Below are 144,179 nucleotides of genomic sequence, written 5' to 3' on the forward strand. Positions count from 1 at the left end.
ATTTAATTTGAGGGCAATTACATCCAAATCAGGTGAACGGTGTAGGAATTACAACGGTTTCTATATGTGCCTCCCACTTTTTAAGGGGCCAAAAGTAATGGGACTATCAACTCAAAAGCTATTTCATGGACAGGTGTGGGCTATTCCCTCGTTATTTCATTATCAATTAAGCAGGTAAAAGGTCTGGAGTTGTTTCTAGGTGTGACATTTGCATTTGGAATCAGTTGCTGTCGACTCTCAATATAAGATCCCAAGAGCTGTCAATATCAGTGAAGCAAGCCATCATTAGGCTGAAAAATCAAAACAAACCCATCAGAGAGATAGCAATCCTAAACAATCCTTAATCTAACTTTCACTTTTTAATACTTTGTTGCAAATCCTTTGCAGGCAATTACAGCCTGAAGTCTGGAACGCATAGACATCACCAGACATTGGGTTTAATCCCTGGTGATGCTCTGCCAGGCCTCTACTGCAAATGTCTTCAGTTCCTGCTTGTTCTTGGAGCATTTTCCCTTCAGTTTTGTCTTCAAGTGAAATGCATGCTCAATCGGATTCAGGTCAGGGGATTGACTTGGCCATTGCATAACATTCCACTTTTAAGCCTTAAAAAACTCTTTGGTTGCTTTTGCAGTATGCTTCGGGTCATTGTCCATCTGCACTGTGAAGCGCCGACCAATGATTTCTGAAGCATTTGACTGAATAGGAGCATATAATATTGCCCGAAACATTTCAGAATTCATTCTGCTGCTTTTGTCAGCAGTCACATCAATAAATACAAGGGAACCAGTTCCATTGGCAGCCATACATGCCCACGCCATGACACTACCACCACCATGCTTCACTGATGAAGTGGTATGTTTTGGATCATGAGCAGTTCCTTTCCTTCTGCATACTCTTCTCTTCTCATCACTCTGGTACAAGTTGATCTTTGTCTCATCTGTCCATAGGATGTTGTTCCAGAACTGTAATGGCTTTTTTAGATGTTGTTTGGCAAACTCTAAACTGGTCTTCCTGTTTTTGTGGCTCACCAATGGTTTGCATCTTGTGGTGAACCCTCTATATTCACTCTTGTGAAGTCTTCTCTTGATTGTTGACTTTGACACATATACATCTACCTCCTGGAGAGTGTTCTTGATTTGGCCAACTGTTGTGAAGGGATTTTTCTTCACCAGGGAAATAATTCTTTTGTCATCCACAACAGTTGTTTTCCGTGGTCTTCCAGGTCTTTTTGTGTTGCTGAGCTCTCCGGTGCGTTCTTTCTTTTTAAGAATGTTCCAAGCAGTTGATTTGGCCACACCTAATGTTTTTGCTATCTCTCTGATGGGTTTGTTTTGATTTTTCAGCCTAATGATGGCTTGCTTCACTGATAGTGACAGCTCTTTGGATCTCATATTGAGAGTTGACAGCAACTGATTCCAAATGCAAATGTCATACCTAGAATCAACTCCAGACCTTTTACCTGCTTAATTGATAATGAAATAACGAGGGAATAGCCCACACCTGTCCATGAAATAGCTTTTGAGTTGATAGTCCCATTACTTTTGGCCCCTTAAAAGTGGGAGGCACGTATTGAAACTGTTGTAATTCCTACACCATTCACCCGATTTGGATGTAATTACCCTCAAATTAAATCTGAAAGTCTGAAGTTAAAGCACATATTGTTTGTTTCATTTCAAAGCCATTGTGGTGGTGAATAGAGGCCAAAATCTGAAAATTCTGTCAATGTCCCAATATTTATGGACCTGACTGTATATAAAATTGATATTAATATAAACAGTGACATATATAGCATATACAAAGAAGAATCAACATCTGAAAACTGATTCCATAACTAATCAGTAGATATCTGTACCAATATATCACTAAAGTACAATCAATAAAACAATATAAATATATATAATTGAATAATACTAACAAATTTGTATTGCATAAGGCCGGGTTTAAAAATACATTTTAAATGAGCAAAATACACCCACGTCCCATTCCATTGTTCAAAAAATCTTTGTTATTCATTTTTCACTTTTTAACAATGTTCATCTGTTCCTGTCAAACGTAGCCCAGCACCGACTGTGCTGACAAGAAAACTTGAATAAAAAAATGGAGGAGTTTTGCAGCCATGTATAGACCATAGACAACCTGTTGGTCTCCTGTTATTGTAGACTACAGTTCTCAGGGGGAAAGTATCAAACAAGTGGAGAAGTAGTCCGTAGCAACCAATCAGCTCCTACCTATCCTTATATGGAATGTATGTAGGTGATAGCTAGGAGCTGCCTGGTTGCTATGAAACTCACCTCTTTAGAAGGTTTAATACATCCCCTCATCAAAGGGGCAGAGCAGTTCTGCAACAGCTGGAGAGGAAAGGTTTCCTGTATTGCATATGGCACTTTTTGGCTAATCCTAAAAATGTAAGTTTGAATATTCACAGCTACAGCATTTCTATATGAAATGTAATGCAAAAAATACCCCAAACTCTCCTCCTCATTTGTTCAAAAATATATTTACTAAAAGAATTGAGGCTAAAATATGTTTTTGTTTCGTGTTCTTGATCCGAAGTGATCACCGGCTGAACTTTTATCTCACTCAAAAGAGAATATAACTGAACCTTGGAAAAAATAAAAGAAAAACATATACAGGGCTGAAGTTAAATAAATAACATGAATATTCTCGTTGTTTCCTGAAGTCTATGACTGGACCATGCAACCAATTAAAAACGTGGGAAATGTTTCACACCATTTCCTAAGTACCGTGCATGACTGACTGGCTGCCTTATTGACATAGTCGCTTTAGGAGACTCATTCATTAACAGCTGATATAACTCCATATTCAATTACCATGTGAATTTTGGCCTCTGGGTTCTGGATGTAACTCTCAGGATCTGTTACTGTTTTCTATGTGCCGAGAAACTCACACCACCACCCTGTAAATAATTTACAGATTTGAGGAGATAGGTAGCGATAGTAGCTATCACATATAAAGATGAATAAACACATTTTTTTTATAATTCAAATGGGCCTGCTCATATAATAAAGTATTAGTTAGTGATGTGTGAAATACTAAGGGATTATATTTACTAACATGCGGGTATTTAGAAGTGGAGTAACCAATCAGATTCTATTTATCAGTTATCTAGCACCTTCTATAAGAGAATAGCTGGAATCTGATTGGTTGCTATGGGCAACATCTCCATTTCTAAAAAAATGCACTTTAGTAAATATACCCCTAAGGGGCCTATTCATGATGTTAATTATCGATGTCTGTTCGAACTCCTATAATTAACATTCTAACTCGCCGCAGAATCCGGAGCAATTCAGTATTGCTCCGGCACGGTGACAGCTGATGCAAAATCAGCTGTTCCCAGCGAGCGACCTCACTGCTCCTTTCGGAGCAGTGACGGTAGTGCACATGTGTGACCTACAGGTCGCACATGCACACAAGAGCCCCGACGTCCGGCGGAAGGAGCCGGACAGAGGCGGAGGGATCCGTAAGGCTCCCTCTTCGCAACCCGGACCTCCTTCCCATAGGGAAGGAATGGGTGGCGATCCACAAGCAGGAGCATTCGCTATCTAAAAATGGCGAATGCTACCGCACACAAGCTCCAAAAATATTGTATTTTCGGAGATTGATGAATTCTGCCCCCATACCAGTGTATGGGGACAGCGGGCCATTCCGCAAGAGGAAGGTAATTAGGAGATATCTGTTATACTAGTGTATGGGGACAGCGGGCCATTCCGCTAGAGGAAGGTAATTAGGAGATATCTGTGATACTAGTGTATGGGGACAGCAGGCCATTCCGCAAGAGGAAGGTAAGTAGGAGATATCTGTGATACTAGTGTATGGGGACAGCGGGCCATGCTACAAGAGGAAGGTAAGTAGGAGATATCTGTGATACTAGTGTATGGGGACACTGGGCCATTCCGCAAGAGGAAGGTAATTAGGAGATATCTGTAATACTAGTGTATGGGGACAGCGGGCCATTCCGCAAGAGGAAGGTAATTAGGAGATATCTGTAATACTAGTGTATGGGGACAGCGGGCCATTCCGCAAGAGGAAGGTAATTAGGAGATATCTGTGATACTAGTGTATGGGGACAGCGGCCATTCCTGGAGAGGAAGTTAATGTGATATCTCCTGCTTTACCTTCTTGATGAATTGCCCGAAAACTTAATTTTTACAATTGCAGGTGAAAATGTTAATTTTCACCTGCTTTTGTAAAAATTAAGTGATGATGAATAGTACCCTAAAAGTCTTAGGAGTCTAGTTACTAAGCAGTGTTAGGAGACAGAGTGAAAAGTGATGTCTGTGATAAGTGCCAGCCAATCAGCTTCCAACTGCCATCTCACAGGCTGTGTTTGAAAAATGACAGTTGGGAGCTGATTGGCTGGCACTCATCACAGACTTATCACTTTTCACTCTGTCTCCTAACACTGCTTAGTAACTAGATCCCTTAGGAAGAGATGTATTAAACCTTTGAGAGAAGTAAAGTGGAGCCATTTCCCATAGCAACTATGCAATCAGCTTCTGTCATTTTACAGACAGTACAAGATAAATGACAGTTAGAAGCTGATTAGTTGCTATGGGCACCTTCTCTACTTTATCTCTCTCAAAGGTTTGATACATCTCCCTTATAGTGATGTTGGTGATACTGTAGTGTCCCGTTAATATTGTTAAAGTTAACTGCATACTGTTTGATAGAATGCTGAGTGCCCTTCTTGCAATTATGGTTCCAGAGTTCAATTTCCTTATGACTGGGATGCAAGCCAGGTTAATATTTCTAAACAACAGTACCTGCCACTGCAAAGATCAGGGGACAGAATCAGTCCCATGCTGATATGCTCAGCTACAGATGGCAGGTGCTTGTTGGCTTGGAAGGACAGATTTGTTAAGCGCTGGCACTTGTGATGCATCAAGCAGTAACTTTAAGGCAATAGATTGCATGCCTGGCTTAGCTGACTCCGCCTTCTGATCTATTGGCCAGAGCATGGCCAGTGGATGGAGGCAGTGGAAAGCAATTGTAGGCAGCTGCCGAGGCTATGAGAATGACCAGGCTGCTAACACCAGGAGAATCTCACATTTCCCAGAATACCACCATCAAGACAGATCACCAGCGATTTGTAAAGGTGAGAAGCACTCAGTCATTGTTTTACAGTGAACGATGTCAGGTCAGCTTCTGAGGCTGCACCTGCACTGGAGTCTAATTGTATATTTACTGTTAAAGTTACTGTATGGTATAATAATAGTAATAAGTAAGTTTTCCATTTGCATTATTTTTTTCCTGCCCTTACATTGGCAAAGCAATACATTTGTACTGAATATAAATATAATTACTATATGATCAAATGTTCAGGTGTCACTATATATAAAAGCAATAAATGTCCTATAAAGATGATTTAACAAAAAAAAAGAAAGACACAAGAATAGAATGAATTGTACATATATATTTCTCATATATTATAATTTAAGAAAAATGTTTGTGACAATAAAACTGCAGCCAACATGTTTTCTTATTATTTTTATGCTATACAGCAATTATCTAAATTCCTGGCCGTTATCAGGGTCCTGCAATGATGCACAGGGTAGAGATCCCTAGGACACGGCTTTCCCTATGTGTTTGATTATCAGCTGGATGTCACCTTCCCTGCCAGAAACATTGGCACGTGCCCCCCCTTAGTGTACTCGTACCCCAGGTTGAGAACCACGGATCTAAGCGTTTCAGGTTTATTTCTGTGAACCGCATCAGTTGTTCGCTATTCCAATGATAAGTCTGGTATAGTAGCATGGACAAGATCAGGATATTTTTTATAGGGGTATTCACTTTGACATTCACCAAAATATGTATATATTGTATATACTTTAAAAATGGCCATGCTGTATTGTCTAGAGGAGTAATTCTGTGCACCTACCTATTGGGGCGGCCCATGTATAGTAATGAAATTAGCTTTTCTATGCATTAGAATGAATTGGGTGTAGACATAAAAATCATGCTATGTACAGTATAATATGAATCATCTTGTTATCAAACTTGCAATGTATTTGTCTCACGTCTCATGTTACATTGAGAAATACTGAATATGCAACATGTTACATGTGAACAGTAGGAAACAGTTTTTGTTCAAAGCACAGAGGCTGCCTGTCTATACTAATGTAACACAGAGCGGTGATCCATTAGGTGTGACAGGGGGGCAAAGGGTATTGGGATTCTAAACTCAAGGTTTGCTCTGCTGCCTAAGCATCTCGTGTTCCTTCCCTGTCTCTCAGACCCAGAGTAATGCCCCCATACATCAGCAAATGATTGCAGCAATTCTTAATTTTGCAATCGATTGTGTATAAAAAATCTTTCCTTTTTTCAATCGATTGTAGCAATTCTGCAAATTGCAATCAATTGAAACAGGGAAAGATTTTTATAAATAATCGATTGCAAATTGCAGAATTGCTGCAATCAATTGCTGATGTATGGGGGTCTTTACAGCCTACAGACTCTGCAGGCCTAACTGGAGGTTCCATCTGTTCAGCCACTGTCTTATCAGTATCGCAACACAATAAGATAATCATATACTTCCCTCTCCCCCCCCTCTGATATCTGTGCCCTGTGCTGTCAGATGCCATATGATCACATAATTATGTTGATTAAATATTGACACTTCAGCCCCATTCACTCCCCAGTCACAGTGAGGAAGTTTCATATAGCAAGAAACTTATTCCCGTTTTCTATGAAAATTCTAAATATCAAATTATTTAGAATTAAAGTAATTTACTTACTTCACAATGTGGACCTTTATGTTCATTTTAACAGCTCAGAATGAGTATTGAAATAGGAGCTAATTAAATCCCATGCTGTCATCCATCCTATTCCTCCTGTGTAACTTGTCTCCATTAGTAGCATCTTATTTTTCCTGCTAGACAGCAGCGTTGCCAAAGCACAAGGCACCAGGGAAGGTAGAGAAACAAATAGACCTGTAGTCTCTCTGCTGTTTGATATGGCTTTCCTGTAAAGTGATCTTGGGGACCATGTGATCATTTCTGCATGTATACCTGTCCAGATCAGGTGTACTTCCATTGTGTTTGTGTTCAGGTGTACTTCCATTGTGTGTGTGTGTGTGTGTGTGTGTGTGTGTGTGTGTGTGTGTGTGTGTGTGTGTGTGTGTGTGTGTGTGTGTGTGTGTGTGTGTGTGTGTGTGTGTGTGTGTGTGTTCAGGTGTACTTCGATTGTGTGTGTGCTCGGGTGTACGTACAGCGTGTGTGTGTATGTTCAGGTGTACTTCCATTGTGTGTGTGTGTGTGTGTGTGTGTGTGTGTGTGTGTGTTTGTGTGTTCAGGTGTACTTCCATTGTGTGTGTGTGTGTGTGTGTGTGTTAAGGTGTACTTTCAGTGTGTGTGTGTTCGTGTGTACTTTCAGTGTGTGTGTGTTCAGGTGTACATCCATTGTGTGTATGTAAGTGTGTGTGTGTGTTACCATTTCCTGTTCTCTACTGTATGTGACCCATGGACTATGCTATTAGTTTGGCACAGACATTACACAAAGTAAATAAGTAAATATTGCCCTTATCAAGAAAATATTCTTATCAACTTGTCTCTGAATGGCTTACACAGGTATTTAATGTATAACTAGTAATTACATGAATTAAAAAAAAAAAAATTCCTAGACCAGTGGTTCTCAAACTCTCCGGAATCCTGGCACCCCCTACAGTACAAGCAATTTTTTATTTCACAGCACGTCTGGGCCAAAAGTTTCTAACTGAGAAAAAAATATTTTGAAATTATTAAATAAACTAAATTGTGCATCCTTAGGTTCAGGTATGTGCTGGTGGAAAGGGTTGTGCTTCTGTTTATTCACATAGTTTATGACTGGCAGCCACTATCAATGGTTTTGCCACATTGCGGTACTCAGGGTTCTACGGCAAGCAGTTTGGGAACCACTGCCATAAAAAAAATGGCTCACATGCAAAAAGATTCTAAAAAAATGAAACATTTGTCTAAATGTTCAGGACAGTGCCCCTGTAGTGACACATCGCTCCGTCATACACCCGTGTCGTGTATGTACGGTGCGTGCGATGTCTCGTTGCATTGCATCGCATTGTGGTTGTGTGGCACCATCTCATGTCAAATATCAGTCACCTTCTAGTTATTTGTTTTACAAAACTTTTCTTTTAGTCACTATCATTATTTTCTATGATATTCATATGCTCAAGCGACACATCTCGGCAAGCCTCTCTTATAATGTTATGTTTACTTCATATACTATTGCAATTAGTATCATTTTTGATTATTATTTCCTGATCGATACCTATAGATTGCGAATCGATAGTCCCACTATTAGTAGTTTGGCCCATTGACCAACCATTAGCTGGATAGCCTAATTATAGTAGACGTCCACAAACATCTAAATTGACATACCCCCTTTTCCATTGGATGAAACTCCGATCGTGTGACCGGGATCACCAAGTTCTAACTAATATGTGAATTAACACTTATAGGTTTGATGAACAACCCCCTCTTATACTTTAGACAATCTCCTCCTTCTCCTGTGTTGCATATGATGACAAGTGCCTCGTACAATGATATGTCTTCCACGTGTAGAATTTAATCATTATGCATAGATTGTCATCTACTGATCGAGATTTGCAGTTTGTCTGCAATCGTTAATCTTTGCATTAATTGTAACATTTATCTACTACCTGTCAGACGAAGAATCCACTGTAGTCATTTGTTTACATAATGGATAAATAGACACCCCCCCTTATCCATTGGACGGAATCCCGATCACGTGATCAGTACTAATGGATGTGATTTACTACGTACTAAGGGCCTGATTCAGACCCACTCGCGAGCGGCTGTCCGCTCGCAAGTGGGTCGATGGTGTGCACTGAGCATGCGCACGATGGAGGGAGCTCCGTCGTGCGCATGCGCGAGACGCGACGAGCGAAGGACTTTCCTTCGCTCGTTGTGTCTGATCAAAGGGGGCGTGCTGTCGATGTTGGTTGACAGCACGCCCCCTTTGGTGGGCGTGCCGGGGGCGTGCCTCCCAGACGGGGGCGTTCCCAAGGGAACGCCTACCGTCAGAAGCCGGCCCACTGACATCACTAGTGATGTCAGTGGGAGTGATTTTGGCTCTGATAGAGCCAAAATCACTCCGGGCCTTGCGGTTGAGAAACTCAACCGCAGGCTCCGGCTCGCAGTGGCGATGATCGCGATGGTCAAGACCATCGCGACCATCAACCTGCACGCTCGTATAGGCTGTGGGTGGTGACCCACAGCTATACGAGCGTCCAGGAGGACGCTCCATAATTATGGAGGTGGGCCCTGATTCAGAGCGAGCGCTCTGGTCAGAGCGTCCGGCTCTGAATCAGGGCCTAAATTCCACACAACAACACATCAGTGGATCTGCCTCTCTTTTATTATATGTATGTTTTGTTTGATATCAATTTTTTAAACCTTATATTTCACTTTATCTTCCCCTGTAATTGGGGATATTCATTTTAGGTAATAACCAATAAAAGTTAAATTTTATTTTGTTATTTAATTTTTCTGTATGCCCACCACCAACAACTCCTTTTTTATTTTTTAATATTTAATTTAGGCACATTGCCAGGGGATTAGAGGGGTCCCACTCCTCCCCCAGTGCCACGTATATTAGCTACTCATTGGACTCTGTTATTACACTAACAAACTTGTTTACTATGCAGTGAAACAGTAAAAATAATGACTGTGTTTGCGCCCATTGCAAAGCAACATGGTCTGTTCCAGATACAAAGTTACTACTTTCTTCTGCTTTATTCCCAACTCAGAATCAGTCTCACTATGGGGGTCTATTTACTAAGACTCTGCGTTAATGCCGCTCCTGCTTCGCCTGCTACTGCTGAGAATCAGGAGCTGGCTAAAGCAACTGTTACTAAAAATAGACCAGCTGAGGAGAGTGAACGTTAAGTCACCCCCTCAGCGGTAACAGCTAAGACTCCCTTCCCATCACAACAAACTTTATTTAAAAAAGGCCAACCTGACACAGCTCAAGTCCTGCTTCTCCAGCGAGGAGAAGCAGATACCAGCAGCTACAGGATGCGATACCATAGCTGGAGAAGTCAGCAGATGGTAAGTGACCTCTCCCCTTAGTAATACCTGGGACACTTATTGCTGCCATAGGTGTTTATGGCAGCGCTAAGTGCCCCATGTGCAGTGTGATATTGTAGCCGGCACTTAGTGCTGGCAGGCTGCAGGCAGAGAAAATCCCTTTAGTACATACTGAGAAGCGGTATGTACAGGGATTTTCTCTGCCTTTAGCATTTTTACCCCTTTTCTCCCCTTAGTAACTAGACCCCTATGTGATTTGCTATAAATATGTTCACACACTCATGCTAATATAAGTGTTATTACTCTGCAGTGGCGTCATGAGGGGAGTGCAGGCCGCACCTGGGTGTCACCCACTGAGGGTGTGACACCAAAATGCCGGCTCCTCTGCAATGACAGGAGCCAAGTGCTGCGTTGTGACATTCTCCTGCAGCACCGGCTCCTGTCATAGAAGAGGAGTCGACAGTGCAGACTGCCCAGTCTCCGGGGGCTGCCCAGCATCTCCGACGATGCTGTGCTGCTCCCGGAGTGATGTTATCGGGATCCCTGTGAAGCCATTCCCCCTTTATTTAGGCGACAAACCTTTTTGGCCAGGAGCACCTCTGGTATCCACAGTGCGCACCTGGTGTCACCAGAACCAGTGATGCCTCTGTTACATGTCAGATCAGAGTGAACCTTAAATGTTTGCACATTAAGAGGGGTTGTGGCCCCGTTCCCCCAGAATGGCCACACTTCCTCTCAGTACTGGGGCCTCTGGCCGCTCTCTATGGCCCTGATCACCATACCACTTAAATCACGATTATTGCCACATCACCTATGATTATCAAGCTCAGTAGGAACCTAAGCTTACTAGCAAATGCACACACTCAACACAATGAACATTTGGTGGTAAGAATTTTAACAATTAGCATCTAACCACTCAAAGGTATTTTGTAGTCTAACTTTACAGCCAAAAAAACTCTTCTCTTCAGAAGGCTAATGGATTCATTAGAGTATAAGGACACAACTTATTCATTTTAAGATTTAGGAGTATATTTTTGAGGCTTTTGTTTCATAAAATTATGTAAAAATTGCAGTTTCTGCATAATTCTATGTTTCCATGCTATGTACTAAAAGCCAAATGCAGGAGATTTTCTGCAGGGCTAATTAGCACTGAAGACCACATTTCATATTATTATCAATGGGTACTACCGTCTGATCCCTATGTACCAAACTCTGAAAAGCGAAGCTTTTTGAAGTTTAACCCCATTGGTTTATGCCAGGGGTGGGGAACCTTTTTTCTGACAAGGGCCATTTTGATATATATAATATTATTTGTGGGCCTAGTGTAGGCCATGTCCCCTCCGTGTGATGTCACATAGGGGTGGGATCACAATCACCGGTGATTACAGCAATGCCTGGAGTGTGCTGAGGAAGCTCCTTGGAGCTGTAAGGGCAGCTGTGTGACCGTCTGAAGCATCCTAAGGACGCTCGAGGCTGCACTGCTGCATAGATTCTGGCTGCAGGGTACCATTCTAAGCACCATGCTAGCCAGATGAGGCTAGCAGAACAAAGCTCCAAGGGCCAGATCAAATGATTCTGGGGGCCTTATACGGCCCCCGGGCCTGAGGTTCCCATCCCTGGTTTGTGCCATCATTAAATGGCATAAACCACTTCATGCCTAAAGAAGCATTCTGGCAGGAGAGGTTTCTTACGATTTCTCTCCCATCAATCCTTGGAAACTGACACTGTGTGCATTTGCAGTGTCATATTCTCTGGAGAATATGACAAAAAGGGGGAAATTTGCTGAATATAGACCCCCAAGAATTGTATCTTCTGATACCTGGTAGAACAGCGAGTAATATCTCAGTTCGATTTATCCCAAATTTTCCAAACTGTTACAATTATATTTAAAGACTTGGGGATATATTTTTGAAAAGCCAACACTTCTATGGTGGTTGGATCTGAAAATGTAAAGGGGCACTATCACTCAATGAGAAGCATGCCGGGCCTTACACTGAATGTGAGTGTCATTTGAAACTTTTGGCTCCAACCTGCCAAGAACAAAATACTGTATATCCCCTGGTAACTCCTCTGAGTACTGACAGACTGCAGACTGACTCATGACTCCCACTTCCCAAATTATTTTAAAAACCACATACTGTATGTTACATGGGATCTCTTACTTTGAGTCACCTTTAATCCACATTAATACACAGATTTATTTGACCTTTTCCCACAATACCTCACTATTATGTACAGAATTGTAATTATGACACATTGGCAGTGGAATAAACATATATAAAGAAATTATGAAATGTACATCTCAGCAACGAGGAACAAGACTAAGGGCTCTATTTAGTAACATTATTTTTACTAAAACACCCTTTTCACATTATTTTAGTTTCACCTGTAGTTACTATAGGGCAATTGGAGTAGAATTAGTAAAATTCTACTCCAACCCCTAGTATCACTTATTTTTAGTAAAGCAGATCGCATTTCCCATAACTGTAATGGGAAATGTGATCCGATCATAGTTACTAAAAATAAATTGTTAAAAAATACCGGGGGAAGCCCTGTGATAATAACGCCACCTGGAGGTGGCGTTATCCAGTGTCTCCCCCGGTTACCGGGCTCCCACTCTGCTCTAATGGGCAGAGCAGAGGTGGGAGCCGGTACCAGTAATCAGCTATGTGGTCTAAATAGACCGCAAGCTGATTGCTGTAAAAAAAAGAAAAAAAGAAATGAAACATTCTTTTTTTACTTACCTTAATCCAGGGACCGGTGATCGGGCCTCCGGTGATGGCTCCTCTCCGGTCAGCTGGTCTCCCACAGTGCACTGCTGCCCGGTCATCAGGTGATCGGGCCCCAGTGCAGTATGGGAGATCACCTGATCGGGAAGCCCGGAGAAGATCACCGGAGGCCAGGAGGATGCAGGTAAGTGTAATGAAGGGAGGGGGGGTCGCGGGGGGGGGAGGGGGGGTCGCGGGGGTCCGCGATCATGGGGGCGGGGCTTAGCGCCGGGGGCGGGGCTTAGCGTCGGTGGGGGGCAGCAGCGACGGTAGGTCGGCGCATGCGCGCGCTCTTAGTCGCGGTATTTTTTCCGAAAATACCGCGACTAGAGTGCGGATGGGATCCGCAGGGACAGAGCTTTATCGCAAGCTCTGTCCCTGCAAGGGATTTATAGTAAATCCCTGTGATATTGCCTGAATTATGCGGATTCAATATGCGGATTCAATATACCATTCAATATGCGGATTGTAGTAAATAGAGCCCTAAGACATTAATAACAAATACAGCAGCCCTGACCTGCAGTACATACGTAGGAGTATTCCTTCTCTTCTACGTATAGGAGAGGCACCTGACAATTCTGTTGGAACATTGGACCTTATTATCCTCATCAACATAGTGACTAGATAACACAAGGAGATCTTACTCCAACCATCACCTCACCTCCACCCTGAGACTTCCCCTCACACCTACCTCCAGGATTTTGCCTTCCTCTAGAACTCACTCTCTTTTCAGACTTTCTACCAGCTCTGTTCAAAACTCACCCTCATCTCCTCTGCCATTCATTATCCTTAACAATTCACCCTCCAACTGTTCTCCCCTTCCCCTGCTTCTCACAGGCAGGGCCCTCATTCCCCTTCTTCCCCTTTTTCCCCTACCATGATCCATGTCAGTAGTGCTCCATTCATTCGTCTCCTATTTCTGCTTCAGCAACTCAGACACTGCTTATGGTGCATACACACGGTCAGATTTTCCTTCAGATCTGTTCAATAACGATTTTAAAAATCATTCAATCGTTCACATCTGAAGGAAAATCTGACATATCTGACATGTTTGTCAGATGAACGATGAGCAATGCGCGTTCCCGATGGTCAGATAACGATATCTGACATCTGATGTGTTTGCAGTCAGATTTTGACGATTCCATTCATTTTAATGCAGTCAGAAATCGTTCAATTGTTCAAATCGTTGGTAAAATCGTTCTATTGTTCATCTGACACATCTCACCGTGTGTATGCACCATTACTTTTGGGGGGATGGGGGCGGCCAAACCTCCCTAGACACGCCCCTTCGGTACCTGGGCCTGTGGCAGTTCCCGGCACCCCTGCTTACATGGAGTATAATCAAGCTTATAGTGAAGTCCAAAGCTAGTCTGTTCTTTCCATTTTTCGCTGTCTTTCTTATCTGAAAGCAACTACTTGAATATTTGCATAATATCAATATAACTGAGCCCTACTCAGATTGCAAATCTACAAACTTATGGATGTACAGTAACAAGCAATTCATGCAACACATTGTTTCGCAATAAGGAAATAAATTCACCTGGTACGGGCCGGGACAGGGATCCTTCACTGCGGAAAATTAAGGGGCGTGACCTCGTGGGTGGTGCGTGGCCTGCGGGGGTGCTGGAGGTGCAGGCTGCCCCCGGGGACCAGCCTGTTTGAGTGCCAGCTCCCTCACTGTTCTAGGAGCCGAGTGTTGCACATAATGCAACACCCGGCTCCTGTCACTGAGGGGGAGCCAGCACTTTGGTGTCACCCCTCAGCTGGTGACACCCGGTGCGACCTGCACCCCCCTTGTGACGCCAGTGACGTAATAAGATTATTTCTTAATACAATATAAATATTTTTCTCCTACAGATGAATGTTCACAGGATACTGTATTACTGGATTTGTGTACAAATTTGATAAGGAGAACTGTAGCTGCTAAATACACCATCTGTCCCCTTATAAATGTGGTCAGTCATTCAATGGGATTTCTGCCCATTGAGTTTATTCTGCTGGAAAGTCAGAAGTGCTAGGGGGAGATGTATCAAACCTTGCAGAGAGAAAAGTGGAGAGAGATAAATCTTCAAGTCATGTTACAGGTGTCTGAAACTGATTATTAATTAGTAAATTATCTCTCTCCACTTTGTCTCTCTCCATTGCTTGATACATTTCTCCCCTAGTCACACTTATTATCTAACTGGAAAAACACATGTGCTACAAATTATACACACAATACATTTTATATTAAATTTAAGACATATCACAATTTTAAATATACTGTTGTAATAAACAGTCGTCATAACATACCATGTCCACCTCTTTTACTAAAAAAGCAAAAATGCTATAATTTATCAAACCAACATTCACTTCTAGATAAATTAATTGAAAACTTCATTATACACCTTGAAATACAACATTTCCTTAACAAATTAACACATAAGTACAAAATATTCTACAGTAAGTATTCCCTTTGTTTCAAAGACTGTGCTAGATAAATGACAGTTAGAAGCTGATAGGTTGCTTTAGGTAACTTCTGCAATTTATCTCTCTTCATGGCTTGCTACATCTCCCCCTGTCTAATATAAAAGTACAACTTTCTATTATTAACTTGCATAGTTCCCTTTTACTGGCAAATGAAAAATCAATAACAATTCTATATTTTTATTTGTTTTTGTCAGCTCTAGCTTATTTAAAATGCTGACTTTACTAGGAAAGCTACTGGTTCCCAAATTTTCTGGAATCAAGGCACTCTAAATTCTCAGAATTTTTTTTTCATGGCAACCCTAAGCCAAACGTTTCTTACAGTATTGAAATCTTATAAATACAATTCATTAGTCTGTCTTTCTGTCTGGTTATGCATTCGGACACCCCTGCATTAACTGGGATAAAACTAACGCAAGGTGCTCCAGTTGAATCCTGGCCAGAAGTTTTGGGGGTTAGGGTCCTGGTCGGACCTCCCATTGGTGTACACTGGACAGAACTTGACCTGAGGAGCCAGTGGTGACCCACTGGATGGATTGGGCAAAAACTTCACAGAGTGGTAACAGTGGATACCAGAATACATACTAGGGAGTTGATGTCCCAGTCAGACATCCAGTTGGTGTATGCTGGACAGAACTTTGACCCATGAACGCTGGGCACAACTTTGACCCTGGGAGCCTGTTCTGGGCCTTCCACTGGATGGATTTGGACAACATCACATAATTTGGACAAAAACTTCAGAGGGTGATAACATTGGATCCAGAAGACATATTAGGGAGTTGAGGTCCCGGTTGGACCTCCCGTTGGTGTACGCTGGGCATAACTTTGACCCGGGGAGCCTGTTCTGGGCCTTCCACTAGATGGATTTGGGCAACATCATATAATTTGGACAAAAACTTCAAAGGGTGGTAAAATTGGATTCCAGAAGACATACTACGGGGTTGAGGTCCTGGTTGGACCTCCCGTTGGTGTATGCTGGACAGAACTTTGGCCTGGGGACGCTGGACAGAACTTTCATCCGGGAAACCTATTTGTTACTACTTTCCCACAGAGACACCAATACAAAGATGAAGAAAGACACACAGAGGGCTAAGCAGAGATACAGAAATAGGATGGGATAAATATGGGGGGAGAATAGACTATAAATGGTCTCAGTGGAGTGCACGGGGGAAAAGGGACTTACCTACACTGAGAAGTAGGAATGGGAAAGTGCAGAAGGAAGTGGAGATGCCAGACACACATAGGGCCAGATTCAATTAGCTGCAGTAATCAATTATAGCCCATGGCAGCCCGTGATCAGCCCGCAAGCTGCACTTAACGCCAATTTCTGTTAGAGCCTGAGGGAGGCTCGAAAATAAATCGCCGGTAAGTGACCTTATCGCAAGTGCCGCAAACGCAATAACTGATAGCTCCAGGTACTTATCCCGGAACCAATGGATTGAGGCGTGTTAGTCGCAATTTTAAAGCGCAAGGAAAAGGGGTTGTAATTGAATAGCCTCAGCCAAAAAAGCCAGAGGCTACCACCCTTTTGCTGATGCATTAAATTAGAGCAGCTAATTGAATCCAGCCCATAGCCTGTGTAAATAGATGGCAGCATGCTGCCATGCCTATAGTTGCTGATAAGTGTATTATATATAACATTGGGCAATGTACTCTATCTTGGCTAAATAAATTCCATAAACAAAATAATATCACAAATATTCCTTCTGATTTTACTATTATAATTCTTTCTTGCAACTCTTAATTGCTAGTACGGAGTATTTTCCACATAGAATTTTCTCTAATTCAGTAGGATGCATACATTGTAGCCAGGGCCGGCTCTGCCATTAGGCAGCCTTAGGCAGCTGCCTAGGGGCACCAGGATCTGGGGGGGCACCACAGAGTTTGCCCATCACAATATTAAAGAGAGACATTCTTGTACCAAATGCAGGTGGCAGCTGTGGAACTAATGGTGCATACACACGGTCAGATTTTCCTTCAGATTTGTACAATAATGATTTTAAAAATCGTTCAGTCATTCATATCTGAAAGAAAATTTGACATGTGTCCCTGCAACGATGAACGATGCGCGTTCCCGTTTGTCAGATAACGATATCTGACACGTGATGTGTTTGCAGTCAGATTTGGTTGATATTAATTCATTTTAATACTGTCAAAAATCGTTCGTAGTTCATGAAATCATTGATAAAATCGTTCAAACCGTTCGTAGTTCATTGTTCGTCGTTCATCGTTCGTCTGACAGGTCTGACCGTGTGTATGCACCTTAAGATGATGCCTTCGCACTTTCACCTAATGGGTTGGAAAGTGGGTATTGGTGGCGGTGGTGGGGGGCAGCTCAGTAGGCTGTAGTTTTTCCTAGGGTGCCGAGAAACCTTGCACCGGCCCTGATTGAAGCTACAATAGTTTCAGGCACCCTGAACCTATTTTGCTAGAAATATAATCATCAATGTACAGGTATTCCTCAGATGATCACTGGTGAACGTTCAGGTCAAAGCAACATACAGTCAGTTATACAAATCAGTCAGATGACAATCTTGTCTCTTGAGGCTTCTCCTTTTACTACACCACATCGGATGGAAGAGCAATGTGCCCCCCTTTGCTGTCATCACTCTTCAACACTGCAGTATCCCTATTGCATACCTCCCAACTGTCCCTATTTCAGCGGGAAAGTCCTGTTTCCCATCATGCCTCCTGCTGCACTACTTATCTGAGCTGCGTTGTCCAACACTGCATCAGATAATCTGCGTAACATCGGCACCATGGGGTCACGCAGCCGGCCGCCGCAGTTGAGAAGAGGAGGCCAGGAAATCCATCAGCCAACGGAGATCCTGGCCTCTTCCCTTCTCACCATAGTGGCGATACGCCTCCGTTTCAGGAAACTGAGGCCATCGCCGCCCCCTCCCCGCCCACAAATGGCAGCAGACTGTCAATCACTGACAGTCTGCTGCCAGTCTGTGAGCGGGATCGCATACCCGTTCTGCACATGTGCAGAACGGGTCATGCGCCTGCGCAGATTCCCGAACAATCTGCGTTCAGCAGTGCACTAGTGTGTACTGCTGAATCAGGCCCCAAGTTTGAGAATCTCTGTTCTAAACGGTTTACGCTCGCATAAGTGCAATAAAGGTGAAAACAAATAAAAGATGGACTGTGGACTTTCATAGCAGCATTACTCTGACAGCAGAAGGAGTTGCTACATTGTCGTAGATGCACTTTTTCTTAACAGCTATCCAGATGCTACAAAATTGATAAATCAATCCAATCTGTATTGCTGTGATAACTTAAGTGGCGATATTGATTGTTATTCAATGTAGCTATAACTCAGATTCATGTATCCACCCCTTAGTGAAAATATGAAGAACTTTCCAGAGTGGATAATGAAGGGAGAGAGAGCATTGTATATTTATTTTGAAGTTTTGATTTTGCATATGGTATGGAAGTGTTTTTATGTAAGAAATTGACTCATTGAATGACATCAATGATATGACATGGAAGTGATACAAGGGATGTGCAATAAGTTTGCTGATTTGCAGTGCATAGATAGAGTAGACACAACCTGACAGTCTGTTTGTGAACTGTAATCTCTGACTAAAGTTCTTGTGAAATTTCAGGGCACAGAACCGTATATAAGCAGGACTGCACACCAAAGAAGTCAGCTTATTCACTTCCTTCACAAACTTGTGAAGCTCAACAGAGGCCACTGGAGAGCTATGTACAAGAGTGGTCTACAACAGCAGGAGAGTTTTGACCGACTGCGAGCTGCTTTTGGGGAGGAAGTACTGCCTTGATCCACTGTGTTTGAGTGGTGCAGAAGATTTCCCCGGAAGATGAGGAGCGCAATCACTGAGGATAATGTTGCTGCATGCCATAGTTGAGGTGGACAATAGGTTGACTGTGGCCCTGTTAAAGAAGGTGATAGGCATCTCATGAGGATCAATACGCTCGATACTCCATGAAAAACTTAGAGTAAGGTTTCTGTACACTGGGTGCCTCATCAGTTGACTTGAGAGCAGAAGGAGGCTTGGGTGACTTGGTGCTGCAACATGCTGGCCAGGTTTGATGGCGGTCACTCAAACTCTGTCTGGGAGATCATCAGTGGCGATGAATCCTGGATCTACAGTTTCGAAACCCGAGACCAAATAGTTGGCCCAGTTGACCCCAGTTGGAGGTGCACCACCTCAGATGTTCTGTCGTGAGTGCAGCGTGGCCAAGCAGATGGTGGCTGTTTTTGTGGCCAATACTGGTCATGTAGCTACTGTACCATGGGACTGGTACACCAACCAATGCCTGCTGCAAGTGCTGGAAGCCATTTCCAGGAGCCATCCAAGACTTGCACTCGTGGTGCCCTTCTCCATCACGACAATGCACCTGGCCCCAAGTCTAGGAAAGTGGTGGATTTTCTGGCCCATGCACGCATCCAGGAGCTTGGCCATCCGCCGTACAGTCCATACCTCAACCCCTGCAACTTCTTCGTGTTCCCACAAATCAAGCGCAAGATTGAGGGATTTGTTTTGAGTCGCCGGAAGCAGTAGTGGAGACCTTCATCCAGCATGTAGAAGACATACCTGCTTTGGATTGGTCCAGCTGCTTCACCAAGTGGTTTGAGCGCATGCAACTTTGCATAGACTCCTCTGGCGAATACTTTGAAGTAATGTAATGTTCACTTTGTAAATATATAACTTTTTGTGCATCCGGAAACTCATTGCACATCCCTCGTACTGTTTGAGTGAAAGTCATTTGGAAAGATAAAAACAAGAATACTCTGGCTGATGGCTTGTGGTTAGAAAGGATAATGTAAAAGTGAAAAGCGTGTAAGTATGCTGATTGAAAAGTAGTATGTATGTTTGTTATTTGTTAGTTTGTTAGTCAATAAGTTCCTGAGAAGACACAAATTCCTCATGCAAATATTCACAATCCTCATCATCATCACTCAAATTGTAATTAAGGAGAGGCATAACCAGAATTAAATGATTTATAACCACATAACAGAGAAGTCATAAGAGCCATGACAGGTTAAGTGTTTATTTAAGAGGGCTTGGTTCAGAGGGAGACTATCTCTACCTGGATATTGGATGCTAAAAAGCCAGTGACTAAATAAGGAGATTGCTTTTGAATGTTATGTGTATGTTTTTTGCAAATTGTCTTATTTCTTTCATACATATGGCCTGATTCACCTCGGATCACAAGTCTGCAAACTCACTGCGAAAATATGCAAATTAATGCAATCGCGGTGCAATCGTAGCCAGTGGCGTAACTATAAATTTTTAAACGGGGGAGTGGAGATCCGAACGCAGGCGTGCCTAATTATGCGAACGGCGTTTTATGGGAGTGCATAATTAACAAAGTAGTATCATGGCACACGTGACATGGGTGGTTTGGACACTGACCTGATCGTAGTGTTTAAGAGAGGGTATGGTCAACCTTAAGCTCTACGACCAGTTCCGATGGTTCCCGATGGTTTTGATTAATCCTTATATGCCCGGAGATGACGTGTAATGTGTACGAGAAGGGGGCGTATTTTTTGTCTTACGGCCGCATCCTCCCCTTGGTCGGCCAGCTAACGATCCGATCTTAAGGACGCAACTTGCAACTTGCGAGTGCATCATTTGCAAATACGGACCCTTTTCCCTTACGACCGTGCGGCCGCAACGACCGACTCTGAATGAGGTCCTCTATGCTTAAAAGTGAAAGTCCTTGCAGCCGCTCCTGAGACATGTTGCTTCGAAGGTAATTCTTGATTAATTTGAGTTTTGAGAATGATCTTTCGCATGAAGCCACTGTGACTGGTATGGTCAAGAACAATAGTAAAGCTGTGCAAATGTTACAAAAGCTGCTTGCAATAGTACAGTTTTCCACGATCAGCATATGTGCAAAATCAGCTATGTTGTTTAACTTCTGAATGTCCAACTTTAGTGCAGTTCTCAAGGTTAGCAACTCTTCGGCAAATGAGCTCGACAAAAATTTTGGATACAATTCTACAATCTTGTTTGCTGACCTTACAACTTCTTCATCTATCTAGTTGTCAAGTAGTTTTGAGAGTATTCTTGACCACCATACAATATAGAGCATTCTTGTGACTGATATACAATACAGGGAGAACTCTTGTCACCACCTTACCGTGCACAAAGTATTCTTGCAACTGTCAGAATGTAAATTCCTACGCTGCTGAAATTATTGGAACACTGGTAGTTGTGACAGGGGGGGGGGCTTGTCTCGTGTATTTAAAAAATTAGACATCCTCTTATCCCACCTTCCCACTGAACCAGTGGCGTAGGTTCATCCCAGACGTCCGGAGGCAAGTTATAATTTGGTGCCCCCGGTCACAGCCACTGACACTGTAATGTAGCAATTCGCATGCAGACAAACTATAGATAGAAGAAGGCAGCAGCTGATGGTCTGACACGGATCTCTCCACTAGTGTATGATGGCTTCTCAGGTGCCGGGAAGGGGTGCCATGTTTTGGTCGGCCGCGACGGTACACTCCGGGTACATAGTTACAGCCCTAAGTGGGGTGAATATGTTGTGGACAAGGTGCCCCTTTAGAGCTGGAGGCCGGAGGCAGGCGCCTCCATTGTCTCCCATAGTTCTGACCCTGCACTGAACACCTACACACCAGTGACTGGTATGCAGCATACATGGATCACTGCCAAAAGAATATACCAGTGGTTCCCAAACTGTGCGCCGTGGCACCCTGGGACAATTGCAGGGGTACCTCAGGTTGGTGGTCCAGCACCAAATCAAATGATTTATGGTCAATGTAATGTAAATATGTGAACAAAGAAAAGTGCAAACCTGTCCGCCACCACATAACTGACCCTAAGGATGATAGATAAGCACAATTTACTTCACTTTACTATTTTATTCGTTTTTTTTTCTGAATTTCTCAATAACAAACTTAAACTTAGGGTTGCTGTGAAAACAATGCTAATACTCTAGGGTGCTGTTATTCAAAAAAGTTTAGAAACCACTGGGATATAGCGTAATTGCAAACAATTCTGACCTGCAGCATAAAGCTGTCCTTTATATTGAGACTTTCCTGTCATCAGTTGAGATGAACGCATTAGTCTTATTGCTAAATACTAGATTTTGAATTACATTAAAGACAATTTTTAACATATAGAGACCGTTACTCACTGCTATATATGGCTAATGCAGAGGCCTATCCAAATTCTATGCAGCAACATAGAACATCACAGGGGTTGCTAAACTATAAGATCAACAGTCTGTTGCCAGTAAAAGACATTTTAGGGTAAATTTACAAAGATGGGAGTTCTATTAAGAAGTGATGTTGCCCATAGCAACCAATCAGATTCCAGGTATTATCTTCTAGAAGGTGCTAGATAAATGAGAAGTAGAATCTGATTGGTTGCTATGGGCAACATCACTTCTTAAATAGAACTCCCCTCTGAGTAAATTTACCCCTTGGAGTTTAATTCAGTAAAAGATTTAAAGAAGAAAGTTCCTCCAGTTCTGAAGTCTACCTTTGCACCCTTGTTATTTTTCAAGGTTGCTTTTCTATAATGTGCCAGTATGATTTGTTTATGTGCATGCCAAACATGAATTCACGCTGAAGTCAAGCTTGGCATGCACATAAACAAACTATACTTGCACATTACGGTATAGCAACATTGAAAACTAACAAGGGACCCTTGAGAGAGGACTTCTGAGTTTCTTTCACAAAATGTTCAATTAGGCGTTTGATCTAATCCATAAAAACATCAAGTTATTGACTTTGAAATGCAACCAGCACCCATTTACTGTCACTCTCAGTGACTGCCTCCCTCATTTCATATGCCGAATGTTCCTTAATATACCACATTAACATTATTTCCCCCACCACCAACAACAAACAATACCTGGCTGTGCCAGTGTGCCAGGCTGGCACCAAACATCAGATAAAGCTGTCTCTGCTGAAAGTCTTTCTTGTCTCAGGAACTTATTATTGGCAATAATTATACTTTAGATCAGTGGCCCTGATTCAGAGCCGGACGCTCTGACAGAGCGCTCGCTCTGAATCAGGGCTGGCCTTCTTGTTTTTTAGAACGGCCTCCTGGCCGCTCGCATAGCTGTGAGTGACCACCCACAGCTCTAGCGAGCGGCCAGGAAGATGGTCTCGATGGTGAAGACCATCGGGCTTGCAACGAGACCCTTGTGTAAGTATGTACTGTGGGCTACAGGCTCTAGTCTCCCCCCCAGCCCTTATTATTACAGGCTCTCTCTCTCCCCCCCGCCCCCAGCCCTGATTATTACAGGCTCTCTCTCCCCCTCCAGCCCTTATTATTACTGGCTCTAGTCTCCCCCCCAGCCTTTATTTTTCCAGGCTCTAATCTCCCCCCCAGCCCTTATTTTTCCAGGCTCTTGTCTCCCCCCCAGCCCTTATTTTTCCAGGCTCTTGTCTCCCCCCCAGGCCCAGCCCTTAGTTTTCCAGGCTCTTGTCTCCCCCCCCCAGGCACAGCCCTTATTTTTCCAGGCTCTTGTCTCCCCCCCAGACCCAGCCCTTATTTTTCCAGGCTCTTGTCTCCCCCCCAGGCCCAGCCCTTAGTTTTCCAGGCTCTTGTCTACCCCCCAGGCCCAGCCCTTATTTTTCCAGGCTCTTGTCTCCCCCAGCCCTTCTAATTACAGGCTGTCCCTGGGCCTGCTTTTTTTACATCCTCTGCCCTGCCCAGCCCTGCTGTATCACAGCTGGGCTGGGCAGCGGCTGTGATACTGGGAGGGGCAGGGCAGCGGAAGCCGCTGTGATACTGGGGTGCCAGGTAGACTGACAGCGGCTGCGATACAGGGCTGGGCAGCGGCTGTGAATACAGGCTGTCACAGCCGCTGCCCAGCCCTGTATCACCGCCGCCGCCGGTGATTACCGTCTGGCCGCGGCTCCCACGCCCCTGCAGGCCGCCCGCACCCGCGGTCCTCAGGAAGCGGCTGCCCGCTGCCGCTCACCTCTCAACTGCAGCCAGGAACCAGCTCAATGACAACGGCTCTGCCGGCTCCCTCGTGCCTGGCCAGTGACAGCAGACTCGTCCTGGTCCTCCTCCGATCAGCACAGGCAGAGCAGCATTGAATGCACTGACTGAGCACTGGGCGCTGCTTCCTCTCTCTCCCCCTTGCTTCTTTGGCGGCTAGCACCCTCATTCGGCGCCGCCCCCAAGCCACCGTGGGGGCTGCAGGGACACTAGTTACGCCACTGATCGCAGCACTATACCAAGATATCCATCGGATCATAAAGCCGCCCACTTCCCGTTACAGACATCCGCAAGTCAGCAAAAACATTAGTAACATTGAGTAACATTGGACCCATACGCAGAGTTGTGGTTGAGCATGACATGCCTCACACCCTGCAAAGCTTCCTGTCGCCATGTAGTGCTCTGGCTGCGTATGCCATCGCTGGAGCTTAATTATGCACAACCCTGTAATGGCGTACAAATGCCCAGGCATGCCTGCATTCCTTCGACCACCCCCAAACGGTGCTTCCTGTCAATCATTTCTGTGTGCCCTGCGTGTCCGCTGTGTTCGCATACCCGATCGCAGTGGCCGGTTTGTGCACGCGCACTGCAATTCATATGCATGCGCAGAACGCAAACATTGACCGGTTGCATGCATCCGCAGCCATGCGATCTATCCAACCTGAATCAGGCCCATAATACCTACAGAAGGGCAAATGCACAGGGGGTCTCTAAATGCTAGAATGAGGAAGCCTATTTAACAAGTATGGTGGTAGTACTACTATACCTGTTCTGTAAGCGCCATCTCCTGTAATAGTGGCGGTGATAGATTAATATCATTAGAAATTAGCAGAATTCTTTGAATAAGGATTTTGAAAGTGGGTTTTAAAGTATTTTTTAATGTGTTATAAATGTAATCTGCGACTGCACAGTCTCTGATATTAGGAGGGGTGATTGGTGATCAAGGAGGGAATTCTGGGCCTGATTCAGAGCCGCTCGTAAGCGGCCGCTCGTTCGCTCTGAGCGATGTTTGCACAACTGCGCATGTGTATGGGTCGTAATGCGCATGTGCAAACCAGTCATTGCGGTCAGAAATTGAGCGCTCGCAAAACAGCGAGGGGCTGCTAATTTGATTGACAGAATGTACCGTTTGTGGGTGATAACAGGGGAAGGTGCTTGAAAACGGGGGAGTGGAGATCCGAACGCAGGCGTGCCTAACGGTAAAAAGGGCGTTTAATGGGAGTGCATAATTAGTAAAGGAGCGTCATCGACCACGTCACTTGGTTGTCTTTTAGCCTGAACTGCTCGCAGTGATTGTGGTAGGAAAAACCTACCACAAGCACTGCGAGCAGTTCAGATTCCTTTTGATGTACCTGATTAATCAAATAAATACCGGAGATGACGTGTGATGCGAATGGCAAAGGGGCGTCTTTACAAAATAGCGAGCGCCTTTTTTGTTCGCTCGCTCGGACATAGAGGCGTCAACAAACCACAATAAGTGAGCGCACAATTTAAATAGCCGGCCCCTTTTTTGAACGACCGTCCGCAAATAGCGTCCGGCTCTGAATCAGGCCCTCTATTCCATTGGACATTCCTTAAGTGTGCGTCTGATTTACAGATGGGATGAGAGAAGAGAATGAGACCGGTTACACACAAAGGGTAAGAATGAAAGGGACAGACATCCACACACGGGTCAGTGAGAAAGAGACAGGGACGGGCTCGGCTGGGGGGCAGAGTGGCACTTGCCCTCCGGGCCAATATAATTCTGATGATGACTTTGCATGCCATGGGGCAGGGGGACAATGCTCCCTCCCCACCATTATTGTGTTTTATAACACAATCAGAGCAGCCAGGCAGCATCCTCTGCCTACCTCCCAGCCGCCAGCCACATCCATTGTGCAGTCAGTGGGCCTGATTCAGAGATGGACGCTTTTTCATTTGCGGCTGCGTCTTTGTACACAGTGGTACTGCGAATATATGCTGATCCGCAGCTTGTGTGCAAAGAGGCACCATCGGTCGCACATTGATCACGCCATCAATCTCCTAAGCAACCCTACGCAGCCGCTGGTAGCGAGACACCCATGAAACGCTCAAACGCTCGTGACATACCCGCGTTTAACTAACCACCACTCCATCCACTGTTACCGCCCATAAATGCACAATAACTGTCAATCACTTTGCGTCCAAAATCTTGCTGCGACTGCTGCCTGTAACTAATCCAGACAGGTGTCCCACACAGTACAACTGTTATGTCTACATATTTAGTAAATATGTGAGAAACCAACAATTCAGCTGTATCATGTTCATGTATAGCATTAAACACATTACACAATCTACTAACTGCAATTGTGGGGAAACACTGGCAGAAAATTATACATTCAGAAAATGAATCAATATTAATAATAGCAGAGAGATCATGACATGAAAATGACCCAGGATTAAACATACAGGGGTAGATGTACTAGAGAGAGAAAGTGGATGGCAATAACGTGCCAACAACCACATCCACACCCACATCAGACAAACCACGCCTACAGAGTTTTTTCATATTTCCATCACAAATTGCTGGTACAAAGGTTGGGGCCACTTGCTTGTATTTGCCACTATGCTGGAAACATTGAAGGAGAAACAGAGGGAATGAGACACATTCATAGGGTAGAGAGAGCTATGCACATACTGTACATACATATATACTAGGGGTGTGCACCGGCCACTTTTCGTGTTTTGTGTTTTGGTTTTGGATCTGGATCTTTCTTCGTGTTTTGGATCTGGATTGGTTTTGCCAAAACCACCCTTCCGTGTTTTGGGTTCTGGGTTTTGTGTTTTGGATCTGTATTTTTTTGAAAAAAAGCATAAAAACAGCTAAAATCACAGAATTTGTAGGTTTTTCTGCTCCTATGCTATTATTAACCTCAATAACCTTAATTTCCACTCATTTCCAGTCTATTCTGAACACCTCACACCTCACAATAGTGTTTTTATGTCCAAAAGGTTGCACCGAGGTAGCTGGATGACTATGCTAAGCGACACGAGTGGGCGGCACAAACACGTGACCCATCTAGGAGTGACACTGCAGTGGCAGGCAGGATGGCAGTTAGAAAAACTAGGCCCCAAACTGTACATAATGCAAAGAAAAAAAGAGGTGCAAGATGGAATTGTCCTTGGGCCCTCCCACCCACCCTTATGTTGTATAAACAGGACATGCACACTTTAACAAATCAATCATTTCAGCGCCAGGGTCTGCCACACAACTGTGGCTGAAATTATTGGTTCGTTTGGGCCCCCACAAAACAAGCTGGCAATTAATGTGTCCCTGCACAAACTGGCTCTACGGAGGCAAGATGTCATCCTCATCCTCCTCATCCACCGATTCCTCACCCTCTTCAGTGTGTACATCCTCATCCTCACAAAGTATTAACTCGTCCCCACTTGAATCCACCACCACAGGTCCCTCTGTACCTTCTGGAGGCTGGTCTCCCTGGAAGAGCTGATAATTCATTTTGATGAACATCATCTTCTCCACATTCTGTGGAAGCAACCTCCTACGCCTTTCGCTGACAAGGTTCCCGGCTGCACTAAACACTCTTTCGGAGTACACACTGGAGGGGGGGCAACTCAGGTAAAATAGAGCCAGTTTGTACAGGGGCCTCCAAATTGCCTCTTTTTCCTGCCAGTACAGGTATGGACTGTCTGACATGCCTACTTGGATGCTGTCACCGATGTAATCCTCCACCATTCTGTCAATGGTGACAGTATCATATGCAGTGACAGTAGACATGTCAGAAATTGTTGCCAGGTCCTTCAGTCCGGACCAGATGTCCAAACTTGGTCCTGCCTGCCCTGCATCACCGCCAGCGGGTTGCTTAGGATACCTAAGTTTTTTCCTGGCAGCCCCAGTTGCGGGAGAAAATGAAGAAGGAGCCGTTGACGTGTCACGTTCCGCTTCAGCTGACAGTGTGTTCACCAGCAGGTCTTTGCACCTCTGCAGGCTTGTGTCGGCCGGAAAGAGAGACACCACATAGGCTTTAAACCTAGGATCGAGCACGGTGGCCAAAATGTAGTGGTCTGATTTCAACAGATTGACCACCCTGGAATCCTGGCAAAGCGAATGAAGGGCTTCATCCACAAGTCCCACATGCCGAGCGGAATCGCTCCGTCTTAGCTCCTCCTTCACTTTCTCCAGCTGCTTCTGCAAAAGCCTGATGAGGGGAATGACCTGACTCAAGCTGGCAGTGTCTGAACTGACTTCACGTGTGGCAAGTTCGAAGGGCTGAAGAACCTTGCACAACACGGAAATCATTCTCCACTGCGCTTGAGTCAGGTGCATACCCCCTCCTTTGCCTATGTCATAGGTGGATGTATAGGCTTGTATGGCCTTTTGCTGCTCCTCCATCCTCTGAAGCATATAGAGGGTTGAGTTCCACCGCGTCACAACCTCTTGCTTCAGGTGATGGCGGGGCAGGTTCAAGAGTGTTTGCTGGCGCTCCAGTCTTCGGCACGCAGTCGCTGAATGGCGAAAGTGGCCAGAAATTTTTCGGGCCACCCAAAGCGTCTCCTGCACGCCCCTGTCGCTTTTCAGAAAATTCTGCACCACCAAGTTTATTGTGTGAGCAAAACATGGGACGTGCTGGAATTTGCCCAGATGTAATGCCCGCACAATATTGGTGGCGTTGTCAGATATCACAAATCCCCAGGAGAGTCTAAGTGGGGTAAGCCACTGGGCGATGATTTCCCTCAGTTTCTCTAAGAGGTTGTCGGCGGTGTGCCTCTTACTGAAACCGGTGATACACAGCGTAGCCTGCCTTGTAACGAGCTGGCGTTTCTGAGATGCTGCTACTGGTGACGCTGCTGCTGTTGCTGCGTAAGGTGATACATCTACCCAGTGGGCTGTCACAGTCATATAGTCCTTAGTCTGCCCTGTTCCACTTGTCCACATGTCCGTGGTTAAGTGGACATTGTGTACAACGGCATTTTTCAGGACACTGAGGACACTTTTTCTGACGTTTCTGTACAGTCTCGGTATCGCCTGCCTAGTGAAGTGGAATCTAGACGGGATTTGGAACCGGGGACACACTACCTCCATCAATTGTCTAAATCCCACTGCACTAATGGCGGATACCGGACGCACGTCTAACACCAACATAGCAGTCAAGGCCTCAGTTATACGTTTTGCTTCAGGATGACTGCTGTCGTACTTCATCCTCCTCGCTAAGGACTGTTGGAGGGTCAATTGTTTAGTAAAAGTAGTGGTGTTCCTACTTCCTCTCTGGGATGATGAACGACTCCCAGCAGCAGCAACAGCAGCAGCGGCAGCAGTAGGCGTAGCAATGCAGGATCCTCCGGAGGAATCCCGGATAGGAGAGTCAGTCATGCCAGTGATATGGCCTGCAGGACTACTTCCGATCCTGACTAAGGAGGAAATTGACGAGGAGGGAGTTGACGGTGTGGTTTGCAGGCGCTTGGATACAACAGGACAACGGGATTTAGGTGTCCCTGGACTGCTTACGGTCTGAGCCAAAGTTTCTGAACTTGACAGTAACTTTTTATGAACGCGCTGCAGGTGCCGTATAAGGGAGGATGTTCCTAGGTGGTTGACGTCCCTACCCCTACTTATTTCACCTTTACATATGGTACATATGGCAAGACAGTTGTTGTCTGGATTTGGATAGAAATATTGCCAGACCAAAGAGGTGGAATGTTTGGTCTTCTGCCCAGGCATGACCGTGATGGGCTTTTTCATCCCACGGACAACAACTGTCTCCCCCGGAGCCTGATTTAAACAAACCACATCACCATCAGAATCCTCCTCGCCAACTTCCTCCTCAGCGCCAGCTACACCAGTATCCTCATCCTGTTGTACTTCAACAGTGACATCTTCAATTTGCATATCAGCAAGTGGACTGTGGGTGCTCCTTTCAGCACTTGCAGGGGGCGTGCAAATGGTGGAAAGAGCCACCTCTTCCCGTCCAGTGCTGGGAAGGTCAGGCATCGCAACCACCACCACACTTGGACTCTCTTTGGGGATTTGTGATATCTTCTTAGAAAGCACAGTTCTTCGCTGTGCTTTTGCCAGCTTAACTCTTTTGATTTTTTTAGTGGGAGGAGTGCTTCCATCGTCATGTGAAGCTGAACCACTAGTCATGAACATACTAGGGATCGACCTTAGCCGTTCCTTGCCACTCCGTGTCGTAAATGGCATATTGGCAAGTTTACGTTTCTCTTCAGCTGATTTAAATGTCTTTTTCAAGGTCATTTTCCTGAACTTTGCCATTTGGGATTGTATGTGCCCTCTACTATGACATTGGGCATCGGCCTTGGCAGACGACGTTGATGGCATGTTATCGTCTATGTCATGACTAGTGGCAGCAGCTTCAGCACTAGGAGGAAGTGGTTCTTGATCTTTCTCTATTTTATTTTTATCGGAGAAAGTTTGGTCCTCCATTTATGTTATATCGATTTGATATATACGTGCGGCTAAACACAGAAAATAAATTTTTTTTTGGTTCGGACTGGAGTGTACTTTGTGGGTTACAGCACCCTTTAACGGTCAAGCCAGCCGGCCCTTTACTTATGACACAGGCGCACTCTTGGCACTACTTTGTTGATGCACGTGCGGCTACTGCGCACACAATTCACAAACACAGAAAATAATTTTTTTTTGGTTTGGACTGGAGTGTACTTTGGGGGTTACAGCACCCTTTAACGGTCAAGCCAGCCGGCCCTTTACTTATGACACAGGCGCACGCTTGGCACTACTTTGTTGATGCACGTGCGGCTACTGCGCACACAATTCACAAACACAGAAAATAATTTTTTTTTGGTTTGGACTGGAGTGTACTTTCGGGGGTTACAGCACCCTTAACGGTCAAGCCAGCCGGCCCTTTACTTATGACACAGGCGCACGCTTGGCACTACTTTGTTGATGCACGTGCGGCTACTGCGCACACAATTCACAAACACAGAAAATAATTTTTTTTTGGTTTGGACTGGAGTGTACTTTCGGGGGTTACAGCACCCTTTAACGGTCAAGCCAGCCGGCCCTTTACTTATGACACAGGCGCACGCTTGGCACTACTTTGTTGATGCACGTGCGGCTACTGCGCACACAATTCACAAACACAGAAAATAATTTTTTTTTAGGTTTGGACTGGAGTGTACTTTCGGGGGTTACAGCACCCTTAACGGTCAAGCCAGCCGGCCCTTTACTTATGACACAGGCGCACGCTTGGCACTACTTTGTTGATGCACGTGCGGCTACTGCGCACACAATTCACAAACACAGAAAATAATTTTTTTTTGGTTTGGACTGGAGTGTACTTTCGGGGGTTACAGCACCCTTAACGGTCAAGCCAGCCGGCCCTTTACTTATGACACAGGCGCACGCTTGGCACTACTTTGTTGATGCACGTGCGGCTACTGCGCACACAATTCACAAACACAGAAAATAATTTTTTTTTTGGTTTGGACTGGAGTGTACTTTCGGGGGTTACAGCACCCTTAACGGTCAAGCCAGCCGGCCCTTTACTTATGACACAGGCGCACGCTTGACACTACTTTGTTGATGCACGTGCGGCTACTGCGCACACAATTCACAAACACAGAAAATAATTTTTTTTTGGTTTGGACTGGAGTGTACTTTCAGGGGTTACAGCACCCTTTAACGGTCAAGCCAGCCGGCCCTTTACTTATGACACAGGCGCACGCTTGGCACTACTTTGTTGATGCACGTGCGGCTACTGCGCACACAATTCACAAACACAGAAAATAATTTTTTTTTTGGTTTGGACTGGAGTGTACTTTCGGGGGTTACAGCACCCTTAACGGTCAAGCCAGCCGGCCCTTTACTTATGACACAGGCGCACGCTTGGCACTACTTTGTTGATGCACGTGCGTCTACTGCGCACACAATTCACAAACACAGAAAATAATTTTTTTTTGGTTTGGACTGGAGTGTACTTTCGGGGGTTACAGCACCCTTTAACGGTCAAGCCAGCCGGCCCTTTACTTATGACACAGGGGCACTCTTGGCACTACTTTGTTGATGCACGTGCGGCTACTGCGCACACAATTCACAAACACAGAAAATATTTTTTTTTTAGGTTTGGACTGGAGTGTACTTTCGGGGGTTACAGCACCCTTAACGGTCAAGCCAGCCGGCCCTTTACTTATGACACAGGCGCACGCTTGGCACTACTTTGTTGATGCACGTGCGGCTACTGCGCACACAATTCACAAACACAGAAAATAATTTTTTTTTGGTTTGGACTGGAGTGTACTTTCGGGGGTTACAGCACCCTTTAACGGTCAAGCCAGCCGGCCCTTTACTTATGACACAGGCGCACGCTTGGCACTACTTTGTTGATGCACGTGCGGCTACTGCGCACACAATTCACAAACACAGAAAATAATTTTTTTTTAGGTTTGGACTGGAGTGTACTTTCGGGGGTTACAGCACCCTTAACGGTCAAGCCAGCCGGCCCTTTACTTATGACACAGGCGCACGCTTGGCACTACTTTGTTGATGCACGTGCGGCTACTGCGCACACAATTCACAAACACAGAAAATAATTTTTTTTTTGGTTTGGACTGGAGTGTACTTTCGGGGGTTACAGCACCCTTAACGGTCAAGCCAGCCGGCCCTTTACTTATGACACAGGCGCACGCTTGGCACTACTTTGTTGATGCACGTGCGGCTACTGCGCACACAATTCACAAACACAGAAAATAATTTTTTTTTTGGTTTGGACTGGAGTGTACTTTCGGGGGTTACAGCACCCTTAACGGTCAAGCCAGCCGGCCCTTTACTTATGACACAGGCGCACGCTTGGCACTACTTTGTTGATGCACGTGCGGCTACTGCGCACACAATTCACAAACACAGAAAATATATTATTTTTTTAGCACTTGGGGGGAGCACCCCTGATGGACAGAGCACCCCCTGGACAACACTACAGCACCCCTTTAGGACTGGGACACTGCACAGGACTTTGGAGTGGACACAGCCCCTATGGAGAACTGACTGCACAACACAGTCCAGCCAGCCCCTATGGACTTTGAAGTAGTGGACACAGCCCCTATTAACAACAGCAGCACAGCACAACACAGCCAGCCCCTATGGACTTTGAAGTAGTGGACAACAGCAGCACTACACTACACTACACTACACAGCACTAACTCCCACCCTCCCTCTTCACTGTCCACAGCCGAGTGAGAAAATGGCGCCGACGCGGGTACCTTATATAGGATCCAAAACCCGCGAGACTCGGAAGGCGGGATGATGACGTTTTGCCTCGATGTCAGATCCGAGTCAGGCGGGAAAAGTCGAGCCTGACTCGGATCGGACTCGGATCGGGGGGGCTCGGGGGGGTTCGGATTTCAGAAATCCGAACCCGCTCACCCCTAATATATACATACATACATACGTTCTCTCACACACAAAGTTGGGGGTCAGAACGCTATTTATTGAGGAGGCATCAGTATAGGAATGCAGCCATTTAGGGGACTGCTAGCATATATATATATATATATATATATATATATATTATATATATATATATAATTATATATATATCCATCTACATATAATTCTACTCTGAGTTCCTGTCATTGAAGTTGAAAGGAGACGCCTGCTGCTCACTGTTGCAATGTTCCAGTCTGCATGCTACAGATTGAAGATTATGCAGCAAGCACTTAATAAATACACGTTGTTCTAGCACTTTGTCAATGCTCAATGCAGGGACCAAGAAACAGTTCACTACAATAAAACCAAGGGCTGCATATCTGGATAGTGCTGGGGGCAGGGTATGTGCTCTACCTGTATGTGGCCCGCACTGCCTTGTTTATGGCACTGCCTTGTTTATGGCAATGGGGAAGTGTGTGGCCCATGGCATAGCCTGCTTCAGGAGCTGGCAGTTCTAGCACATGGGGAATTTCTGGGCAACTGGAAATCCTCCTTATTGCATCCAAGACTGCTTCATACTGTTTATCACTTGTCCAGACCTGACTAAGTTTATGACATATGCATGTTCCTAATAGCTATATACTTGATATTGGGGAAATATGATATACTTTATTTTTAAAATTTTACAACAATACCAAATGAAACAGGTATCCCTTTAAATGGGATACAGTCAGGATGCCGGCGGACGGGATGCCAGACGTCAGTATATCAACATTGGAATCCCAATGCCTGTCAGAATGCCGACGCCGGCATCCCAAAGGGATCAAGATACCGACGTCCCGAAGGTTAGTATGCGGGTTAGGGTTAGGCCCGGGATGGGGGGGGTTAGGTTTAGGGACCTGCCGGGGTGGGTTAGGGTTAGGCACCGACCAGGGAGGGTTAGGTTGCAGACAGGGGGGGTTACGGTTAGGCACCACCAGGGGAGGGTAGTTTAGGGTGCGGGAAGGGGGGATTAGGCTTAGGAGCCACTGTGGAGAGGTTAGGGTTAGGCACCACTGAGGGGAGGTTAGGGTTAGGCACCACCAAGGGAGGGTTAGGGTGGAGAGGGGGAGGGTTAGCCTACTTAACTGCCCCTGTCGGGATCTTCAACATCGGGATGCCTCTGTCTGTCTTCTGACCGCTGGCATCCTGTCTGCCGGTAAATCATACTGATTCCCCTTTAAATGACCTAGAGCAGCAAAATGTCTGTATGGGTAAGTCATTTGGTCCTGCAGGTCATTAACAGGGACCTTCCTGTGTGCATATAAAAGGAGTCTCACATGATGACTTGCTTCCCTATTGTAAGTAATGTCACTGTTGGGCCATGGTCAGTTATAACTAGATATCCAATTATAACCAGTATATTAGATGATCACTCACACTGTATTCTTCTCCTGTTTCTGCAGAATGGAGCAGCAAATGGCACTCTGTACAAGAGGGAGTTCAAGGAGTCCTTTGAAGAAGCGCCATTGTACATTCCCATGCTCACCTACCTTGGTTATGGAATTCTCATCTTATTTGGTTACTTACGGGATTTCCTGAGAGCATGCAGGCTGGAAAAGTGCCACATGGCTGAGGAAAGGAAAGAGCAGAAAGTAAGGTTACTTTATGCCCAAGTATGATTACACAAATGTATAGCATCTGAACTCCCTATCATTTAGTGACAAACGTCTGCAAGGAGCAGATGAGAATTTTTATACATTCTGTTTCTTCAGCATATTTAATATTTTCTCTGAGTGCTAGTGTGTGAGACCCTAAGACCATTTCATAGATCATTCAAATAAGGTGAAACAGACAATACCTGAATCTTATTTTGATATTAGTTTCTCCATTGCTATCGGCTTCACTAACTACTAAGGCCCTCATTCAGAGCCGTACGCTCTGAGCAGAGCGCACGCTCTGAATGAGGGCCGGCCTCCATTTTCATGGAGCGTCCTCCTGGACGCTCGTATAGCTGTGTCACCACCCACAGGCTATACGAGCGTGCATTGTGATGGTCGCGATGGTCGAGACCATCGCGACCATCGAATTTGCGAGCCGGAGCCTGCGGTTGAGGTTTTCAACCGCAAGCTCCGGAGTGATTTTGGCTCTATCAGAGCCAAAATCACTCCCACTGACATCACTAGTGATGTCAGTGGGCCGGCTTCTGACGGGAGGCGTTCCCGTGGGAACGCCCCCGTCAGGGAGGCACGCCCCCGGCACGCCCACCAAAGGGGGCGTGCTGTCAATCAACATTGACAGCACGCCCCCTTTGATCGGACACAACGAGCGAAGGACTTTCCTTCGCTCGTCGCGTCTGGCGCATGCGCACGACGGAGCTCCCTCCGTCGTGCGCATGCTCAGTCCATAACATCGACCCACTTGCGAGCGGACAGCCGCTCGCGAGTGGGTCTGAATCAGGCCCTAAATTACTTAAGTTCTTTAAAGCAAAATCTGGTTCAGAATGTCGACATTCAGGGTGTCAACGCCAAAATGTTGACATGGCTTGAATGTCAACAATCAGAATGTGGACATAGGGCCTGATTCAGCAAGGATCGCAACTGCGATTATGCACGCAAACGGCCGATTGTTGCATTCTATGCATCGCAGTGCACGTGCGCGAACACTGCACACTCCACTGCGATTGCGACTGCGATCACAGTAGCTACGCAGACCCATGGTAGAGTGATTGACAGGAAGTGCTGTTTGGGGGTGGTGATGGGGGGTGGTCGGCGAAATGCAGGCGTGTCAGTGCGTTTGAACGCTGTTGCAGGGGCGCGCATAAATTAGTCACTGCGATGCCGTATGCAGCTACGAGGTTAGCAATTCCCGAGTAAGGTCAGAGCTTGTGCAAGTGGGTTTGAGGCTGCGATGGTACTCAATGTTACCGATGGTTTCGCAGCCTTGCTAAGTATTACGGATGTGTGTAATTTGAGGTGGGCGTCCTTATGTAGTGCTGCGTCGGCATAGCGATCGCAGAGGATTAGTATATCATCCCAGTGAGACTGTGTGCGTAATTGCTATTGCAATCGCAAAATGTCGACAATGCTGACAATGACAGGGGGCTTGATTCAGAGGTGGACGCAGTGACGACGTCGGACGCAAGCAGCTGATGTTTTCAGTCTGTGCATGCGTACGGATGGCTGCTGCCGGGGGATGCGGAGCGAATCTGGATGCATAGAGGTGGAATTTCTGTCTGCATATCTGGACCATGACAGGGGTGTGGCTAGCCAGACGTGGGGGTATCGCGGTCAGCGACTGTGACTTCTTTGCAGTTTCACTGATATCGGTGGCCATGTTCAGGTGGACATTCTGCTCCTCCATACAGCTGGTGCAATGTTTGATGGAGCCACTAATTAGCACCGCAGCTGGTGGGCATCACTGTACAAATTCCATCAGCTTCAGCATTAGCATAAAGACACAGTCACTCTGCATAAAGACATGCAGTCACCAAGGCATTAGTGTCCACCTCTGAATCATGCCCTGGATGTCAACATGACATAATGCTGACATTGTGAATGTCAGCAGAAAGAATGTTGACGATTTTAGCCAATTTTAGGGTTAGGGTTCAGTTTAGATTTAGGCTGGGGTTAGGGTTAGTCCAGCCTCTACCGGGCAGGGCAGTTATCTCAGAAATCTAAGCAAGGCAGTCATCTTGGATACCTCTGGAAAGGAGGTAAGAATTGCATCCCCGGGATAAAGATTGGACACTAAGAAAAGAAGGTAAAGACAAGATCCTCAGGAAAGGAGATAAAACCTGGAACCTCAGGAAAGGACTCACAGTAAAGACTGTACCGGCTGAGAGGAAAGAAGGTGTAGATCCATAGACTCTCAGCATAGGAAGTAAAGACTGTACCCTTAGTAGAGGTGCTAATGATTGGACCATAAGAAAAGGAGATAAAAACTGAACCCTCAGAGAAAAGGAAAAGACCTTTGCAAGAGTAGGTAAGCACCAACTCTCATGAAAAGACTGAGATCTCACTAAAGGAGCTAAAGACAAGACCCTGGGAAAGGAGGTAAAGATTGGACCCTCGGAAGAAGAAGTAATGTCAGAAGCCCCATAATAGGAAGAAAGGCTATGTCATAACGCTGGTCTGATCTCCTGAGTTATTAATTTTAACATGCAAACCAGGGGCTAAATCCATAACGCCTAACTGCAAAACATTTGTTTGCACTATGCAACCCTGTCTCTCACACACATATGCTGGTCATAGTTTGATGTTGTTCAATCTGCTCTGTAAATCTTTGAGAACTGATGGCTGTCTACACCCTGGCCTTGTTCATCCAGTCCCTGGATTATTTATTTCAGTCATCAGTTGGATTGCCCGGCTGTGTGTCTCCTTATCATATTTTCACTAATCCGTGAGTACTCTGCAACACCCAAGCATGCTGCAGACATTTTGGCATATTCCAGTTTTCATTTGGATTTCCCTGCTGTGTGACTCTTCATGATCATTTTAATCTGCAACACCTAAACCTAAGCAAACTCCAGAGATCTTTGAATATTTTAGTTCTCATTTGGTTTTCCCTTCTGTGTTACCAATTACCGCAAAAATAATTCTGGACTCCGTTATTCTGCTGCATTTCCTGATCTTCAAACCCAAACCTTTTACTACAGCTTGTATCTCCTTACACAGTTGTCACCATTTCCAGCTTACTTTGTGCAACAGGACTTTTATGACTTTTATCATTATTTTTGGTTCATGCTCTGCCATGTGCTGGATTAATCAGTTGTTGTATTACATTCCTGCTGCAGCTTTTTGTTTTCTATTTTTCATTATGTGTGTTTAAAACAGCACTATTGTTTCACTACTACTGGTTTTGTTTTACTGTCTACTAGTGGATTCCTGACAGGCTGGACCGCTAGAAAAGGAGGTAATGACTGGATCTTCAGGAAAGGATGTAAAGACTGGAGCCTCAGGAAAAGGAGGTAAAGACTGGACCTTCAGGAAAGGAGGTAAAGACTGGACCTTCAGGAAAGGAGGTAAAGACTGGACCTTCAGGAAAGGAGGTAAAGACTGGAGCCTCAGGAAAAGGAGGTAAAGATTGGAGCCTCAGGAAAAGGAGGTAAAGATTGGAGCCTCAGGAAAAGAAGTAAAAACTGGACCCGAGGAAAGTACTGTAGGTAAAGGCTAGACCCCCAGAAGAAGGGGTAAACACTGTACATTTAGGAAAAGAGTTAAACACTGAACTCTAAGAATAGGAGATAAAGTGATTATTCTCAGGAGAGGAGGTAAAGACTGTACACTCAGGAAAAGAAGTGAAGAAAAGGAGGTAAAGGCTGGCTGCTACGCTGTCTGTGAATATTTAATATGCTGGTAGAGTATGGTAACACTCCAATGGACTTCTATTTGAGCCAGATGATTTTATCAGTGATGTTTGTCACAAACCAGAGAGAGACCAGTGCAGTGTAACAATTATGAAACTTGCAAACACTTTGAGGTGTGAGTCCTTTGGCTGGAGAGGTGTATCCGGTAGAAAACAAGAATAGGTATGTGGTAGGAAAATCTCTTAGACCCAAAGCAGAAATGTATGGTAAGCCTCTCAGATACAAACAGATGCACATGTGAATTCTCACAGGCATATACTATATATCTCTCAGGTACAAACAGAGGGCCTCATTGAGACCCGGTCGCAAGCACTGAGCGCTCGCAACCGGGTCGATGTTTGCCCACTGGGCATGCGCACATCGGAGCCGGCTCCGACGTGCGCATGCGCGAGACCCTGCTAGCGATGGCCACTCCGTCGCTCCGGGTCTCGCACCAAAGGGGGCGAGCTGTCGATGTTGATTGACAGCTCGCCCCGTTTGGAAGGCGGGTCGGGGGGGTGGCCGGCCAAACGGAGGCGTTCCCGGCGGAACACTTGCCGTTTGAGGGCGCCTCCACTGACATCAGCAATGATGTCAGTGGGGAGCTTCCTGCTCAATCAGAGCAGGAAGCTCCCTTGGGCTTGCGAGTGCCGAGACCCAACCTTAGGGTCTCGTCGCAAGCAATGATGGTCGCGATGGTCCTGACCATCGGGACCATCACCCTGGTGGTCGCTAAGCTGTGGGTGGTAACCCACAGCTTAGCTAGCGACCAGGAGGCCGCACTTCAAGATGCAAGCGGCCGCCCTCATTCAGAGCTAACGCTTGCATCTAACGACCGGGTCTGACCCAGAGTCAGATTCATATCGTCACAGACATAGAAGTCTCTGTGACACAAAGAAAATCAGATGGGAATTTTCACATGAAATAGAAGCAAGTGCTGTGCTCACAGCTTAAGCAGTAATCCAGGAGTGTAAGTGCAAACACTACCAGCCCAAGTGAAGGCAGTAACAACGTCAACAAGAGCAGGACAAGGTCAGGGAGCGGAGAGTACAGTTTGCTTTCAAAAAGGCCAGGCCAATACATGGATAATTTGGATGCCAGGTGATAGCTGCTAACACAAGCAACAGCTTCAGGAATGGGCAGCCAGGAACTGCGGGCATAGAGCAGCATTGGCTCACCAACTGATCTGGCCCTAATTGCTGAAAGAGACAGAGGGGTCTATTTACTAAGCAGTGTTAGGAGACAGAGTGAAGAGTGATAAGCAAGTGATAAGGTGCCAGCCAATCAGCTCCCAACTGCCATCTCATAGGCTGTGTTTGAAATATGACAGTTGGGAGCTGATTGGCTGGCACCTTATCACTTTCTTATCACTTTTCACTCTGTCTCCTAACACTGCTTAGTAAATAGACCCCATAGTTTTAAGAGCCAAGTACAGGTGCAACTCATTACAGGTTGGGGTGTGAGATAGACTGGCATAAATCCAACATACAGCAATCCAGTTCACCAGGGCTGCACGCAACAGATTCTCATCAAATAAATTAGCCTCCCAAATATTCTACCACATACTAACTCCCTTGTTAGCCAGCTTGTTGGTAGGAATAAGGTAACAGCTACTGTAGTAAGATGTAAGTTACATGGCTTGTTCTGTAAAATGGGCAAATATTACTGAAAAGAAATTAGCATGGGCAAATAGCATATTTTTGCACATATGCAGAGCTGTACAGATCTCATGGTGCACAGGGCCCGATTCAGACCCGCTCGCTAGGACGCGTTCGCAGTGCGTGAACCAGTCCATGCGATCGCGTAGCGGTCGCTTGTTGCGCATAGTCACCTCACTAGAATGAGTGACAGGAGAAGCTGTTTGTGGGTCATGACAGGGGTTGGTCATTGGAAACGGGGGAGTGGTGGTGTGAACGCAGGCATGCCTGAGCATCTTAACGCCTTTTCAGAGGCGTGCATAATTAAGACGCAGCGTCATAGTACACGTCACATGGTTGTTTTACACACCAAAGCACTCGCAGTGCTTGCGGTAGGGTATGGTCAACCACAAGTGCAGCGTTCGCTTCCGAATGGTACTCGATGTTACCGATGGTTGCATACACATCCTGGAGATGACATGCATAAGTGGGCACGCCAAAACATAGTGGGCGTGCTAATGCGTTGCGATCGCGGATTTGAATACTTTTGCTGCGTGTGAACGCATCTAGCAAGCGGGTCTGAATCGAGCCCACAGGTCACTGCGTTGGCAGCATATTTGCCTAGTTTACTACTAGTCATCTCATCAATGTGTATGTGTACCTGTACAAAGTGCAAAATACACACCTCGTAACTGGCATATGGTGCCAGTCCTTCATTTACATGTATCCCAGCCAATACCATTTCCAAGCACTTTAGATAAAGGTATTGTGTAAATGGACTGGACAATGGAACACTGTATATTATTATTACTTTTATTCGTAAACACAAGCTAAACACAAATGGTGACAGTTATATATCTTTATGAAGGACTGACAAACTGTGTAGTATATAATGTATCTACAATATTAACCAATATCTTTGTTTGATGAAGGACTTTGTACCCCTCTACCAAGACTTTGAGAATTTTTACACCAGAAACATCTACATGCGGCTTCGTGATAGCTTTAATCGGCCCATCTGCAGCGTGCCAGGACCTCAGTTTGACCTCATGGAGCGGCTGACAGATGACTACAACTGGACATACAGGTGATCTATTCTGCCATTGGCACATTTTTGCCTTACTAGAGAATCCCATATAGAGATAGATGTCTATGCGCTCTGAACAGGATTGTACCAGAGGCAGTGCAACCAGTGCCCCCATCCAGGGCACAAGGTCATTGGTCCCTGAAGAGGCTCTGGCATCTGGCTCTCAGCTCCCTCCCGCACTGTGCATGTGTCATTATGAAGTCATCATACTGTCAGTGGAGAGGAGCCGGGGAAGAACAGTAGCCAAGGGGAGCCATGACATGAGCACATCCTGGGGTGGGCTGGAAAGGTGCTGGAGAGAACTGGGAGGTAGAGCTGTGGTTGTGGCAGTGAGCCTGTCCAGGGTGCAAATATGTGCAGAAACAGCTCTGGTTTTGAATGTACAATAGGAAAAGACACACACAGTCTCTCCAATGGATCAAAGATATGCAAAAATGTCCATATGGAGGTACTGTATGTGTATGTATTGATGGTGCACAGCACAGTAAGGAAATATGTACCTCCAATACTAAATGAGCCCCAGTGTGTTTAACAAATTCTTGGCTGCTTTGTATTGACCTAGCAAAACAGCCATTGGGTTACTCCGTTCTGAATTGATTGATATTAGTAGAGGCAACACTAAAATTGTTGATCATACTAATGAGAACCTGGGAAGAAAATCTCTGGCACTCTTCCCAACCATTCTACTGTAGTTGTGTCAACCATACCACCGTTCTAGGGTCCCCGTCTGTTAGAAAAGGGCCCCAGAGTACCTGTGTCGATTATCTAAGCACATGAATACAAATATACTTTTCAACCCAGTATTTTAAAATCCCTTCACTTATTTATATTTTATTTTTCAAATCATCTTTATTCTTTTTATGCCCCTGTTTTTTTTTCTCTTTCTTACCCTAATCTACTACTTATATGTATAATAGGGCTTCAATCTCCTGATTTTTTGATTGTTTGTTTTCTCAGCCCTATCCCAACACATAAGGAGTTCTTATATAGACTCATACCTTGGTAGGCTGAAAGATTGTGGTGTGAAAATGTATAAGTCCCCACCTCTATCTAGTTGAATCTTTCAACCAATCAGAACAACACTGTGGAAAGTGTTTCCCTTTTTCACCATTTGGATGATAGGGGATGAAGAAATAGGGAAAGATTTTTCTTGGATTTGTTGCAGTGGCAAATGCAGGATTTCTAGAGGGGGGGTTTCCAAATGCTTGATTTTAGAGTGAGTGTGGCCAGTCCATGAAGAGGGTAGAATTAGCACTTAACCAGCTTTAATATGCATCATACAAAGTATATTGTGTGTCATAATTCTAGCATATAGAGGACCAGCAATCACAGTAAGCCATTAGATGCGGCAGCAGGTCCATCCTGCCTGAGCTGAATGTTTTTATTTTAGATGTAGGCACCATTCCAGAGTATTAAAGCAAGTCCAGGAGTCTGGGGGAGCAGCAGAAGAACCTAGCACTGCCCTGGACATATATGTACATATTGGGCTCTCTAGCAGCACATTCCTAACAGTGAATGTTTTCCAGATCTCCTAGTTGGTGCACAGGTTGTTTATTACTGACTGATACATGTTAAAAGATCCACAGGTGGTGCTAATTATTTCATTTGTGATACTGTGAAGAACATGCAGCACTAGTAAAATTCTATTACATTACTATTGCTATTGTGGTCACGGTGTGGGCTGAGGAGGGGGGTTTCCAGGCAGATGGAAACCCCCCTTGCGTTTGCCTATGTGTTGGGCCTCTTTATTTTTTCAGATAGGCTGCCTGCTTTACTTCAACAGAATTACATCACATTCCATTGAAACTTCCAGAATCACCTTACCAATTCCCTCTCTGCTTGACAACTTTTAGTCTGATCAAATTTGTTATTTGAAAGTTATGAGCATCTAAAAATAGAGGGCTTGGGATACAAAGTTAAGTATTAATATCACAGGCGTGTGCAGGTTCTTCTTAAGGATGTAGCTACCCCCCACTCTGCCCGCTCACCTATCCCTGGGGGCCAGCTTTGGGGGATGATGATGTAGCGGCGCTGGATTGGAGCACCCCCTGACGTCACTGTCTGTTCTGCCCTGCTACCTGGAACACGGCTCAGTCAGGAGTGATGGGAAATGTAGTTCATTTTGGTGATCAGTTCATTATGATCTAGTTCACTGAAAAGAATAGTTCAAATGATCAGTTCATGTAGTTCATTTAGGTCATTACATCACTGGCTCTGAAACACTGCTGAAAGAAGTGATTGGAAACCTAGAACTAGTCTATTACACAAACAGTAGGGATTTCAACTACTAGCTCATTAGGTGAGTTATAGGGGTAAATTTACTAAAGTGACAGTTTTTAGAAGTGAGTTTTAAAAATGATGTTGCCCATAGTAACCAATCAGATTCTAGCTATTATCTTCCAGAAGGTGCTAGTTACATGTTAAGTAGAATCTGATTGGTTGCTATCGGCAACATCACTTTTAAAACTCACTTCTAAAAACTCTCACTTTAGTAAATTTACCCCATAGTCTTGTTCAAATGGTCAGCTATGTTTAATATGTCTTATCTTTTAATATTTTAAAAAAGCAATATATAACAAAATACTATTAGTAGTGACATGTTTAGCTCTGCAATGTTAATTTAATTGTTGTTATAATTTTTATTTCCATAATATACAAGTGAGAGAGACCCAAATTCAGAGTATTGTAACGTGTCACTTTTTTTTCTTTTAAAATACAGTAATTACAAGGAAAAAAACTTTGTCTCATTTTTTAATTGCACCCATTAATGTCACTTAATGCACACCAGAGCTACTGTAGATTAACAATAGGGCGGGTGGGATTACATCTTCCACATAACAATAGGGGGATGGTCTCAATATGGACAAGTTCTCTACTTGTCCTCTTTAGAATGTTTTATACATCACCCCTATAAAATTGAGATCAGTACAGTAAAGATAGGAAGATGTATCAAACCTTAGAGAGAGAGATAAAGAAGTTATGCAAAGCATAGTCTATAAAATGATAGGTTCCATTTTATCTCTCTTGAAGGTTTGATACATCTCCCCCTATGTCTTGTAGAGCAAACAGAAGTACAGTATATAGCATGCAGCACTCAGCACTGTGGGCCTGATTCAGACCCGCTCGCGAGTGCACAGCGCTCACAAGCGGGTCGATGATACCCCACTGCACATGCACACGCCGGAGTCGGGCTCCGGCATGCGCATGCGCAAGCTCCAGCAAGCGACAACAGTCCATCGCTCCTGGGCTCACTACAAGACGGGGAGGCTGTCGATATTGATTGTCAGCTCGCCTCATTTTGTAGGCGGGGAGGGGGGGTGGCTGTGCAAATGGAGGCATTCCCGAAGGAACGCCTGCCGTTTGGGGGCGGCCCTACTGACATCACCAGTGATGTCAGTAGTGAGCTTCTGGCTCTATTAGAGCCGGCAGCTCACTGGGGCTTGCGGCAGACGAGACCCTACCAGAAGGGTCTTGTCGCAAGCCCGATGGTCTTGACCATCACCTGGCCGCTTGCAAAAGCTGTGGGTGGTCACCCACAGCTTAGCGAGCGGCCAGTAGGCCGGCTCCAGTATAAAAAAAAAATGCCCTTATTCAGAGCGAGCGGCTCTGAATCAGGGCCTGTGTCTTAAGCTGATTAGGCTCTGAATCAGGGCCGGCTCTGAATCAGGGCCTGTGTCTTAAGCTGATTAGGAGTGTATCTTGTGAATTAATATACTAGGAGAATGAATCCTGACAATGTACATCAGATCCGTACAATGCATATGTCTGATCACAGCAGTGCCCTCTGTGGTCGTTTAGCAGTATTGACTCATAACTGTATGTGAGAGAGCTAATGGGGAATGTATCATGTGATTTTTGAACTACTCAATGAGTCATCATGACAATATATTTCAATCAGCCCCACATGAGTCACTGAGTCACTGACCTATTCGAACTAGTAAACTAGAATGCCTGAATGACTCATGAGTCATGACAATCTAGTTCAATGAGCTTCACAGTCACACACATAGGGCCGTATTCAATTTGAGGGGTTAAGTCCAGATTCGCGGTAATTTACCGCTGATGACGTCATTATCGCCTGTTTTAGTTTTTCCCTGTATTCAATTTGAAAGACTTTCCGCCTAGACGTTAAGTCAATGCAATGCAATAGGCGGTAAAGTATCGCCTATGAATGGCAGGCGTTAAAAAGTGCAGAATTCGGGTTTTGGGGTGCAACATTTCGGGAACCCCCGTGCAGCCTTCAGACAGTCCCCCAAAGGTAATCTGTGTAAAAAAATAAAATAAATGAAGAACACCCCAAAAATTTACTTTGAAAAGGGGGGCTAAAAAAAAAAGTTGGGGTACAAACTTAAAAAATAGTGAACTTGACTATGAGGGGATCCCCAAGTATGCCCCAAGTATTTTTTTGATTGCAGGTGTTTGCGGCAGGTGAGTTTTTCACAATTTTTTTAAGTCACTTTAGCAACTTTAAAATATGCTGAACCCCATTTTCAAGTACCCCAAATTTGATGCCCATAGTTGTTTTGCCCTAAAAAAACTTCTAAATGCTCTTCTGCATCACCTTATTCAAAGCCGCATTTATGCACCTGCCGCGGCTATTAGAAACCCCAACTTCCTTCAGTAGTTAAAAATGGGGGTACCCATAGTGATCCCCCATGTCTACACATCTTTAGGGGAGTCCCTAGAATATTTTCCAAAAATTCCCGTTTTGTTTAACCTTTAAAAAAAAGTAGTAAAAATTTACAAAAAATATGACATAAGGTCCCCCCCCCCAAAAGCCAAACCAGCCCCAGGCTTGCCAGCCAGTGGTGGTTTCTAAAAATATGGGGAACAAAAGTGTAGGGTTCCACAGTATTTTAGAAACCAACCCAAGGCTGCAGGGACCAGTTCTGGTTTTAAATATAGGGGTAAAAAAAAACGTGGGGATCCCCCTATATTTAAGACCAGCACCAGACCCAACCGCCTGGGGTGTAATGCCACAGCCCGGAGACCCAATCACCGGGGCTCCAGGTCCAAAGCATTAGCACCCCAAATCGGTCAGCGCAAGCCGGTGATCTCGGGGGAGACGGGGACCCCCCTCCCGAGCACCACAGGCTTACGCTGAAACCCGGGGCTCTTCCCCATACCCCTGGCTTGGTGGGTATGGAGGTAATGGGGGGGCCAAATAATTGTGTTTTACAGTGGAACTATAAGTGCCAGCATGCCTGCCATTTTGCACTTGTGGAACAACAAGTGCCTGCAGACATGCGGCACCTGTAACTTCACTGTAAAATAAATAATTGAAAAAGACAAAACACACACACTGTGACAGTATAACTTTATTACACACACCTACCCATTCACACATACTTACCTATAATAGATGAATCTGTCCCCTTCTCCAGTAGAATATCCGAAAACATGGCACTGCAAAGAAGAATTCATACTCACCTATATCCTGGCGCTGGTCTCCGCAGCATCCCCGGGACTTGGCAAAACAAAAAAACGAGTTTGCCCGTTCCATGCACTAGCTATCAGTATGTGTGTTGCCACACATACTCATAGCTCCCGAATGCCAGCTGCCGGAACATGCACGGAGCTGGCAGTACCGAGAGCCAATCAGCGGCTGTGCTGACTGTAGAGCGGACGCTGATTGGCTCCGGCAACTGTCAGTTCCCACGTGGTGTGACTCGCCCACGTGGGAACTGTCAGTTGCCGGAGCCAAATAGCAGCCGCTCTACAGTCAGCGCGGCCACTGATTGCCTCTCGGGACTGCCAGCTCCGTGCATGTTCCGGCAGCTGGCATTCGGGAGCTATGAGTATGTGTGGCAACACACATACTGATAGCTAGTGCATGGAACGGGCAAACTCGTTTTTTTGTTTTGCCAAGTCCCGGGGATGCTGCGGAGACCAGCGCCAGGATATAGGTGAGTATGAATTCTTCTTTGTAGTGCCATGTTTTCGGATATTCTACTGGAGAAGGGGACAGATTCATCTGGTATAGGTAAGTATGTGTGAATGGGTAGGTGTGTGTAATAAAGTTATACTGTCACGGTGTGTGTGTTTTGTCTTTTTTTAACTATTTATTTTACAGTGAAGTTACAGGTGCCACATGTCTGCAGGCACTTGTTGTTCCACAAGTGCAAAATGGCAGGCATGCTGGCACTTGTAGTTCCACTGTAAAACACAATAGTTTTACATTATTTGGGCCCCCCATCACCTCCATACCCACCAAGCCAGGTGTATGGGGAAGAGCCCCGGGCTTCAGCGTAAGCCTGTGGTGCTCGTGAGGGGGGGACCCTTCTTTGGGGGGTTCCCGACTACCCCGAGATCACCGGCTTGCGCTGACTGATTTGGGGTGCTAATGCTTTGGACCTGGAGCCCCGGTGATTGGGTCTCCGGGCTGTAGCATTAGACCCTGGTCGGTTGGGTCTGGTGCTGGTCTTAAATATAGAGGGATCCCCACTTTTTTTTTACCCCTATATTTAAAACCAGAACTGGTCCCTGCAGCCTTGGGTTGGTTTCTAAAATACGGTGGAACCCTACACTTTTTGTTCCCCATATTTTTAGAAACCACCACTGGCTGGCAAGCCTGGGGCTGGTTTGGCTTTTGGGGGGGGACCTTATGTCATTTTTTTTGTAAATGATTACTACTTTTTTTTTACAGGTACAACACGATGTAAATTTTTGGAAAATATTCTAGGGACCCCCCTAAAGATGTGTAGACATGGGGGATCACTATGGGTACCCCCATTTTTAACTACTGAAGGAAGTCGGGATTTCAAATAGCCATGGCAGGTGCATTTTTGCAGAATTTAAAAAAAAATGCATTTTGGGACTTAAAAATATGCTAGTACTGTACCTATTTTTATGTACCCAAAATTTGATGGGACCATTTTTAAAAACGAAAAAAATAAGCTAAATGCTCTTCTGCATCACTTCTCCAAAGTCGGGAAAAAAAAACACCTGTCGCAGCTATTTAACAACCCGACTTTCTTTTGCAGTGATCCCACATGTCTGGACATCTTTAGGGGGGGTCCTAGGATTATTTCCCGAAAATTCCTGTTTTTTTACCACCGATCCAAGTATCGCCGGGTCCCGTTTTCGCCTACTATTAAATTGAATATGGGGATACGCGGGCACGCGCGCGATACTTTAATGCCTGGAAAACAGGCGAAGTCGGCGTTAAGTCCAGGGCGCGTTAAGTTAACGCGGCTCGGCTCAAATTGAATACGGGCCATAGTCTGAGTAGAGCAGTGCCACCTGTGGTCGTTTAGCAGTATTGACCCATGCCTAATGGAGCTGCTGTGCTCTCTCTGTTACTGTGTCTAACTCCTCCAACTTGTTTTAGCTCCTGATGAACTGATCTTTGCCAGAGCTTTGAACTGAGTATACTAGTTCATTTTGAAGATCAGTTCATTTTGAACTGATCATTCGTGAACTACCCATCACTATCAGTCAGTGATTATTCGCGTTGTCTCTGCATAGTGGGTAGGGATGGCCATCGGTGGGGTGGCCATCAATGGTTACAATTGATGGGCCCATCATTGATTACCATCAATGATACACAAATCAAAACAGAACCAGCCACGGACTTTGCAAATCCAGTCCTGGTTGTTTAAGTACAGGGAAAAAAATACATAGGGTTCCACTGTACTTAATACAACCAGCACTGGGCTCTGGGAACTAGTCCTGGTTCTAGACTTACAGGGAAAAAAATTGCGTAGGGTTCCACCGTAAGCTCCAGAACCAGCACCGGACCCTTTCTAGCGGGGGGCTGATGCCGCAGCCAGGGGAGCCCTATCACCGGGCCCCCCAGCCGCAGCATCAGTCCTGACCGCTAGTCAGCCCAGGCCAGGGATCCCTGGGGACTTGGGGACCTCCCCAATAAAGGGGTCCCCCTCCCCAGGGCACCCCTAGCCTAGGTTGATAGCCCGGGGCTATCCCCACCACCCCTGGGCGGTGGGTGGCAGGTTGATAGTGTAGGTGTAGTGTAAAAATAGAATAATAAAAACATTGTCTTTACAGTAGAACTGCAGGTCCCAGCAAGCCTCCCCCACATGCTGGTACTTGGAGAACCACAAGTACCAGCATGCGGGGTATTAAGGGCCCACTGGTACCTGTAGTTCACCTGTAAAGAAATGTTGAAATAAACACAAGACACACACACCTTGCACAGTATAATTTTAATAAACATATTGTACATACATGCACACATCCCTGTAGCATCGGTCCCCTTCTCACCGTTTCCTATGCGTGGTTCGGTCCTCTTCGGTCCAAAGTAGGCATCCATGGTCTTCTTAAAATAAAAAAAACAAAAACGCAAACCACGCACTAAATAATAATCAGGATACTTCCCGACTGAAGCGCTCAGATGCGGCTTCCTCCTTTGAAGGTCCGTGTCTGAGCGTTCATTGGCTGAGAGAGGTCAGCCCCCGCCTCTCTCAGCCAATGAATGGCTCCCTCCATTGAACTCAATGGAGAGCCGCAGGGTAACTAAAGTTTATACTGCGGTTCCCATCATTGAGTTTAATGGAGGGAGCCGTTCATTGGCTGAGAGGCGGGGGCTGACCTCTCTCAGCCAATGAACGCTCAGACACGGACCTTCAAAGGAGGATGCCAAGTCTGAGCGCTACAGTCGGGAAGTAATAACCATCCTGGTTATTACTTAGAGCGTGGGTCGCATTTTTCATTTTTTTTTATTTTAAAAAGACCATGGATGCCTACAGAGACAAGGAGACCACTCCAGGTAATGTAGGTGAGTATGTGTGCATGTATGTACAGTATGTTTATTAAAATTATACTGCGTACGGTGTGTGTGTCTTGTGTTTTTTTCAGCATTTCTTTACAGGTGAACTACAGGTACCAGTGGGCCCTTAATGCCCCGCATGCTGGTACTTGTGGTTCTCCAAGTACCAGCATGCGGGGAAGGCTTGCTGAGACCTGCAGTTCTACTGTAAAGACAATGGGCCTGATTCAGAGCCGTTCGCTATTTGTGGTCGTTCGTTCAAAAACAAGGGGTGGCTATTCAAATGATCCGTTCGCAAATTGCAGTCTGTTCCCACCTCTAAGTCTGAACAAGCGAGCAAAACATACGCTCGTTTATTTGATAAAAACGCCCCCTGGCCGCACGCACCATACGTCATGTCCGCTATTTATTAGATTAATCGAGTACATCGTACAGCGTATGAACTGCTCGCTATTCTTGTGGTTGGTGTTTTCAACCGCTATTTTGCGAGCAGTTCTGAGTTAAAAAAAACCAAGTGACGTGGTCAATGACGCTGCTGTATTAAATATGCACTCCCTTTAAACGCCCGTTTTGACCTTTAAGCACGCCTGCGTTCGGATCTCCACTCCCCGTTTTCAAGCACCTTCCCCTGTTACCACCCACATACGCCTCATTCTGTCACTCAAAATAGCAGGCCCTCGCTATATTGCGTACCAACGATTTTCGGCCGCACTGACTGGTTCGCGCATGCGTACTAAAAACCGTACGCATGCGCAGATGTGCGAACATCGCTCGGAACGAGCGTACTGCCGCTAGCGAGTGGCTCTGAATGAGGGCCTATGTTTTTATTATTTTATTTTTACACTACACCTACACTATCAACTGCCACCCACCGCCCAGGGGCATGTATCTGTGTCAATCCGACCTGCTCATGCTCAAATCAAAAGCATGAAGCAGGTCTATTCATTTGGGGATTTGAATTTCGATTTTGTGTTCGATTTCAAATTGAATTATAGTAAATAAGGGATTTGTGTGTTGGTCTATGTAAAAGTACTGATATTTGTTCGATTTGACTAAAATTTTAAATTCGATTTTACATTTGATTTGGCCTTTGGTAAATACCCAAATGCAAAATCTAATACAAATCTAATACAAATCGAATGCAAATCGAATGCCAAATCACTCAAAATGCAAAATCAAACCTTAGTAAATGTACCCCCTAATGCAGTGTTGGCTAACCTTGAAACTCCAGCTGTTGTGGAACTATATATCCCAGCATACCCTGCCACAGTTTTAGCATGCCCTAATAGCAACACTGTAGCAGTGCATGCTGGGTTATGTAGTTCCATAACAGCTGGAGTGTCAAGGTTAGCCAACACTGCCCTAATGTCTAATTATCTTGTTTAAAGTTGCAATATATTTTGACACCACAAGATGGCGCATGTATAGGTATACACATACCTGACATATGTTTAGGTACAGTTGATGATATTAGAAAGTGTGCTTTATAATGGTAATGATTTAATTCGGAAAACTTATTTTGCTAGAGACAAGGATAGCAAATGCTTTGTAGCTGGTACTTGGGGGATAAGGGAAGCATGCTTTCAGACGTTATGATCTGGGAAAGCCATAATATTTATATTCCATAGCTGCCTGTTTCCTCTCATTGGTACCGATGATGATGATTGATTGATAGCTGGATTGCAACTAAATACTTTAAAGTTGATGTATCAAGCAGGGAAAAGAGAGGAGAAGTGGACCAGTGCAGTGGCAAACGCAGGATTTCCAGAGGAGGGTTTCCAAATGCTTAATTTTAGAGTGAGTGTGGCCTGTCAATGAAGAGGGCAGAATTAGTACTTAACCAGCTTTAATAAGCGTCATACAAAGTGTATTGTGTGTAATAAATCCAGCATATGCAGGACCAGAGATCACAGTAACCCATTAGATGCATCAGTAGGCCATCCTGCTTGAGCTGAATGTATTTATTTTAGATGTGGGCACCATTCCAGCATTGGAGCAAGTCCGTGAGCCTGGGGGAGCAGCAGAAGAACCTAGCACTGTCATGGACATATATGTACATATTGGGCTCTATAGCCGTGCATCTCTAACAGTGCATGTTTTCCAGATATTCTAGTTGGTGCACAGGTTATTTATTACTGGCTGATACATGTTAAAAGATCCACAGGTGGTGCTAATTATTTCATTTGTGATACTGAGAAGAACATGCAGCACTAGTAACATTGTATTATATTACTATTTCCATTGTGGTCATGGTGTGGGCTGGGGAAAGGGGTTTTCAGGCAGACGGAAACCCCCCCTGCGTTTGCCTATGCAGTGGAGAAGTCGCTCATAGCAACCAATCAACTTTGAGGTAGTATTTTTCAAGTACATTCTATAAAATCATAAGTGGAAGTTGATTGGTTGCTATGGGCATCTTCTCCACTGGTCCACTTCTACACTCTTTTCAGTGCTTGATACATCTCCCATTCTCTTATTTAAAAGATACTTGAAGTGTCTCAATTTACCCTGAGTAAAGATGAAATCCGTGAACCATCCATTCTGAGGCCATTTCTTAAGTAGGGAATATGCATTTTATTCATCCATATGGGATAACTGCCAATATCCTTGTGATAACCTTTGCAAAGAAAACAGTTGTATTTTAATTAGACACAAAAGACAATTATTAACAGACAATTCTCTGATTAATCATTAAAGTAGTTCACCTTGTTGGAAATATGTGTGTACAGACTTGAGGATTTAGCAGAGTTCCTGTACACACCAGTGGATTCCTCAACTATATGAACAGCTTGGTAGCTTAACCAGTAGAGTGGTTTATTGATGTTACACAGTGTACAGTCGTACTCACTGTTATACACACTGTGGTCAGAATGGAGCAGAGCTTGTGCGGAGCAGGGTGTCTTGCCGCTCACCAGCCAGTGAGTGTATGCTGGATGTGGTTAGCGGTGCAGGATAGCAGATAATACCGGGTCTCACTGGAGCTAAGTGGTACGTAGACGTGTACCACTGAGTCACTCTTACACAGTGACAAGATGGCGTCCATCTTGATAGAGAGAATAAAACTTCCCTGAAGAAGTAGCAGCATGGAGTCTGCGCAGTAGTATGCTACACTTTTAACACTCCTCTTTCAGATAACATGCCACTTAATATGAGCTGCCTCCCTCCCTATAACCACCTTATCTGAATATAGGGGCTGTGTGTGTTATGTGTGAAACTTGCCACAGATCTTACCATGTATTACACTCCATCCAGTCATCCTCAGGTGCTTCTTCAAGTGGAGCGCTTGTCCAAATGTGGGAGAGCCCCTTCATTTTGACTGACCATATCATTTTGTCTAATTTTAGGCACACTGGAAAGATTATTAAGGATGTGATAAACATGGGATCATATAACTACCTTGGGTTTGCAGAGAACAATGAAGAGTTCCTGGGCTCAGTGAAGAATACATTGGAGCGTTATGGAGTTGGCGTCTGCAGTACCAGGCAAGAAATGGGTAAGGACGCCCAGTGTGCTGCTGTGGTGACTGGACTGTGGAAATTGGCTATCACTCTGAGTTTTATTAAATATCATTACTGATTTATTAAGCAATTGTACTAAGCATTTATTGTACTGTAAGTGTAACACTATCATGTTGCATTGTCATGTTACACTCAATGTAGAAATGTTCTACTTTTCATCATACAATAAGTTCATTCATATCATGTCTAAAGGTGTAGGTGTCGTACCCGGTGGAATGAACTGGTAATGGCTTAGGCATGTAACACAACCTCACTGACCTGGAAATCGTAAACTCACATGATTGACCGACAATACGTGTGATGTTTTATTATTATTATTATTATTATTATTATTATTATTTTACCTAGTGTTTTTCACAAAGTACTGGACAATATAAAAGGGTTTCCCAGACATTACATAGTAAAACAAAATTACAAAAAGGAGTAAAGCAGGTATTGCTCAAGAGTGTTAACATTTTTGCTGTTGTTTGAATACTATTATCTGTAGTTTTTTAATAAAGAAAACAAAAACATATACAATTTTAATAGTTTATTAAATGTAATAATGATTATAATATTGATAATAATTTTATTTCTATAGCGCTTTTCTTCAAAAGTACTCAATACTAGAGGTGAACGGTTCGGTTTTGCTGAAAACTGAACACACCTGAATTTATGAGTACCGAGTGGAACCAATTTATGTCTCGGTTCCCCTAAATCGAGACCCGCCTTTGCGGTAGGCTGAAAGCACTGCACATATCAGCATGATCTGTGCAGGCTTAGTTATGTATGGATTGCGTATAAATCCCTCCTTGTCTACTTCCGAGTTCTTACTCCTCCCTGAAGCAGCTCTGTCTTTGCGGGTGGGCTGAAAGCACCGCACAGATCAAAGCAGACGCAGCAGGGTGGGTCTCAAGGTGCATACACACTAGACGATATTTTGCATGATTCGCCCGATTTCGAACGTCAAATTGTGTAAAATATGTCTAAATTGTGAGCGTCCACTCACGATCACGATGCCGATGCGCATACCCGCGGGTCATCCGTCGTATCTTCAGATCTTGCCTACAGCAGACAAGATCTACCAATCTCATATACGGCACACTGGAAATCGTTAACAATGCACAAAAGATTGTTCGTCGGATTGGACACTTTTTAGCACCATATCGTATCCTGGAGTGCCGGGGAGTTGCCGGGGGGAGTTCAAGGGAAATCGCTCACTATATCGCATCGTGAGCACATCGTCTAGTGTGTACGCACCTTTAGAATCAGACCCATAATGGAGGAGCTACATAATACTATCAGTATTTTAGTATAGAATTATATTCAACAAATGTAAATATTGTATTTTTGTAGGAAAAAGTATGCAGTTTTTGCCTAGCATATTATTATGTTATCATTGGTCTTTTTGTTTCTCTTCTTTGTAACCACTGAGGGTTTTCAATAACCCATGAACTTAGCCATTTGTAAGTATAAGCGGTTCTGTTGTTTTAGCCAAATTAGAACAAGTTCAGATTTATCGTATTGGCTATCCAAAACACGAGAGCCGTTTAGTCAATAAAATGCAGTTCTTCAGATTCGAACGTAACCAAGTAGAACCGAACCGCTCATCTCTACCATTCTGCCATTTTGTGCACTGGTCACATTCAAACATCAACATCAGTAATTTATTTTTTATGTACAGTTCAACCCACAAAAAAATATCTTAAATAAAATCCATCCAAAATGGCCAAAAAAATTAGGTGGGGGGAGGGTTGCTTCATTGAAATGGCAAGATAGTGAACAAAAATCAATGTGTTTCATTTATTTAATTTTTTTATTCTTTTTACAAAGCCACAAATACATACTTTGTTGTTCTTGCTTCAGCATTAATTCACTATTTAAAAAAAGAGCAAGGGCAGAATTCTATACATAAGTTTTCATAATAAAATCTCCCCTCTTAAATTACAATACACTTATGTGGCCACTGGGAAACCCGTCCAATTTTCCAGGTATCTGGGTGAGCCACCCAAGGTTCGGGAGTCTCCCGGAAGGTTCGGGAAAGTGGGTAACTTAGTATGTAGTGAATATAGAAGGGGAATGTGGGAGATCATGAATTGATATGTTAGATGAAATCTCCAGCAAAGAGTTATTTTTTTCTGTCAGGAGGCTCTAGGAAAGTAAATTGCAATGCGCTGCAAATCTTTTATCAGTTGGGGGATATGGATTAAAAAATATGTATAGTTCATTATATTCAGAATACTGACAGCGGTATCGCAACAGTCAGAATCCCGACCCAATTAGGAAGTGTCCTAACGCAAATCCCTAACCCTAAACCACCTTTTCCGCAGCCTAACCCTAACCCTCCCCACGCAGCCTAACTCTGACCTTCCTCCCCCTGCAGCCTAACCCTCCCCCTCTAGTGCCTAAAGCTGCATACACATACAACGATTTTGTTACCAACGACTTTATGAACGATTTTCTGTCATGTTATCTGTCAGATTATCTGTCAGATTTTTTAAAGTGTAATGAACGATTTTTTTGAACTACAAACGATTTTTGCATATTCCCTTAATGAAAATCGTTCAAACTACAAACGTGAACACGCATGAACGATAATCGTTCATTGTTTTATTACTAATGGAGCGTACACACGGTCAGATTTGTCAGACTTGTCAGATTTGTCAGATGAACGACTGAACGATTAAACGATGTGAACGATTTGAACGATTTGACCAAAGTTTTGAACGATTTGAACGATTGAATGATTTTTGACTGCATTAAAATGAATGGAATCGTCCAAGTCTGACTGCAAACCCATCAGATGTCAGATATCGTTATCTGACAAACGGGAACGCGCATCGTTGATCGTCCATCGTTCAGGCATGTCAGATATGAACGATTTTCCTTCAGATATGAACGACTGAACGATTTTTAAATCGTTATCGTCCATATCTGAAGAAAAAATCTGATCGTGTGTATGCACCATTAGAAAGTGAACGATTATTTCAACGATTGAACGATAAACGATATCGTTAACGATAATCGTTCAAAAAATCTTTGTGTGTGTATGCACCTTAATCCTAATCCTAACCCTCCCCCTAACTATAATACTTACCGTCGGGATGCCAGCGGTGGGGATTCTGGGCCTGATTCAGACCCGGTCGCAAGTGCTGAGCGCTCGCAACCGGGTCGATGGTGGCCCCGAGCGCATGCACACGACAGAGCCGGCTCCGTCGTGCGCATGCGCGAGACCAGGATAGCGACGGGCAATCCGTCGATCCGGGTCTCGCACCAAAGGGGGCGTGCTGTCGATGTTGAGTGACAGCACGCCCCCCTTTGGTGGGCGGCTGCCCAGACGGAGGTGTTCCCATGGGAACTGAAAAAAGGGGAAAAAGTGGGCGCTACTGATATGAATCACCAATTATGCTAAAATTTATACCACTCCTGCTGCCCCCACACAGTGGATCTGGAGGTCCACCTATTTACAATGGAAGCACAATAGGAAAAGAAATGGGAGCGCTGGCAGTGGCGACTGATTTAAAAAATTATTTATTTTAATTGCATATAATACAACCCCAAAAATTTGTTTAAAACATCAAATAGATGAAAAATACAGATGGAATTAATTAATTAGGCTACTAGTGCCTTACTATTAAAATGCAGAACCGGTTCCACCATACAATATTAGTTCATATCAATATATAAATCTCTCCAGAGACTAATATAGAGATCTCTTATATAGACACACATAAATTGGAATAACGGAGCATCAATCAAAATCATTAGTCACAACTTGCCAGCATAGATTAATAGCTGTTAATATTTATGTCCACTTATACCCGATTAGTAAAGGGTTAAATGCATATAGAAAAAGCAGCACAGCTTAGTCAGCGCGGATTAGAGTGTTAGTATTGCAGTATTAATATTGCAGTAAAAAATAGGTAGTTCCTAAGATAGGCGTTTCTCCGCCCAATGACGCGGCGGTTTCATCCTCTGGAGAAATTTATATATTGATATGAACTAATATTGTATGGTGGAACCGGTTCCGCATTTTAATAGTAAGGCACTAGTAGCCTAATTAATTAATTTCATCTGTATTTTTCATCTATTTGATGTTTTAAACAAATTTTTGGGGTTGTATTATATGCAATTAAAATAAATAATTTTTTAAATCAGTAGCCACTGCCAGCGCTCCCATTTCTTTTCCTATTGTGCTTCCCATGGGAACGCCTACCGTTTGGGGGCGGCCCCACTGACATCACTAGTGATGTCAATGGGAGAGCTTTCGGCTCTGTTTGAGCCAAAAGCTCTCTGGGGCTTGCGGCCACAAGACCCTACCACAAGGGTCTCGTCGCAAGCCCAATGGTCGCGATGGTCTTGACCATCGCGACCATCATCCTGGCCGCTCGCATTAGCTGTAGGTGGTCACCCACAGCTATGCGAGCGGCCAGGAGGCCGTTCTAAAAAAAAAAAAAAGACGCCCTGATTCAGAGCGAGCGCTCTGTCAGAGCGTCCGGCTCTGAATCAGGGCCTCTGAGCGCCGGCCCCCCAACTGCCGGGATAGTAACTACATCCCTCTAAATGTACTTTAGTTTGAGTTGAAGCAAATGCATTCCAGCCCCAAGAGCATAAATGATTACAAACACATATTTTCAATACTGCATTACTGGCTGCCATTTTATTACTCGTTACATAAATACTGCAGAACTATTAAGCAACAAATTGAGGAGATTTTTATATTTAAATTAGTGTATGAATAATGTAAGGAAAACTGAAAGTTAGAATTAACTTTTTTTTTTTTCATATGCTCCATTTTCCAGCTCAGGATCTTGTGCAGACCCGCTGTCAGGCCGGGTGCCGACAGTTCTGATGTTCTTGTATGACATGTACAAATATCTTTTAAACTTGTTCACCTCATAACTTCACCCTTGGAAATATAGGTGAAAGGTAAAATGCCTAGATCTCTCATACACTATTTTCCATGTCACCTGTCTAACACGCCCCTTTAGGTGACTGTCCTTAAGTTTCACACAGTTTGGAATGTTTCGCAGACTTTGTAACTCGGCATTGAAAGAACCTGCAGAAAAAAGCCGACCTCTCAAAAACTCTTCCTGAAATATGAACTGCTGATGTGCGAGCTTGCATAGTGTGATAACCGACAGTTCACTGTATCAATACATCATTCACTGTTCAATGCATCATTCCCCATCATTCAGCAACAACTAAACAGAGAAAACATCTGATTTAAAAAAAAGAAAGGTGGTTTTTACATTTTTATATAGTCTTGGGGGTAAATTTACTAAAGTGAGAGTTTTTAGAAGTGATTTTTAGAAGAGATGTTGCCCATAGCAACCAATCAGATCTACTTAACATTTAGCTAGCACTTTCTAGAAGATAATAGCTAGAATCTGATTGGTTGCTATGGGCAACATCTCTTCTAAAACTCAAATCTAAAAACTCTCACTTTAGTAAATTTACCCCCTAGACTCCAAAAAATGTGCTCCTCAGCTGCTGCTTCCTTCACACACAAAGAGCAATCCACCCTAGTGCTCCAAATAACGACCTATAAAAACTTCTACGTGTGAAAAACAATAGCGCTGCTGTATCTATATTTAGCTCAGATTTTCTACCGGCGAGTGTAGATGAGTAAGTCCCCAGACCCAGATGAGAGAGGTAGCCGCTGGATAAGTACTACAGCCCCGGGCAAACATCAAGTACGCAGTACGACACCGCAGAAGTTTGGCCTCCACGGAGAAAATTGTGAGATATAAATCACCAACCAATCAGCTTCTAACTTACATTTTATAGGCTGTGGGTCTGATTCAGAGCCGGACGCTATTTGCACTCGCTCGTCCAGAAAAAGGGGCAGGCTATTTAAATTGACCGTTCGCTCTTTGCGGTCTGTTGACGCCTCTAGGTCTGAACGAGCGAACAAAACATGCGGACGTTTTTTCCTAAAAAACGCCACCTGGCCGCTCGCATCATACGTCATCTCCGCTATTTATTAGATTAATCGAGTACATCGAAAGGCGAATGAACTGCTCGCTATTCTTGTGGTTGCATTTTCCTACCGCAATCATGCCAGCAGTTCTGGCTAAAAGACACCCAACTGACGTGGTCGATGACGCTGCTTTGTTAATTATGCACACCCATTAAATGCCCGTTTTGACCGTTTGGCACGCCTGCGTTCGGATATCCACTCCCCGTTTTCAAGCACCTTCCCCTGTTACCACCCACAAACGCCTCATCCTGTCACTCAAATTAGCAGGCATTCGCTATATTGAGAGCACACGATTTCTGACCACACTGACTGGTTCGCGCATGCGTACTAAAACCCATACGCATGCGCAGATGTGCGAACATCGCTCGGAACGAACGAGCAGCCGCTTACGAGCGGCTCTGAATGAGACCCTGTGTTTGAAAAATGACAGTTAGGAACTGATGGTTAATTTCTCTCACAATTTTATCTCTCATCAAGCTTTGATACATAGGCCCCTATGTTTGCCTATGTGACTGTCTTTTTTAATGAGTAATGATTATGAATGGACACATGAATATACGTCTTTTAATTGTTTTTTCATGGAATAAAGAGTGACTTGTTTTTGTGAAATACATATGAGAGGATTATTTTTCCATAAACGCGAAGGCTGATTGAAGAAATAGTAAAGTTTTTTTCTGATTTGAAGAATAAATATATGTTTATTTCCATTCTGGATGTACATTATGGTGGAAAAAGAAAGAATGTAACAGGATTTGATGATTGACACTATTTGTTTTTTGGTGGAGTGCTGTCTTCTGAAGCTTTTATTGTGATAGTGACCTTTACACATATAAGAAAATCTGAACTAAATATAGATACAGCAGCGCTATTGCTTTTCACACGTACAAGTTTTTATAAGTTTTTACATGTTATATGCATGTAAATCAGGGCTTGTTAGTTAGGATGACATAATCCTTTTAACCCTTTCTGTTCACCACCCTTTTCTATTACTCTTTCGTAAATCACTGCAACACACAAACACACACAGGGAAGTGCCCTGATTATTTTTTGTTTTTGTGTTGGGGTTTTGCAACCAAGATATGGGGTATGGGGAGCTTGGACCAAAGGCATGTAAAAAAAAAAAAAGTTATGCAGCAATGTATACTTTGTTGGGTAGTACCACCATTTGGGTGAGCTGGTGTTATGCAGAATGGCACTAACCAGTGGTGGCTCCAGAGGTGGGGCTGCTGCACAGTCCAAAATTCAAATAGGGGACACACACCAACTGCTAGTGAGTCCTGGTTGGTGATGTTTGGCAGCGTTAGAAAGGGCAGTAGTTGGTGCGATTCCTCTAGTTGAATTTTGAACTGTGCTGCAGCCCCACCTCTGGAGCCTCCACTGGCACTAACACAGCTATATCACAGGTAATAAAACAAAATATGTTAGAGAAAAATGTACATAGTCCGTGTATGAGAGCTGCAAAATGCAAAGATTTGAACAAAATCATAAAATGTCATATGCATGCCGACAATGGGATGTCACATTCAATAAATGACTTCTGGATGTTTCTTGTGAAGTACTTAGATTAACAAATGGTTGGGTACGGGATGCCGGCATTCGGGATCCCGGCAGTCAAAATCCCAACGTCGGCATCCCAACAGGATTAGGATACCGACACCTGTCGTTAGTTATCCTTCCCCTAACCCTCTCTCTACCACTAACCCTCTGTCTCCGGTGAATAAAGCTAACTCTTCTCCCCTAGTGCCTAAACTTAACCTCCCTCTCCCTGCATCCTAAACCTAACCCTCCCCCTAGTGCCTAACTCTAACGCTAACCTTACCCCAGTACTTACCTTCAGGATACCGGCGGTCAGGATGCCGGCAGTCGGGAAGCCGTCGCCGGGAGTCTGACATGTGTCGGGATTCCGGCACCAGTATTCTAAGCGCTGGAATCCCCTTTGCCAGGATATTGACCGAATCCCTGACAAAATGTAGGATATATTTTTGGGGAATTTGGTATCCAAAAAGAAGCACAGAATAGCAATTTTGGATAAAGCAGCTTCTTTCAAATGCATGTCCATAAAGAATCTATCAAACACAACTATAGTACTTACAGTACTACAAAATACCTTTATGCTAACCATGTACATTTTATGTGTTTGCTTGAAAGTCTCTATGAAATGCTGTATTGTTTCCCAGGAAACGTGGATAAAAACAATGAGCTGGAGGATTTGGTTGCAGAGTTCCTTAATGTAGAAGCGGCCATGATATGTTCCATGGGCTTTGCCACGAACTCCACATGTATCCCGGCACTGGTTGGCAAGGTATATTTTTATTTAGTATTTTGTTTTTACTTGGTGTACAGAAATAAATGAGCATAGTCTCTAGATGCCTATAAAATAGTTTAATCCATTGAAGTGTACTATTAAATGACTATGATTCATTTAGAACATTTGTTGTGAGTATATTTGAATTAGCTGTCTTTTGGATGCAGGTCAGCATGTGAAGGGCATTCAATTCCATAGTGTTATACATCTGCAAGTGCTTCTGGGAGTTCCCACAATTCATTACATCAGAACCAGGGCCGTAGCTAGGGTAGTGCGGTCGGTGCCATTGCAGAGGGCACCACAGGTCAGGGGGCGCTGTTTGGGCCTGTCAAATTTCTGTTTATTATCATTCTCACTTGTAGTTTCCTCTGATTTTATCCCCAGCATCTCCTGGCCTCCCCTATCTCTTCCGTGGCCCTTCCCCATGAGGCCATGGCCCTTTTTTTGGGTGCATTATGTCCCCTTTGAAAAATGAGGGGGGCGCCAATGCTCTTTCTGGCACAGGGCACCAAAAAGTCTAGTTACGGCTCTGGTCAGCACTAAATGTATTTGCTATGTATTAGAGTGAACTGCACTTGTGCATATGTTCTTGGTTATCAGAACAGCTCTGTCTGACAAAAAATTACCTCTAATAGCAAAAAAAAAAAAAAACTAAGAAAATCGAGCACGTTTGTCCCTGTCAGTTAGCCATATAACCAGTGTACAGTATATCATTGTGCCTTAATAAAGGGGTAAGTCGGCCAAATCTACCAAGCAGCACTGTAATATTCCTTCAACATGCAAGAAAAATTAATTTTTACTCTTTACATAGCATCATAGATTGTCCAAGTAGAAATGTGCACCCTTTAGCAGGATTTGGGGGCCACGGCACCTACTGTCGGAGGGGAGAACTCGCTGGAAAAGGTTAAGTATGGGGTAGGGACTGAGGGCCCGATTCAGACCTGCTCGCTAGGCTGCGTTCGCACGTAGCCTGCCGATGTTTGCAATCTGCGCATGCGTGCAAGACGCAGTGTGTGTGCGCAAACTAGTCCATACGATCGGGAAGCGTTCGCACCCTGTACATAGACACCTCGCTAGAATGAGTGACAGATCGTGCCGTTTGTGGCTGGTGTCAGGGGCTGGTCGATGGTAACGGAGGAGTGGTGGTGCAAACGCAGGCGTGTCTGTGCACCTTAACGCCATTTCAGGGGCGTGCATCATTAAGACGCAGCATCATAATACACGTCACATGGCTGAATTACACACTGAAGCACTCGCAGTGCTTGCGGCAGGGTATGGTCTGCCAAAAGTGCTCTGCATGGGTTCTATGTTACTCAAAGTTACCGATTGTTGTCTACACTAAGTTCCTGGTGATGACGAAAGAGCGGGTCTAAATCGGGCCCTGAGCTTGAAGGGGGGGGGGGGGTTAGACAGAGCAGCAGAGAGGGGGTGAAACATTGAAAAATTAATATTAGAAAGGCGATAAAATGTGTTAGTAAACCATGGTATCAAGACAGGCCATGAACCTGCCCAACCGCACCACTCTGTGGGCCTGATTCAGACCCGCTCGCGAGCGCTGAGCACTCGCAAGCGGGTCGATGTTGGCCAAGTGCGCATGTGCACGACAGAGCCGGCTCCGTCGTGCACATGCGCTAGACCCGAATAACGACGTTCAAGCCGTCGCTATGGGTCTCGCACCAAAGGGGGCGTGCTGTCGATGGTGATTGACAGCACGCCCCTTTGGTGGGCGTGCCGGGGGCGTGGCTGCCCAGACGGAGGCGTTCCCATGGGAACGCCTACCGTCTGGGGACGGCCCCACTGACATCACTAGTGATGTCAGTGGGAGTGCTTTTGGCTCTGATAGAGCCAAAAGCACTCCAGGGCTTGCGGAAGACGAGACCCTACCACAAGGGTCTCGTCGCAAGCCCGATGGTCGCGATGGTCTTGACCATCGCGACCATCATTTTGGCCGCTCGCCACAGCTATGCGAACGGCCAGGAGGCCACTCTTAAATTCAGAGGGACGGCCATGATTCAAAGCAAGCGCTCTGTCAGAGCGTCCGGCTCTGAATCAGGGCCTGTGTGTGCAACCACCTATCCGCATTCTGTAGGTGTAATTGCTCTATGTAAATGATGCCCAGTGAATTGTATAAAGCCCAGAAATTCTGTCAACTTGAGGAACATTACTAATTTCACAGGGCCCGCACTTTTTTAAACTGTAAATAAATAATGAAAATTGTATATACTTTTAAGGGGGACCCTTGAAAAGCAAAGCACATTTGTAGGACCACTCCCCATCATAATATAGAGCCCCCATGGATAATATTCTGTTAAAATAAATTCTAAAAAAAAAAAATATGTTCTCACTACAAAATACTTTACCATCCCAGTACTATTCGGAATAAATTGGTTACAGGGAAACTACGAGGCGTGAGGTCTTCCCAGTAGAGCAGTGGTTTTCAACCTTTCTAACTCGAGGCACACTACACAAGATTTTAAAATTGCCAAGGCACACCATCCGGCAAAAAAGCGTGCGTGACCAATGAAAAAACATAAACATTGGCTCCCACATATTGGCCTCCACAGAAACAAAACACACTACAGTACAAGTGCGCTGAGCTGACTGCCGGAGTATACTTGACAACAGCTTGAGGCACACTAGTGTGCCACGGCACGGTGGTTGAAAAACGCTGCAGTAGAGGGAAGACTAGCCCCAGACTGACTAGCATGGGTTCTCAATGGGAAGAAAAGCAAATCGGTTTTCCCCTTTCTCCCCCCCCCCAAATAAGAAACTACCAGCCCCATGCTGAAAAGGTGAAAGAGCTAATTGATAACCCTTTCAGACATACAGCAAAAACCTGGGTTTTTGGTCGTGAATGTGCATCAACCCGGGTTTTTGCTATGTGTGAAGTCCCGGGTCCATAACCCTGCTCTATACCAGGGTTTTTCCTGGGAGCAACCCAGGTTGCCTCTAGTATGAATGCATTCAACCCAGGTTTTTAGAAAACCTTCTCATTGGCTGTTCCGTGCACCTGCTGATAACATCAACTGCAGTCACCCAGACCACATGACTGGGAAGCAAACAAATTTTTGTATTATTTTTTTGCTTAACTTTTTTATTTGAAAATTTTGTCTTTGTATAGACCGCACCTTTCTAGAGGCTATATTCATAATTTTCTTATATTATAATGTAAACATTTATTGGTTTTCAATAAATAAAACATTGGAAATAAACAAACTTTGTGATATTTACTCTAAAAATGCAAATTTTTATATTATGTCATTACTGTGAACAAAAAAAAATATGTATCCCCTTTAAATCCACACCAAATTCCAGGGCAGACCCAGGTCGGGACTGGGATGTACTAAAGGAAAAATGCAGTAAAAACACCATTTTCGGGGTGTTTACCGCATTTCCATATGTACTAAGCTCCGGCCGCACTTTTATCGGTGCAGAGGGTAACGCCAGAAAAACTTGGTGTTACCCTATAGAAGTCTATGGGCTTCTTACCGCACCCCGCTCCCGATGCTTTGCCGATGCCTCGCCGCCCCGCCGACGCCCAGCGCTGGCCCCCACTCACCAGCTCTCCATGGTTGCTGGCCCGCGCTCCTCCTGAGTCCTCCACCTGAGGCTTCCTGCACAGGTGACCAGCAGGAAGCTCCCGGGGCTCGGACGGGGCAGGGTCACACGGAGACCTCATCACCCAGCATCGGCTGCTTCGCAAAGGGCAGCTCTTATCGCAAGAGCTGTCCTTTGCGATACTAATCGCATATGTTAGTATATATGCGATTAGTAAGGTTGCGGTGACTGGCAGAATGGTCACCGCAACCTTAGTACATCCCGGCCTTAGTGTGAACGTATCAGACCCTGGAATTTCCTGGGTTTCAGGTGTAGTGTGAAAGGGGGTCTCAAGCAAAAACCCGGGTTTTTGCTGAGGTGAAAAACCCGAGTCTGAGCAGGGATATTCCTGGGTCGTATGTCTGAAAGTGGTATAATAGTGTGCTATGATTGTATATTTAAGGATCATGTGTTTGTTTTTTTAGGTGCAAAATTAATCCCTATGAAGAAAAATGTATTACGCAGTGAAAAGAGTGGAGAGTGGACCAGTGGAGAAATCTCCATAGCAACCAATCAGCTTTGAGGTAGCATTTATCAAGTACAATGTATAGAATGATAGGTAGAAGCTGATTGGTTGCTATAGCCAACTTCTCCACTCTTTTCTCTGCTTGATACATCTCCCCCTTGATCCCTTATTGTCATTGTCAGTATTGTCACCATGTGATCTGACTTTAGGATCTCTGACTGACCTGATCATATTTTATCATCACAGGGATGTCTTATTTTAAGTGATGAGTTAAACCACACGTCTCTGGTTCTCGGTGCCAGACTTTCAGGAGCCACAATTAGAGTTTTCCAACACAACAGTAAGTGACGGCTCAACCACCGAACGCTTAAACGTGTCCTTTGTAAATGTGCCCATTATATAACATGTTATGGTATGACAGGTAAACATTCCCATGTTAGTTATATATGTGGATCTGTAATATTATGTGTATTTTAAATGTAGGTGTTTCCAGATGTATCCTTATTAAGTAGAGATGTGTGGTTCAGTTTTCCTGAAAAACGAACATACCTAAACTTTGGGGTTCTGAATTGAACCTAGTCCGGGCTCAGGTTTGCTTTAAGTTCAGGTGCGGGATGCATGGCGCCAGTGGCGTAACTAGGGTATTTGGAGCCAAGGCAAATTTGAAAAGGGAGACCCCCCGTGCCTTCGGCGCGCGCGGCAAAAAAATGGGCGTGGTCACTTAAAAATGGGGTGTGTCAACATGACACACCCCTTTCTTTTCACACTGAACATTCCTATCCATATGCACCTTAACCCCAGTAGTACCACTTATACAGTACCCCCAGTATGCAGTTGTGGTCCCTCTTATGCAGGCCCATAGTAGTGCCCCTTATACAGTATCCCCAGTAGTGGTCCCCCTTATACAGCTCCCAATTAGTTCCCCTTACTCAGTACCCCCAGTAGTGGCCCCCCCAAATGCAGTGCCCCATGTAGTGTTCCCCCTTATGCAGTGCCCCCAGTAGCAGTCCCCACAATGCAGTGCGCCCAGTAGCGGTATTCCCTTATGCAGTGCCCTTTATATAGTGCCCCCAGTAGTAATCCCCCCCCTATGCAGTGCCCTTTATATAGTGCCCCCATCAGTAGTCCCCCCCCATGCAGTTTTCCCAGTAGTGGTCCCCCTTATGCAGGCACCCAGTAGTGATCCCCCCTATCCAGTGCCCCGTGTAGTGGCCCTTCCTATTATTGCCCCCAGTAGTGGTCCCCCCAGTGCAGTGCCTCTAGTAGTAGGCCCCTTTTGTAATGCCCCCAGTGGTAGTCCCCCCCCCAAGTAGTAGTTCCCAGTAGAGGTTCCCCCTCCCGATTAAGTGCCCCCAGTAGTAGCCCCCCCCAGTAGAGGTCCTCCCAATAATGGTGCCCCCAGTAGTAGCCACCCCTCCCCCGTTGTGCCCCCACCCCCAGTAGAGGTCCCCCCAGTAGTAGCCAACCTCCTCCCCCGTTGTGCCCCCAGTAGTGCAGACAGGTTTAAAAAATATATATATAAAAATATACTTACCTGAATCCACGCTGCTGCTGCTCCGGTCCGCGACACCGCTCCCACCGCCGCCAGCCAGTCCTCCAGGGCTGGCGCGCTCAGCATTATGGGAGAGACGTCATGATGTCATGACGTCTGTCCCATTACCCACTGCAGGAGCAGGACGGAAGCCCGGCTCTTGCAGTGGGTGCTGCAGCAGTCAATGAGAGTATATCTGACTCTCATTGGCTGCTGTTTAACACACGCATCGCCACCAGCGCTGGCGGCAATGCGTGTGTTATGCACAGCCTGAGCCCGCCTCCTAGTGCTATTGGGTAAGCGCTCAGGGGGAGGGAACGGGCTCAGCTGTGCAGCACAGGACCGGCGCTGGAAGCCTAGCGCCGGTCCTGTGTAAATGTGTAGCCCTGACCGCACTCACTGCGGTCGGCGCTACACTGGTGGCTAACTAGGGCAGGCCGGACCATGGCCGGCGGCGCCCCCCCGCGCCACCGGTTCCACGGTGCCCAGGGCACGCAACCTGCCCGACCCCCCATAGTTACGCCACTGCATGGCGCATCACATTTGTGATTCGATGCATCCCGCCACTCTTCTCATCCATGCTGGTGTTAGACCTATGACCCAGAAGGCCCTCTGGCGCCCTTCTGCGCATACACAGAAGGACGCACGCACCTCGGGGGTGCTGGAAGGGATGTGATTGGACCCCTCTCACAGCACTCTGTGAAGAGAAGCCCATAGGCTTGTATTGGGTAACGCCATCTAAAGATGGCGGTACCCACTGCATCTGAGCCCCGGAATGCGGATTTAAAAACGAATCTCTGGTTTTGCATTGCATGTAAACAGGCCCAAATGACATCATTTTAGCTGTTTTTAACAATTTTAAATATATCAATTGTAAAGAAATCCAAAACCAAAACTGAATCTGAACCAAAATACTTGACAGTGATTTTACCAAACCATACCATTTGGGATTGGTTTTGCCAAAACCAAAATACAGAGGTCCGCACTCATCTCTATTACAAAGGTAGGATATAGGCATTTACTGTTCTGTATATGTGCATATTGCTTTAAATATGCATATTAAACCATTCACACATTCTTTGCTTGAATTTCTTAAACACAGGTTTAGAAAAAATCCACATTTTTTTATGCACATGGGAATAATCCCTGGTACAGTACCTGGTGAGTAGCTATATCGCTACAGGATGGGCGCCTGCTCTGCGTACTAGCCACCAGAATGGGGCTTTGTGTTACATGTTAGTTATTAGAAGATAGAGGCATTTCATATTTAAACTAGTAGGATGTTCCAGAATATATTTAGGAGCAAGAGTTAAAAACAAATGAAGGAGGTGTCCCCCTTTTTATGGTTTGATTTGTGTAGTCCTGTAACAATCAAGTGGTGGAGTTTTGTGGCTGAGTTGCTGATTATAATAGTGATTTCCTAGTTGGGAGGTGTCTTGCCTCTTTGGAAGACCACCACCCACTACCACCTGCTTATTGTGATTGTCGGCTTTATTGTTTTGCGGCAAAGAATGGTAACAGTGGTTGTTTTGTTGTAGTTCTTGAGGTGCTCTTCCCACCAATACACATGTTTAGGCTGATTGTACCCTACTGGGGTCAGCATCACCACTAGTCCCATTGGTCCTTTTTGTGTATCTGTGGCAGGGGAGTTGGATACCTTGAGTTTTTGGCGATGGGCTAGTAGTTAGTCCCCATCTAGGTATTCAGTTATTGGCAATGGGTTGGCAGTTGGCCCCCATCTACGGGGCCATACAACAGTGCCGCAATTCCCTCATCCCCCGATGCTGGTCCGCCGAATGCTGATCAAACTCACCGATCAGCAGGCATCGATGATCGGCGATCCGTCCAGGAAATTTTGCGTGGTAACTTTCACAACTTACCAATCTTGATAATTTTTTGGTCAAAATCGGCAAATCAGGGAATTCCGATATGTTGGATTTCCCAGATGCTCCGACCCAAGCGTCAGAAGATCAGGAAATTGCAGCAATCAGTCAAAGATGTATGGGCCCCATTAGCCATGAGTGGTTGGTAATGGGCTGGCAGTTGGTCCCCATCTAAGCCTTGAGTTGTAGGCGATGGGTTGGCAGTTGGCCCCCCATCTAAGCCTCAAGATGTTGGTGATGGGCTGGCAGTGGGCCCTCATTTACACCTTTTACTGGAATAGTTGCCAAGATGTCCATACTGTGTGTAGGGCCGTTCATTCTTTGTCACCATATCTTTCCCCTCCTTTCACTAAATAATTAAATAAAGCTGACGCTTTTTTTTTACATGTATTTTTTGTCTTTATTGTAGACATGTTTTTTCCCTCTATTCACTTGGTGTTGAAATGTACAGTAGGCTGACATCAGCTGATAGGAAGTTTATAGAGCTCAGTAGTTTCTACTGGTGGGCTACATACAGTAGTGCAGTCTAACCAGATGGGGCTCCTCATGTTATTCTGTTAAAATGGACCTGCAAGTATACTGTTCATCAGACGGGCTCTGGGTGGTATACTGGTTAGATGGGTCTGCATCATATGTAATGTAGCAATTTGAAACCATACACCCACAATCTGGTACATTACACCCACAACCATATAAACCACATAATAAATATATTTGCATTTTATTGATTAAGTGTATAATGTAGGCATTTTAATTGGGCTCAACAAACTTCATTGTGTCCAGTAGAGAGACATGCTTATATAGCAAATGTTTATTTTATATTTTTTAATTTTCATTAGTGTTTTGTTGATAAATATTTTTTGTCTATTTTTAAAAGTGACTATCATTTTTAATTTGATTTCCAACTTTAACATTTTGAACATGAATTAACCATTTAAAAATATTCCAAGGTGTTTTTCTGAAAGCATGAAAGCAAATGCTTATAGTCGTTCTTAACGTTGTCTGTCAATATTGACAATTATTCTGTACTTAGCCTTATAATAATACATTTCACTTTTACCTGTAAAATTTTCTAAAACAGTATTACCAAGAGAGAATTAATTGATGTAGCGCCCACACCTGCCAAAGGTTTCAGATTTTAAACAAAAAATATATATTTTGTCACGATATGTCTTGCAGAAGATTGTTCAGTCTTTTAAACAATCTTTATAAGCTATAACAAACAAATATGACAACAAAGAATGAAGGAGCTGTGAGCCACAAGTGCAGAATTGGAAGGCCGTCTTATTGGGAAGCAGTCGGGAAGCCGACGGCCGGAATCCCGGCCGCTGGCTTCCCAACTGTCTAATCCCGGCAAGTGTCTAATGACAGGCGCCTGTCATTAGACGTGCTTCGGGAGCCCGACACCCGGCTTACCGACCGAAGGTAAGCCGGGCGACGGGTGTGGACAGCTACGGGGGGGGAGGGATAGGTTTAGGTCTCCCGAGGGGGACTTAGGGGAAGGGGGGGGTTAGGGTTAGGCACCCCCGGGGGGAGGTTAGGGTTAGGCACCCCCCAGGGTTTTAGGTTTAGGCAGCGGGAAAGGGGGAGTTAGGTTTAGGCACTTAGAGGGGGGATTAGGGTTAGGCACTTGGGGGGGAGGTTAGGGTTAGGCACCCTTTAAGGGAGGGAATTAGATTAGCATACTTATCTTAATGGACGATCGGGATTTCCACCTCTGTCGGCCTGCCTCTGTCGGGGTTTGAACCATGCGGCCGGCGGTAAATCATACCGATCCCATCTGATGCCCATCACTGCTTTAAAAGGTTTGATACATCTCCCCCCAGTCCCATTTAGCGACACTGACGCTGTACACTCGTCATGCATTGAGTACAGGCTCATTGAGTGCTAAACTGTTTCCCCTCCCTATGATCCATCTCAAATTGTCAAGATACAGTGGGGAGATGTATATCAAGCCTTCTAAAGAGGACAGAGGAGCTCATTCAGACCCGCTCGCTAGATGCTTTCTTTCACACCCAGCGTATGCAAGTTCGGCTAAGTGACGGCACGGCAGGCAATCGCACGGCAAGGCATTAGCACGCCCACTATGTCTTGGCTTGCGATCACTTTGTGTATGCAGACGCCCACCAGCCTGTCTTAAGACGCCCACTTGCGCACGTCATCTCCAGGAAGTGTATGCAACCATCTGTACATCGGGAACCATCGGAAGCGAACGCAGCGCTTGAGGTTGACTATACCCTACCGCAAGCACTGCGATCACTTCAGTGTAAAATACAACCAGGTGACGTGTACTATGACGCTGCCTGTTAATTATGCACGCCTCTGAAACAGCGTTGAGACGCACAGGCACGCCTGCGTTCGCACCTCCACTCCCCCGTTTCTAGTGGCCTGCCCCTGTCATCACCCACAAACAGCTCCTCCTGTCACTCACTCTGCTGGGCTGTCTATGCGCAACAAGCGAACACTTCCCGATCTTTCACTCTGGTTTGCGCACGCGCACTGCAATGCATACGCAGACTGCGAACATCGACCAGCTACGAGCGAATGCATCTTAGCGTCCGGGTCTGAATCAGGTCCTCTGTGAGAAGTTGCCCATAGCAACCAATCATTTTATAGTTATCATTATATAAATGATAGCTACAAGCTGATTGGTTGCTATGGGCAACTTCTCCATCTGTTCTCATTAGACCTACCTAGTTTCCCAGCTTATTGCACTGGTTCCTAAGATATGACTTACATATACTATACCTATGATATGAAATCTGATGTATCCCTAATAGGCATGATTGAATTGTGTCACCACGCCCCAAGTTCCCTGAACTATTACATAAATGTCCCTGACCCAGGGGCAGAACTATGGGAGACAATGGAGGAGCCTGTTACCGGGCGCCAGCACTGAAGAGGCGTCTCCTCCATTGCCCACAATATATTCACCCCACTTAGGGCTGTAAATATGTACCCGGAGTGTACCGTCACGGCCGCCCAATACATGGTATTTTCCCTTTTTTGGGGGGGCACCAAATTATAACTTCCTTCAAATGTATCTGGGATGAACTTACGCCACTGCCCTGACTTGTCTCTCTATGCCAAAGTGGGCACAAGTACATCAGTCAATCAATGCGATATACATGCACTGCATCAAAGTTTACACAATTTACATTTATAATTAGCACAAATAGACTTCTGCTCCCAACTGTAATCAGACCCATTGTGTCCACAGGCTAAAACACAATATTTAACCCCTTTGCCGCTGAAGCTCTTCTCACCAATCTGCTGAGCTTATTTTCTCACTTTTTCAGCTGTCACTTTCCAACATCAATATCAGTATTTATTTTTTCATGCAGCGCCCAGAAAATTATTTGACTTTGAATTTCCAGAAAATAATGTTAGATTGCTTATTCATACTGACAGCTTATTCATACTGACAAAACAATTTTATTTATTTTTTGTAAGAAAGTGATCTGAAAGCAATTGTACAGTAAGTATTTTTTTTCTTGTATAAATATCACTAATAAATAGTTCTTGCTTGAGCATTGATTTACCTTTCCAAAGCAGGTTACTACACATAGGTTTTCATAATATAATTTGCAGTTGACAATAATAATGCTTTTTTTTTAAATTGTTTGAATACAATGCCATACAATTTTGAAAATAAAACAACCTATTTCATCAAAAGAAGATGCCCCCTGGGTTTATGGAAGCCAGGATGGGGAAATCTGGGCATCATAATTACCTATCTCTATGCATCTCTCTGTATTATTGACTAGTAGTAGTAATCAGAAAATAACTAAGGATGCACTTTATTTAAAAGAGGGGAATCCCAGATGAATGAACCATGGGAGAGCGGTGGTGTTGTCCACAGGGCTCTGCGATCTGTACAGCGGCACTGCTCGCATACCCCTTGTTACAGTCCTGACAGTGGCGTCACTGGTGTCGGTAACACCCAGTGCAGCCAACAGCCCCACAGTACAAGGGGGCGTGACCTCACAGCACCCCCGTTTCATCACTCAGGGGGTGTCTGAGTGATGAAACGGGTGTGGGGGAAGCCCGGAGATGCCAGGCTTACCCCCACAGACTTTCCCCGTACTGCTGGCTCCCCCTCAGTGACTGGTAGCCGGGCACTGCACACTATCATCACAGTGCAATGCCAGACTACCGGTGACTGAGGAGGAGCCGGCATCTTGGTGTCACCCTTTGGAGGGTGACACCAAGGACCTCATTCAGAGTCGGTCGAAGCGGCCGCACGGTCGTATAGAAAAAGGGTCCGGATATGCAAATGATGCACACGCATGTTGCGTCCCTAAGGTCGGATCGTAAGCTGGCCGACCAAGGGGTGGATGCGGTCGGTTCGCTAAAAATACGGCCACTTCTCGTACGCATAGCACGTCATCTCCGGCTATATAAGGATTAATCGCGAGCATCGTATACCATCGGAACTGGTCGTAGAGCTTAAGGTTGACCAGACCCTCTCTTAAGCTCTACGATCATGTCAGTGTGAAACCTCCCCTGTCACGTGTGGCTTGACACTACTATGTAATTTATGCACTCCCATAAAACGCCGTTCGCATAATGAGGCACGCCTGCGTTCGGATCTCCACTCCCCCGTTTTCAAACACCTTCCCCTGTTACCACCCACAAACGCCGCAATCTGTCACTCAAACTACCGACCTGGCGGTGTTGAAGGAGAGAGAAATTTCTGATCGTAGCCGCTAGTTTGCGCACGCGCATTGCGAACTGTACGCATGCGCAGTAAAGCGAACTTGGGCTGCATACGACCGTGCGGCCGCTTCGACCGACTTTGAATGAGGTCCCTAGTGTGGTCCGCACCCACCTAGTGACACCATGAGGCCCTGTAACCTTATACCTAGTAGTTTTTTCCATATTCTAATATGTTTAGTTTGTATTGAGTTTTTATTCTGCAAATGTAAAGTTTGTTGAGCCCTATTGAGAGGAAATGGTATATAAATAACATTAGAAGTCCATAACTACAATACCTTCATTGTTCTTACCAAGATAAAGTAAGACGTGTTTTCAGCTTTGTACACACGGGTACCAATAAGGCTTAGTATTAAGTTACCATCAAGGCAATACAATATTGAATGACTAAAATGGGTTAAACAAACAAATCTATGTCTGTGTGCCAAAGCCGGCTTTCCACCATCAATCCCATTTGTCAGCAATCACTCATGCTATAAACCTAGGTAGGATAATATGAACATTTTCTGCTGTAAGAAAGACTGTAGGCTCTCTCTATCCCACCGTATGCTTAATATCCGTACTTCCAAACCAACAGACTTTAAAGAGTAGAACTACTGTACAAGCAAACATTAAATTAACTATTATGTAACTTGTGGTGAGATGTATCAAGCCTTGGAGAGAGATAAAGTAGAAAAGTTATCTAAAACAACAAATCAGCTTCTGCCATTTATCTATCACAGTCTTTGCAAAGTCATTTAAAAGCTGATTGGTTGCTTTGGGAAACTACTCCACTTTATCTCTCTCCAATTCTTGATACATCTCTCATTTAATATTCACTAAATATTCAAACACCATTCTCCAGAAATTTACACTTTGATTTGTATCTAAGAAGCTCTTATTTATACTTGGAACAGTGGGCCTGATTCAGAGCCGCTCGTAAGCGGCCGCTCGTTCGCTCCGAGCGATGTTTGCCCAACTGCGCATGCGTACGGATCGTTATACGCATGCGCGATCCAGTCAGTGCGGCCGAAATTCGTTTGTTCGCTAAACAGCGAATTCCTGCTATTTTGAGTGACAGGAGGAGGCGTATGTGGGTGGTAACAGGGGAAGGTGCTTGAAAACGGGGAGTGGAGATCCGAACGCAGGCGTGCTTAAAGGTCAAAACGGGCGTTTTAAGGGTGTGCATAATTAATACAGGAGCGTCATTGACCACGTCACTGGGTTATTTTATAGCCAGAAATGCTCGCAAGATTGTGGTAGCAAAAACCAACCACAAGAATAGCGAGCAGTTCATACGCTGGTCGATGTACTCGATTAATCTAATAAATAGCGGACATGACGTAGGATGCGAGTGGCCAGGGAGCGTATTTTTCCAAAAAACGACTGCAAGTTTTGTTCGCTCGTTCAGACCTAGAGGCGTGAACAGACCGCAAAGAGCGAACGGTTCATTTGAATAGCCACCCCTATTTTCTGGAGGAGCGAGCGCTAATTGCGTCCGGCTCTGAATCAGGCCCAGTCTCCCAGCAGCAGTGGAATAGAAGAAACATATGGGGCTAAATGTAATAGAGTGCGAATTTGTAAATAATGCGAGTTTATCGCTAAATGTAAAATCTCTCATCCTTATGTTTTCCCATTATCTAGATAGAACTCTGGCAATGTAATAGAGTGCGAGTGCTTCACTTGCACATATTACTGCCTGAGAACTCGCAAAAACAATAGACCAGCTTCAGGATAGAGAGTTTATCCTGAGCAGGTCAGAGTAACACAGAAACATGCACATATCCATGAGATACCTGCATGTTTCTGTGTGTACATATAAAAATAGAAAAACAAAATAAATGATGTGCGTCCCCCCCCCCCAAGAAACATAACCAGCCCTGGGCTCTATAGAGCGTTTGCTGAATTTTAAAATACATGGGACAAAATGCGTAGGGGCCCCTCTATCTTAAGAACCAGCACAAGGCTATGTAAAGCCTGTCCTGGTTCTAAAAATACAGGGGACAAAATGTGTACTGGTCCCCTGTATTTTAAGCATCCGCACAGGGCTTTCTGAGCCAGTCCTAGTTGTGGAAATACAGGGGACAAAATGAGAAGGGGTCCCCTGCATTTTCCATAACCAGCACTGGACTCTTTCTAGCGGGGGGAGTAATGCCACAGCCAGGGGAACCCTTTCACCATGGATGAAAGTGTTCCTCTCCAGGGCATCCCAGGCCTGGGCTTAAAGTCTGGGGCTATCCCCGTCACCCCTGGCTGGTGGGTGCCGGGTTGATAGTGTAAGTCTGATGTAAAAAATAGAAGTGTAAATATTGGACCTCATTCAGAGTCTCTCACTAGATGCGATCGCTCGCCCCCAGCGTATGCAAATTTGTCAAAGTGACGCCACGGGAAGTGATCGCTCGCCAAGGTATAAACATGCCCACAATGTCTTAGCGAGCGGCCAGCGTACGCCCAATCGCACAGGCAGAGCCGTCCACCAGCACTCGTCATCTCCAGGAAGTGTATTAAAACATTGGTAGATCTCGGACAATCGGAAGCGATCGCAGCGCTTGTGGTTACCTTACCCTACCGCAAGCACTGAGAGGACTTCAGTGTAAAAAACAGGCATGTGACGTGTACTATGACACTGCATGTTAATTATGCACGCCTCTAAAACGGCGTTGAAACACTCAGGAACGCCTGCGTTCACACCTCCACTCCCCCGTTATTAGTGTCCTGCCCGTGTTACCACCCACAAACGGCCTCTCCTGTCACTCATTTCACTGGGCTGTCTTTGCTGGGCGAGCGAGCGGCCTGCGATCGCACAGAGTAGTTTGCGCACGCGCAGAACGAAGTGTGTGCATGCGTGTACGCAAACCATCGGCCCGCTTGCGAGCGCACAGAGCTAGTGAGAGACTCTGAATGAGGTCCATTGTCTTTTGCAATAGAACTACAGGTCCCAGCAAGCCTCCCATGCTGATACTTGGAGAACCACAAGTACCAGCATACGGGTTATTACGGGCCCGCTGGTACCTGTAGTTCTACTGCAAAAGAAATATACAAAAAAAGACAAGACACACACACAGTGACAGTACAGTATTTAAAGATGCACACTCACATGCAGAGGCTTTCTGGGACCTGTAGTACTATTGCAAAAGACAATATTTACACTTCTATTTTTTACACCACATTTACACTATCAACACGGCACCCACCAGCCAGGGGTGCCGGGGATAGCCCGGGTTATCAGCCCATGAGTGTGGTGCCCTGGAGAGGAGGACCTCTTTATTGGGGTGGGTTCCCACCTCCCCAGAGATTCCTGGCCTGGGCTGACTAGCAGTCACGTTTAATGCTTTGGGCGGGGGACCTGGTGAAAGGGTTCATCTGGCTATGGCATTACTCCCCTGCTAGAAAGAGTTCAGTGCTGGTTATGGAGAATACAGGGGACCCCTACAAATGTTGTCCCCTGTATTTCCAGGACCAGGACCAGCTCAGAAAAGCCCTGTGCTGGTACTTAAAATACAGGGGACCCCTACGCATTTTATACCCTGTATTTTAAAAACCAGCACAGGCTCTACAGATCCCAGGGCTGGTTATGCTTCTGGAGGAGGGGGCACGTCTTTTTTAACAGACAGAAGCCTTCACGGATCTCACTGATCCGTGAAGACGGATTAAAAGGTGTAAGTTTACATAGGGAAATACTCGCATAGATTCGCATAGTGTAGTAGTCTCCAGCTGAAAAGTTCACAGGCTATTACATTTGCGAGTCCTGGCACCAACTCGCACCTTCAAAAATCGCGAGAAGGTACGAGGTGGATTTTTACTAAAACTCTCACTCTAGTACATTTGGCCCATTGTATTGTTATAACTTCTATTGACCCAAGCCATATGAATAGCTTTGTTATATTCTAATCTGCTCTCACTTTGTTTTTTCTTTGTGTGTTCTGTGTAGATATGCAGAACCTGGAAAAGTTATTGCGGGATGCTGTTGTCAATGGTCAGCCACGCAGCCCCAGGCACTGGAAGAAAATTCTTATCCTTGTTGAAGGAATCTACAGGTAAGTAATAGATAACTTGGGTCTTGTCCATATGTGCATTTTCTGGAGGCTTCATTTCAAACACAAATTGAGAGAACCACCAATGTTATAGTGTAACTGAAATACATTGATCTCTGTTCCTGTTCCATCTTTCCTGTCAACACTGAAAAAATGATGTACTGTTATCAATATGAATGACAATGGTTACGCGGCATAGAGATCAATGTACAATTAGCAAGCTACTGTTTACAAATATATGTGTGAAAGAGGACTAGAAAGACACTAAAAAATGCAGGTTGCCATGTTTTGCCGGGCTGCCAGTCATCGCATTTACCTGCACAGGAAGCTTATTTAATGGAGATCTTTGTCACCAATCCATGTTTATACTGTATATTTATTACCAATTATTTATAGAGCATCTTCATATTACACAGTGCTATACTGTACAAACAGTATTTAAAAACCACATATATTCCTGCCCTGATGGAGCTTGTAGCCTAGATTGTTCATCACGGGTTGGGTACAGGATCCCGGCGGTCGGAATGCCGGCGGTTAGAATACCGACAGCGCCCTCCCGACAGGATTAGGTAAGTATGTTAAACCTAATCCCTAACCATCCCCCTTAACCTAACCTATCTTTCCTGCAGCCTAAACCTCCCCCCCGCAGCCTAATCCTAACACTCCTCCCCCTCCCCGCAGCCGAACCCTAACCATCCCCCACTGCTGCCTAACCCTAACTCTCCCCCTATTGTCTAACCCTAAACCTAACCCTCCCCCTAACACTAATACTTACCATTGCGATGTCAGAGTTCGGGATTCTGGAGCCGGTATTCTGACAGCTGTCGTTGTGGCTGGAAGCCAAAGCAAACATGGGGGCACAAACAAACTCTACACAGATAGATGTGACATTATCTCTGTGCAAAAGCTGCTGAAGGAACTTTTCTCCATCAAATGACTAATTTATTGGCTTGTGCATGCCCTCTTGTCACTTTTACTTCATATATTGCTGTTTTTATGCTTTATATCGTCCAGTGCTCTGACTTATGTGTATGTCCAAGGCAAGCAAAAACAAATCTCTCCACCTTATGAAATAAATGCTTGGTAAAAGACGTCAGGACAATAATACAATGTATTAAGTTGTAGGTGGAATGCACACACCAATAACATCTCCAAAGCCTGAGGTGGTAATTGTACGTGACTGTACTGGGAAATTTGACATTCGATGTGTAAATGGTAGAGAAATAGAAATTATCGTTATACATGGGGATCATCTAATAGTCCAATAGTATTGGCTATAATATTTAGATAAATATGTCTATATTATATCATGTTACTTCTATGTCATGCTGAAGATTTCTCAGCTGTGAAAAAAATCTACCTAACGTGTTCTGTTACTTACCTCGCAATACTGATGGATGGATGGAGATCAAATTGATATTGAACTAGGGATTATTGATTGTGAAAGAAAACTGAACTTTCACAAATAAAACAGGGAATATTACACAACTTGGGTACAAGCTCAGAAAGTATTTTTCAGGCACCATACTTATTTATACAGTTTTTCAAAAATATATATATTGGAACCAATGTTATAGATAATTCTGATTTACACTAGCATGGGAGCTATACATTTCCCTCTGTGTGGATGTGCTTTAGTTTAAATAAAAAAAAAATATTTAAACTGCAGTAAGACAGTATTATTGCATCTGCTGGGTGGCAGTGGTCACTTGCATGTAAGCTAAGTCCAGTGACTGGTTATTGATAGAACTGCAGACTATGCAAAGTTGTGAATACGCGTAAATATTCCAGTTAGAGGTACATTTTGCACCAGGAATAGTACTGGCACAAGTGTGCACTGATAATGGTGACGGATAGGAAACCAAGCATACGGTACATGTCAGTCTGGCTGCAGAGATGTGTTTAACTGTATATACAGGCAAATACACACATTTAGGCCCTCATTCAGACCCGCACGCAAGAACTATGTGCTCGCAAGCGGGTCGATGGTGGGGAAATTCACTCGCTCCGGGGCTCGCTACAAACGGGGCGGCTGTCGATGTTGATTGACAGCTCACCCCGTTTTGTAGGCGGGGAGGGGGGTGGCTGGACAAACGGAGGCATTCCTGAAGGAACTCCTGCCATTTGTGGCGGCCCTACTGACATCACAAGTGGAAGCTCAATGGGGCTTGCAGCAGACGAGACCCTACCACAAGGGTCTCGTCGCAAGCCCGATGGTCGCGATAATCGCGACCATCACCTGGCCGCTCGCAAAAGCTGTGGGTGGTCACCCACAGCTTAGCGAGTGGCCAGGAGGACGGTTTAAAAAAAAAAAAGCGTCCGCCCTCATTCAGTGCGAGCGCTCGCTTTTTGCGAGCGCCTCTCAATGAGGTCCTTAGTATAATGCACGCCATACAGGAGCAATTATGGGCAACTTATAATCGCCCGCAATTTGCAGGAGCTGCCATGATTTCAGTTAGATAGTCAAGAGATTTATAGCGGCAGTTAGTTTGAAGACAAAACCAGGTTGGTTTTGCCGCTAAACCTATTGCCGTTTTAAATCAAGTGACTATCTCGCCAGAATCACGCCGGCCTCTTCAAATCGTGGGTTGTACTGATTACATTCAGAGCTGTACTGTGTTGCATTATTAAATTGGTTTTCCTACCCATACACCTTGCTTCTGCTAAAAATATAACACTTTTTTTAAAACCATAATAGAAACTAGTTAAAGATTGAGAAACACAGAATTATTGTAGTATTATTATTATTATTATTATTATTATTATTATTATAATTATTTTATATTTTTCTGGGCAATACGTAAAAATAAAGGCCCTCATTCAGAGCCACTCGCAAACAGCAGTACGCTCCTTGCGTTCCGATGTTGAATAACCGCGCATGCGTCGGTGTAACACTGCACATGTGCGTACGGCAGATTGCGAGCTTTTTTGGTCTCGTTCGTCAAATAGCGTACAGGAAGTGACATGTCAAATGTGATTGACAGAACAGGGCGTTTTTGGGTGTTGACGGGGGTGGAGATGGAAAAACGCAGGCGTGGCGAGGCGTTTTTGGGGCGTACATACATTAGCAGATGCGAGCGTAAAATGTGTTCGGACCGACTCATACGTCACTGGATGATCCTCTTTCCCTTCAAAATTCTCGCACAGCTTAGGGTCTGGATTACTCGACCACATTGGCGATGGCCTTCTCCTCCGTCCCGGGACTCCACGATGTTGTTGCGATTAATCGCGGGAGGGCTGAAAAGCAATTAGTGTTGGATTGAAAACCGGCTTGGTATGTGTTTTGAAATCAGTTTTTTGGGATAGCACAAAACCGTACGCAGGTGGAAATCTGAGCTGCTAATGTCAGGATGACACAATCAATTTGCGTACATTTGTGGGGGTTTATTTTGCCCTCAATTTGGTGGTTAGGGCCTATTGTAACAATAATGTCATCATGTTTTAATTTTCTCACCATTTTATTTTTGCCTCTTGAATTTGCCTCGTTATATGAATTTTTAAACGTTCCTTAAAGAGCCCTTTTTTTTATTTTTATTTTTTAGGCAATTTTTTGCCTTTTGGTCCAGGATTAAATGTAACCCATTTGTACAATAATTTCACAATCCAATGTCAGATTTTTGGTGTCAATTTATTGGTCAAACAAAAAATAAATTAATAAAAAATTTGGGGACATCTTTTTTTGCCAAAGATCTGTCCCAAAATCCAACAAATTGGCCCAACATAACTGTTGACATAAACATACAACAAAAAATTAAAAACATTTCACAAGAAAGGAGAGGGAAGTTTGGACCAGAAAGGAATATGAGCCAAGCACAGAAGGATTGTGGGAAAAGTCACCATTGCTGTCACTGTTTTTTCACCCGTTTGGATGGGGGAGGGAGGGCGCCAGACCGGGTCCGGGATGTCATCGGGCTGGCCTGTCCAGAGGCAGATGTTGTGGCCTCTGGACTAGGCACAGGGCTAGGCACATTTGGAGGATTGGCTGATGTTGTGCCAGAGGTGGAGGATCCTGATGTTCCGGCAGGAAGGGAGGTCGGCTCCACCATGTGCTGGCGAACGAGCTGCTCCAGGGCATTGGCGATGCGGATGTTGGCCCTGGTATTTTCCGCCAGGGCCTGACCAATGGTCACGTCGGCCGCAGCATTTTGCTCCAGGGCCTCAGCCACCCGTACCAGACTGGCGTCCATCCTCTGCAGAATCTCCGTATGGAAATACGATTTGAAATTGAGTTCTGTGAGGAGGGACTCTGCCTGCGAGGGGGATTGCCCTGGACTGGCTTCTGCAGGGTCCTCAGCCGGATGTACTGGTTCCTCCCCTGCCGAGCCAGCAGAAATTCGGCGGCCAAGGCTCCCCTCTGGAGCAGACTCATCCGCCTGTGTCTCTGTTAGGAAAAAAGAGAAAAGACTCACATTAGAATCTACATATTGGCACAATAACATTTCAGAGTTGGTGACATCAAAAGATTTACCTGGGACAACATGAGGAGCCGCAAAGTCTGGCATGTCCGTATCCATGTTGGACACGCCAAACACCTCCACAGGCTGCACACACCCCTGTGCCAGCTCTTCTAAATCCGTCAACTCCAATGACACAGGGGTGGGACCCCCACCTGTCCCCCTTGCATGCCTAGCCCTGTCCGCGAGTTTTTGCTTTAGGCGATATTTGAAGTCGCCCCATCTGTGGGAAAAAATGGAAGCCATTATCCTTTTGTTTAAAATGGTGTTTGTTTTTTGGGGGGGCAAGTGTTTACTTACCGCCGTTTGACATCCCGGGCTAGACGGACATAATCACCCACCCTATTGACAGCAACGGCTACCTCTTCCCACATTCTCCCCTTCTGGCTTAGACTCATATTCCTGTCTGCCTGTGGCAGGATGTCCACACACTTCTGTATCAAAACCTCCATCTCCTTTCTTGTGAAATGTGGCTGCCTTTTTTTTTGGGCAGCTTTGGCCGGAATACTGGGCCCAGCAGCCTCTTCCATGTCATCCTCCTCACCTATTTGTGTAAATATTCAGATTTCACAAATTCACAACTTGCCCAATCTTATGTTTCTAATTAATCATTGATACAAAATGCATGAAAGACTTACCGCCTGACTCTTGGGCATTGTTTCCCTGGTCTGTCGCCATGTCTGTGGTCCAAACAAGAAATACACCAGAATTTGAATGTGTTTTCGTGACGTATTTATACATGCGTCCTTATTTTGCGGCCGCATCATTGATTGTGCGTTCCTATGATCCCTCCTTAATTTGTGCGGGAAACGAAACACTATTTATGGCTTGGTGTGTCTCGAGTCGAGGTGGCGTTTTTGGATTGTTGGAGGTTACCTTGGCTGGAGTTTCTTGTTTGCGGATAAAGGAGTTGGCGTTTGGAGTTTAATTTGTTTGCTAGATTTGCGTTTTTATTTTCCCTTCTCTTTTTTGGTTTTTATATTTTTGGCCTCGTTTCTTGATTTGGTAAGTTTTGTGAAGTCTAACTTTTGATCAATTGTTGTCTCATTGTGTTTCTTATTGTTTTTAATTTTTGGAACCATAATTTCATATATTTTAGATTTTTATTAATTTCGGACCCAAAGACCTTTTGATTTGGACTCTTATATATTTGCTCTTGGTAAGTCCATTTTTTTTCTTGTATTTGTGAACTAATTAGCGCATTTTTCTCAGTTTGTATAGTGACTTGTATTTGCAAACTAATTAGCGCATTTTTACTACTTACTATTGTGACTTGTATTTGCGAACTAATTAGCGCATTTTTACTACTTACTATTGTGACTTGTATTTGCGAACTAATTAGCGCATTTTTACTACTTACTATTGTGACTTGTATTTGCGAACTAATTAGCGCATTTTTACTACTTACTATTGTGACTTGTATTTGCGAACTAATTAGCGCATTTTTACTACTTACTATTGTGACTTGTATTTGCGAACTAATTAGCGCATTTTTACTACTTACTATTGTGACTTGTATTTGCGAACTAATTAGCGCATTTTTAAATGCTTATTAATCCTGTAAAATTATTTGTGGTTGCCCTTTCGCTTTTTTGGCAAACATTTCAACCCATTTTGATGTACTGTGTGCAATGTCGTTTTGCTCTTTTGCCAAATGTGTGTTTCGCATATTTTAAGTTTTGTCTAGCACAAAATTTAGAAACAAAAATGCACAGAGTGAAATTTGTCAAATTATTTTTGTGATTAATTTCAGTTTGGACGTATCATGACAATACCCTGGCATGTAAGCAGCAATGGATGGTATCATCAAGCTAAGTTGTTTTTAATTTTCTTTTGTGGTGGGTCCAAAGCCTTACATTCCAATCTTGCCATTTCAGGTTGATCTTGGGCGGATTGTTCTGGCCATGCTCCCGGAAGCCGACCAACCTCAATCTCGTCCCAGGCGTAGGCATCGTAGGCGTGCAAAGCCCCAGATATTTCGAACACGTGTCACCCTTTTTGGAATGCCCGATGATGAGGTTTTAAGACGCTACCGTCTTCCTCCCAAAATCATCATAGACACTCTCTCATTAATAGAGAGTGATCTTGAGCTGCAAATTGACAGTCCTACAGCAATACCACCACTTACGCAATTTATGGCGGTGTTACATTTCTGTGCCTCAGGATCGTTTCAAACAACGGTGGGAATAGTGGCGGGCATCTCACAATCCTCCTTTTCCCGGATCCTGAGGGCAGTGATGGAGGCACTTTTCAAGCACCTCCATCATTTTATTCAAATGCCTTTGGATATGGGTGCCCTTAGTGTGGCCAAGGCCAATTTTTACCAAATAGCTGGCTTCCCACACATCATAGGGGTTGTGGATGGTACTCACATACCACTTCAGCCTCCAGCACGGCTGGAGGCCATATTTCGAAACAGGAAACACTATCACTCCCTGAATGTAATGGTGGTATGTGATGCCTCCCTCCAGATCCTGTCCCTGAATGCAAAATTACCAGGAAGTGCACATGACTCCTTCGTCATCCGGCAATCAGGGATATGGCACAAATTAACCAACCTACAAGCTGGTGATGCGTGGCTTCTGGATAAGTGGAGACCTTTAGTACATAACAATGTTAAGCTTGATACACAGTGATCCTGATGTTGTCTATTCTTTTTCACAGGAGACAGTGGATACCCTTGCATGCCCTGGCTGCTCACTCCTTATTTGGCTCCCACACCAGGTCCACAAAGTGAGTTTAATACCGCACTTACAGCCACCAGGCAAGTGGTGGAGCGCTGTATCGGCCTTTTAAAAGGCCGATTCAGATGCCTCCACCGCTCTGGTGGCGAGCTCATGTATTTGCCGGATATGGTTTCCAAAATTGTGGTCCTGTGTGGGATCTTTCACAACATCGCCATAAGGAGTGGTGTTCCAATGCAGCCAGAGGATGCCTTACCTGAGGATGGCCCCCCCGAGGTTGGTCGGAGGTCAGTATGTGGGGGGGCCATACGCGATGATGTGGTGGCCCGATATTTTATGTAATTATTGATCAAACAACAGTGTGTATACCCAATGTGTTACGGTTTTTTAACGTTCATCTTTTTTTATATTAATTCTTGCACCATCTTCTGTTTGTTTGCATAATCTTTGGCACTCCCACGATGACTACTTCCTGTTACCCTTCAAAAACCTTTCTGTTGAAACTTCGGGAATATATTCTGACACCAATATTGCAACGCCATATTTTTGACATCATGTGGGCATGGACCTTCGTCAACCAGTTCTTGATTTGTTGTGTGTTTGTTTAGTGTTTTTGGTATGTGGTGTATTTCTGATTATCACTGTGTGTTTTGTTTGTGAGTGACCACTTTGTATTTTGATTTGTGTTGTGAATAAATATTTGGAGAGTGTAATTTGTTTCCTATTTGGGCACCTTAGAAGCAAGTGTAAACAAACTCCCAAACGTTAATTTTACCTAAGGGGTAACCCAGTAATGAAGCACGTGGAGCTAAAATGTAATATGTTTTCGGGGTACTAACCAACACAACAAGGAATCGTGTACAATCAGTTGCCTTCGTAAGATTGTCCTAAGCAGTTTGGCCACCAAATAGGAACCTGAAAAATGGTGTAAACTATCATGTTGACCACCACAAAAAAGTAAAATGACATTGGTACTGGGAGGTGTTTCTTGTGCCTGTTTGCATTCAAAATACAACACACAATCTGTAGTGAGATTCTGTGGCAAACCTTGCTTGAAGAGTCTACTTATGTCAGTGTAAAGAATCTTGGATTTACTCCAAACGCATGAGACAGAGCTTGATTTAAAACTGATTTATTAAGAAACAATTTGTAAAAAAATTTAAAAAAAAACGAATTCCTAAGGAGGACCAACAGATGGTCAAGGGCCAGCATCAGCCCGGTGACCTGCTCCCGCATACGGCCCACACAATTAACGATCTCTTCCCGACGCCTCTGTTCCTCTGTGGGTGAGAAAAGTTTGTGGATTAATAAATCGATAATGAAGCAACATTGTAAAAAAACACAAAACAAGCAAACCAAAACTTACAAGCTTGTGGGCCAAAAAAACATTACACGGATAAAAGCCAGCACCCCAAAATGTCTAAGGGCAAAAATACAAGGGCCCTAAAAAAAGGCACACAGGTGTGATATGTGTATGGTGACATCAGCAGGAACAGGTAAAGACAACCCCCAAAAATACCCTAAGGCGACAAAAAGTCTAAAAAAATGGGGACGACACATGATTACATACAAACAGTTTGTGGTGTCCAAAATAAACTTTAAAAACATACCGTTCTCCAAAACGCCAGAGCCAGAAGCCACTCCCTGGACCACCTCGGAGGTGGCTACATTCCCCAACCCGAGGGGCAAGGTGTTTTCAGGATCCTGGGAGGGGGTATTTGGAGGAGGGACGGATGGAGGAGAGGGGGAATTGGGCTGGAGGGGAAGTAGGCCGGAAATTTCGGCCACAGGGTCTGGGGAGGAGGGGGTAATAGAGGAATTGGGGGTCGGAGAGAGGGGCTGGGACCGGCGTCTTGTGTGGCGATGCCGCCGTAGTGTTTGCTGGGCCCCTAAAAAATGACCAAAAAATTGTGGTTAGTTTCAACAGGAAACCAAAAAAAAAAAAAAAAAAAAACACAATAGGACAGACATGAAAACATGCACATGCAGATATGACTACAATGACTCTATAGGACAGACATGAAAACATGCACATGCAGATATGACTACAATGACTCTATAGGACAGACATGAAAACATGCACATGCAGATATGACTACAATGACTCTATAGGACAGACATGAAAACATGCACATGCAGATATGACTACAATGACTCTATAGGACAGACATGAAAACATGCACATGCAGTTAGGGCCCACAAGATAAACTTGAAAACCACAGTCCAGAACACTTACTTTCCGCAATCTGCATGCGAAAGCATGCGAAAGCATGCCAGCAAGCGGGGCGTCCGCCGGTGCAGGTCCGACCACCTGCGCTCCAGCTGGCCAATATGTCGGCGTGAGCCGAAGGAGCGCAGGCGTCGACGTACCTCCGCATATGCGGAACGCTTGCGCCTATTGGAGATGGGTGGAGGCTGACTGGTGATCCTCCTGTCCATCACCTCCGTCAGCACCAGCAGTTCGCGCCTGGTGAATGCGGCGGATCTCATGATGGCAATGGTGTTTTTTTGACAAAATAATTTTAATAAAGCACCCCAAAAAAATTTGATTGGCTAATGTATTTGGGAAATTAACAGGTCCAATTCTATTGGTTAGTGTATGAGTCATGTGTTCGACAGGGCCAGAAATCTCTTGAGAGTTATGATAGGCTTGGTGCAGTGACATGCGTAAGCAAATTTAAATAAAGAAATGAACCACAGAAAAATTGTGGGGAGACAAACAAATAGAACAATTGTTTAATTGGGGCTAACATGTCTTTTGAACAATAAAAGCGAAGGTTTCAGCCGTACGTATTCTGCGAGCAAATACAAACACGGACAAGATTAAAGTTTATTGCATTGTGTTGAAAAAAAAACAACAATTAAGCTAATTGATACATTGATTGGCATGATACGATTGAGGGAGGTAGGCCGAAAAAACGAGCAGGTAATCGGAATCTGACAGTCCCACTTCCGGTTTGTACTTGTGCGTGCGTTCCCTTCAAGCCATTTCGGGGATGTACGCTCGCTATTTGGCATGCTCGTTAGTCAGAGGAGGGGTCGCCTGAGTTTGGGGCGGATTTTTAGCTGAGTAGGAAAATACGAGCGAGTGCTTGAATTTAAATATTTTTTTACGTACGGCGAACGTGCGTACGCCCACTTGCGAGTGGGTCTGAATCAGGGCCAAAGTCTTTTGAGCAGTGGGTTTGAGGGGATGGCAAAATATTATTGAATAAATGCTTAAATGCCTTTCAATTTTTATTTTTTCCTCTTAAAATCAGTTTTCAGTAAAGTCACTCTTCTGTGCATGACGAATACTCCTGATAATATGGATGAGTGCGGAATAAGCTACCATACAGTATGCTGACCATGTCGTGTAATTGTACCCATTCATTTTGTAGTATGGAAGGGTCTATTGTCCGCCTTCCGGAGATAGTAGCGCTAAAGAAGAAATACAAGGCTTACTTATACCTGGATGAAGCTCACAGTATTGGGGCAGTGGGAGCGACGGGACGAGGTGTGGTGGAATATTTTGGGATGGACCCTGTCGACATTGATGTGATGATGGGAACTTTCACCAAAAGCTTTGGAGCCATTGGAGGATATATCGCTGGGAACAGGGTAAATGACTTAATAGGCTGGAAGATATGATCATGGTGACTTCTTGAAGAACCCAATAACAGTAAAGGGTAACATGCTTCACCACTAAGGTCCTCATTTAGTAACGAGTTTTATCACCAAAACAAGTGATAAATGTCACTGTGTATGATAATGGTGCTCCAGCCAATCAGCTCCCGACTGTCAACTGTTAGAAAAATGACAGTTGGGAGCTGATTGGCTGGAGCACCATTTATCATACACAGTGACATTTATCACACATTTTGGTGATAAAACTCGTTACTAAATGGGGGCCAAAGTACAACAAACCTAACTCTCTAAACATCACATTGCATTATTATTTTTTCAGTAAAATTACACTATTGTAGTTGCTCTTAACATTTCCTTTGACTCTATTTTGCCTATATTGCAGGCTCTACTGTGGCATGTGCGGTTCTAATTCTAATCTAAACAGAACTTAGTTTACATTAACAAGTCCCTTTGTATGTAATGATTACAGCAGGGGTTCTGAGAGGAGAACACCAGCATAACATCTTATTTTATCTACCTAGACACAATGTTCCTCAGCTAACTGACCAGCAGGTTTACCATGCCAGGAGTCGGGACCCCTACAGATAGAGATATGCTACTGGACCACCCCTCTCAGTACCTGCACTCTCATAATCCTCCAGACTCACAGGAGTGCCATAGCTTGCACCCTTACGGCGGGTCTCCATTACTAGATATACAAACGAGAGCACGATTACGACATTGCAATCGTGCTCTAGTTTGTATATCTAGTGATGTGCCTAGACTGAACGTTCACTCGTTCAGTCCAGGCACATCCATCATCCCCGTGCATGCTGAACCTGACAGGATTGTCAGGTTGACCAGCATGTACGGGCAATGATAGATGTCGGAAGCGACCAGCGTGCACGCGCATCGCTGGTTGCTTCCGACCAAAACATGCCCAATGCATGCGCGATTTGCAAGCGATTGCACGATAACGATGTTGTTATCATGCAATCGCTTGCTAAAATCGCCTAGTGGATACACCCCTTTACAGATTATTATTATTATCATTATCCTGTATTTATATGGCGCCACAAGGGTTCCGCAGCACCTTACATAGTACATAAACAAAGTACAGAAACAGTACATAAATAGTTGAACATAACAAGAAAACAGTGACATACAGTACAAGACATTGCAAGGCAGGCACATGGTATATAAACATTACTGCAACAGTAGCAAGATGGCAAAAGTCAAGGGTTAGGTGCTGTTGTAAGGAGTATAGAGTAGATAACAATATAAGTAAAGGAAGGAAAAGCACATGAGGGAAGAGGGCCCTGCTCGTGAGAGCTTACATTCTAAAGGGGAGGGGCACACAGACAGGGGTGACACAGATGGGGTAGACGGTGAGCATGGGACAGAGGCCCTGATTCAGAGCCGGTCGCTTTGACAGAGCGCTCGCTCTGAATCAGGGCCGGTCTTTTTTTTTATAGAACGGCCTCCTGGCCGCTCGCATAGCTGTGGGTGACCACCCACAGCTATAGCGAGCGGCCAGGAAGATGGTCGCGATGGTCAAGACCATCGCGACCATCGGGCTTGCGACGAGACCCTTGTGGTAGGGTCTCGTTACCGCAAGCCCTAGAGAGATTTCAGCTCTAACAGAGCCGAAATCTCTCCCACTGACATCACTCGTGATGTCAGTGGGGCCGCCCCCAAACGGAGGCGTTCACATGGGAACGCCTCCGTCTGGGCAGCCACCCCCCCCGGCCCGCCCACCAAAGTGGGCGTGCTGTCACTCACCATCGACAACACGCCCCCTTTGGTACGAGACCCGGAGCGACGGCTTGCCCGTCGCTATCCGGGTCTCGCGCATGCGCACGACGGAGCCGGCTCCATCGTGCACATGCGCTCTGGGCCACCATCGCTCAGCTCTTGCAACCGGGTCTGAATCAGGCCTTGAGGATTAGGATGACAGATGGATGGATTCCTATTTTACAGTATGGGAGGAAGTCAATTGGATTAAGATTTACTCCACTGACATTCTACATTAGGTGACAATTTTTGTAGGTGTCTGTGGAAAGCAGATAGACATATGCCACCCCTCTTACCACCTGCACTTCCATGATCCTCTGGGCTCACAGACTGGAAAAGTTCTGAAGTAAATGGCTCTCTAGATACAGATGTTACAATTCAAATAGCTGCAGCCTTTGCCATTGGGCTTAAGGGTTTTCCTTCATATTTTGAATCCTCTTTTATTAAGTCTCTTCCATAAGCTTGACCACTTTATAAGTTGCCTTTGCCTACTCTTACAATAAAATAATACACTCTAGGTTTATAGTTGTACTGCAAAAGAAAAACTAAAATAATGGATTGTTAATTACAATAGTAAAATATATAAAGCTTTGGCCCTCATTCAGAGCCACTCGCTATTTGCGGTCGTTCGTTTTCTAAAAAGGGGTGGCTATTCAAATGAACCGTTCGCACTTTGCGGTCTGTTCACGCCTCTAAGTCTGAACAAGCGAGCAAAACATGCGAACGTAAATTTGAAAAATACGCCCCCTGGCCGCTCGCACCATACGTCATGTCCGCTATTTATTAGATTAATCGAGTACATCGACCAGCGTATGAACTGCTCGCTATTCTTGTGGTTGGTTTTTTCAACCACTATTTTGCGAGCAGTTCTGAGTTAAAATAACCCAGTGACGTGGTCAATGACGCTGCTGGATTAATTATGCACTCCCTTAAAACGCCCGTTTTGACCTTTAAGCACGCCTGCGTTCGGATCTCCACTCCCCGTTTTCAAGCACCTTCCCCTGTTACCACCCACATACGCCTCAATCTGTCACTCAAATTAGCAGGCATTCGCTATTTTGCGAGCACATGAATTTCGGCCGCACTGACTGGTTCGCGCATGCATATAACGATCCGTACACATGCGCAGTTGGGCAAACATCGCTCGGAGCGAACGAGCTGCCGCTTACGAGTGGCTCTGAATCAGGCCCTTTGTTCTTTAAAACGTGATAACACATTACCACAAATTATACGTAGATAATGCACATAGAAAAGAAAAACATATAATAGGCACAAAACAGGGACCCCTAATTAATACTACTTATACTGTAGTTCCAATAATGATAGGTATAATAAAATGTCTCAAAGTGCAATTAAAGTAAAACAGAAATACAGAAAAAAACCAATACAAGTTACAATGCCTTAAAATACACTGTAATGCGTAGGCTAGTGAGAAGGATCCGAGGATGAGTCTTGGCAAAAATATGGGACATTATAGCCCACAGGTTACAATGGAGTTAGCTGTAGGAGGATCAAACTCAGAACAGGTTTCAGATAAATTGATGGAGACTGTAACTCCCGTTGAAAAAAGGGGGATTGTGGTATCCTGTATTACTTAGCTGTACTATCTCCTGCCTTCTGCTTTTGGTAAATTGCAGTGATCTGCTGCTTCCACATGATTTTCCAGGGTGATCCATTTAATAAAAGGCCCCTAAGGGTTGTGACGAGATGGACTCCCTCTACCACACTGGCCTCTCGTTGTTCATCAGTAGTTTAACCGATTCGTTTTAGGGCTCCTTTAGTATCAGTCACCTGCTGTTACTCTCCACTCCTATTGATGTTTTTTAGGCCACCAGAGTGCTAGCTATGCATTCATTGTAAGATAATACGGGTCTACTGTATGTACTAAGCCTTGGAGAGAGATAAAGTGGATGTAGATAAAGTACCAACCAATCAACTTCCAACTGTCTTTTTTCAAACACAGCCTGTAAAGTGACAGTTAGGAGCCGATTGGTTGGTACTTGATCTCCGTCCACTTTATCTGTCTCCAAGGATTGATACGTAAACCCCTAGTCTCTGCTACCACCAGGCTTTTCAACGGGCAGCTGGAAATGGGTTGGGTACAGGATGCCGGCGCTCGAGAACCCATTGGTCAGAATCCAGACGCCAGCATCCCCACGGGGTTAGGATACCGACACTTGTCAGTCAGTATCCTAACCCTCCCCCTCTCCCTACCTCTAACCCTCCCCCACCAGTGCCTGACCCTAACCTGCCCCCCTAGTGCCTAAACCTAACATCCCCCTTCCCGCACCCTGGCCCTGATTCAGAGCCGGACACTCTGACCAGAGCGCTCGCTCTGAATCAGGGCCCTTCTCCATTGATATGGAGCGTCCTCCTGGACGCTCATATAGCTGTGGGTCACCACCCACAGCATATACGAGCGTGCAACAAGATGGTCGCGATGGTCTTGACCATCGCGACCATCGGACTTGCGAGTGAAACCCTGTGGTCGGGTTTCTCAACCACAAGCCCTGGAGTGATTTTGGCTCTATCAGAGCCAAAATCACTCCCACTGACATCACTAGTGATGTCAGTGGGGCCGGCTTCAGACGGTAGGCGTTCCCATGGGAACGCCTCCGTTTGGCAGGCATGCCCCCGGCACGCCCACCAAAGGGGGCGTGCTGTCAATCAACATCGACAGCACGCCCCCTTTGGTGCGAGACCCGGAGCGATGGAAAGTCCTTCGCTCGCCGGGTCTCGCGCATGCGCACGACGGAGCTCCCTCCGTCGTGCGCATGCGCAGTGGGGACCATCAACCCACTTGCGAGCATACTGCCGCTCGCGAGTGGGTCTGAATGACCCCCCCTAACCCTCCCCCCTTAGTGTCTAACCCTAACCCTCCCCCTAGTGCCTAACTCCTAACCTTAACCTTCCCCCTAACCCCAGTACTTGCCATCGGGATGCCGGCAGTCGGGGTGCGGGCTCCGGGATTCTGACAGGTGTTGGGATTCCAGCGCCACCATTCTAAGCACTGGCTTTTGACCGAATCTGTATAACAACCTCATGGGTGAAACGCTGTAAGTAGCATTTTTAGCCCTGTTGGAATCCCGGCGTCAGCATACTGAGGTCAACATAGTGACTGTTGACATTGTTAGTGTCGACCTCCGGTACTGAAACCGATCCTCACTGGACATCTATATTTTTACAACCAACACACAGTGGTAGAATGTAACCAGTATTGATAGCATTATTGTAGACACCAGTAAGGACAGCCTTAAAAAATAGTTCACTTTTTGAAGTCATACCTAGCAGCAAGTAGAAGTGTAATGTCTGTGATTTAATTAGAATGGAATTTCATCTCCAGAACCTTGTGGACTACTTAAGAACCCATTCCCACAGCGCACTTTACGCGTCATCTATGTCCCCACCTGTGGCAGAGCAGATCATCAGGGTGATGAAGTGCATCATGGGACTTGATGGGACAATGACCGGTAAGAACCTTGTTTCCCTCCGAGCTACTGAGGTTTTATACTGTAGATAGAGATGCTTTGCAATGTAACATAGCTTATTTGTGAAATATTAGCCATTGATATAGCTATAAACAAAAGAATTATTCATTTCTGTTTGTACCAGATGGATGGCGTCATATAGACAGAGAAAGGTTGATTTGGTGGCTTTAGGTGTTGCATAATGTGCATGGAGCATCCAGTCCCAGTATAATTGTTCTGGTTTTTCTGAATAAGGGCAAATTAAATAGGGTTCCAGCTTATACTATACTAATACTATGGCACTAGGTGGTACAGAGAGTGAATGGGAGTGATAGAAGGTGTGGAGGATGCGGCACAGGGACATTCTAATGGTAAAATATATTGAGACCAGTGTCGGCTCCAGAGGTGGGGCTGCAGCCCAGTTCAAAATTCAAATAGGGGACACACACCAACTGCCACCACAAACATCGCCAGCCGCAACTCACTGGCAGTTGATGTGGTTCCCCTATTTGAATTTTGAACTGCGCTGCAGCCCCACCTCTGGAGCCGCCACTGATTGTGACAAGATATCCTGGTTATATTTTTATTCATGTCTCTCTCCTCTATTATCCCAGTTACCCCTTTGTTCCCTAAATATTTTTGTTGCCCAGCCTGTGCCTTCCTTGTCACTTTACCTACTCCATCCCTTCAATCAATTCTCCTATGAATGACACCCACACCAAACCTTATTTTATGGGTTCATCGCCCTTCACTATTCTTCTGAACCTACAATGTCCATCTGAGACCACTTTGTCCAACCTCATTCTTCTGAACCTACAATGTCCATCTGAGACCACCCTGTCCTGCCTCATTCTTCTGAATCTACAGTGTCCATCTGAGACCACCCTGTCCTGCCCCATTCTTCAGAACCTTACTTTGTGTATCTGATGCCACCCTGTTCTGCCTCATTCTATGAACCTACAATGTCCATCTGGGGTCCTGCCCCATTCTTTTGAACCTACAATGTCCATCTGAAACCACTCTATCCTGTGCCATTCTTTGAACCTACAGTGTCCATCTTAGACAACCATGTCCTGCCCTATTCTTCTGGACATACAGTTTCCATCTTGGACCATCCTATCCTGTATCATTCTTTTGAACCTACAGTAGCCATCTGTGACCAGCCTTGTTCAGACTATTAAGGCATTCTTCTCCATATTCTGTAAATCCTTTGCGCATCCTAGATCCATCTCATTGGAAGAAAATAATTACAGAAATTGCATAAATACAGCCAAAATTTGGTGGCCAAAATATTTTCATTTCTATTAAATTGGTCAATGGTAAAGGTGAAAACAATGCTTTCATACTTGACAATGTATCCTAGGTCTGAACAGAGTACATCAGCTTGCAGAGAACACTAGATACTTCAGGCAGAGGTTGCGTGACATGGATCTGATTATTTATGGGAATGAAGATTCACCTGTTGTCCCTGTTCTCATGTACATGCCAAGCAAAGTAGGGTAAGTACTTAAATACATCTGTGCCAATCTACAAACCATACTGTTCTATATTCAGTCATTCGCTAACCCAGAGGTTCCAAAACTCCACCATTACAGTCCAGGTTTTAAGGATATCCATGATTGAGCACAGGTGACTTACAGTAATTAGTACCTCAGGCAATTTGATTTAACCATCTGGACTTAAGCATGGATATCCTTAAAACCTGGTCTGATATTGTTTGGTGGAGTCTGGGAACCTCTTGGACTCTAAGGGGTAAATGTACTAAAGTGACAGTTTTTAGAAGTGGAGATGTTGCCCATAGCAACCAATCAGATTCTAGCTATTATCTTCTAGAAGGTGCTATTTAAATGTTAAGTAGAATCTTATTGGTTGCTATGGGCAACATCTCCACTTCTAAAAACTGTCACTTTAGTAAACTTACCCCTAACCCTTTACAACAGAAGTGAAAGAAAAGCATCATGGTAAACACGTGGATCTATTAATTCTGTGCATTTCATTTTTCAAATGTTTCAGTCACCCGTAAATCTCATGCCAGAACTGGAGCTCTGTTTGCTGTATTTACTAATCCCTGTTATGTAAAATGTACTTCCACCCCACTGTATGCTATACAGGTGTGCTATACATCCACCGAAGTGCATCCTCCATGGGCAGGATGTACTTCATGTGGATCTATTCACAAAGGGTATATCATACTGCCACACGTGTCAGTTTTCCAATTTATTCCTTGGGTCTTTGTATGGCTTATCTCCCACAGTGCAACCTTCGTAGTGTGCCCACCATGGCTGCCTCTCCTGGTACACTCGTGGATGGGATGAAAAATACATAGACCTGACTATTATGTTGGGACCCTACTCCTAGCATCAAGATGCTGCAACCACCCATTTTGTGTCATCTCTTCTAGGCGTAACCTATTCCACCCAGGGTAATCCTACGTAGTGCGCCCAAGACGGCTGCCTCATTTGGTACCTTTGTGGGTGGAATATATAACCTATAGAAGTTATTTCCCAAAATGTCTGCACCAACCCTACAATATGCTTATTGTGCTCTCTAGGTTTCGGTTGATTTTAATTATCTCGGTGTGGTTTTCTATTTTTTTTTTTGCAACACCAAATCCTTGTACAATGTACCATGTTTTCTGATGTCTGTAAAGCGACTTTGAGTCCTATGGGAGAAAAGCGCTATATAAATGAAATTATTATTAATTATTATTATTATTAAATTAAGAAATGTGGTGGTTTCTAAGCAAGGCTTGATCCAGCCTTTATTGATTTCTATGCACTTTATAATTTATACCACAATATAAAATTTTTATTAAAACTAAACTTAAATAGCATGTTTGAAACAAGATAAATATTAAAATGGAATTTTAACTACATTGTGCCCTTACAGATGGTGGTGGAATTGTCGTTGCATATAACCTCCACCCAGTTCACTAATGAGAATCAGTTGGATTATTATCTGACTGCCAATAAAGTGAATGGAATGTAATTTGTGTGATGCACAACAGTATGTTCACTAAAGTCTGCTCCAGCTGTATCACTTTACTGTGGAGACTTCCAGAAAAATATATATACTTGCACAGTTCAGCGTATTGCTCTGTGAGAATGTAAAATGTAGTTTTTTGCATTCTATCCCCAGGGCGTTTGCACGACATATGCTGGAGAAGAAAATTGGCGTTGTCATTGTTGGGTTCCCAGCGACTCCTATTGCTGAGGCCAGAGTGAGATTCTGCATTTCTGCAAAGCATTCAAAGGAAATGTTGGACAGAGTATGTTGCTGCATTCACTTGTCTGACTCTGTTTTGTAGCTTTATATTACATGTCTTACAGCTGTCATAGGGCCTGATTCACTACCAGTCTCACTGCGATAGTACGCTAATCCATTGCAATCGCTATGCCGTCGCAACACAACATAAGGACGTGCACTTTTACATCCGTAATGTTTAGCAAAACTGTGAAACCATCGGTACAATCGTGTACCATCGCAGCCTCGTGCACACTTGCACAAGCTCTGACCTTACTCAGGAATTGGTAACTTCATCTCACGCTATGAGTTCTCAAGCTGCGTACGGCATCGCAGTAGATCATTTATGCACGCCCTGCGACGGCGTTCAAACGCTCTGACCACCCCCCATCACATCCCACAAAAGGCACTTCCTGTCACTCTGCGATAAGTCTGCATAGTCAGTCCCAATCGTATAGGCCGGTTCGCGCACTGCGATGCATACACATGCGCAGAACGCAAAAAACCGGACGATTGCGTGTGTAATGGCAGTAGCGATCAGTAATGAATCAGGCCCATAGTTTCTAACAAACATATTTTTCCTTTGAGTGACCGAAGTTTTTAGCATGCAGTATTACTAAGCTAAACTCGTATTTGCATGCAATCCCCGGAACGCCCTGCTCTAGCAGTATAGAGTATTAATTAACTAACAATTCACCCACCGATGGGATTTCAGCGCCCCCTTCCAATTCTTCTCATGTGCCTCAGAGATGGTAATAGCTGATCATTTGCCCAAACGGTGGCTACCTGAGGAAACTCACCAAACACAGATAATGCACACACAAATACGCATAGAAAAAGCCAACGTGGGACGTTCATTACAGGGAAATGTGTTTGTAAAAGGGGGGAGGGGTGTTTAAAGGTAAGGTAAAAGCTGCCAAAGGGCAAATATGATCACAATGAAATAGTAGGTAACATAACCCCATACACACAATACAGTGTCATAAAATCAATCACAGCTTGTTCCTGAAGCCTCCAATGACAGGTACTATGCATTTAGGCTAACAGTAACAGTCCCTAGCTAGGATACGCAGTAAATATACAGTATATATGTATAGCTAACATATATATATTTAACCGCCACAACAAGTTCCATTGTTGTGGTGGCTTTGAAACTGACTCACATCACCAGAGAGTTTGACCTTCAAGCTTCCAGTTTTACTATCCAGAGGTTTGGCAGGTGTGACTAATATCCCTGCAGATATCCACTAAATAAAACTAATATTAAGGTTAAAAAAAAAAAAACCTGCCTCTCCTTCATTAACCCCTTCGCTACTGAGGGTTTATTAAGGTCATTTTTCCACGTTTTACGCTCAACACATCAATGGGCCTCATTTAGATTTAGAGTTATACGCAAACCCAATGCTTGGCATGCAACTCCGATGTTTAAGGGTCTGCACATGAGTAGGATTTGTACTTGGCATGTGCAGATCTCCTTCTGCAAGCTCGCCAGCGGTGACCAGATGCTGCAGCCTGATCGACAGGCTGCAGCCATTTGGGGGCGGGCAGGTAGCGTCCCAGAAGACGGGCATGCTGGCCTCTTTATCTGGACGTGTTGAAGCAAGTGGCTGTGTCCTTGCACACAGCTTCACTGGCTTCATCTCCATGAAAACATCGGGCTATCCTGAGTAACCTTCAGGCTATACATAATGATTGGTGAAGAGACAACAGTCTGTAGGAATAGGACACAATACTGATACTGTGTATGAAAATGTGGGAAGGGGATTGAAGAAATGGGGAAAATAGCAATTTTAAGTATTCATTATGACTAGGACAGAACTAAGGAGCTCATTCAGACCCGAACGCTAAGCTGCGCTCTCTCGCAGGTAAAAGGGACCGGGTATGCAAATGCCGCGATCGCACTGTCTGGTGGAAGGACGCCCTCTATGCCTTAGAGAGTGACAGCAGTGAGCGCACGGCGGAGTATAAAGCCGCTCACCTTTCTTTCAAAGCACACGTCATCTCCAGAAAGTGTGTGATTAATCGGCGACATTGGGAGCCATCGGAGCTGCACGCAGCGCTTGAGGTAGACCCTACCCCACCGCAAGCACTACGATCAGTGCTGACTGAAATCCAACCAAGTGATGTATACAATGACGCTTCTTTGCTAATTATGCACACCCATAAAACTCCATTTAGATGCCCAGACACGCCTGTGTTCGCGGCACCACTCCGCCGTTCACAAGCACCTTCCCCTGTTACCACCAACAAACGGCGCTATCTGTCACTCAAAGTAGTGTCCAATCTGTGTACTATGAGCACACGATTCCCGGCCATAGTGACTGGTTCGCGAATGCGTACTTTAACGCATACGCAAACGTGCGAAAATTGCCCATAGCGTTTGTTCGCAGCTTAGCGAACGGGTCTGAATCAGGCCCTAAATACTGTATATACCCCAGCTCTCCAAGAACCCTCCCATATCTAAAAGAGAAATGTGCTCATCCTAAATGCATTACTAAACTTCAGGGACAGAATAAAGAAGGTTATGGTATCCTATTTCCAATAATTATTTTTATCAGAGAGCAAGAAGTCTGCATTCAGGAGAGATAATCATGCTCAGCTAAACTCTTCAATAAGAAAAACCTGCACATTTCGCCCTTTTGTTTTTCCTCCAATATGCAGTTTTTCTGCCGCACCATTGAACCAAAAACTCTTACACATCCATATTCATGCTGACTGAGACGCATTTTGTGCTTATGACTCTTTGCTCTATCAGAGGGCCTGATTCAGAGCCACTCGCAAAAAGCGAGCGCTCGCTCTGAATCAGGGCGGCCGCTTTTTTTTTTTAAAACTCGCCTCCTGGCCGCTCGCATAGCTGTGGGTGACCACCTACAGCTTTTGCGAGCGGCAAGGTGATGGTCGCGATGGTCGCGACCGTCAGGCTTGCGACGAGACCCTTGTGGTACGGTCTCATTGCTGCAAGCCCCAGTGAGCTTCCTGCTCTAATAGAGCAGGAAGCCCACTACTGACATCACTAGTGATGTCAGTAGGGCCACTCTCAAACGGCAGGCGTTCCTTTGGGAACGCCTCCGTGTGGCCAAACACCCCCCCTCCCCGCCTACAAAACGGGGCGAGCTGTCGATCAACATCCACAGCCGCCCCGTTTGTAGCGAGCCCCAGAGCGAGTGAATTTCTCGCTCCGGGGCTTGCGCGTGCACAGTGCCCCACCATCGACCCGCTTGCGAGCGCATAGCACTTGTGAGCGGGTCTGAATCAGGCCCAGGGTCAGGACAGGGGTTATGTAAGTATGTCTAAAGTACATTCATGCCAAACGCGCCCCAGTCTGACCACAAGGTACTGTCTGGAAATAGATCACATCCGGGTACTAGGCACCTGCTGCAATATACAAACTGTTCATGTTGATGATTGTCGATTACTTTTAATTGGGTAAATGTGCCTGAATGCCTCCCATTTATGCTAATATTATGTTAATGTTGCTTCAATCTATTTGCATTAATACAGAGGTATTAGCAATCAGTCCACACAGAAATAATGTATATTTCCACTTTATCTGTTAGAAGGGAAGGCGACAGATGTGTGTATTGTTATCGTAATATAAATTTATTGTATGTGACTTTTTCAGGTCTTGGATGAACTCGATAAGATGGGGGATATTCTAAATGTGAAGCATTCGAGGCGCTCCAAGAAAAACCGCTTAGTAATTTATGACAAAACAAACATTGAACTTGATGCTTGAAACTGGTATCCCATTTGCTGGGTTTCTTTGCAGTCACCATTGTCGTGAAGCTCCCTGACTTTGGATAATGTTATTATGCAGCTATTCAGTTTGCTATAATCTACCATTCATGAACATTCCAATTTTATTGTCTGGACTAGAACAATGTAACATTTTGTAAAGTTTATACATTTTAATGCTTTTTTTAAAAAATATTGTTTCACTTTTTTTTATCTAGAACTGTGTATAGTGCAGAAACACAAAAGAAGAGGTAAATTAAAAGGAATTACCTTCAATTTACAAGACGTGTCAATATCCATTCCTTGGACAATGTGGCAGCAGATTAATGTGTGATTGGTATACAGTATGAACCATATCATCTTAATTCATACTTACCGACTTTGTTGTCCCCTCATCTGGGAGGGGGCAGCCAGGTCGGCACAAAGGAGGTGTGTTCGGCAGAAAGGTGGCCTGTGCAGTGTGCGTCATTGTGGCCCTTCCCTCGCTATACAGTGCAGAGAAAACGGCATTGTATAGTGGGGGTCTGGCTACGATGACGTGATTCAGCACAAATCGCGTCATTGCCCCCCCCCCCTGGACCATCCACTTGCGCTCTGTAAGTGGGCAGCCGTGGGGGGGGGGAGCTGGAGGAGGGGGGTGCGTGAAACTTTCCCAGTTTTCCGGGTTACTGGGAGCGCCACCCGATTTTCGCCAGCCTCCTGGCCATTCTGGGTGAGTAGACAAGTGTGTCTTCATGTAACTCATCAAAATATCTAAAACATTATCTCTCTATGAGAAACACATACCAATATGTAGAGAAAAACAACATACTGTATGTCTACGACTTGTCCTCTGTCTATAGTGGAAGTGGCTATTTTATGTGTCAAAGAACAGTGCATCTGGTCAATACTGAATTCTTAGGATGCATTTTCAAAAAGTCCACAATAGTTGTTGTCATTATGTGTATGTGACAAATTCACGTTACAAATTACAGGGCTGTATCTTGCACTTGGACAAACCATTCTGCAATGTAAGGGATGCAAATACATTTTTTTTTTTGCTTGCAGGGTAAATATTGACTGCTTCTGCATTTAGGGCCTGATTCAGAGCTGCTCGCTAGATGTGATCGCTCGCGTCCAGCGTATGCAAATTTGTCAAAGTGACGCCATAGGAAGCGCTCGCTCGCCAAGGCAAAAGCACACCCACTTTGGCGGTGCGAGCGATCGCTCTGTGTATGCAGACACCCACTAGCGTATGTTGAGAAGCCCACTAGCGCACGTCATCTCCAGGAAGTGTTTTAAAACATTGGTACATCGAGCACCATCGGATGCGATCGCATCGCTTGTGGTTGCCTTACCCTAACGCAAGCACTGCGAGGACTTCAGTGTAAAAAAACAGGCATGTGACGTGTACTATGATGCTGCCTGTTAATTATGCACGCCTTAAAAACAGCGTTGAAACACCCAGGCACGCCTGCGTTCGCATCTCCAACCCCCCGTTATTAGTGTCCTGCCATTGTTACCACCCGCAAACGGCCTCTCCTTTCACTCATTTCATTCGGCTGTCTTTGCTGGGCAAGCGAGCGTGCTGCGATCGCAGAGAGTAGTTCGCGCACACGCGCAGAACGAAGCATGTGCATGCACGTACGCATACCATCGGGGCGCTTGCGAGCGCACAGCGATTGCGAACAGCTCTGAATCAGGTCCTTAGCCCACAAATACTGGGCAGCTTTATTTTTACACAGCAATTTAGATCTGATTCACTACAGATCGCAATTCTGCTTATACACAGACAACTCAGTTGGTAATATCAGCAGGGATATGAAAATGTTTCCATTCGCAATTCGTTCGCAGCCTGACATAAGGACGCCCACTTCCCCTTACTCACATCCATATACTTTGTCAAAATAGTGAAACAATTGGTAATATCAAGTAACATCGGACCCAGACGCACACTTGCACAAGCCCTGACCTTACTCAGGAATTGCTAACAGCCACGCACGCTATGAGGCCTCTGGCTGCATATAGTATAGCAGTGGATAATTTATGCACGCCCCAGCAACGGCATTGAAAAGCACACACAGGCACACCTGCGTTCGCCTAATCACCCCCCCCCCCCCATCACCACCAACAAACGGCACTTTCTGTCAATCACTGTGCCATGGTTCTGCATATGCACTGCGATTTCATTCCCAAATGCAGTGGCTAGCTCACGCACATTGCAATTGGCCGATTGCATGTTTCTTACCACTTACGATCCGTAATGAATCAGGCCCTGAGTTTGGATACGCCCCTCTCAAAACTAAATCTCTGTGCACATGTTACATCTGCCCCCCCTGCAGTGCAGCATGGTTTTGCCAAGGTGCACAGTGTCAGTTACTGTACTTGTACTTTGCTTTGCTCCCAGCTCAGAATCAGCTCCTACGGCAGTATATTGTATATGATGTTTTGGGTAAGAAAATAGTTTTAGTGAATGATAAAAGAAAAATCTTCAAACTGGAGATAACTCCAACAAACTAGAGAAAGTAGATAAAATTTAGAATCATTGTTCTATAAAAATGGAACTACAGCACAGTGTAAAAAAGGAGCACTAAGCATTAAATACAAATTGTTTTAAGCTGGGTACACACTGGAGCGACGGGCGCTTGTTCTAACATCGAATGCCCTTGGATGGGTATTAGATAGTGCACCTGATAAAGGGCCATGGCGAAGAGATAGGGGTACTCCTGTGGCAGCCAAGTGAGAATGATAATAAACAGGAAAATTGACAGGCCCAAACAGCGCCCCCTGTCCTGCGGTGCCCTGTACCATGGCACTGGTCACACTACCCTGGTTACGGCAATGGCAGTAGGTAGTGAGTAGGAATCTTTTCTACTTGAGGCCCTCCAAAGCTTTGTTTTTGGGGTAAAAATCCTCAGCATGCTTCAAGGACTCTTGAACAACAAGTTTTAAATAGCACTGTTACTTGTCACCACAATTCTAAAAAAGAAATACAGCCTTTATTATAGAAGTACTTGGGCAGTCTGGTCTAAGCTATCTTTTACCTCTGTGGACAATTAACAAGAAGATCTTTGCAGTGGCACCACCTCCTTACTACCAGAGCATGTCTAGCTTTAGCTATAAGGAATGATCAAACATGCTGATATAGCTGGGTACACACTACTATATATTCTGTATTGTTCAATTGAACAATGAACGATATAGTGGTAGCGGATCATCAGGTGTGTGCACCTGATATATTTGTGAACGACATAGTTCACAGACATACAGTCAGGTGCATAAATATTGGGACATTGACAGAATTTTCATATTTTGGCCTCTATTCACCACCACAATGGCTTTGAAATGAAACAAACAAGATGTGCTTTAACTGCAGACTTTCAGATTTAATTTGAGGGCAATTACATCCAAATCAGGTGAACGGTGTAGGAATTACAACGGTTTCTATATGTGCCTCCCACTTTTTAAGGGGCCAAAAGTAATGGGACTATCAACTCAAAAGCTATTTCATGGACAGGTGTGGGCTATTCCCTCATTATTTCATTATCAATTAAGCAGGTAAAAGGTCTGGAGTTGTTTCTAGGTGTGACATTTGCATTTGGAATCAGTTGCTGTCGACTCTCAATATGAGATTAGAAGAGCTGTCACTATCAGTGAAGCAAGCCATCATTAGGCTGAAAAATCAAAACAAACCCATCAGAAAGATAGCAAAAACATTAGGTGTGGCCAAATCAACTGTTTGGAACATTCTTAAAAAGAAAGAACGCATCGGAGAGCTCAGCAACACCAAAAGACCCGGAAAACCACGGAAAACAACTGTGGTGGATGACAGAAGAATTATTTCCCTGGTGAAGAAAAACCCCTTCACAACAGTTGGCCAAATCAAGAACACTCTCCAGGAGGTAGGTGTATATGTGTCAAAGTCAACAATCAAGAGAAGACTTCACAAGAGTGAATATAGAGGGTTCACCACAAGATGTAAACCATTGGTGAGCCTCAAAAACAGGAAGACCAGATTAGAGTTTGCCAAACAACATCTAAAAAAGTGGACAGATGAGACAAAGATCAACTTGTACCAGAGTGATGGGAAGAGAAGAGTATGGAGAAGGAAAGGAACTGCTCATGATCCAAAACATACCATCTCATCAGTGAAGCATGGTGGTGGTAGTGTCATGGCGTGGGCATGTATGGCTGCCAATGGAACTGGTTCTCTTGTATTTATTGATGATGTGACTGCTGACAAAAGCAATGAATTCTGAAGTGTTTCGGGCAATATTATATGCTCATATTCAGTCAAATGCTCCAGAACTCATTGGACGGCGCTTCACAGTGCAGATGGACAATGACCCGAAGCATACTGCAAAAACAACCAAAGAGTTTTTTAAGGCTAAAAAGTGGAATGTTATGCAATGGCCAAGTCAATCCCCTGACCTGAATCTGACTGAGCATGCATTTCACTTGAGGAAGACAAAACTGAAGGGAAAATGTTAATTTGACACATGCATTAGTGTCTGTGTATATCCTGACCAGGAGCTCCGAGAAACGGATCATAAAACCCACCTAGTATATATTTGCTCTGTATAACAAACAGTGGTAAGAAGGTTCATCTAATAACCACCAGTTTCTATTGCTCATCATCTCTGTAAGGATAATATATGAATAGGCTCAAGGTTAGCAATATCGAGAGAGAGAGATTGAGAGGGAGAGATTGAATATGAGCGCTATGTTAGCTACTATCGTAGAGTGAAACAAGTTGACACACAAGCTATGAGATCATAAGCCCCCTGTCCTCTAGTGACTGTTGGACTTGGAAAATGCTTCCCTAATAATGGTGATGGGAGCATGCCTTATGATATCTAGCATCAGTAAGTGCGGGTCAGGAAACAGGTATATACTGTATGTCTTGTTCATTGGGGCATATTCAATTGGGTGCGAGAATAGCAAAAAAAACCCGCACCTGCGAGGATTTTCCTAAGGTGCAGGTGTTTTGCTAATCAAATAGGTACAGATTTTTTCTTTTTTTACGCGCTGGGAGGTTTTTTATCATGCACCTCCAGAGCAAGTGTGTTTTTTCCTAAAATCTGTAATTTCTTCTTTGGGGCCCATGGTGTCCAGTGGCAAACGCAGGATTTCCAGAGGGGGGTTTCCAAATGCTTAATTTTAGAGTGAGTGTGGCCAGTCCATGAAGAGAGCAGAATTACCACTTATCCAGCTTTAATAAGTGTCATACAAAGTATTATGTGTGTAATAATTCCAGCATAAAGAAGACCAGCAATCACAGTAAGCCATTAAATGTGGCAGTAGGGCCATCCTGCCTGAGCTGAATGTATTTATTTTATATGTGGGCACCGTTCCAGACTATTGGAGCAAGTCCAGGAGCCTGGAGGAGCAACAGAAGAACCTAGCACTGTCATGGACATATATGTACTGTAGATATTGGGCTCTATAGCAGTGCATCTCTAACAGTGCGTGTTTTCCAGATCTCCTAGTTGGTGCACAGATTATTTATTACTGGCTGATACATTTTAAAAGATCCACAGGTGGTGCTAATTATTTCATTTGTGATACTGAGAAGAACATGCAGCACTAGTAAAATTCTTTTATAGTACTATTTCTATTGTGGTCATGGTGTGTTTTGGGCAATATTATATGCTCATATTCAGTCAAATGCTTCAGAACTCATTGGACGGCGCTTCACAGTGCAGATGGACAATGACCCGAAGCATACTGCAAAAGCAACAAAAGAGTTTTTTAAGGCTAAAAAGTGGAATGTTATGCAATGGCCAAGTCAATCCCCTGACCTGAATCCGATTGAGCATGCATTTCACTTGAGGAAGACAAAACTGAAGGGAAAATGCCCCAAGAACAAGCAGGAACTGAAGACATTTGCAGTAGAGGCCTGGCAGAGCATCACCAGGGATGAAACCCAGCGTCTGGTGATGTCTATGCGTTACAGACTTCAGGCTGTAATTGCCTGCAAAGGATTTGCAACAAAGTATTAAAAAGTGAAAGTTAGATTTAGGATTGTTTAGTTTGTCCCATTACTTTTGGCCCCTTAAAAAGTGGGAGGCACATATAGAAACCATTGTAATTCCTACACCGTTCACCTGATTTGGATGTAATTACCCTCAAATTAAATCTGAAAGTCTGCAGTTAAAGCAAATCTTGTTTGTTTCATTTGAAAGCCATTGTGGTGGTGAATAGAGGACAAAATATGAAAATTCTGTCAATGTTCCAATATTTATGCACCTGACTGTATCAAGTCAGCCCTGCACACAACCAATCATGCAGATATATCGATGCATCAGCATGTGTGTGCGAGCGACCCACCGAGCGTCCACACACTGGCCGCAGGAACCACCAACACTGACATCACAACAAATTTATGCCCACCCAGTTGTGATGTCTGGCCAAACATATCGAGCGGCCGATTGGTATGTGTGTATAACTTCCCAAATCGGTCGCTCGGTCAGGGTGACAGGCGGTCGTCCATTCTGTTGGGTAAGTGTGTACCCAGCTTAAGACTCCAGCTGCAGTAGACTGCCTGGTAAAGTGGATTTGTTGATCTGTTTATATATGCTCACAATCTATCATTCCACTCACAAGCATCTGGGCGCTGTCCTCCCGCACTCAGCCGTGACCTTATCCCTGAGGCTTATCCGCTTTACCAGGCAAGATACTGCAACCAGAGTTTTATCACCATGTTTGATCAAACCCTATATCTAAATGTAGCAGTTAAACTTTGCACGGCCCAGTCTGACGGCTCTGCTAGTGCACCTGCATGAACTGGGGTTCACGCATGCGCACAAAGTCCCGGCGACCAACGGAAGGAGCCATACAGGGGGGAGGAATCCCTCTTCACAACCCAGGGCTCCTCCCCATAGGAAGGAGCAGGGTGTGGGAACATTTATTCCCGTTGACAATTAATTTAGGTCCCCATACTAGTGTATGGGGCCAGCAGGCCAGGCTGCTTTTGTAGAAATTAAGTGATGATGAATAGACCCCTGAGGGTGCACTAGATTAAATACTGTAATACTGAATTAAGACTTCACAATCTTCTGTGATATGCAATAAAATAGGCAATCTATTAAAAGGAGTGATTCAAACCTATATCAGTGATAGGGAAGTGTAATGTGTTTAATACTTGTAACTTAAGAGATCATAACCAGTGTGATTGCAACCATGTTGTAGGCTTGTTGCTAACCTGCTGAGAAGCTCCAATAGACTATTTCACTTGGAGCAGTTAATTTGACACATGCATTAGTGTCTGTGTATATCCTGACCAGGAGCTCCTAGAAACGGATCATAAAACCCACCTAGTATATATTTGCTCTGTATAACAAACAGTGGTAAGAAGGTTCATCTGATAACCACCAGTTTCTATTGCTCATCGTCTCTGTAAGGATAATATATGAAGGTTAGCAATATCGAGAGAGAGAGAGAGAGAGAGAGAGAGAGAGAGAGAGAGAGAATGAATATGAGCGCTATGTTAGCTACTATCGTAGAGTGAAACAAGTTGACACACAAGCTATGAGATCATAAGCCCCCTGTCCTCTAGTGACTGTTGGACTTAAAAAATGCTTCCCTAATAATGGTGATGGGAGCATGCCTTATGATATCTAGCATCAGTAAGTGCAGGTCAGGAAACAGGTATATACTGTATGTCTTGTTCATTGGGGCATATTCAATTGGGTGCAAGAATAGCAAAAAAACCAGCACCTGCAAGGTTTTTCCTGCAGGTGCAGGTTTTTTTGCTAATCAAATAGCTGCAGATTTTTTCTTTTTTTACGCGCAGCAGGAGGTTTTTTATCACGCACCTCCAGAGCAAGTGTGTCTTTTCCTAAAATCTGTAATTTTAGGAAAAATCACCAAGACTTTCTCTGGCATCCCAGAGGTACCCCACCTGAGGACTAATTAAGCAATTAGATGTTACCAATTAGCTTAATTAGTCCTTAATTACTTACCTTTCGAAGTGGTGTCTTCTTCATCCAGCGTTGGAAGCCGGGTCTTCTGCAGCAGGGTGAGTATGTCAGTGTGTGTGGTGTTTATTACTGTTTGTAAGTGTGTATGAGTGAGAGTGTGTGACCCCCGGTTTGTGTGGCCCCCCCTAGTGTCTGTGTGCCCCCCCCCCAACATGGGCGCTGGCATGGGGCATGGGGAATGACATCTCCCAGCAGCCTTTGCCCCACCAGCCCCTGGTGCCTCCCAGCAGCCCCCAGGACTCCCAGCGGCCCACTTTCCAGTGAGAAGATAGAGGGGAGGCCACCGGGAGCCGCGGAGACCACTGGGCAGGTAAGTGCAGAATTCTTTTTTTTTACACGGGGCAGGGTTTTCAGAGCTGAAAACCCTGTGACCACTTTTTTTAAATTGGATACCGCAGGTATCGGGAGCGCACATACCCATGGTAATCCAAAATGGGGCACAAGGTTTTTTACCTCGCTAAACCTCGTGCCCAATTGAATATGCCCCATAGTGTTAAAGTGTGTCTTGTTCATATACTGTTAAAATTAAGACCTCAAATGCTGGTCCCTAGTAAGAGAATGCAAATACGCTGTCAACAACGGCAATTTTGTATATCTGTACCCATTGCTGTAACAAGGCAATTTTGCGCCCTGGACCAGCCCTGCCTCCCCTTCTGCACATGTGCCAGATTTCTAGGCTGCAGGGTGTCTCTCTAAGCCAAATACAGGTGCCAATGGGGCAGTGATGGTGCCAGCCCCTCTGCCTTGCATCCTGGGTGGCTGCACCACTAGCATACTCCTGGTTACCTGTTATATCAGAGTAAGTGATATATTGGAAAGATGATTGCTATGTTATTCCCGCTGTGGGAGTAACTGCATACAGATGCACCCAGTTACATTGCTGCTAATCGCGCTACAAACGTGTGCATGCATGGTGGCATGCCATCACCCGTGCCGTCATATGCTATGGTATGCTATGGCGCGCACTGCGATTGCACAATGCAATCCTATGGAGGCGTGTGACTCACACCATGCATTACACAATTTGCGGCAAATATATAACTGGGCTTATTTGTATCTCATACCTTAAATATGTTCTGGCCACGAATGTTGAGAGTAGATTGGGAGCCTCAAGCAGGGACCCGGGGCATCAGGTAGGGAGCCGGAGCCGCAGACCAAGAGAGTGACACTGCATTCCCGTATATCCTTACCTCCAGGCCCTGTAGCTGCTACCCCCTATGCTCCCAGGATAGCTCCAGCACTATTGACAAGGAGAGTGGAGAGGATTTATGCAACATATGCCATCCCCACTATCCCCTTGTCACATATGCTCACCTCCCATTCTTCTCTTAACTAGTGTGCCCCAAACTCTTCCCTCCACCTTGCAGGTTCCTACCTGCTTCTGTGTCCTGTAGAGGAGGGCACTGGAATTCACAGGAGCTCCCCACCTCTGCTGCATGTCAGTGCAGAGCACTGGTGTTCACATCATGGAACAGCAGCAGAAGCAGTGCAGCACTCTGACCTCTCCTCCACCAATTGGCAGGGCAGCAGGAACTAGAACTTAACTTCCCAGAGTCAGAGGCACTGAGAGGGAATGGGGGAGCAGGTACTAATTGCCCATGCCTGTTTAAGGGACCCAGTGGGGTCTTGGAAGAGCTGCTGAGGTGGATGAAGGCTCTGTTGTTGTTTTTCAGGGGGGAGCACGCCTCCTTATTTGCCTCAGGCCCAGGCCCTGTGAATATCTCAATGGCCCTGCTCGTAGTGAGACTTATTCCTGCCTGTGTGGGGCAGTTCCCACCAACAGGACAGCTGGCTCTTTGGTGCCTTAACCTCTGTTGCTGCTTGGCTGGATACTACAATGTTATAGTCTTGAATTGAAAAGGCATAGGCACTAGTCACCTCCTGGTAAGCCAAGCAATGAGGGAAAACTCTAAACACCCCCCGCCATTTTAGAATTTTAACCACTTCACTACTGATACTAGTTCAACATTTTTTGAGCTAGTCACATTCCAACAACAAGATCAGTAATATTTGTGCAGTACCCACACAGACTATACATTGTCCCCCCAGAGAATTGAATATCCAGGAAAGCATTATTTACAACTTATTTCTCCTAACACAAAAGACGCTCTGTCCAAGATAGCTAAACAAAGATAGTATTGCAGCTGCATCAGAAAACATTGTAGGGGTGAAAGTCTGGTTAGGGGAAGACTAGTATAGCTAGGTACACACTATACAATTACTGGCCCGATTTGCCAATAATCGGGTGATCGGTCAGATTTATTGCATAGTGCTTAAACATGAGCGTTTCAGCGTTTTGCCGATAAATATGTTAAAAATTTTCAACAAAAGCATTCCTTCCATTAAAAAGTGTATAATATTAACTGTGCACCTCTACACACAAACACAGCCGCTAGTGAACTTCAAAAAAGAGCACCCAAAACTCTTACAAAAGTCATATAATGTATGAAGTCACCAGCGCTAAAAGTATCTCAAATAGGCCTATAAAAGATAGTGTAAAAGGTTAAAGATCAGGGTGGAGATCACTTGTTCCACGTAGAGAAAACTCTTTCTACTTCTTCCTGTTCTTTTGTCTGTAGTTAACCCGAATAAAAAACTTACATATGGTTCTAACTGGTGTACACATCAAGGTATCTTTCACTTCTGAAATTCAGGATGGCATGTCTTATATTCAAATTGAAAAAACACTTACATTCATGTTCTGTCTCGTATTCACTTCAAGGTATCTTTTAGTCCCCGTCCCGATATTGAAACGGCCATCAAAACTATAATGTGCCTTTCACAAAAGACTTTTGTGAAAGGCACAATATAGTTTTGATGGCCGTAAATTTAATTGTCTTTTCAATTTGAATATATGTCATGTCATCCTGAATTTCTTTTATAGGTCTATATGAGATACTTTTAGCGCTGGTGATTTCATACATTCTTTATTTATAGCATTCCTTCCAATATCTGATCAGTCGGCCAAGACAGAAAATTTTTGCCTTAATCTCCTGAAATGGAGCAGTGTGTGTGTGTCCGCGATAATCTGCCCATATGTCCTACATTTTCCTGTGACTACATCCTCCTCCTTGTGAGCGGTCATATACAAAATGAGTGTGGTGTGGCCAAAAATCAGTAACTTCTAATAAAATATCTCATTGTGTAGCACAGATATTGGGGCCTTTGATCTGACGGAAAATCTGCCTGTTTTTCAGCCCGATCAAAACAATCAGACAGTGTGTCCCTAGTTTAAGAAGGATAATTGCAATAGTCAATGAGTGCCGAAAATTCTACTGACTGCTGAGAATATTATTAGCTCAGTTTTTGAAAGACTGGGTTTGAGTTGGTGAGAGGACATTCAAGATGAAAGGGCAGAAAGTCATTCTGAACAAATGGCCCATTGCCTCCCACTTACAATCATTCTGCCGCGAGTGGAGATTTGACTGTTGCATACCCCTGGTGGGTAGAGAACAAAATTCAACCATTTGTCAGTCGATAAAGGATAATTCACTTATGTCCATGTCACACCCCAGAATTTACCAATGAGTGTCTTTTTTGGTCAAAAATGGTTCTCCCGCAGATCCTCCCTTAAGATGCAAAATGAGCAACCACTAGCGGAGGAATTCCCACACAGTCTTTAGCTAGAAGTCAGCGCAACTTCTTCTGGTGCCTCAGATGACTATTTAAGCCCAGGTGTAAATAGCTCTGTTAGTGGTCAGGTTGGAAAATTTAGCATCACCTACAGAATGTACCTGGTGACATTTAATAATGTGACAAACACCACACTGTTAAAACACATACAATTCAGTAGGATACAGTACAGTCATTACACTAACAAGTATTTACAACAGCCCTGAGCCAAGTAGAGATAACAGGCCGGTTTATGTTCAATGTGCCCAGAACCCTGAGAGTTAGGGGTATATATAAGTGACGTGCGGGGAGGTAAATGGCTGGGGGGGGCACTTGCTAGTATCAGAGTCAGATTTACAGATACATATATGACCCCAAGGCTTCATGTGGGCATTATACAAAGGTGCAGCAGTATATAGTGCTGGAAATTTGGTGTGTTTTGATCAGGGATGTGCGGAAAAAGTAGACAGGGGAGGCAGTGCCTCACCTGCCATACATTTTGTACTCCAGAGTTTTGAATATAAACATGATTAAAATAACACAAATAAGATAATAAGATAATATTTTATAGTAAAAACTGTGGAGTATACCTAAGTATGACAGGAAAGGCTCTGCCTCACCTGACCGCACATCACTGGTATATTTACTAAAGTGCTGGTTTTTAGAAGTGGAGATGTTGCCCATAGCAGCCAATCAGATTCTACTTATCATTTATCTAGCACCTTCTAGAAGATAATAGCTAGAATCTGATTGGTTGCTATGGGCGGCAACTCTACTTCTAAAACCCAGCAGTTTACTAAATATAACCCTCAGACTCTAAATACTAAAATGTTACATACTGCAATCTGCAGATGGTCCTGATTTTTCTGGAACAGTCCAGAATTGAAAAAAATATATAATTCTGTACTGTTCCATGAAAATCAGAACTATCTGTAGATTGTAGTTTGTCAAATTTTATTTTGATTGAGGTGATGATTATAGTACAAGTACCTAACGTAAAAATATACCATCATCAACAAGTGTTCAAGACCCAACCAGCACAGGAGAGTAAAAAAGTGGCTGTCTGGATACACTAGAAAAGTGGGACTATAGTTTGGCTGGATTGCATCATTGATATTCTATATGATCAGATATCAACAAGTTTTATTAGGCTACGTGCAATTATTATTTGCTTTTTATATGTGACTGAATTATATGGGGAATTATCATTATTCCATTGTTCTTGTTGGGAGGTGGAGATTACTCTGGGTTATGGAGCATGCTTTGTTTACAAAAAGCCATGAATGCTTAATTCGAGAAATGTTACAAAGAAAAAGGTTCCAGGATACATACATGTGTTGCAATTTCAAATAAAAAGGAAAATAATTAACATGCAGCTTATTAGCGCTGGGCAGGGGCGCCGAGAGGGGGGGAGCCGGTACAGATTACCCGGGCTCGGGCTTTCTGAGGGGCCCGGGCCCGGCGCCGCCCCCCCACACACACACTCACAGCAGCCCAGCACACAGCGTGTGCTGAGCTGCAGTTGGAGACTGCTGTGGCTGCTGAGCAGCAGCCACGAGCAGTCTCCTATGCCTGTGCGGGGGAGCGATCACACTGATCGCGCCCCCCCTGGCTTTGCGCCGGGCTGAGGGGGCTTGCGGCGCTGCAATTTTTTTTTTATCACCAAGGGGGCGTGGCCACACCTCCCGCTATTAGGCCACGCCCCCTATTATCGGGGCCCGCCACGGCTCTTGGCGGGCCTGGCGCTGGGGGCACAACTGAAATGAGGGAACAGTCCCTTAATCAGATTGATCACCAAAGTGTGAACCTCGAACGAAGGGTGCTCATATCTCATATTTTATATCAGATGATCATCACACCCTCTGGATGATGTCACCCAAGTCTCTGCTGACTGGCTGACCAGTAATTAAATCTGGAACCAGAACTACCCATGTAACTTTATGATTTATAATAACAAATAATTGTACATATCTTTCCCTGGATAAGGACTACCTAAAGTGAGAGTTTTTAGAAGTGAGTTTTAAAAGTGATGTTGCCCATAGCAACCAATCAGAGTCTAGCTAATATCTTCTAGATGGTGGTAGTTAAATGTTAAGTAGAATCTGACTGGTTGCTATGGGCAACATCACTTTAAAAACTCACTTCTAAAAACTCTCACTTTAGTAAATTTACCCCTATGAGTGTAAATATGATGCTTTATGATGTGAGATTAGTGATATAGTGCATATCTCTAAAGCCATACTTCCAAGTGATTTCCAAATTGCACCTAACCTGCATATCGACTTAATATATTTTTATATGATTTTGCAAGCTCCCAGTTATTATAGAAATATGCATTTTAGGTATAAACCCATAGGCAGGATGAGCAACTTGTGAACTATTCATGCAGCGCATATCACATCACACCTGTTTCAGTGACCTGTATCTGTTCCTTATATGGTATCTCACACTCTGTAACCTTTGTCGTGCACCAAAGATGGCTGCCTCATCTGGTACGCCCGTGGGTTGGATGAAAAATACTTGGCTATGGCTACTGGCTATGTAAGGTACTTGCTCTTAGATTTAGTATGCTGCAACTTTTCCATTTTGTGTTATCTCTCCTAAGAGTTAACTATTCCACCCAGGGTAACCTATCTAGCGCCCCCAAAATGTCCCTCTCCCGCAGCCTCCTCCAATATGCCGGGGATGTAACTTGCAGGGACAGCAGTTATAGTTACTGCGAGTTAACTTTAGTACATAGACTGTGACATTTTTTTTAAAATGATAATGTCCGTCTCGATACGAACTGTCAATAATCGTGGCGTTACTGTGATTATTAATACATAGGCCCATATATCTGCAGTGGAAGACATGTCAAAACCTTAAAACACTGCTTTAGCGAATTATGCAATATTTTGTATGTAATGTATTTTGCCGACAGTCAACTCTGTTAACAGAAACGTGTTTTTAAACTCTTCATATAAATGGCTACAAAGAACAGTGCTTTGAAGCAGCACCGTAACAAGGTGTGACTGTGAGTCCTGTGCCTGCCACACCCCGAGCGCATGACGTCATGCCTAGGAAGACGGAGCCGCTTGCGCCCAGATGAAAGGCAGTGCCCGGACCATAATCAGGGTGCTTGGGGGGGTGGGGCTGTATATGCTGTGGTGTACATGTCTATCGTCCAGAGGATGCTCTTGGTGGCACCATAGCGGCAATTCTGGCTGCAGGGTGCCTGGAACGGCACTAGCCAGAGGCAGGTACCGAGCGGGCATCAATAGTGCCACCCACAGGGCCCTCCGCTCTGTGCGGCGGTACTGCTCGCACACCACTAGTTACAGCCCTACTTTGGAGAGATGTGTGTAATTGCTGACTTCAGTCTATTTTTATGTTACAGTATAATTCTTACATGCCAAGTAAAGCCACTATTTGTCTTTAATACATTTCATAGTCTGTGTGTTATTGAGCTCATTTATTTTGTTCAGTCTCTGTTGTTCCCCAGGCAGCGAAAGAGACGGATCACCAGCAGCCACAGTCATAACACATAAAGGTTGTTGCCTGGCAAGACTGGATTGACCTGAGACCGCACTCTCTCCTCCATATGAGTACACACATTTTTGTTCTTCTGCAATCTTATTGTTACTATTTTTATTTTGAAGTACTTTTTCTTGTTTTTGTTTTTTTGTAATCCAATAAGAATACAGTTAACAAAAGTAAAATTAAACTTAATTTAATTACTGTTAACTAAACTAGACGCAGCCTTAATTATGAATTAGAGGAATACGGAAGAGATATGATAATGCCCCTTCTGTTTCCCATCTTCCCCCTCACAGTGGTAGAAAATGCTAGAAATGATCTGTGTACTTGGTTATATGGAACAAGCACAATCTACTGTATGAAAGAATGGCAGCTATCTAGTTTTATTTGGCCTCACATGATTATAAAGTAACAAACTCAAGGTCACAGCAATCCAGTCATGTGATTGAACATCTCTCTCTTATTGCAAGACACTTATTATATTTGCAGGAGCCCCGCTGCGTTGGGAACGATGATGATTGCCTGGCTCAACAAAGCACAGAAATGTGTAAAATCGTTATCGCTAATAGACTTTAGTTGCTCTCTGTAACAGGTTACAAGGCAGCTATCCTTGCTGCACACAGTCCTGTAATGATTTACTATCTCAGCTGAACTGGTGACAGAAGGGGATATGAACGGGAACACCTCCTCTGAGTGCAATAAAAACATGTAATGAATCAGTCATTTCATGCATCATGCATATTGCAAGCGGTCGATTAATTTGCAGTGCGCGTGTGTGAGCTAAGTGCTGAGTTAGGAATTGTGAACGCAGTGACTACGCAGACCCATAGCAGAGTGATTGACAGGAAGTGCCGTTTGTGGGTGGTGGCAGGGGAGGGGGTGGGCGGGCGAACGCAGGCGTGCCAGTGCGTTTCAATGCCGTTCCAGGGGTGTGCATGAATTACCGATACCAGATGCCAGATGAGGCCTCATAGCATGCGCTTTAGTAAGAAATTCCTGGGTAAGGTCTGGGCTTCTCTAACTGTCCAATGTTACCGATTGTTTCGCTACGTTGGTCAAGTAAGGATAAGTGGGCGTTCTTATGTCAGGCCGCGATCGCAATGTGAATGTAAACATTTAAATATCGCCGCTGATATTAGCAACGCAGTTGCGAGCATATAAGCAGAATAGCGTTCCGTAGTGAATCAGGCCCAATGTCTATAGCAACAACAAAAAACATCCAAAATATAATGTACAATTCTACAAAAGCAGTGGTTTCGGTTGATGGTAAGAGGAAGTGTTACATAATAGCCAGGAAATCATCGCACCATTCAGGGTCCAACTAATTCCATCTCCTAACCTTGAAGACCCTCCATGATGACCCATTCCGCAAAATGTTTGTAAACTTACTACTAATCTTCCTTGACCAAATTAAAATGATATTTAAAAAAAAAGAAATAATTGATTTAGATTACCCAGTTAATGTGAAAGGAAGATTAGAGGGAGCAGAGTTTTTTTTTTGCCAGGAGGAACATGTAATTTTATACTAAGCTAGCTGTTGCCCACGGCTTCGCCCACAATGAAATCGCTTCTGCCAACATTTTTTTATTTGAGGTGTTATCGTTGTATTGCTTTGCATAGAGGCCCTGCCACGGGAGTGGCCCACGTGACCAGCAGCGCTATACAGACTGGTGGCAGCAGCGCTTTCACCCACCACTCACACCAATGTCACTGTGTGCCCTGTGCACAGACTGCTATGTACCCTATCCTATTCACCCACCAATCACACCAATGTCACTGTGTGCCCTGTGCACATACTGCTATGTAGCCTATCCTATTCATCCACCACTCACACCAATGTCACTGTGTGCCCTGTGCACAGACTGCTATGTATCCTATCCTATTCACCCACCACTCACACCAATGTCACTGTGTGCCCTGTGCACAGACTGCTACGTAGCCTATCCTATTCACCTACCACTCACACCAATGTCACTGTGTGCCCTGTGCAGACTGCTACATAGCTTATCCTATTCACCCACCACTCACACCAATGTCACTGTGTGCCCTGTGCACAGACTACTATGTAGCCTGTCCTATTCACCCACCACTCACACCAATGTCACTGTGTGCCCTGTGCACAGACTGCTATGTAGCCTATCCTATTCACCCACCACTCACCCCAATGTCACTGTGTGCCCTGTGCACAGACTACTATGTAGCCTGTCCTATTCACCCACCACTCACACCAATGTCACTGTGTGCCCTGTGCACAGACTACTATGTAGCCTGTCCTATTCACCCACCACTCACACCAATGTCACTGTGTGCCCTGTGCACAGACTGCTATGTAGCCTATCCTATTCACCCACCACTCACCCCAATGTCACTGTGTGCCCTGTGCACAGACTACTATGTAGCCTGTCCTATTCACCCACCACTCACACCAATGTCACTGTGTGCCCTGTGCACAGAATGCTATGTAGCCTATCCTATTCACCCACCACTCACACCAATGTCACTGTGTGCCCTGTGCACAGACTGCTATGTAGCCTATCCTATTCATCCACCACTCACACCAATGTCACTGTGTGCCCTGTGCACAGACTGCTATGTAGCCTGTCCTATTCATGTGACCACAGGCCCAACACACTTCTCCCCCCACCCTTTACCGGCCGCGTACATGGTGCCACACCTATCTCTTGCTTTGATGATGTCAGTACATTTTGTTTTTGTTATTGCTCAGCTTTAACTTGATGGATCGAGATGAAACAAAGTGCAGGTTATTTCTAGGAGTTTCCACTACAAAATTATCCAGTTTTCATGAAAATCGGTTTAGTAGTTTTTGCTCCAACTTGGAACAAACAGATAAACACAACATTCTTATTATATTAGTGTCATAAACTACTATTACTTACAGATGTGAAGATTGTTTCAGTAAACGTATGAAAAGGGAGTTCATTTGAGTAAATCCGACTTCTGTAGATTAACAATTTTGCTTTTATTCCAACAAACTGTCACACGGTTACAATACAATTGGTATGTGACTTCAACCAACAAGAAAAGAAGAATTCAGAAATTACTTTCAGTTGACATTAGTTCACATAAATAAGCGCAAACACCTTACTATATTTTATTTGACAGAAACCGAACCGGAAACCGCTTGGGCGGCGTTCCTCCAGAACCCTGTAAGCTGCAATGGTTAGTACATTGACCACCCTATGAAATCACATAACATTGGACACTCAATAAATATCAACTCTATATATGGCCATTTACTGAATTTATCTTGAGCTACAGTCATTTATCTATTAGCCTAACTAACCTTATAAATATATCTAAACTGGTATATGAGCTCACTACTTTAGTAACAGTCCAGCGCTATTCTCACTTTTATGCATGCAACGTTGCCCGGGTTGATGACTCTGATGGAGGCTATTTTATATACTAGATAAGACCATGTTCTTAGTTAGGAGTTGCAATTTATCCAATCTCAATTTAAGTCTCCATTGTGCTATTTCTCTCTCTATCTCCACTGTTGTAGCAATTTGGCTGGCAGTATTTCTTAATAGGGTGCCTTCCAGTGTTACTAGTGAGTACTGAGGGGAGCGGCTCTGGTACTATAAGGGTGGATGGTAGTTAGCTGCAGTCTTACAGACTTGAGGCTCACAGTCTACCTGCTGACTGATTGTCTGAAGCTTTCACAATGGATCCGGTGTCTCCATCTGCAGATTATCGCGTCTCTGGCTGCCGACTGCTGCCAGGTAGGTGTGCAGGTCTGGTCCTCTTTGTTACCTCAGGACTGCAACTGCCAACTGCTGCTCCCTGCCAACTGACACCTGCCTGACACTGGTCATGTGACCTGCTGCTCCTGACCTCTTCAGCAGCTGTAGAGACTACTGGGAATTGTCTACCTATATAATGCCAAGTCGGACATAATAACTCACATAGTGGGGTATTACATATTTCCCCACTTGAATTATGCGTGTCCTCACGCAACAGACAACACTCAAAACCCACTCAAAATAGTCTCTTGTACATTATGGCATCATCGACAACATAAAATGTAATGTTATTATGAAAAGGCAAATACAGTATATGACAAGCATCCAGTAACTTAAGATAGTATTGGCAATACACCTTTGTTGCACTTTCTAGACCTGCATATAGCCTGCTGCAACCTGACAATGAACTCCTCACCACTTATAGCAGTGTACTTACTATCTGGGCCATATCTCTCTGGAGAAAGATATGCCACGACCTCTTCAGCTTCACTAGGTGTTTCTACAGGAACATTAGATTCAGACTGTGACATAAGCAAATTTGGGCTATAGTGTTTAAGGGGCCTCGACCCCTCTGCTGTGGCCATGTGAATCACCATTTCAGTGTTTCTTTCCCGGTTAGTGGCACTAGAATTTGCCTGATTGAGGTAATACATTCTAGAATCGATATTCTCCACTCTAGATTTACTCTCAGGTACTGGCTGTGGAGAAAGTTGTTGCCTGACTATGTTCTGCCGACTCTGCAGCACTGCCTCTCTCTGTTCGTCCACAACTGGTTTGTTCGTTCCTTCCGATGGTTCACTCTTCACGTGGTCATCAAAGTTTTGTTGGTTATATTCATAGTGGTTCGGTAGATAATATGGTGTGTATTGATGTGCCGGACAAGGCTGTTGTTTATTTATTCTTTCTGCCACACTTCCCACTTCTTTGGTCTCCTTTCCATATTTGTGGTATCGATAGTTTTGTTGGTAATTATGTGGAGAACCTCTGCGATGTGAATAACACCAATAATGCTGACGATCTGCTGCATATCTACTCCCTTGAACTGGAACACCACCAGGACCAGTGACATTTGCTGCCTGTAGACCTTTTTCCCCATTGACAATATTAAACTCTACGGTCTCTCCATCTCCCAAACTGCGGAAGTACCTCCTGGGGTTGTTTTTCCTAATGGCAGTATAATGTACGAACACGTCCTCCTTGGTGTCCTTCCGGTTCACGAAACCATAGCCGCGTCGCATGTGGAACCATACAACTTTGCCCGAAATTCTATTTTTTGCGATAGCTGATGTAACATCACCTGCTGATGGCATGCCTTTTATTTGGTTTTGTAATATTGGGCTCAAACTCACATATTTGGGTTGCCCTACTTTCATTTGTGGACCTATTCCTTCTGTCTCTCCTGAGGACTGGTCTTCAGGCTCTCTCTGGATGCAATAGCGTTCAATGTGGCCGGTTCGCTGGCAACCTCTGCAGATAGGCCTCCCTTGTGAGTCGAATTGGTCCGTTGGACGTCGGCCTGACTCTCGTGGAATGTCCCATCGTGACCGATTCCTCACACCGCATTCCTGGCGCCAGTCTCTGCGTTTTGCTCCAGCCTGTTCCTGACAAATATCCTTTAACTCCTTCATTATTTCAGTGACAGCACTCATAAAGGTTCCGATCAGATCTTGGCCAGACTGCACTTGTTGGGTGACCGTTTCCCTAGGAAATGGAGTGTCAGGCATTATATATGGTCTCTCCTCTTCATAATTTCCACCTTTCAATTGTTCTGGAGGTGCGCCATATTCAGTGTCGGCGTTATGGTTAAGCCCAAGGATATCTAGCACAGCTTCTTTGAACTCTGAGAATGGGCATACAGGATTCTGGCGTCTCCACATCCTAAGTTGGGCCCTTGTTGCTTCTCCTCGCGCCCCTTCAATGAATAAATTAATAAGAGTTTAATCGACTTGCTCTACCTTCCACGGTTCTCGGGCTTGGATTGCCTGCATAGCTTCCTGCAGGCCCAGGGCTAATTCCCTCAGTGACTCTTGGGGTTGCTGCTTCCTGGCGTAAAGATGGTTCAGAAGTTCAGAAATAGTCCGTGAGTCAAATATACTTTCCAGTTTTTTGAAGATATCCTCTGCCGTCTTCTGTTCTTCATCCGCCCATGCTTTGACCTCCCGTAAGGCGAGACCTTTCAACTGCCCGATTACAATCTCCACTCTTTGCTCATCATTAAGTGGATATAGCCTAAACATCGACCGCATTTTATCTTTGAATTCTTTGAAGGTACTTGTACCCTGTGTGCGTGTATCCCCAGAGTACGTTGGTAGCCAGGGGACCCCAAAATAATACGGCATTGTGATGGGTGATGCCTGTGTCGTATGTACCATACTACTGCTGGGTGAGACATTTTTTGATGGTGAAGCTCTCTGTCTGGGTGAAGCAGGTGATAGTCTCTGGCCAGAGGTCAATGCAGGAGTTTGTGATGCTGACATTTTCGTGTCGTATCCTGTTCGCGGACGCCAAGTTGTAATAAACTACTATTACTTACAGATGTGAAGATTGTTTCAGTAAACGTATGAAAAGGGAGTTCATTTGAGTAAATCCGACTTCTGTAGATTAACAATTTTGCTTTTATTCCAACAAACTGTCACACGGTTACAATACAATTGGTATGTGACTTCAACCAACAAGAAAAGAAGAATTCAGAAATTACTTTCAGTTGACATTAGTTCACATAAATAAGTGCAAACACCTTACTATATTTTATTTGACAGGAACCGAACCGGAAACCGCTTGGGCGGCGTTCCTCCAGAACCCTGTAAGCTGCAATGGTTAGTACATTGACCACCCTATGAAATCACATAACATTGGACACTCAATAAATATCAACTCTATATATGGCCATTTACTGAACTTATCTTGAGCTACAGTCATTTATCTATTAGCCTAACTAACCTTATAAATATATCTAAACTGGTATATGAGCTCACTACTTTAGTAACAGTCCAGCGCTATTCTCACTTTTATGCATGCAACGTTGCCCGGGTTGATGACTCTGATGGAGGCTATTTTATATACTAGATAAGACCATGTTCTTAGTTAGGAGTTGCAATTTATCCAATCTCAATTTAAGTCTCCATTGTGCTATTTCTCTCTCTATCTCCACTGTTGTAGCAATTTGGCTGGCAGTATTTCTTAATAGGGTGCCTTCCAGTGTTACTAGTGAGTACTGAGGGGAGCGGCTCTGGTACTATAAGGGTGGATGGTAGTTAGCTGCAGTCTTACAGACTTGAGGCTCACAGTCTACCTGCTGACTGATTGTCTGAAGCTTTCACAATGGATCCGGTGTCTCCATCTGCAGATTATCGCGTCTCTGGCTGCCGACTGCTGCCAGGTAGGTGTGCAGGTCTGGTCCTCTTTGTTACCTCAGGACTGCAACTGCCAACTGCTGCTCCCTGCCAACTGACACCTGCCTGACACTGGTCATGTGACCTGCTGCTCCTGACCTCTTCAGCAGCTGTAGAGACTACTGGGAATTGTCTACCTATATAATGCCAAGTCGGACATAATAACTCACATAGTGGGGTATTACATTAGTATAGATGCTACTTTCTTATACAGTTTAATAATCAGATTTTAATGGCATTACCCAGTTATACAATATCCTTCTTCATTATATTTGTAGCTATAATGCCTAATTCATAGAGAACGATGTGTGTGTGTACCGTATGCATATAATATCAAAGATGCTACTTTCATATCATGTTAAGTATTTCAAATTGCTTTGTATTTATTGAGTAGCCTTCTGCTGTGTTTGTATATTTGACTTGCAGGCTGTGGATGGGGTTTAGGGTTGCCATGCGAAATGTTTTCTAATCAGGTCTTGAGTCGACTCTCCTCTTGTATATTTGGGAAAGTTGAAAAGTGGCCTTTCATCTTAAGGGGGAGATTTAATAAAGCTCGGAGAGAGATAAAATTGGAGATAAATAGCACCAACCAATCAGCTCATAACTGTCACTTTACAGGCTGTGTTTGAAAAATGACAGTTAGAAGCTGATTGGTTGGTGGTTTTGTCTAATATTTTTCTGTGTGTGTGCGTGTGTTAGGCTTAGTCGCACAAGATACAGCAATGCAACCTAGTGCTGCCCGACTCCAGTCATCATCAATCTGTGCTCTGGGCCCAAGTTCTGGACGCAAAAAAAAAATAAAACAAATAGTATCTTTTTTTGTCTAATATTTTTCTGTGTATGTGCGTGTGTTAGGCTTAGCCGCAGAAAATACAGCAACGCAACCTAGTGCTGCCCGACTCCAGTCGTCATCAACCTGTGCTCTAGGCCCAAGTTCTGGACCCGAAAAAAAAAAATAGTGTATTTTTTTGTCTAATATTTTTCTCTATGTGTGTGCGTGTTAGGCTTAGCCGCACAAGATACAGCAACGCAAACCAAAAAAATAGTGTATTTTTTTGTCTAATATTTTTCTCTATGTGTGTGCGTGTTAGGCTTAGCCGCACAAGATACAGCAACGCAAACCAAAAAAATAGTGTATTTTTTTGTCTAATATTTTTCCGTGTGTGTGCGTGTTAGGCTGAGCAGCACAAGATACAGCAACGCAACCTAGTGCTGTCCAACTCCAGTCGTCATCAATGTGTGCTCTGGGCCCAAGTTCTGGACCGGAAAAAAAACAACAAAACAAATAGTGTCTTTTGTATATATTTTTTCTGTGTGCGCACGACTGCACGTGTGTGAATTTTGTAACCGCACCTTGGCTACACTATTGGTGCTTGTGACACTGCTTCAAGACCGCATAAAATATGGAGGGCTGTCACATGACAGGAGAACAAGGCCAAGAACCACATGTTGTAACTGCCGTCAGCAGTCATCATGATAATGCAAGTCCTTCAACTTCTTTGTCCTCTATGAAGGCCCATGCCCCAGGGCTTAAGTCACTCCACGGATATGGTAAAGCTACTTTTACTGTAGTAAAGAAAAATAAAATCGAAAAGCAAGTTGCCTTTAGATAAACAAAAAATTGGCAATATGCCATTCACTACACGAAGTGGCAAGGAAAGGATAAGGCCTTGGCCTTTATTTATGTAGGCCAGCCCTCTTTCTGAAGAAACCGGAAGTTTTGTCTTGGAGAAACGCGTTAAGGCTATTGGACTATATGCTGCTGCTTTATACACGGAGACATACAGCTGATCATTTCTCTTCTGGGTCTTCCCACTGCTGAGACATTACACCCGCAAGTATTTGCCAACTACCCTTTTTGGTTTTACACACCACGTCTGTTGCTGTACTAACCACGGCCAGGAGGCTGGTTTTTTTTTTTTAAAAAGCGTCTGCCCTGATTCAGAGCGAGCGCTCGCTTTTTGCAAGCGGCTCTGAATCAGGCCCTGTGTGCCCTGAGAAATTGAAATCACAAATCCCAGAGGAGAGTGCAAGTGTGTCCGCGGTTGCCATGTGTGAGCCACACCTAAATACTAGTGTACTGGAGGATCCTCCAAGTTCCAACATTTGTGTGCCCTCTGTAAATGTGGGGAAGGGCAGTCAACATCTTGCAGATGTAGTCAGTGAGGATGCTACTGTGGAATTGCACATGGAGGAGGATATTTTGGTAGTTGAAGGCGCTAAGGATGATGAGGATGTTGATGTTGAAGATGTTGGTGATGAGGATGTTGATGCAGAGGATGTCCTTTGTGTAAGTAAGGCAACCGCTGTTGCCCATGGATTGAAAAAGCCAAAGCCCATTGTTGTCATGCCGAGGCAAAAAACAATAAAAATCCACTTCTCACGTGTGGAATTATTTCCACCCCAATCCGGATAACAGTTGTCAAGCCATATATAACCGTTGCCAAGCAAGAGTGAGTAGAGGAAGGGACCTAAACCACCTAGGAACCTCCTCCTTGTTACATCACTTGGAGCACATTCATCAAATATCAAAGTGTATGTCGCCAAGTTCCAAAACTCAAAACGTAACAAGTCCAGTGTCACCTACCTGCTCCCTCTCAGTGGGATCCAAGCGCCTTCGATCTCCACCACCAACACCTGCATCATCAACATCCTCATTCGTCATCGGGAGTAGTCCTACTGCATCCAATGTTTTTATTCGAACCATGATTGACTCCTCTCCTATCCGTGATTCCTCAGAAGGATCCTTGATGACTATGCCTGTTGCTGTGAGTGGATCTTCATCCCAGAAGGGGACGAGGAGGAAGACTACTTGTAGTGTATCCTCCAAAAAACAAGTAACTGTCAAACAATTGTTTGAAGGGCAAACAAGTATGACAGCAATCACCCAGTTGCACAGCGGATTACTGACACCATAACATCTATGCTGGTATTAGATGTGCGTCCAGTATCTGCCATTACTGCAGTGGGTATTCAACAGTTAATTGAGGTCCTGTGTCCTCGCTACAAGATCCCTTCTAGATTCCACTTCGCTAGAACAGCAATTCCAAGTCTGTACAAGGACATTAAAAAAAACCTTATTAATGTCCTCAGAAATGCCGTTGTAACCACTGTCCACTTGACCACTGATATGTGGACAAGTGGGACAGGGCAAACTAAGGATTACATGACTGCGACAGCCCACTGGGTAGATGTATTGCCTACAACAGCAACAGCAGCAGCAACATCTACCAAAAGACAGCTGATACAGAGGCAGGCTACTCTTTGTATAACTAGTTTCACTAAGAGGCATACCACTGAGAACCTCTTAGAAAAACGTAGGGAAATCATTGCTAAATCGCTTACCCCACTTGGACTCTCCTCTGGATTTGTGATTTCGGACAATGCCACCAATATTGTGAGAGCATTACATGTGGGAAAATTCCAACACGTCCCATGTTTTGCTCACACAATTAATTTGGTGGTGCAACATTTTTTAAAAAATGACAGGGGCGTGCAGGAAATGCTCTCGGTGGCCCGCAAAATATCCGGACATTTTAGATATTCGGCAAACGCTTGTCGAAGATTGCATGACCAGCAGGTACTGTTAAATTTGCCCTGCCATCATCTGAAGCAAGAGGTAGTAACTCGGTGGAATTCTACCCTCTATATCCTTCAGCGGATGGAGGAACAGCAAAAGGCCATCCAGGACTATACAACGGAATATGACATAGGCCGTGAACGGGGAATGCACCTTACTCAAGCGCAGTGGAGAATAATTTCCGTGTTGTGCAAGGTTTGAACTTGCCACACGTGAAGTTAGTTCAGACACTGCCAGCTTGAGTCAGGTCATTCCCCTCATCAGACTTTCGTAAAAACAGCTGGAGAAACTGAAGGAGGAACTGAAATGGAGCGATTGCACAAGGTATGTTGGACTGGTGGATCAAGCTCTTGATTCACTTCACCAGGATCCAAGAGTCGTCAATCTATTGAAATCTGAAAAATATATTTTGGCGACAAAGTTCTACCTTGTGAGTTTTTGTCCAACAGACTGAAATCTAAAACTATGCAAAGAACTATTGGTAAAAAACTTGTCAGCTACAGCCGCACGTGAAACGTCATCATCTCCTCCTTCAGTTTCTGCAGCTGCCAGGAAAAAACTAAATTTTCCTTACAGAATCCCTGCTAGTCATGCAGATCGTTCATCAAAAAATTACATCTGGTCGGGCCTGAGAGAACTGCCTACTAGTGACATGTCTTCTATCATGACTATGTGTGATACGGTCTCCATTCACAGAATGGTGGAGGACTATTTCAGAGATAACATCCTAATAGGCATATCAGACAGTCTGTTTCAGTACTGGCAGGAAAAAGAGGCAATTTGGAGTCCCATACACAAACTGGCTTTGCATTACTTAAGTTGCCCACCCACCAGTGTTTACTCCGAAAGAGTTTTCAGTGCAGCTGCCAACCTGGTCAGTGATCGGCGTAGGAGGTTACTTCCTCAAAATGTGGAAAAGATGATGTTCATTAAAATGAATTACAAATTCCACGACGAAGACCTCTACCAACAATTACATCAAAAACTTACAGAGGCGCCTATGGTGGATTCCAGCAGGGACTAATTAATATTGTGTGAAGAAGAGGATGTACACACTGATGGGGATGACAAGGACGAGGACGATCAGCACCGAATTGCCTTGTCACAGGCAGTGTTTGAAAAATGGAAGTTAGGAGCTGATTGGCTGGTAACTTATCACCGTTCACTTTATCTCCTAACACAGCTTAGTAAATAGACCCCTAAGATGCTATGTACAGTACCATTGTGAAAGTTAGGGAAGTGTTGTCATAGCAACGGATTAGATTCTAGCTATCATTCATCATGTACATTCTAGAAAATTATAGCTAGAACCTCCAGTTTGTCTTTTTAGAAGGCTTCATAAATCTACGCTTAAATGAGAGCTTCAAGTTTATGATGGAGATGGAGTACCAGTGAGGTCTTAATAGAGGCATATGAGCACTATGTAATTCCGGGGTGGGGGCATGACATTTGTACTGCAGAACACCAGTAAAGGTTTGTCAAGAGGGTAGAGCAGTGGGTATTTATTTACTGGTGGCAGATTTAAATGTGTAATGAATAAAGTTGGAAATTGGGCACAATAAGACAGTGTGTTGTGGGCTAACTTGTCTTGGACCGGAATTTACACCCCTGTAGAGGAGGGTCTCCCTGTGTTTCTGGCATGGACACAGAGTATGTGCTATATTGTATAATTCCCTGCATGTTTCTATATTTGCCTTGTCTAATTTTAGTGTTTTTTTTTGTTTTTTTTTTATTTACTTGCATTTAGTGTAGGTTTCACAAGTTAGACGATTTCATGAGACAAACAATAAATGGGAAACATTTTCACAAAACCAACATTGTATTATCTTGGCAAAACAGGTATGAAAGTGAAGTGTGCCTTTATCATGAGGCCTTATAATTGGTATATTATACATTTGGGGTGAGCGTTTGGGCGTAGGGCCCCCGGGGCAGGTCTGGGTGGGCCTCCTCAGGGCATCACCACTTAATACACATAGTTGCTTTTCACATCACCTGTTATGTTTGTATTTTATTCATTTACTATTTCACATATATTTGAACCCCTTTTTACAACACTTATTGATTACTCGCACACATCTATACTTTACACTGCACTGTCACTCTTTTTCCATTTTTCGTGTGATGCCCTAGGGGGGTCCTGGGCTGGACGTTTTTTGGAGTGCACTGCGCCCCGGACGTGAACCCCTAAGTGTTAGGGACGGAGAAGCCGTGGCGTGTCCTAGCAGCTTCCCATGTATTTGCAAATGCATGCAACCAATATCTCTGAATTTCTTTGACCATATAGTCTTCATATATTGTTGCAAGTATTATTCAGTGTGCTGAGGAACAATAGGGGGTTAAACCCCCCTCCTTTTTTTACTATGAAAGTGAAGTGTGTCGTTTGTAGTTTGCACCATAATTATACCTTACATGCACGCACAGATATACTAAGCACACGTAGTACGAATTCAACTTTATCAAACACCAATATGCCAAATATATAAAGCATGCATCATGGGTTTGGTATGAACTGTCAACGGTTACACTGTCGACAGTCAAATTGGCGACAGTGTAATGGCGACGGGACAATGCCGACACAGTATTAATGTGATATTAAGCATGGTAACCGTGTCAGTATTATAACCTTATACATGATGTTAAAGCACCATGTTTAAAGTTATAATAATGCCAACACAGTTAAAATGCTTTAAAGCACATAACTACTGTGTCAACATTGTCCCGTCGGCATTACTCTGTCAATATATCCGTTAACACTATTGTTTGTTTTTGTTTTGTTTGAAAGCCTGATCCTGGACTGGAATTTGTGAGCATCACACGTGAATAGTGAGGTAATGCTAACCTCCTGAATGAAGATCTGGTTTTCCCACTTGTGGGTGTGCATATAGCAATTAGGTTGTTTGGTTACTTGACCATGATTGTTTAGCCTAGAGCCGGGAATAAGAGGGACTTGTTCATCCTTCTTCCCATTGACTACATCTGACTGATCACTCTGTCATTATCTATGGGCACCTTTAAGGCAAAGTTATATTTGAAAAGAGTGCATTAAGGACTTGATAAGCTGCCTATTATACCTGAAAATAAATAATATTTTCTCAATATCCACTAGCCTGTAAGAGGAATGGGTTACTAGCCTGTAAGAGGAATGGGTTACTAGCCTGTAAGAGGAATGGGTTACTAGCCTGTAAGATGAATTGGTTACTAGCCTGTAAGAGGAATGGGTTACTAGCCTGTAAGAGGAACTGGTTACTAGCCTGTAAGAGGAATGGGTTACTAGCCTATCAGAGAAATGGGTTACTAGCCTGTAAGAGGAATTGGTTACTAGCCTGTAAGAGGAATGGGTTACTAGCATGTAAGAAGAATGGGTTACTAGCCTGTAAGAGGAATGGGTTACTAGCCTGTAAGAGGAATTGGTTACTAGCCTGTAAGAGGAATGGGTTACTAGCCTGTAAGAGGAATGGGTTACTAGCCTGTAAGAGGAATGGGTTACTAGCCTGTAAGAGGAATGGGTTACTAGCCTGTAAGAGGAACTGGTTACTAGCCTGTAAGAGGAATGGGTTACTAGCCTGTAAGAGGAACTGGTTACTAGCCTGTAAGAGGAATGGGTTACTAGCCTATCAGAGAAATGGGTTACTAGCCTGTAAGAGGAACTGGTTACTAGCCTGTAAGAGAAATGGGTTACTAGACTGTAAGAGGAATGGGTTAGTAGCCTGTAAGAGGAACTGGTTACTAGCCTGTAAGAGAAATGGGTTAGTAGCCTGTAAGAGGAATTGGTTACTAGACTGTAAGACAAATGGGTTACTAGCCTGTAAGAGGAATGGGTTACTAGCCTGTAAGAAGAATGGGTTACTAGCCTGTAAGAAGAATGGGTTACTGTAAGAGAAATGGGTTACTAGCCTGTAAGAGGAATGGGTTACTAGCCTGTAAGAAGAATGGGTTACTAGCCTGTAAGAAGAATGGGTTACTAGCCTGTAAGAGGAATTGGTTACTAGCCTGTAAGAGGAATTGGTTACTAGCCTGTAAGAGGAATGGGTTACTAGCCTGTAAGAAGAATGGGTTACTACCCTGTAAGAGAAATGGGTTACTAGCCTGTAAGAGGAATGGGTTACTAGCCTGTAAGAGGAATTGGTTACTAGCCTGTAAGAGGAATGGGTTACTAGCCTGTAAGAAGAATGGGTTACTAGCCTGTAAGAGAAATGGGTTACTAGCCTGTAAGAGGAATTGGTTACTAGCCTGTAAGAGGAATGGGTTACTAGCCTGTAAGAGGAATGGGTTACTAGCCTGTAAGAGGAATGGGTTACTAGCCTGTAAGAGGAATTGGTTACTAGCCTGTAAGAGGAATTGGTTACTAGCCTGTAAGAGGAATGGGTTACTAGACTGTAAGAGAAATGGGTTACTAGCCTGTAAGAGGAATGGGTTACTAGCCTGTAAGTTTGTGAGCAGGAAACTCTTAATACTTTTGTCTGTATGTTAATACCTAGCCTAGTTTTATTAATGTTTGCCCCCAAATATAATGCACTGCGGAGTATGCCGCAGTGCATTATATTAGATATTTTTTTAAATAATAATGTTATTAATAATAATAGTATTAAAAATAATAAATGTTAAATAGCAATTGGTGTCTGTATTTAACACCAGTCTTCTACATTCACAGAAATGAGAGAAACATTTACATTTATCAATTTACACTTAATTTGGCTTTTATCAAAATCCACAAATCCATGAAAAGGCCACTATAAAGTTTAAACCTTATTCAGAGGTGGAAATAAACATGATTGCAAAATGCAACCAACACAGCATCTCCCTCCCCATGCAAGTTACTATATACCACTTTCACATCTAAATCACACGTCTGAACTAGGTCAATGTACACGCTTTCAAGCCGTGTCACAGCAGCTCAGAACCCTATCCCTCTGCACATTGGACCCAGATTATTACTGGATCGTCCCTTTTATACTCGTTTTCCAGTACTTCCAATAACCCAGGTTTTTGCACGTGAGCACGAAGCAAACCCAGGTTATTGTGCTGTGTGAGAGGGCATGGGTGAAATACGTTGGGTCGAGTGACCCGGCATTTCAACCCTGGTCAAGAGAAGGGTTGAATGCTAGTGGGTTGGACATGCTAACATATTAATATATATTTGTAAATATATATTATTGCTATTTCGATTTTATATATATACTGTACATATATATATATATATATATATATATATATATATATATATTAGGGGTGTGCACAGGCAACTTTTCATGTTTTGTGTTTTGGTTTTGGATCTGGATCTTTCTTCGTGTTTTGGATCTGGATTGGTTTTGCCAAAACCACCCTTCCGTGTTTTGGGTTCTGGGTTTTGTGTTTTGGATCTGTATTTTTTTTTTAAAAAGCATAAAAACAGCTATAATCACAGAATTTGTGGATTTTTTTTCTGCTCCTATGCTATTATTAACCTCAATAACCTTAATTTCCACTCATTTCCAGTCTATTCTGAACACTTCACACCTCACAATAGTGTTTTTATATCCAAAAGGTTGCACCGAGGTAGCTGGATGACTATGCTAAGAGATACGAGTGGGCGGCACAAACACGTGGTCCATCTAGGAGTGACACTGCAGTGGCAGACAGGATGGCAGTTTGAAAAACTAGGCCCCAAACAGTACATAATACAAAGAAAAAAAAGAGGTGCAAGATGGAATTGTCCTTGGGCCCTCCCACCCACCCTTATGTTGTATAAACAGGACATGCACACTTTAACAAACCAAACATTTCAGCGCCAGGGTCTGCCACACGACTGTGGCTGAAATGATTGGTTCGTTTGGGCCCCCACAAAACAAGCTGGCAATTAATCTGTCCCTGCACAAACTGGCTCTACGGAGGCAAGATGTCGTCCTCATCCTCCTCATCCACCGATTCCTCACCCTCTTCAGTGTTGTGTACATCCTCATCCTCACAGAGTATTAATTCGTCCCCGCTGGAATCCACAACCACAGGTCCCTCTGTACGTTCTGGAGGCTGGTCTCCCTGGAAGAGTTGATAATTCATTTTATGAACATCATCTTCTCCACATTTTGTGGAAGCAACCTCCTACGCCTTTCGCTGACAAGGTTCCCGGCTGCACTAAACACTCTTTCGGAGTACACACTGGAGGGAGGGCAACTCAGGTAAAATAGAGCCAGTTTGTACAGGGACCTCCAAATTGCTTCTTTTTCCTGCCAGTACAGGTACGGACTGTCTGACATGCCTACTTGGATGCTGTCACCGATGTAATCCTTTAACAGACAGACGCACGCTTGTCGCTGCTGCTTTAAGGATGCAGGTGCGGCTACAGCCCACACATTTTACAAAGACAGAAAAAAAAAGAAGAATATTTTTATTGTTTGTGGAGCGCACTTTGAGGGTTACACCACCCTTTAACAGACAGACGCACGCTTGTCGCTGCTGCTTTAAGGATGCAGGTGCGGCTACAGCCCACACATTTCACAAAGAGAAAAAAAAAGAAGAATTTTTTTATTGTTTGTGGAGCGCACTTTGAGGGTTACACCACCCTTTAACAGACAGACGCACGCTTGTCGCTGCTACTTTGAGAACAGTATCATATGCAGTGACAGTAGACTTGTCAGAAATTGTTGGCACGTCCTTCAGTCCGGACCAGATGTCCAAACCGGCCCTTGACTCATGACACAGGCGCACGCTTGGCGCTGCTACTGTGTTGATGCACGTGCGGCTACATCGCACACAAGTCACAAACACATAAAAAAAATAGTTTTTTATTTTTTGGAGCACTTTGAGGGTTACACCACCCTTTAACAGACAGACGCATGCTTGTCGCTGCTGCTTTGAGGATGCAGGTGGAATCTAGACGGGATTTGGAACCGGGGACACACTACCTCCATCAATTGTCTAAATCCCACTGCACTAATGGCGGATACCGGACGCACGTCTAACACCAACATAGCAGTCAAGGCCTCAGTTATACGTTTTGCTTCAGGATGACTGCTGTCGTACTTCATCCTCATCGCTAGGGACTGTTGGAGGGTCAATTGTTTAGTAAAAGTAGTGGTGTTCCTACTTCCTCTCTGGGATGATGAACAACTCCCAGCAGCAGCAACAGCAGTAGGAGGAAGTGGTTCTTGATCTTTCCCTATTTTATTTTTATCGGAGAAAGTTTGGTCCTCCATTTATGTTATATTGATATATACGTGCGGCTAAGGCGCACACAAACACAGAAAATATTTTTTTATTTTTGCTGGAGAGTAGTGCACTTTGTGGGTTACACCACCCTTTAAGAAATGAGCCAGCTGACTCTTTACTTATGACACAGGCGCACGCTTGGCACTACTTTGTTGATGCACGTGCGGCTACTGCGCACACAATTCACAAACACAGAAAATATTTTTTTATTTGGTTTGGAGTGTACTTTGGGGGTTACAGCACCCTTTAACGGTCAAGCCAGCTGGCCCTTTACTTATGACACAGGCACACGCTTGGCACTACTTTGTTGATGCACGTGCGGCTACTGCGCACACAATTCACAAACACAGAAAATATTTTTTTATTTGGTTTGGAGTGTACTTTGGGGGTTACAGCACCCTTTAACGGTCAAGCCAGCCGGCCCTTTACTTATGACACAGGCGCACGCTTGGCACTACTTTGTTGATTCACGTGCGGCTACTGCGCACACAATTCACAAACACAGAAAATATTTTTTTATTTGGTTTGGAGTGTACTTTGGGGGTTACAGCACCCTTTAATGGTCAAGCCAGCCGGCCCTTTACTTATGACACAGGCGCACGCTTGGCACTACTTTGTTGATGTACGTGCGGCTACTGCGCACACAATTCACAAACACAGAAAAAAAATGTTTATTTGGTTTGGAGTGTACTTTGGGGGTTACAGCACCCTTTAACGGTCAAGCCAGTCGGCCCTTTACTTATGACACAGGCGCACGCTTGGCACTACTTTGTTGATGCACGTGCGGCTACTGCGCACACAAATCACAAACACAGAAAATATTTTTTTATTTGGTTTGGAGTGTACTTTGGGGGTTACAGCACCCTTTAACGGTCAAGCCAGCCGGCCCTTTACTTATGACACAGGCGCACGCTTGGCACTACTTTGTTGATGCACGTGCGGCTACTGCGCACACAATTCACAAACACAGAAAATATTTTTTTTTATAGCACTTGGGGGGAGCACCCCTGACGGACAGAGCACCCCCTGGACAACACTACAGCACCCCTTTAGGACTGGGACACTGCACAGGACTTTGGAGTGGACACAGCCCCTATGGACAACTGACTGCACAACACAGTCCAGCCAGCCCCTATGGACTTTGAAGTAGTGGACACAGCCCCTATTAACAACAGCAGCACAGCACAACACAGCCAGCCCCTATGGACTTTGAAGTAGTGGACACAGCCCCTATGGACAACAGCAGCACAGCGCAGAACAGCACAGCACAACACTACTCTGCACTACACTACACTACACTACACAGCCCAGCCAGCCCTAACTCCCACCCTCCCTCTTCACTGTCCACAGCCGAGTGAGAAAATGGTGCCGACGCGGGTACCTTATATAGGATCCAAAACCCGCGAGACCCGGAAGGCGGGATGATGACGTTTTGCCTCGATTTCAGATCCGAGTCAGGCGGGAAAAGTCGAGCCTGACTCGGATCGGCCTCGGATCGGGGGGGCTCGGGGGGGTTCGGATTTCAGAAATCCGAACCCGCTCACCCCTAATATATATATATATATATATATGTATATAAATATATATATATATATATATTACATACTATAAATATATTCCAAAAAGCAAAAAAGCAGAGAGCACTCACCAGGGACTTTGTTGACAAATTCCTCACCTGTTGCGAGGAAGGTCACTGCTTGTGACCGAAACGTCGACTCTGCACTAATGTATTCCGTGCACTGAGAATAAAAGTGTTTCTTCAACAAAGTCCCTAGTGAGTGCTCTCTGCTTTATTGCTTTTTGGATTATACTCATGCTGCTCTGTTTAGAGCTCATTGAGGTTGCACCCCAAGCATTTGGATTCATTTTGATATGTGTGTGTGTGACAACCTACAGTACCCTGGACTACCAAATTGTACAACTAGACTTTATATTTGTAAAACGAGTATTCAGTACAATGTAATCTTTTAAATCACGGTTTCAGCACTGTAGCTTCATTTGCATGAATGGGTGCGTCTTACTGTAAATGCATTCCACATGTCAGACATGGCCTCGGGCCCTCACCAGCATCACATACTTGCCAAATTTATCTCTCTCCTCCACGGGAGAAGCCCAGAGAGGAAGATACAGATGACCACTCCAGGGGCTCTTCACATAGTTAGAGTCCACACCCGTCTCTGCAAAATACCGCAAATCGTGGGGCCGTGGGGAGAAGCAGGGTCTGAAATGACGCAAATGTCATCATATTGTTCCTGCCGTCCTCTCTACGGACCCGTGATTCCCAGTATTATCTCCCCATCCTGCCCACATCACTAGGAAGCGAGTGGGATGCAGATGATCTACGCACTCTTCTGAGAGTCCCGGGGGCTACTGGAAAAAATCGGGAGTCTCCCGTACCTTCTGGTAGAGTAGATAAGTATGCATCATCATCAGTTCACAACTTGTACCAGGGTAGAAGTACCTGCAAGTCATTTCCCTGAAAACAGATGCATATGCAACTTTTCATTGGCCATCTTGGTTACAGTTCACATTCACGTACTTACCATATGTCCTTTTCTGCACTCCGTCAGCATCTACTTGCTCCAACCCTAGCCTGGGCCACTTGTCATGGGGAGTTGCAAAGTGTAGATTGGCAAGAAAAATGGACACACATCAGGAAAACACCTACATGGGTTGTTAAACAAAGAGCAAGTTGCATTGATGTCCATCTCTGATTGAGGTCCTCTTAGTGTAGAAGGACAATGGCGACCTATAAAAGAGTTAAATGCCACATGTACACATGACACAAAGAAACATTACTGTTACATACAGTAACCTAAAAATTAAGCATTGTACAAAGGGCCTGATTCAGCTTCAGACGGAATTGCAAAGCTGCTCACAAGCAGCTTTGCTATTCCATCTGTGCAGATATGGTAATACAGCAGGGGGCATAACGCCTCCTGCTACATTACTTATCCGAGCTCCGTTGTCCAACGCAGAATCGGATAATCTGCGGAACATCGGCTGGCTAAGGTGACCCATGGGGTAACGCAGCCGGCCGCCGCAGAAGAAAGGAAAAAGCCAGGAAATCTCCGTCAGCAATGGAGATCCTGCTTCTTCCCTCCCCCCCAACGGTGGCGACACGCCTCCGTTTCTGGAAATGGGGGGCATCGCTGCCACCTTCCCACCCACAAATGGCAGCAGACTATCAATCACGGACAGTCTGCTGCCAGTCTCCGTGCGGGATCGCAGACCTGTTCTGCACATGAGTCATGGGCCTGCGCAGATTCCCGATCATCGGGAATCTGCGTTCAGCAGTTGCGAGCACTGCTGAATAAGGCCCAAAGTGAATAGACTGAGATTGTGGTCATGATGTTAAGTGAGCACCCTATTTTTTAAGCTCCCCAGACATTACTGTCATCTATCTACACTAGGGTTTGTCATACTTTCTCAAAATTACGTCTTTGGGCTAAAGATTTATCAAGAACCTACCTCTATCTGCAACATATGCCAAGTGTAAAGTAGTAGTTATGTTTAGAATGTTTATTGAATATACCATGAGGGTTTTTTATATGTTTTATTATGTATTAATCTATAAGACTGTTTTTGAGTGAAGTGTTTAGAAGCTACTGTATCCCTGGATTGTGTTGGAGGGATGCCTGGCACTACAGCCCCAGTGTGACCTCTATTACAAGTTGAAAACCCGGGATATAGTTATGAGACCGGCGTCCGTGATGTCGCCGGTCTCAATGCCGACAAGGAAATCCCGACAAGGGACTTAAGATAGGCGTCGAAATACTGACACCTATCTTAATCCCAACGGCGGTACACCAGCCCGAACGAGGTAAGTCCGGGGCGACCTTAGCGTTAGCCATGGGGGGGAAGGGTTAGGTTTCAGCCGCCGCAACTTCATGCTCATTCCGATTTACCTTCATCTACAGACTTATCAGGTCAGGCAATTGCCTTCTGGTTGTCATTTTGATAGTCACAGTCTTAATTCTAACAGACATTAAAAACCTCATTCAGAGTCGGTCGTTGCGGCCGCACGTCGTACACCACCGATGTTCGCTAAACTGCGCATGCGTAAAGTTCGCAATGCGCGTGCATAAACTAGCTGCTATGATCAGAAATCTCTCTCTCCTTGAAAACAGCCAGGTCGGTAGTTTGAGTGACAGAATGAGGCGTTTGTGGGTGTTAACAGGGGAAGGTGCTTGAAAACGGGGGAGTGGAGATCCGAACGCAGGCGTGCCTCATTATGCGAACGGCGTTTTATGGGAGTGCATAATTAACAAAGTAGTGTCATGGCACACGTGACATGGGTGGTTTGTACACTGACCTGATCGTAATGCTTAAGAGAGGGTATGGTCAACCTTAAGCTCTACGACCAGTTCCGATGGTTACCGATGGTCTCGATTAATCCTTATATGGCCGGAGATGAGGTGTAATGCGTATGAGAAGGGGGCGTATTTTTTGTCTTACGGCCGCATCCTCCCCTTGGTCGGCCAGCTTACGATGCGATCTTAAGGACGCAACTTGCGAGTGCATCATTTGCATATCCGGCCCCTTTTCCCTTACGACCGTGCGGCCGCAACGATCGACTCTGAATGAGGTCCTAAGGGGTGGATCTACTAACCTTCAGTTTGCCAAAGCCGCTTCTGATCAGCAATTTTGACCGATGGATTTAATACAGCTACAGGAGTCAATGCTAAACAAGCTTGATTTAACATTGATTCCTCTTGCTTTAACAAGCCTTTGGGTAGTAAATCTAGTCCCAAGGTGCGTTCATAACTTAATTTTTATTCTGTATAGCAATTAATTTACTAGAATGGGGTTTATGAGGGTGACATATAGTACTTACAATGCAGGATGCTCAGGAAATGCAGGAAGGCGGGGATATGTGATTCGGTGTTGAATCAGTGCTTCTACGGACGGGGTCTGAGCTTATCCACAGGATCCGAGATCCAACTTTTATAAAAAGTAAAGTAACAACTGCAAAATAAAAGAACAGATGCAGGTCTTCACATTGCTGGCAAATCTGAAAAAAGCAAAACTAAAAAAGAAAGTTTAGGGCTCCTGGGGAGATTTATGGTTAGGCTAGGGGAAGGGGGGGTTAGGCACCCCCGGGGGGGAGGTTAGGGTTTGGCTGCGGGGAAGGGGGGCATAAGTTAGTAAATTCCATAACCTAATATTTCAAGATAATAGATCTGTAGATTAATAATATGGTAACAATCTTCTAACAGGTGTGAATGGCACATGGGGCCGTTATGTCACCATTAGCGGAATAATGGTTTTTTTGGATTTGTTTACGATTTTGGACTGGAAAAACCTGCTCCTACTCATGTAACAGGAAATGTACATACCAGCTGTGCAACTAGTCATGTGCACCTGATCTCCCCACCATGCTGTAAGTGTCACACGTGTGTTCCTGCACTACGTACGTTCAGGTGCTCCTGTCTAGGTGACGTATACTGGAATCTTTTATGATGATATCACTGTATGCAGCCAGCTCCATTCCCTAACTGCATCATTCTATAAACAAACTGTATCTACTCACTACTATTATCAGGTCTGCTACACTGACATTTTCATTTTATTATTTCATCTATACCCATTTCCCATATGCTCCCAGCTTACTATAAAGCACCATCAGTATTTTAGGGTGCATGTTCTCTCTTGAGGGGATCCCCCTCTATCTGGCTCACACTCTCCCAGTCCCCACCGCTGCAGCTTCAGTGAGGTCCGTCTGGCCATATGTCACTGAGGTCAGTCTGGCAGTGAGTGAATCATATTGAATGAGCTTGCACTCTCCCTTTGCTATTGGTGAGCTTAGTCTCATGAGTCTATTTACACAGGGAGATGTTAACCCGATTAACGATGATGACGAATGACCCGCGGGAACGACCGTCGTCGTTATCGTTCATCGTTTTTCTGTTAAAAATGGCCGATAAAGTGGACGACTGAACGATAAAGATATCGTTATCGTTCAGTCGTCCACTTTAATCGCCCAGTGTGTACGCACCATTAGAGCTCTGCCCCCAGCATAATCTCATCGGGGGCATGACAAATTTGGTTTGTCCAGTACGATGATGAAGGGGTACAGTGCCTCAGCCAAATACAGTGTGAATCCAATGGCTGCAGTGATGATACACAATAATTATGCAGGATAATATAACCCACCAGCTATATATATAGGAGAGCACTGGTGAAGCTGCGCCTTCAGCAGGATTTGTCCATCCATCAGAACAGCCGTGCACAAGTCTGGAGCTGGCAGTGTAGGTCACCGACAGAAGGTATAAAAAGAGTGCTACTTGTATTGTATATCAGGCTTGCCGACTTTCTGGCTGCCCCTTCCGGGAGGGAGCAGCCAAATCGGCATTAGAGGGGGCGTGGCCATCGAAAGGAGGTGAATCGCGTCACGGCCCCCTCGGCTGCGGGAATTTCTAAGGTAAGTGCGGGGGGGGCTAAGAGGGGTGGGTGGTAGCCGGGAGGATTGCCTGCCTTCCCGGGAGGTCGGGAGCGGCACCCGATTTTCGGGAGGCTCCCGACCAAATCGGGAGGGTAGGCAAGTATGTTGTATATGCAGTAAGTATCAGCGGCAATGGTACTCGACGTGTGCTGATAACACCTGGGTCAGGAATCAGTGGCTGTGCTCAGGACTGCCAGCAGAATTTTTTGGGGCCCAGTATACATGTAACAGACAGGGGCCCCCTTATCCTTCCCTGGACTGTTGGATGCAAAGGTCCAACGAGCCCTGGCACCCTGAAAAAGCACATGCTACAGTATGATGCCTCCTCCCACATGACATACCTACCCCTCCCACACACTCTGCACAGACACACACACAAACATATTTTATATATATATATTAGAACGCCTACTCTTTAAGAACCCTTCAAGATAATGGATTTGGGCACGAATCCTCTTGTACCACATTCATGCACTTAACTTGAGAACTCCTTTTCATTCAGTTACATTATCGTTATTTTAAATCACACATTTCTTAGCAGTCTTGGCCAGGACTTGAACCCAGCACCTCTCACAATGACAGATAGGAAGGTACCTGTAAGTACAGGAGAATATCTGCACCTTCAATTACAAACTCCTTCATATAATACACATTTCTCAGAAGTGTCATACTCTAACTCATCACCTCTCACTTTGCACAGTTTTGCAGTCAGGCACCTTACACATGAATCTAACTGCTCCTGCAAAGTAAGCCTGTGAATTAAAACTATATGAAGCTACTTATAATTGTCAGTTTAATCTATTGCAACTAGGCAGATATATGTAGTGTGCAGCCACACATCCAATCCCCAGCAGCCACACACTACATAGATCTGGTCAGCTGCAATGCTGATTTTTTTTTTTTTCAAAAGTATATTGTGTCTGATATTGTTAGAATTTGCAGGCTTCCTCTGCAGTAGCAGATAGCTCCATGTGTAAGGTGGCTCACTGCTATATTAGAGGTGATAGGTTTGAGTCCTGGGTATGACAGTATTTTCAAATGTGTGAGTTAAATAAAGGAGGATGTGAATGAAGGTGCTTAGTGATGTGGCCAGATGAAGGGGGAGTGGCCAAGAAGGAGATAAGAGAGGCCAGGAGATGCCCAGGATAAAGAAAGAAGTAGCTTCAAGTGAGAATGAGTATAAACAGAAAAATTACAGGTGCCACCAAACAGCAACCCCTGCCCCAGTCATAAAGCCCCTTGGGGGGGGGGCGAATCTTAATGTTTGACTTTTCTGCCCCTGGGGCGAACCCTCAACATCCTTGTGGGACAAGGTTCTACAGGCTCCTGTGCCACAAGGCTAGGTCCCCTTCTCCCTGAGTTTGGCCTAAGCTACCCAAGAAAATTGCATTGTCAGCTTCCTCCACAAGTAGGAAGCCTCTAACAACATGGGGAAAGCATTGCCCATAAGGGTCTCCCACAATATCCCTCCCCCCCACAAAAAAAGATGACACATGAAGAATAATGTGAATTTGTAAGGTGTAGTTGCACATAAAAATGTGTACTAGAGGAATAAAGAGTGCCGAAAGGTCCAAGCCTTTCAGCCGGCAATATAAAATGTTGTCCATGCCCCAACCTGGAGGCTAGGGCAAAAATTAAAAAATGCAAAGCCCCTTACTCTGTGCACAGGTAGCGACCACCACCAGTGCATTTCCGGGCACCTCCAGCTCAGACGGCACTAGGGGCACATACATGTAGAACCTTGGGCCAAAGGACCAGGAGATGGCACCCTGTACGACCCATGATCATCTACAAAGGCCGAAAAGCGACAGATAGGAGTCGTGTTGGTGTGGATGTATTTGTATTTCTACAGGCCTGTTGGGAAGGGGTGTGGTGAGGGAGATACAGTGTGTTATTATAGTTGTCAGAGGGAGTAGAAATGTGTTAGTACAGGAGTTAGGAGGATATTTAAATTCATCAAGGTTTTGTTTATTACAATATTTAGACATCAGTGAATCCTAAAACATGATCATGTGCCAGGTGTGTCACAATGTGAAACTAATGTTGAATTATTTAAAAGAAATTTGCATTAATGACAGCATTGCAAATTTGCAATGCCATGATTAGCACTTATACCTTAAGGGATATTCTAATGAAACAGAACCCTATATGTATTTGCAGAGCTGTACTTGCTGAGTAAATCATGCCTTGAAGATAAAAGTTATTCCTGGACAACCCCGTACAAGTATTTTAACAGTGCCAGCATGGGCACAGTTAAATAGTATAATATTTACTTGGACAGACAAGTAATACTGAAGAAGCCTCTAATTTCTATCAAAAGTAATTATTTGAGAAGAAATGTTTAAACTGGATTAATTGATTATATAATGGTAAGCAGTAGCAGCTCCCACTACTGCTAAATTATGCCAATGCCTGCAGGAAGAGTCTGAAGGAAAGAGAGATCACAGATCCGACACCTGCGTCCGAACACGCAGCATCGGATCACCAGTCCCTTCATATTGTAAGTAATAAATTGGTGAAAGAGTGTGGTGTGGGGTTTTATTTATTAAAATAATACCACATTTGGTGTCCATGTACTGTTTTTTGTTTAATAATTTTTGTACAGGTGCCAGCAGGCCTTAATGTCTGGGTATGGTGGTACTTCATGGCGGGCAGGCTTGCTGGAACCTGTAGTCCACCTGTTAAAAACAATATTATTTTATTAATCACTATCACCATTACCTCACACTCAAAGGGTGTGGAGAAGAGACCTGGGCTTTCAGGTCCTTGGGAAAAGGGGACCCCATTTTTTAGGGGGACCCACTTCCCTAGGGATTCTAGTCCTGGTCTGAAAAGTTAAGGGCTGGTTGCCATTATGGCAGGATGACCCCATGCTGGCAGAGCTCCAACGGAGGATCAGTGAGTCAGAGGACAACTGTCACACTGCACCTGCACTGACAGTTACTAATTTCCTCCAAGCACATTCTCATATGCCATGCTCTCTAATGTTGGTCTGCAGAGATTTCTGTTCGGCAATGATTTCTGTTCTGCAATGTTTTCTGAAACCACCATGATTTGGTAAGTTATACTGATTTCTGTCCTTTAACTCACTCTGCTCCTGATATACTCCATTCCAAATAGTCAGAGAATAGGCCTGCCTGCACTGTCATTTACTCCTAAATTGCATTGTTATCCAGGTATGAATGACTTCTGCGTTCCTTGTCATAGCTTTCCCCCTTTAGTGTATAACACAACAGACATGTAATTTGAATTGAAGAGATTGCAATTTCCAATCCCACTCTCTTTAGCAATGACCATCAATAAGGCCCAAGGTCAATCTTTGAAGGTAGCAGGTATTGACCTGCAAA

At 44.5% G+C, this 144,179-nt stretch overlaps 1 protein-coding gene across 2 annotated transcripts; it reads left to right on the forward strand.

The window, feature by feature from the left end:
* The first annotated feature begins 4,993 nt into the window (after positions 1 to 4,993).
* Positions 4,994 to 101,588, forward strand: LOC148516875 (serine palmitoyltransferase 3-like). 2 transcript variants are annotated; one of them, XM_088479449.1, is made up of 12 exons: positions 4,994 to 5,116; positions 35,074 to 35,262; positions 41,524 to 41,678; positions 53,748 to 53,896; positions 62,061 to 62,185; positions 66,498 to 66,591; positions 78,292 to 78,397; positions 88,913 to 89,132; positions 94,276 to 94,402; positions 95,763 to 95,898; positions 97,538 to 97,667; positions 101,265 to 101,588. In XM_088479449.1, exons 1-12 carry the CDS (start codon positions 5,030 to 5,032, stop codon positions 101,376 to 101,378), a joined length of 1,632 nt encoding a protein of 543 aa, XP_088335575.1. In that variant the 5' UTR covers positions 4,994 to 5,029; the 3' UTR covers positions 101,379 to 101,588. The 2 variants fall into 2 exon arrangements, with proteins under 2 accessions (XP_088335575.1, XP_088335576.1); XM_088479450.1 differs by lacking the exon at positions 101,265 to 101,588 and adding an exon at positions 99,508 to 99,586.
* The last annotated feature ends 42,591 nt before the right edge of the window (positions 101,589 to 144,179 follow it).

The sequence above is a fragment of the Taudactylus pleione genome, unplaced genomic scaffold, assembly GCF_031769625.1.
Source record: "Taudactylus pleione unplaced genomic scaffold, aTauple2 ptg000235l, whole genome shotgun sequence".
Classification (NCBI taxonomy): Eukaryota; Metazoa; Chordata; class Amphibia; order Anura; family Myobatrachidae; genus Taudactylus; species Taudactylus pleione.

What these genes read in the sequence shown, in the direction of transcription:
- LOC148516875 (XM_088479449.1), top strand. Translation starts at nt 5,030, where the DNA reads ATGAGAATGACCAGGCTGCTAACACCAGGAGAATCTCACATTTCCCAG. An exon ending in GACTACAACTGGACATACAG is followed by an intron (nt 41,679 to 53,747) that starts GTGATCTATTCT and finishes GTCTAATTTTAG; the next exon opens with GCACACTGGAAAGATTATTA. An exon ending in GATATATCGCTGGGAACAGG is followed by an intron (nt 89,133 to 94,275) that starts GTAAATGACTTA and finishes TTTCATCTCCAG; the next exon opens with AACCTTGTGGACTACTTAAG.